Source organism: Microtus oregoni, unplaced genomic scaffold (genome assembly GCF_018167655.1).
Source record: "Microtus oregoni isolate MIOR12 unplaced genomic scaffold, Mior012 000018F_ref0000195, whole genome shotgun sequence".
Taxonomy (NCBI): domain Eukaryota; kingdom Metazoa; phylum Chordata; class Mammalia; order Rodentia; family Cricetidae; genus Microtus; species Microtus oregoni.
The window spans coordinates 14,278,690-14,397,500 of record NW_024543077.1 but is presented as its reverse complement, the minus strand read 5'-3'; the positions used below and the strand labels follow the sequence as shown (position 1 = coordinate 14,397,500).

Genomic DNA, 118,811 nt, shown 5'->3' with positions numbered 1-118,811 from the left:
GAATTAAAAGAAGGAGGAACCACAGCTTCTGGCGGGCTTGAGTCTGTCAAGAGCTGCCTCAGAGTGGCAGGACACGCAGAGCCACGTCTGGATGACTGACAAGTGGCCACCTTCTCCAGGGCGTGATCACTGCAGAGTCTTAAAAAGTAGTCTAATCAGGATGATTCTCAAGGTTGGTTTAAAAACTGAATTCACAGGGCTTCCCTCCCTCTTACTTCCTTCCCTACTGCAGTAAAGAGTATGCACAGACCCATCATGTTCTTTTTGTTTTTGGGGGAAAGCTATATTTTATTCTTTTCTGATTTTTAAAATGATCCTTTTAACAAAGCAATTCAAAGTATAGGATCAGGGTCAGTGTTCATAATCCTTTTTCACTCCAAGCAGACTCAGTAGTTAGAGGAAATGTAGGAAGGAAACTTCCGGAGCAAGCAAGCCTCGGTGGTTTGGAGATGGGCCTCGAGAGTCAGACAAAATGAAGTTCACATCCAGATTCTTCCACTTGCTGGCTTCACGGCCTGTGGAAGCCACTTAAACTTCCTGGGTGTCAGGCTCCTCATCTCCAGAATGCAGTGGCTTCCTCGGGGAGCAGTCCCAGTGAAAGGCACTTCCGGTCAGAAAACTGAGAATGCAAATTTGCTTGGCACTTGATCAGCTTGAAATATTTTTCCTTAAACTGAAGCAAAATTGACCCTCTTTCCTTTGTATTATGCCTTTGGGGGACTCTGCTCATTCGTGTGACCTTCAGGCTCAGTCGCGTGACCTTCAAGAACTGAGAAAACTGTTTCTTGAAGAAAGGTACCTGGAGATGAATGCCTCGCAAGGGCCCTGACTTCTCCCAGCTGTCTGTGCTGTGCCTCTGTCACGTTCATCCTTGAGCATCCGAGAGGAACCTGTTTATTTCGATCTTCTTATTGATTTTAATTTTCCCAATAATGCTAATATACTGAATGATTTTAGTAATTTTTTTATATCTGGCATTGTCTACTGATTTAAATTATTTTTGGAAGGAGGTACAGTAGACACTAAATTACACAAATGCCTGTAACATACCATTTGAAACTCAAAAGGGAAATGAGCACTAAATGTACATTGTAACAAAACACGACCTTTTACGTCACTTTGGAAGTCATTTCCTTCACGTTCACTTACTCTGTTTCTCAGTCTCTATCCCTTTGGTCTTCCCTGAGAGCTACCTAATTCTTCATCTTCTGTACAACAGTCTTGGCGTTCATGGTTTATCCAGGACTGCTTTATGCAATCCAGGCTATACTTTTCTGTTAAGTCCCTGCCTATGCCAGACATTGTTAAGGGCAGTGGGAGTGTTGTTACAAAGGTTAAGATAAAAGGAAAGTTGCAACACTTTGACCTCGTTTGCTGGGCTCTGACTCTTCACCTGTCTTCACCAGGATCCCTCTTCCGCCCTATTTGTCACTCCCTGTCTTCTGACAGGGTCGCTGAGTGAGTGCCCTCCCGATCCCTAAGGTTTCCACACCCAGGACAGTGAACAGGATTGAAGTGAACAGAAATTTGGACCTGCCACCACTTGCACAGAGAGCCAGCTCATTTACCAAAGTCTTAAAGGGAAGAGAGAAGGAGAGGGTGAAGATGAGAAACCCTAATTTCTAGTTCTTGCCCTTGGGTCACAGTGCCATTATATTACATAATGCTGCTTTTAGTTTGCTAAATTTTTTTGTTTTGGATTTTTCCTTTATGTTCATGATTATTGTGTCCTAAATTCTTAATTTCCAACAGTATCCTTACAAGAGTTTGTTCTCCAGGTTACGTTAGTCTTTTAAAATATGATGGACACTACTTTCTCTTTGTTCTCTACCAGTTTGAGTAAAACAAGGCTTATTTTTTTCCCCTTGAATATTTGCTAGAGTTCACCATTTGAGTGCCCTGGTCCCGCAGCTTTCAGGGGGGTGTTCTGTCACTTTAAAGACTGTTGCTGGCTTTGCACTTTTAAAATTTAACTTTAACTGCTGAGGTAAGCTTGAAGGTGTTACTTTAGCAAGCACAGATGGACAAGAGTCATAGAGGAAGGACCTTTCCCCTAGATTGCAGTAGCTTCACTTCACCTAACTGCAGTGCCTGTCACCAACAGGAACTGACGTTGAAGCGATGTGAGGACATAATTCGAGTGCTCCCATTAGGTTACCTGTTTGTGGAACCATGGGGGCAGGACCATTTTGTCACCAAGAAGAGTGTCCTGTGCTGCACTCTGATATAGTTCTTCCCTTCCACGCGACTGCGGGTGGTCACTGACTATGTACTGTTAACATAGCTATATCCTTTTAAAACGGTGGTGTAAATTTAGGGCCCCGGACTCAGATGATTCCATCCGAATCTAACCCACAGCCTTCCTTGCTGCAGACCAGACTCCATGGTTGCCTAAGGAGGGAAGCAATCAATGATGTTTTTATACGGGATGTACATGAAGGAGAGCAATGACCAGCACGGCAAGCTAGCCCTAAAGGTACAAAAGTCTCAGTCGTATATCAGCTGTCACCAAAGCTGTCTCCTGAGACTGAAGGCCACTCAACACGAGGGAAATCACAGATGGTACTAGAAATTTCGCCAACTACCCAGAGCTACTGAGGCGTGGAGTTTAGAAGAGACTCTACTACTAACACTTGCTGGATCAGCATGATTCTTTCCTACATTCTAAATTGTTTCCTTATACCCACAGGCAAGCGTAGTTCTTACCCCTCTTCACAAAAGCCTCTCTTCGACCTTGGAACACTCAGTTCTAAATGGGTCATCTTCATCAAACGCCTCCTCTCAGAGCTCAGGGAAGAGGAGTAGGGAAGATTGGAAGAGCCAGAGGGATGGGGGACACCAAGAAGACAGCGTCCTCCAGACGCTACAGGACAACGGCACACACAAACTCACAGACACTATGACAGCCTGCACAAGCCTGTGCAGGTCTAAGTCAGGTGGCGCCCAAACAGTAAGCAGGGGAAGTTGATACTATCTCCTATGCCCAACCAAGACTCTGTCTCCAGTTGACATCCCTTTGCAAAGGAAAAATCAGTGTTCTACAATAGAGTCTCACTGGGTATATAAGGCACACTTCTGAGTAGGTCCATGGCCCCAAAGCAAACTCAATGGTAATTTTGGAAACGTATTGTCTCATATCTTTGGGCTTAATTTATCCTTAGAGACCTTTGGCTTATATATTATGGGTTCCGATTTTCTGCTTTTATGGGTTCTGTTTTGTGTTCACCCCTTTTGGTGTTATTAATTTAAAACTTTGGCTATTGCTAGATGTGTTTGGTGATTTTACTATGATCTGCATTTGTGTTTCCTCTTGTGCATGGTTAATGTCAGTTTGACATCTGTGTTTCCTCTTGGCCATGTCTCATGGGCGCCCTGCTCATTTCTCATGAGAGTTTCTCTTTTTAAGTGTTGAGTCTTAAGACTTCTTTGTATTCCTCTGTCTCTCTGTGTGTGTGGTCTTGAGGATGAGCAGAGGACCTCCTTGGGTGAGATGAACACCCCAACATTGTGCTACAATTCTAAGCCTCCTCAGATATGTGATTCTGCTCCTCAGATATGTGATTTGCAAACATTGCTTGTATTTGCCTTTTCTTCATCTTGTTTATTCATTTAAAAAAGTTAATTTTTTTAATTAATTTATTTATTTATTAAAGATTTCTGCCTCCTCCCCGCTACCGCCTCCCATTTCCCTCCCCCTCCCCCGATCAAGTCCCCCTCCCTCATCAGCTCGAAGAGCAATAAGGGTTCCCTGATGTGTGGGAAGTCCAAGGACCACCCACCTTCATCCAGGTCTAGTAAGGTGAGCATCCAAACTGCTCCCCCAAAGCCAGTACTTAAGGTCATGCTCAACTTCCTTAGCGATCAGGGAAATGCAAATCAAGACAACTTTAAGATACCATCTTACACCTTTCAGAATGGCTAAAATAAAAAACACCAATGATAGCCTTTGCTGGAGAGGTTGTGGAGAAAGGGGTACACTCATCCATTGCTGGTGGGAATGCAAACTTGTGCAACCACTCTGGAAAGCAGTGTGGCGGTTTCTCAGGAAATTCGGGATCAACCTACCCCTGGACCCAGCAATACCACTCTTGGGAATATACCCAAGAGAGGCCCTATCATACAACAAAAGTATATGCTCAACTATGTTCATAGCAGCATTGTTTGTAATAGCCAGAACCTGGAAACAACCTAGATGCCCTTCAATGGAAGAATGGATGAAGAAAGTATGGAATATATACATATTAGAGTACTACTCAGGAGTAAAAAACAAGGACTTCTTGAATTTTGCATACAAATGGATGGAAATAGAAAAGTTTATTATTCCTTTTTTGTGCCACTAGGGATGAAACACATGGCCTTATGCATGCCAGGCAATCTGTGTGTCGCTGAGTTACATCCTGTTGTCGAACAGAATCGTACCATTTTGATCAGTTTCAGTTTATCAGCTGTTCTTTTTACGGATCATATTTTGGTATTTAGCCTCAAAATACTCAAGTTGTAGCCCTGGAGATTTCCTCCTTCTCATCTCTGTAATTGTTATAAATTTGTATTTTACATCTATTTTCCATTCTGAATTAATATTTGAAAGAAGTATAAGATTTAGTCATCTTTCTGCTGTTCTCCATCCCTCCTCTCTCTCTCTCTCTCTCTCTCTCTCTCTTACTTTCTTTCTTTCTTTCTTTCTTTCCCTTCCCATCACTCATAAACATACCATTGTTTTGGTTCCATAAAGAAATATTTGTTTCATTTTATGAATATTAGATCATTATCATATTTGTCTTCTAAAATGCCACAACACACACACACACACACCGGCTATAATATAATCCATCTTTTGTTCCTATGACAGATTACCCTAATACAGGTACCTTAGTCCCAGTCCTAGAGACTAAAACTCTCAACCACTTGCTCCTTTCGCTAGGGCCCTCTTGGCTGCATCAAATAGTGACAGACAGCATCTTGGCAGAAGTGTGACAGCTGGACAAGAAGACAGAGCGTGGGGAAAAGTCAACCTGGTTCCCTCAAGTTATTTCACAAGAACTGCTAATCCCCTCTGCAGGCAGAGCCCCTGGTGACCCACTGCGCTCCTCTCTCACAAGCCGCTCCCCTACTGATCTCCCCTGCTGGGAACCCAGCTTGTCCACTTCCGTGTGCACCCACGCTCTCACCTAGGTTGAGCCGCTGCCTCTTTCCTTTCTTTCCACTCCATTTGGTATACTCTTTTTATTTTTTTTCTTGAAGAAGTTTAATTAATCTGCCTTTAATTTTTGTTTATGCTTTTGGTGTCATATCTGATTATTTATTTCCAACATCAAGAAGATTTACTTCTATGTTTTCATGTTGATTTTCTATCCTATAGCTGAATTCATTGGGTCTAGCCATTCGTGTGGGATCTTCGGGTCATGCATTGAATGTCCTTGGTTCTTTATTCTCCCCTGCTTTAGACAGATCTCTTGAACGGAGGTGAGAGAATGGCATGTCCCATGCTACCGATTGATTAGAAGGCCCCTTTTATGTTTTTATTTCTTTTATTTGCTCTTTAAAGACAAAACTTTCTGAGCACACTTAACAGTCACTTCTCTAAGATTCCCACCAAGTGGCTCTAACTTGTCTTCCTCGGGGATGGTTTGTGACTGTCTTATCCATTTGAATGAGCCATATTTTCTGTGATGGTCGATCTTGACTGTCAGCTTGGTGGAATTTAGATTCATCGAGGAGACACACTTCTGGGCATGTTTGGGAGAGAACTTACAGAGGACTTTTTTTTATTACTGAGGGGATAAGACCCACCTTGGTACCTTCCCCGTGCAGTCCTGTTACAACAAAGGGGAGCTCCACTTCTTTCTCCTCAGTGTGTCTGCTGCTTTTATTACCATGCCCCGCTGACGTCAAACTCCAGTTCCCATGGTCTTCCAATGTGGATTCAGCACCAGCGTCTCCAGGCAGCTCCCAGGCATCCAAAAGCAGAGATAATGCTGAAGTCAGCTGCTTTCATGAACGGAGCAACCAGCAGAGTCTCTGACACCCCAGGATGAAACCTGTCCTGGCTGGACTATCCAGTCCCTACTGTGCAAGTCAATCCAATCTCTTTTGAATGCATACACACTCGATTGGTTGAGAGCCTCTAAAGGACCTTTTCTTGGTTTTTAAAAAACACTAGGGTTTGTGTGTAGGAGTGTTCTTTATTTATGTGGTGCTGCGGTTGAACACAGGGCCTTACTAGGAGAGCGGTCTACTACTGAGTTCCAGTCCAGTTTTCAGCCAACTTTAAAAATGATCTTTTTTCTCTTTGGAGATTATTGCAGAATTATATCACTTCTCCCATTTCTCGCTCCAAACCTTCCCACATACCCTTCCTAGATATTTGAGATTCATTTTCTCTTTTTCATTAATTGTTGATATATATATATATATATATTCCTAAATATTGTTACAACACAGTGTGTGTGTGTGTGTTCCCAAACCCGCAAAAACAACCTTCTCAGTCTGTATGATGCTATTCACATGTGTGCCTCGGGGCTGATCGTTTGGTATTTGATAGCCAACTGGCGTGCTCTTCCCTGAGGAAGACCAATTCTCCTGCTCTCAACAATCCTTAGTTATCTGTGGTTCTTTGTGTAGAGTTAAGAACAAAAATTTGTTTGCTTACCTTGATAGGGAGGGAGAAGGAGGAGGAGAAGGAGAAAGCGACATCCTGTCCTAGTTTGTTCAGATAGGCTCTGTGTTGGGAAGTGTCTTCAACACTAAGCCGAAATTGTGCTGAGGCGAATCTTGGGAATTGGCTGAAGCGAAATCTTAAGTTCTGGACTTAAGAAGGATCTTGTTCTGACCATGTGTGTGTCCTTTCAAATTCCTCTGAGTACAGAGAAACTAATTGAATTTGCCTCTCTGTTGTTACTGCTTGATGTTGATGAATGGTGGAGAAGGCAGAGGAGGAAGGGGAGGAGCTAGTGGTGGAGGTGGCAGAGGAGGAAGGAGAGGAGCTAGTGGTGGAGGTGGCAGAGGAGGAAGGGGAGGAGCTAGTGGTGGAGGTGGCAGAGGAGGAAGGGGAGGAGCTAGTGGTGGAGGTGGCAGAGGAGGAAGGGGAGGAGCTAGGGTCTCAGGCAGCCAAGGCTGTCCTGGAACTACTGCCGCCGATTCTCCTGCCTCCGTCCCTAAGATGCTGAGATTCAAGACATACCCCCACCACACCTGCCTCTGAATTTACTTTCTGGATGCCCCATTTTTCAAACACAATTCTCTCCTGGACGTTTCCTCCCCATCCCGAAGTGGTCCGCTGTGATTTTCAAGTACAACCTTGCCCTAGGCAGCTGCAGGTTTTCTACACTCTGATGTTCTGAGCAAAGCCTTTTTCTAGCCTAGGTAAGTTCCAAATTAGGCAAGCAGAGGGAGAAAAAAAAAGCCCATTGCCTCAGTCCTTCAGGCAGCCCCCAGGCAGAGTAGGGAAGAAATGCTCGGCCCTCTCAGGGCCAGGGATGAAGATCCCACAGCGGGCTACTGTCCTCCAAACCATCCCTGAGCAAGGGAGGCTGGAAACACTGCCCCGGCTTTCCTAGTGGTTTTAAGTTGGCTTGTGTTTATGCAGCGTTTCCTTGCTTGCTGTTTTCCAGAGTTCTCACAAGGCTGGTGATGATGGTGGGTGGAAGAGGGCTCACAGCCTCCTGCTGTCTGTTTAGCTGTCGTTGCTGGAGTGACCTTCCGAAGGGCTTATGTACGTTAGGAACTTCGTTACGTACGAAGGGAACTTCGGTGCCAGTTCTGTCCCTGACGTTAATATGGCTTGAGACGGCAGCGTATACTGGGTGTTACCCCCGCGGGAGAGCGGTTTCCATCCACGTCCTTTCAGCATTCGCTCTGACACACAGGCGAGCTTTGCCTGGTCCCACCTGACAGTTCAGTCTTCACAACACCGAACCCTCTCACACACATTACTGCCTGTGTGTATGAAGCAAAGCTGCAGCCCTTATCGAGACTGCCACTTGTCTCTTCTCCTCCTTCTCTTCCTCCTTAAAATATTTTATCATTATTCTTCTATTCTAATTTGAAAATAATATTTTCTATTCATATCCTTTTAGCTCTTGCCTTGGAAACCACAGAAGAATGCTTGCCCTATTGATCCACACAAGAGTTCATCTCAGCCTCACGGGATTTGTCACTCATTCTGTTTACTTACAACAAATTATTTTACAAAAGCCAAGATTACTTCGATTTTGTTAGTTCCAACTCACCCTGCCGTGTCCAAAGTCCAGGGGGAACCTTTTGAAGTCTAAGAGAAATAATGATCGGTCTCCAAAAAAAAAAAAAAAAAGCATACTGACATTCAAGGTCATTAGCACTGAAAAGAATATGTATATTTGATATTATAAATATTGTAATTATTTCTAAGTAATTGAGATACAAACCCGCTGCATTAACGGAATACCACAGACAGCTGGTTTAGCCACAAAGTGCTCTCGAGGCTGCAAGTCCAAGAACAATGTACCTGCAAGTCTGGTTTCTTCTGAAGCCAAGCTCTGTGGCTTTTTCATGGCATGTCACAAGGCCCACTTCTCTACATATCCGTCTGTAGGTACTGACATCTTCTTTTGGAAAGAGCACCAGTCACAGTGAGTACCAATCATAAAGGCCCAACATTAGCTTAACTGCCTCTTTGAAAGGTCACATCTACTAATGAGCCAACTGGAGATGCTGTTTCTATGGCAACAATACTGAGTCTAAATGAAAAAAATGGTTATAACCTGGTGTCTCTTTGTTGATTGTTAACAAGGTTAAGTAATTTAAAGTCAATCAGTTTATGATAAAACAGGCAAAGATGTCAACACAATTGCTTACCTGAGCCGCCATCATGGGCTAAGTATGGGACAGAATTAATAAAAAATTAGCTGTGGTAGCCTAGTGAAATATATGCTTGCTAACAGGAAGATGTTTGATGTCAACCCATCTCAAAAAAAAAAAAAAGTGTTCCTAGTTTGCTCTCTGCTTTGTGACAAACCATGGCCCAAAGGAGCTTGGGGGACGAAAGGGTTTATTTGGCATACACTTGCAGGTCACAGTCCATCACTGAGAGAGGTCAGCGCAGGAACTCAAGAAGACACAGGGGCAGAACCATGGAGGAAAGTATCTAGTGCTTGCTCCCAGGCCCATATTCAGCTACATTTTTTTACACAGTCTGGGTGCATGTGGGGGGGCGGGCACCCACAGTGTGCCAGACACTCCCACATCGAGCATCCCTCGAGACAATCTGTCACAGGGCTGGCCACAGGCCAATCTGAATGAAGTAGTTTTTCAGCTGTTTCAATACCTGGGCTTGTGGCTGTGCAGTCACTGAGGTGCCCTCTATCTCTCAGCGCCTACCAGGCCACCTCCAGCCATACTTCTGGACAAGAGATTCCATCGTGTGGCTTTACCTGGGATATTTGACCACACACCTGTTCAGCCTAGACAGGGTACTGACAACAGATCAAAGAAGCAATTTCAACCCTTGTCTGGCTGGATAAACCAATAAGTTGAGAGGTGGATTATCTGTGTGGGTGTGGGTGACTTAAAGGCAGCTGTGTGACCAAAAGATCCACCCCAGCATGGATGACAACTCCAAAGGCTGCACCTGCAGATCTCCCCACCTGACTTACAGGCAGCTCTACTGAAGAGGCCCCACTCCCATAGCAATTGTTCCCTGATCACGTAACCTTGGGGTGGGGACTTACAACCCTCTGAACTTCTGGAACCCCAACACTTCATTTGTTTCTGAGTTTTTAGATGCTTTCCTCTTTCCTCCAGGAGAAAATGTCTCAATTCAGAGGAAATAACTGCACGATGGTACTCACGACTGCCATGCGTCGCTGGTGGCCACAGCAATGGACCCAGCAGTGAACAATAGTGTGAATGCTAAAACCAAAGAACTGCTATCCCATTCTCCATGACTGACTCTTTTACATATATCATGGCTCACAATCCTCTCAATAACAGCCCCATGAGAAAAGGGCTATCTTCTTCACTGTATAAACAACACAGGACGAGGTGTAAGCCACTTGCCCATATTCCTGTCTCCTTTGGTTGGTTCCCAAGCCCCAGCTTCTGCCTTCCATAGCCTTGACTGCTGTGCTCCCTGACAAGAGGGCATACCCAGAGGCAGCATTTGTTGCTCTGTGCAGCTACTTCAGCAATGCAAGGAAGGTGGGGACTCTGAGCCAACTCCTCTGTGCTTGCGCACATCTTAAAGAGTGGATTTGAGCAGAAGTCATCCCCAACAGCCTCCTGCTTTTCCTTCTTCTTTCTTCCTTTGTTTTCTAATTAATTACATGTGCTGCGATTTGAACATGTACCCTGGTTTCTAGAGCACCCACCTCCCGCACAGGCTTGTTCCAGTGGCACCAGGGTGGATGAATAGGGCCTTATTATCTGGATTTCTACTCAGTGAGCAAAGTAAATGCGATTTGCTTTGCACAGAGTCCCCGGCTATGGCAGCTTTTTGGCAATGAACACACACGAGGAGTGTTGTGTGTTGACAGGTCATGGACTTCCGAGGAGCCCGCCCAACTCCGGAACAAATCAGAAACAAATTATAAACTTATCAAGAGTGCAAAAGAATGCTATTCAAAATGAGAAACATTTTATCAAGTTGGCATAGGGAAGGGAAGTCCCAGAAGTAAAGGGTAGCAGTCAAAGAAATTACTGTACTGCCCAAGACCAATCAAAGTTTTAACACTTGACAGGTTGCGGAGGGTAAAGGGTTTATGAAGAATTTTTGTTTTTAAATTTCTGAATATTTGTTGTTTTTGATTTTAAGCTGTTTCAGAACGTGCTAGTCTCTAGGTCTGTCCTATTGACGGTGTGTGAGGCAGGAATCATGGGATTGATGCCCCAGTGCTTGTTAAGCTTTGGGGTGGGGTAAGGGCTCAGAACTGCTGAGTCAATTCAGGTTTGACCAGGTCTCCAGGGGATTTCTGTGCAGTGCCTCCCCCTGACAAATGATAGCGGTGGCTGGGGAGGCCTTGCTGTTTCTTTTCTGTGGGCAGGGGACTGGCGGGTATGGTGGGGTCCTTCCTAGAAGAGCTTGGGTAGGTGAGGCCAGGATCCAGACTAAACAAAAGGACACATGGTACCTAAACTGTGACTCATGTCTGGGGCAGCAACACCTCCTTTCCCTGAGAAAGAAGGCTGATGAAATTGCACAGCCAGTTCCTGTAAATTGAACCCTGTAGCCTCAACTCATGTTCTGTTAAACTATTTTGTCAACTTGACCCTTCTGAGAATCTCAATAGAGAAACCACCTCTGGCAAATTGGTCAGCGGGCAGTTTTTGACTACTCATTGAAGCGGGAAGTCTCGGCCCACCATGGGCAGTGCTACCACTGGGCAGGGGGTCTTGGGTGGTATAATAAAGCAAGCTGAGCAAGCTATGGGGATTGAGCCAGCGAGCAGTGTTTCTCTGTGTTCTCTGCTTCAGTTCCTGTCTCCAGGTTCCTGCCCAGACACCCTTTCCTTCCCAAGTTGCTCTGGGTGACAGTGTTTATCAGAACTCTAACAATAGGTAGCTTTAATATCCATCTGCTGTTTCCTCATTCCAAGCCCTTCTTTATAATGTTTCTAAAATTTCCTCAATGCTTCTGTTTTACTAACAGTATTTCCATATTTTCCCACACTGCTGCAGGGCTTATGTAAAAAGATGCATATGGTATGTTTGTGTGTGATTGTGTCACGAGCAGGAAAAAGATGCCAACTGGCCTTCTGAGATCCAGTTTGTTAGCCAAGAATAGAGTCAAAACTTTCTTGCCGTTTTTAAATTCCAAACTCGGTTTTCAGAAACAAGACCCGTTCTTGAATTATAGAATTATATTTATAACTGCTTATACATGAGAAACCAAGTGGGGCTGAGGAACATATACGATTGTTTAAATTCGGGATCCCGTGAAACAGGGAAGTGGATAATTATTGGTAGATTGTTCCAGTAGAACTGAACTTAGAACGGATCCTCTGCTCACCAAAACACAAGCTACTCGCTAAAGCAGTGATTATCCAGATTGCTGGTAATTAAAAGCCTAAGAGATTGACTCAGAGCCTGAAGTTCTGGTTTGTGCTTCGAGGCTTGGGGTACCATGTCTCCAAAAGGGGAAGAAGACTTGGTTAGGGCTTGTCTGTAGAGTGCTCGCCGAGCATGTGTGAGGACCTAGATGGGATCCCCAATACCCTCCACCCCAAAAGTAAGCATCCACATTCAGAAAGGAGGCCGTTGTCAGCAGGTTTGCCAGGACTGTGACAAGGAAGGATGGAAATAGCTTTTTTGTTTTGTGTTTACTTTTGAGATTCTATTTTAATTTCATTTCTCTCTTCTACTTCCTCCCTCCACATATACTCTGTGTTTGATCTGCTTCAAATTCACAGCCTCTTTCTTCATAAGCTGCCATCGCGTGCATATATGTATTTATATATGCATACTCATTCCCAGTATACCCTGTTAAGTCCGTATGTTACTTATATGTATTAACAGGGCTTATGGTTTAGCACTAGACAACCAACTGGCATGCTCTTCCCCAGGGAGGCCGCCTCTCCTCTCCCAGCTTTCCTCAGTTGTCTGTGGATTTTTGTGTAGTGTTGAGGTCTCTTGGGAAATGCATTTAGTCTTTATTGCTACAGTTTCGATGTAAGGTGTTTTCCAAAGGCCCCTGGGTTAACGGCCAGGTCTCCACAGCAGGTGGTAGAACCCATAAGAGGCGGAGCCTAGTGGACAGGGCTGTTGGGGGTGTGACCCTGAACACTGGATCCTTCCCTGCATTGCTGCCAGCGTGTGAACAGCTGTCTGCACATGCTCCCACCATGCTGTGCTGCCTCAGAGGCCCCAGAGCAGTGACTGAACGACCATGTACTGTATCCTCCAAAACTCTGCTCCCAACTTTCGCCCTTAAAGTTGATCAGCTCTGGTAATGGCTACAGTGACAGAAAACTGACCAGCACACTCCCCGTTCTTTGATCCATGGCCAACACAAAACAACAATGTCACTGTAGTGTCTCAACACTGTCCTGCCTGTCACAATGTATTCAAACCAAGTTCACAGTAAAAATCTAGCCTAGACCCATTTCTCTTCAGTGCAAGCTCAAATAATTCAAGAGCTGGCTCCTCGCTCTCACCGTCTCCCAAACTGTTGGTGACTTTTGCTATGTAAGAAACTCCCCGCTCTTTATGGCTTCTTGTAACCAGTAATTGTTTTCCATGTCCGTGATCTGATTCTCAGGGACAGTCTCCTTCCTAGGTCAGGCTTTCTAGTAACGGGGCAGATATTTGATCTCACTCTCCTGGAGCACTTACCTCCAGGTGCTCTGAGTTTCAGAGGCAATGATATAAATAAAAGATGGCGAGTGGCTCTCTGTGGTGACTAGAATAAATTTTAGTATCAAAGAGCATCTTAAATTATTTGCTGATCACAACGGTTCCCATGTTATAACTTTAGAAAATAGTTTGAATTTTTAAAATCCTTCTGGATGTAGTTACTCTTCCTATCGTGGCGTTTCTGCTCTTTAGAACAGAAGTCGGGTTCCCTTAGCCTCTCTCAGTACGGGTCGCCCCTTAGTCTTCAGGAAAAGTATAGCCAGAGCGTTGACTTCAGCTCTGTCCTTTCTCCAGGGCATGGGGACACAGTAAGCTGTCAGACATGTGCAGTTTCGCCCCAAGTTCTGATACTGAATTAAGAAAGAAGCTTTATCAGATTGCTCCCAAGGGGGCCATCTGGTCTTTCAGGAGTCTCTACCGGTATGGAAGGAAGACAATTCTTGTCTTCTATGAGCTCCTGTGGAATCTCTGCCTTACCCCACCATACACCTTCAAGCCTTCCCAGAGCTGCTAGAATCTAGAGCCATCTCCATGCGGCCGCGCCCGTAGGGAGCCCTTTCTGTAGGGCACAGAACATCACTGCAGAACAAGGGCGCTCCCTCTTGTTCAGTTTCCTTCCAGGAGCTTCTGAAGAACCTTCAGCTGTTTCGATAGGTGTTTAGAAATTAGGCCTTCCATGTTTTCCAGCAGTAATGGTGATGACCTCAGCGAATATCTGTCAGCTACACAAAGCCCAAAGGAGGCTCTGACGGCCAGTTTGTCTTCCGTTTGCACAACCCAGTTCTTGGACACTAATCTTGTAGACAGATAAACAGGTCAAAGGGTTGTTTTTCTCTGTCTGGAATACTCCCTGGAGGTTGAAGAAGTGTGTTCTCTTCTCTACATGGATGGTTTCCAAGTAGTTACAAAAGCTATTTGCTCTATCGTATTTTCCTAAAGGAAGGGTATAATCTGAATGAAAATTTGATGCAGTCGAACGAATCCTTACAGTTTGCTCCTGTCACTTTTAGTCAGGATGGTTTTCCTTACAGCAGTCCTGCTGCAAAGGTGGGACTCTGGTCTCAGGGGCACACCCTTTGACCTCAGATGTTCACTTCATATTTTCAAAGAAATTTGACATGTTTATTCTGTGAGACTTAATTCCCTACAACAGTGGATTTATGTAGAAACAAAGCAAAACATACATCGTCCCCTGACACACATACCCAGCCCCGCCCTGCGCCTTTTTAAATTAAAGAAAGAAAAACTGGTAGAGGATGCGCACCCCTTTAACCCCAGCACTTAGGAGGCAGAGGCAGACAGATCTGTGAGTTCCAGGACAGCCAGGACTACACAGAGAAACCCTGTCTCGAAAAACAAAGCAAAACAAACAACTAAGAAAAAAAAAAAGCAGATTGTCAGGCTCCTTTGAGTGCTGGCTGTGATGAAGTGACACCTGCTGGTAAAAACGGGTACTGCATGCTAGCAGTACTGCATACTCCCTACGAGGAGACCCTCACTTTCCTTTTCATTAACGCTTTTGTATAGTTTGGTTTATATATATTGCGTTTTAAAAAAAAATACACAATTTTCATTTTCTTCATAATAGCGTGACAAATCAAAAGTGTACTGTTAATATCATATCAACATCCATAATGTGAAAACCAAAGTGATTTTCTATGCTGTTTCTAGTACTGGTTTGTTGTATTTATTGCATTTTGTATTTGCCAATTACATAGCTATTTGGAATCATGAAATTCTACTGTGTGTGTAATTTTTGTGTTGTTGTATATTTATTGGGCACGGTACTTGGTTAGACAGGATGTTTTCATGCATGCGTGTGTGTGTATGTGTGTGTGTGTGTTTCTCTTCTCATATCCATTTTCCCCATCCCTCGTAGTCTTAGTCCCTTGTTCCCTTGACAGTTTTACTTATAACGCAATGCTGATTTTACATATCAGTGGGAAAATCTGGCCCTGGAAGTGGGCTAACAAGCAGCGTTTGTCCTTCTGAGACTGACTTAATTTGCTTCCTATGGTTATCTCCATTTGTGTCTGTTTTCCTGTGAATGGCAGGACTTTACTAATTTTGAGACAATGTAGCCCAGACTGGCCATGAACTCGCTATGCTGTGAAGGGTGGTCTTGAATGTCTGACCTCCTGCCTTCACCTCCCTCTTGTTGAAATACTCCTTCAATTCACAGTCTCTTTTTTTCCATGAAGGGTTGTTGGAGTCTTTGAAAGCCTTTTCTCCATATATTGAGACGGTCATATGGTTTCTGTCCTTGAATATTTATTGGGTTTTATATGTTAGGTCATTTCTGCACTTCTAAATGATATCTTTTGATGTATCCTGTGCTGAATACTTTTGTGTCAGCTCGACACCAGCTAGAGTCATCTGGAAGGAGAGAATCTCAGCTGAGAACATTCCCCCACTGATTGGCCTTTACACAAACCTGGGTGACATCTTCTTGATTAATATTTGATGTGGGAAATCTTAGTCCACTAAGGGTTGTCAGTAAGTCCTGGGTGCTATAATAAAACAAACAAGCCGTGAGGAACAAGTCAGTACGCAGCACCCCTCCATGTTCTCCATTCTCGTTCCTACTGCAGCTTTCCTCGGTGATGGGTTTGTAAGCTAGAGGTGAAACAAACCCTTTCATCTCCAGGTTGATGCTGGCCATGGTGCTTTATCGCAGCAATAGACATCCTAACCGGGACATCCTCCTATTTTCCATTTACAAGTACTTTGTGAGAACTGTGTATCTATGTTCATTAAGGAGATTGGCTGTAAGCTTCCTTTTTTCTGTGTGTCGTATCTGGTTTCGGAATCAGGGTACAATACCGATTTCATCTTTGGATGAAATAGTATAATTATGATGGTATAATCATCAGTGAATCCATCCGGAAGTCCTTGCCTTAACGAGCCTTAAGGTTCTCAATCAATTCCTCTGATCAAGTTTGGCTCCATAAACAGGGTTGAAGGTAGATGATAGTGTTGGTTAGAAAGTTCATTTTTATTCCTTTCTTTCCACGAGTCATTACTGATCCTTTAGAAGGGAACAAAGCAGTGTGTGCACACACAGTGCCACACAGACCTATCTATCTATCTATCTATCTATCTATCTATCATCTATCTATCTATCTATCTATCTATCATCTATCTATCTATCTATCTATCTATCTATCTATCTATCTATCTAATTAGGGAACCTGTTATCCAGATCCTCTTTTCCTCTCCTCTCCTCACTGCATGCCCCTCCTTAAAGGAGAGCGATACCTGGGGACCAAAATCCACTGGAGTCCTTGCTCCTGGTGGAGACCATTGTGAGTGACAGGCAAGCGATCTGTTAGCCAGCCTTGCCACCCTTCTTAGCTCTGGTGAGGCCCTAGGTTATGGGATGAAGGTAGAGGCAAATACACTAATACCATTCTAACTTTACAGGAGAAAAATACACATATAAAAAGCGTATCAGTGGCTAGGGCTGTCATTATAGAGTTCCACAAACAGGTAGCTTGAACAAGGGAAATGTAGCACATCGAATCCTGGAGGCTTGAGGTCCTAGATCATGGCGTCACGGGGTAGCTTCCTTCAGATGACTGCACAGGGGTCCCTTGCTGTCTGCTAACTTCCCAGGGTTTGCTGAAAATCTTCAGTGTTCCTTGGTCTTTATTAATATCATCCAGAACCCCACCTTCTGGTTCAGAGTTTTAGATCGCTTGCTCCCTGTGTGTGTGTCTTTTCACAGACCATTCTTTAATAAGGATGCTGATCAGTGGATTAAATGCCTACCTGTAGCACAAATTCTAATTGATCTTAATAATAAAGAGCCATATTAGGGGTGGAAGCTGAAAGCTCCGAAAAGTAGAGCAGTCAGTCTTTAGGTCTTACTACTACAAAGTTCTCAGACTGAATGAGTTATCCTGCCATTAGGATGAATGCGGTGAACTCCTGTCTCCTCCTGTCTTATATTCCACTCTCCACCCAGCCATACCCTTCCTGTCCCCATCTCCCTAGAACCGGGATTAAAAGTGTGTGACTCCCAAGTACTGAGATTAAAGGTGTGAACAGCCACCACCTGGCTTGGATTCTCCCTGAGACTGGAGCAATCTAGTGTAGCTCGGGGTGGCCTTGAACTCACAGAGAATCAACTGCCTTTGCCTCCCCAAAGCTGGTACTAAAGGTGTGTGCCACCACTGTCTATCCTTTATGGCTAACTAGTAGCTAGCTCCACACTCTGAGAATCCGGCAAGCTTTATTTGTTAAACCATAAACAAAATATCACCGTGCCTTCCCTATTCCCTTACATCTACATTTTATTGAATTGTGATGCAATTGACATAGAGGCTGACCAAAGCAGGAAGGGTTCAAAGAGAAAAACTTAAGTTAACAGTAAGAAAATATATAAACATCAGGAATTTATAGAAAGTACATATGCCTAGAAATGGGATCAATAATCATCCAACTGGGATTTGTGTTTCAAGAAAAATAATTTAAACTGCAACTGTTACATCTAACCTTTTCACCTGTAACCTGAAGTGGCAAAGAAGAAGGAGGAGGAGGAGGAGGAAGGAAAGAAGGAAGGAAGGAAGGAAGGAAGGAAGGAGGAGGAGATGATGAGGAGGAGGAGGAGAAGAAGAAGAAGAGGAGGAGGAGGAGGAGGAAGAATTCTATGCTTGTGGTTAATTAATGTTAAATTGACATGAACTACAGAATCATCTGTGAAAAGAGAACCAAGTTGAGGAATTGTGTCCTTCACATTGGCCTGTGGGCATGAGAGGTTCTCTTGATTGGAAGGGCGGAGCCGTTGTGGACAGATAGTCGCAGTTGTATAAGAAAGCAGGCCATGAGAAGCAGCTAGGAAGCATCATCCCTCCGCACTTTCTGCTGTAGCTTCCACCGCCAGGACCTGCTTTGAGCTCCTGCCCCGGCTTCCCTTGATAATGGACTCTCACCTGTAAGCCAAATAAACCCTTCCCTCCCACAAGTTGCTTTTGGTCTCGGTGTTTATCACAGTACAAAGTTCAAACTAGAACAATTCCTTATCAAACAACTGTGGTCATGAGTGAGCTATGCAAGCTTACATCACACGCCCCAGACTTAGAGCAGAGTCCGCAAATGAAAGCTTTCAAAGTGACTCTTTGTAGTGTAGCGCACCTGCTTGATTATTGCTCTGCCATACAAGCTTGCTTAGTCTTGTCTCTGGATGCTTTCTTTCTTTCTTTTCCATCGCACCATGTATTAGACGTGTAGTGACCTCCTTGCCTGTGTCTCCTGGTTGTAGTTTACAGAAGTGTGCCACCATATGGCTTTTTCTATGATGACGGAACCTAGAGGCACTGGGAGAAAGGTCTCCATAGAGTCTTTCTATCTCTCCTTCAAACCCTTCCAACCTTCTCTGCCAGCATCACAATGGCTCCATTTCCGGACACACTCAAGCCTTTTGTTACTGTGCTGTTCTTTTCCGTTGATACATAGTAACTGCATGTGGTATGTGTGACATTTAAGTGCATGCATGCACTGTGTGATGATCAGATCAGGGTAAGTGTTCTATAGTCATATATGGCCAAATAAGCTGATGGCATTGGAACGGGGCAGGGTGGACAAAACATCATCTCACTCAGGATTCAGCTGTGCCCTGCCGAGTTGAAGATATCACATGTCACCTAGGCATCCTCCAGTCCCAACCACAGCAAGGTTCTATCCTACTCTTGATCATTTATTTCCTAATTTTATTCGATAGATTCTCTAACTCCTTCCCTTTCAGATAGGTGCTATCTTCCTTCACTCATGATTCAACCGATCCGAATATTTTTTTGTATTATATATTATAAACTATATATTTAAAATCTGAGCCATGCCATATATTTATCAGCCTTTACTGTGTATAATCAATAGACGCCCGGATCTTTACCCGGTAAGCCACAGCCACGTGGTGATACAGAGATTAATAGAAACAGGTTAAATTAATATGTAAGAGTTAACCAATAAGAAGCTAGAGCTAATGAGCCCAGCAGTAATTTAAATAATATAGTTTTTGTGTGATTATTTTAGGTTTAAATTAGCCGGGCGGCCTGGAAGAACAAGCGGCCTCCTCCAACACAGATCGGTAAGGAAAAGGATGACAAGATGAAGAACAAAACGAGCAAAGGGTTTGCACAAGCAAGCCCCATGGCTACCACACAGTTGAATAAAGACGGTTTCAAGTCTGCGATTTTGACAAAGAAGGGGGATGTCTAAAGAGTGGCAGAAATGTGCACAAGCATTCTTTGTGACAAGCCTGAACACTGGGCTTACCTGCCTAGACCAAAAAAGAAAAAGAGCACTAGGCATTGTTGGCGCTGGCCAATGGCTGCTTTAGAATGCCCTTCGAACACATCCATGAGGTGTAAGAGGCTCACTCCCTCCTGTCACTGGTATAGAGCAAAGAAACCCTGACATGTGCTCAACACTTAAGACAACTTAAATTTCCGTGAGCCGAAAAGCAAGTAAGGGGATTATAGAATCATTTCCAAACAACAGAGTGCTCTATACTAGTTAAAATAAGGAAGATAGACGTATTCCATGAATACATAAAGAGAAATCTTACAGACATGATATTAAGGGGGGAAGTAAATGGCAGAAGAATTGTAAGACATGCCTGGGGCATCGCACGCCTCTGAGGTTTGGTGGGATGGGAAAGAGACAAGAGAAAAATGTGAATGATGCTTCAATGTTATCACATTTATTTTATAACCTTATAAAACATGAGACAAAGATAATAAGCATTGGCAAAGATGAGGAATACACATACATAATGTATTATTTTATAAAAAATAAAACAAACTATCCTTTTTCATTTTACAGACCAATTCCAGTTCCCACTTCCTCCCCTCCTCCCATTTCCTCCACCTTCCCCTCCATCCTATCCCCCATCCACTCTCTAGAGAGGATAAGGCACATTGCTCCAAGGAAGGATCAAGGCCCACCCCATTATATCCAGGCTGAGCAAGGTATCTATCCAAAGAGAATGGATTCTAAAAAGCCAGTCCAAGCAGCAGGGACAAATCCTGGTGCCACTGGCAGTGGTCCTGCAGTCTGAAAACCATTCTGAATGAGGTAATCCAGACCAAGAAAGATGAGCATGGTATGTGCCCACTCATAAGTGGATACTAACTGTAAAGGAAAGGATAATGAGTCTACAGTCCATGACCTTAGAGAAGCTAAGTAACAAGGTGAACCCTAAGATAAACATATATAGATCCCCCTGGGAAGGGGAAATAGACAAGATCGCCTGACAAAATTGGGAGCATGGGGGTGGAAGGAGAAGGAAGGGTGGAAGGGAAGGAGGAGGGGGAGGATAACTTGCAGAAATGAGATAGTTGAGATAGAGGAAGGACAGAGATGAGAGCAAGGAAAGAGATATCTTGACTGAGGGAACCATTATGGGGCTAACAAGAAATCTGGCAGTTAGAGAATTCCCAGGAATCCACAAGGATGACCCCAGCTAAGACCCTAAGCAATAGTGGTGAGGGTGCCCAAACTGGTCTTGCCCTGTAGTCAGATTGATGACTATCTATAAATGTCACCATAGAACCTTCATCCAGCACCTGATGGAGACACGTTGGTAGAGACCAACAGCAGAGGACTGGACTGAGCTCCCAAAGTCCAGTTGAAGAGTGGGAAGACTGAGAATATGAGCAAAGAGGTCAAGACCGTGATAGGGACACCCACTAAAACAGCCTACTTGAGCTAACAGGAGCTCACCTGGCCAGACAGGGAAGGAACCAGCATAGAACCAAGCCCCTCTGAATGTGGGTAACAGTTGTATGACTGGGGCAGACTAGATAATATATTAAGAATGACATTTAAGGGGCTGGAGAGATGGCTCAATGGTTAAGAGCACTGACTGCCTTTCCAGAGGACCCGGGTTCAAACACCCCCAGCACTCACATGGCAGCTCACAACTGTCTGTAACTCAGTTTTGAATCTAACACTGTCACACCAATGTGCTTAAAATTAAACAAATTATTAAAAAAAGAATGACATTTAAGGCTGGGATGGTAGCAGTATATGCCTTTAATTCTAGCACTCAGGAGGCAAAGGCAGGCAGATCTCTATGACTTCAAGGCCAGCCTGATCTACAAATGGAGGAAAACAGGCTTCAAAGCTACACAGAGAAGCCCTGTCTCAAAAAGCAACCAAACCAAACCAACCACCCAACCACCCAACCAAACAAAATGGCATTTAAAAGAAACTAAAAGTCGTTAGAATCTTACAGCCCTGACTTGACAATATGGCTGATTCTGACACGTATTGCATTTTTACATTAGGCAAACTTCTTTCAGCCTTATGAATTTCTTTGATATTTGTCTGAGAGTGTTTCTAAATTAATTTTATTCCTAACTAAGCACAGAATATAAAAGTTGTATTTACAGGATGTTTTTGTAGATGTATTCACGAACTAATATTTACATCAGGCTAGATATACCTACGTCCTTAAATACTTACACTTTATTCACGGTGAGGACTTTCATCATGAATATGTATCGTGTTGTATGCTATCATTATCTATAACTATCTTACGATGCAGTGGGACACCAGAATGTCTGGCTCCTGTCTAACTGTGACTCAGGCCTCAGTGATCTCCCTTCCTACCAATTCTTCCTGTGTATTCTCCTGCGATGTTAGTCTTCACTGCCACACTGACTGAATTTAGAATACTCTAAAAGACAGACCCCTGTGCACATCTGTCGGAGTGTCCCCAGGGATGTGAACTCGGGAGGATGACTCATCCCACATGCGAGTGGCTCCAGCACAGAGTCTGGGACTCAGACTGGAAAGAGGGAGATGGCAGAGGAGTGCCACCTTCGCTGGTCTCTGCTTCCTGACTGGGGAGAATGGAACGAACTGTCTTATGCCCCTGCTGCCATGACTTCCCCAAACTATGAGTCACATGAAACAAATCAACCCTTTTTCCTTCTTAAGATGCAGGTGATCATACTTTTGGTCGCAGTAATAATGGAATCGTGCCGGGCGATGGTGGCGCACGCCTTTAATCCCAGCACTCGGGAGGCAGAGGCAGGCGGATCTCTGTGAGTTCAAGACCAGCCTGGTCTACAGAGCGAGTTCCAGGACAGGCTCCAAAGCCACAGAGAAACCCTGTCTCAAAAAAAAAAAAAAAAAAAAAAAAAAAATAATGGAATCGTACGTCATCAAGGGCTCTGGTCACCGCTATGATATTCCCTGCTTCTCCAGCACCGACGTTTTATATTATTCTTGAGTGTAGCGTTTATCTTTCTCTGCCTGGCTTACCTCGCTTCATGGAATGTCTTTGATTATATCCATGTCTTAAGTGGCAGAATTTCGTTTCTCTGGCTCAACAGCATTTTGCATATAGATGGACCATTTTCTTTATCTTTCCATCACTTGGAAGCTCCTTGTGTCTCTTCACCCAGTTTCCTGAATAGTCCTGCCAACGCGAAAGTGCAGATGTCTCTTCAACACATTGATTTGTTTCCTTTAGCTATAGTAGTGATTGCTGGATCCTACGGTAGTTCTATTTTCCCCTTTAAAATTATTTTTATATGTATGGTTAGTGTGTGTGTGTGTGTGTATGTGTGTGTGTGTGTATGTGTGTGTGTGTATGTGTGTATGTGTGTGTATGTGTGTATGTGTGTGTATGTGTGTATGTGTGTATGTGTGTGTATGTGTATGTGTGTGTATGTGTGTGTATGTATGTATGTGTGTGTATGTGTGTGTGTGTATGTGTGTGTATGTGTGTGTATGTGTGTGTGTATGTATGTGTGTGTGTATGTGTGTGTGTATGTGTGTGTGTGTATGTGTGTGTGTATGTGTGTGTGTATGTGTGTGTGTATGTGTGTGTATGTATGTGTGTGTGTGTATGTATGTGTATGTGTGTGTGTGTGTGTATGTGTGTGTATGTGTGTGTGCCTATGTGCTACTTGCATGCATGCCTGGTGCCCTTGGAGGCCAGCAGAAAACATTGGATTATCTGGAACTACAGTTACAGATGGGTGTTGACCATCATGTGGGTTCTGGGAAATAAACCCAGGTCCTTTGGAAGATCATCCAGTGCTCTTACCTGTTGATCTATCTTTCTAGCCCCGTTTTTCTCTTTTTTGGAGCATCTTCCATTTTCTATAATATGTATTTGAGTTGACATTAACACAAACAACATGCTTTGTACTTCATGGTTCTTAAGTGTCTGTGCTATGATCCACATGTCTTTCACTATCTCACCTGTAGGTGTTACCCTAAATCCTGCTCCAAAGGATTTAGCCCTTTCATATCAGGGAGCACCGTGTGAGGTCTGACACTGTTAGCACTAGAGGGTGTTCAAAGCTCAGATGTGTCACAAATAATCAATGAGTGTATTACTTATCATGAGCTGGAAGAGCACCTAAAAAAGTAGCCCAGCCCTGCAGGCAGGTACTAGAAGGTTCTTCCTTGGGCTAGGTAAGCCCAGATGCCAGACTCTTAGTCACCGGCCTGTTATAAGCCCTGTTGGGGAATGCCTAGCTCTTGGCAGTATCATAATGGAGGGAGTAGCCCAGGCCTCTGTGCCACAAGGGCGGCTCTCAGCGTTGTGTTGCCCTCTGATATTATAGCCTATCAGTTCAGCCTGCTCTTCCTACCGGGGAGATGGGTTTGTGCCCTGTGCAGCTGTAAGTGGCCGCAGGTGATGCTATCTCAAATAGAAAAGGATCACACTGAAACCTCACCTCTTCTTTTCGTCACGACGGCTCTTCTAGAGATTCCATCGACAGGTAGGCCCAGTGGTGGGGGCTGCCCCGTGTTAGGTTCCAGCAGTCTGGAAATAAACTCCAAGGTAAAGTCTTGTGTGTAGTGCCCTTTCCTATCTGCAGAAGGTACCTGTCTTCACACGGTGCTGCCTGAGGTTGGGGTAGTTTTGGCGAAAGCAGTCCCCTGCTACTAGTTGATGCTCAGCTGAGTTACACACGGACATCCACAAGGACCTCACAGTCTCGGGTGATATTTTACTCACACCATTGTTGGCTTGTGATACAATCCACAATTTCAGTCTGTCTCACTAGGGTGCAGGTTTCCGTCCAGTGCCAGAGTAGCTAGGGTCTCTGTCTGCAGGCACTGGCTCGTGGTTATCCCTGGTCAGGAAGATGCTGTCTTCTCCTGTTAATTCTTATTCATGGCTAGATATTAAGTGTTTGGGTCTTTGACAGGGACTTTAAATATAAAGTTTCTTAGAACTTTCTATTTGGAGCTTCATGTAGGCCTGAATATAAGAAGTATTCCCTCCGGAAGAATGTATGTCTGCCTGTCCGCGAGAGGCCCGAGGGCACTTTGAATTCTGGGTCTGAGAGCTTTGCTGTGTCTCAGACCACCTTTGTGGCAGGAAAGTGGGGCACGGGAAAAGAAACATCCACATTTACAAAACATTTTCAGGCCCTCCTGGCAGAAATACTGGTGACCTCTGCCCTCCAGGGCTACGTGTCAGGAGCAGAGCATGCACAAGGACAGTGTGACGCCCAAGTGTGGGAGGAGTCAAGGGCTCCATCAATGCGCCACGAAGGGTGGGGAGGCTGGGAGTCCGTGGATTCGGAGTCTTGGACCTGTCCTAACCCTCTAATCCATTCCTAGTTTTGAGGATGCCATTTTTTTTTATTGAGAAAAGGAGAAAAAAAAAACAAGTTTCCACCTCCTCCCAGCCTCCCATTTCCCTCCCCTTCCTCCCACCCTTCTCCCCCTCCTCCTACCCTTCTCCCCCTCCCCCACTCCTCTCCCCCTCCCTCTCCAGTCCAAAGAGCAGTCAGGACTGCCCTGTGGTAAGTCCTAAGTCCTCCCCCCTCCGTCCATATCTAGGAAGGTGAACATCCAAACTGGCTAGGCTCCCACAAAGCCAGCACATTAAGTAGGATCAAAACTCCGTGCCATTGTCCTTGGCATCTCATCAGCCCTCATTAAACTGCCTCTATTTCTATATTATGCATGTGTTCCTTTGTTCTGGAGACACAAGAACCAGGGGATATCAGAGGGTGTACCCCTGGAACCAGACTCATGTCTAACAAACCCCACCAATATCATTTTGAGGCTAAAGTCCTACTGTGAAGGTGTTTTAAGACTTAAATAACATACATAGATCTAATCTACACGGGAAGTAGAAAAAGACAAGATCTCCTGAGTAAATTGGGCGAGGGTTGAAGGGGAGGCGACAGGCAGGGAGGGGAGCAGAGAAAAATGCAGAGCTCAATAAAAATAAAAAAAATAAAATGTTTAAGTAAAAACATAAAAAAGGCTTATCACTAGTATTGGTTTTTTAAAAAAAGACTTAAATGGTTAAACATTCATTTATCAAACAATAAATGCTTGTTGTTTTTGCTTTTCCTTTTCTTCAGTCAACATCAAGGTTTAGAATAATCAATTTTCATTGTCTTTGGAGAAGTTGGCTCTTTCTAGTTTACATTTACAGTGGGAGTTGTAGCCCTGCAGGGTACCAACTAAAACATAGACGATGAGAATCTCATTATAATCCTTTCTACTGGATTCTGGGATTCAGGTCCTGCTCTGAAGCATTGTTCTTCACAATGTCCTCTTATCTGACTGTTAACCCCATGGTATCAAGAGAAGATGTTTTTATTCTTCGTGTATATGAATCTCCCCTCCCCTCACACACCTTCTCGCTGCCAGGCACACAGTTACTACCTTATGGATAATACTCCCTGAATATGAAAAGGCAAGTCCCTTTGGAATTTTAGATTTATGGGGCCTCAAATATGAAAGTGTTCTTTTTTCTTTGAGAAGAGGAACATTTTAGAAGCACCAGCGAGAAACAACAAAGAGAGAGAGAAATGCCCTTAAATGTTCTTGTGCAATTATTGAATTCTTGGAAGCGCAAAGGAAGGATGCTGCAAGGCCATTTCGAAGCAGAGGAAGTAGATCATTCCTGATGCGTTCTCTCTTGTGACTGCCAGATAATTTTGCTACAGAAGCCATTGCGGAGCTTAGATGTAATGATTCTGAATCTTATTCAACTGTGCATTGGCACTCACTACATAGGGCTTATGTTTGACAGAGTAGGAGATTAAAGACCCACAAAGGCAAAGTGGGAAATAGTCACGTATGAAAGTAATTTTACTTCTCAAGATGATCTACAGGGGGGTGGAATACAAGAGGCCAATAGGACCTTGAAAACCTATTCTACTTTGTAGCGAGCTGCGTGGTGGCACACCTGATGGAGATGTATAATCAACTCCTGAGATGGCTAAGGCCTGACCTATGCTATGATCACGCAATGATTATCAGCTGCCTGCATATGCGTGAACCTATGGGCAGTGCCCACCTGGCAGTTCGGGGTTGGCAGCCCGTGCCTACTTAAGGGCTGGGAGAGGTTTGCCCAGAGAGAGAGAGAGAGAGAGAGAAGGAGAAGGAGATAGATTGCTGTGAATAAAGTCCTGCAAACTGCTGCAAGAAGAGCTCCGGGTGTTGTGTTTTTCCTTGCTGGTCGAGGGTAGACGCAACATCACTTCACTAATAATCAAAGCAAAACGAATTGTACAGCATCATCATGCCTAGACTGAATAGGCAGCCTGGTAGTCAGTGTTCTGTTGCTATAGAGAGACACCATGACCACGGCAAATCTTAAAAAGGGAAGTATTTAATTGGGGCTGGCTTACAGGATCAGCTTAGTCCATGATCCTTATGTTGGGAGTATTATGGTGCTCAGGCAAACATGGTGCTGGAGAAGGGACCAAGAGTTCTACATTAGGGTCCACAGACAGCAGGAAGAGAAGTCACTGGGCCAGAGCATTTGAAACCCCAAAGCCTACTCTCAATGACACACTTCCTCCAGCAAGGCCGCACGTCCTAATCCCTGCCAAATATGCGGAGTCCATTCTGTTCAACCCACCACGGCCACTTTTTGTTTTATACCATGGCAATCCATGTTAACTGAAGTTTGAAGTATTGGTCACTCAAACACAAATGGTAGAAGATTCCGCCAAGAAGATAATTGAACAAAGTCTTTTTTAAAATCAGAAAGAGGAGCATTATTAACCTATCCTGATGGTCAGTAATGATTGTCAGCTTGACAGGCTCTAGGCTCTGTGAGCAGGTCTGGGAACTAGGTTAGGTTAACCGAGAGTGATTTGGGGAGGCACTGAGGATGAGGGTGGCATCTTCTGTGAGCTGGAGTTATAGACTGAACACAGCGGAGAGCAAGCTCAGAAGGAGCAGGCATTGTGCTTGCTCCCTCAGTGTGGTTGAATGTGACCTGAAACGCCTATCACCTGCTTCCCCTACCATGAGGGACTTGCCTCTGAACTATGCGTCAGAATAAACCATTCCCTAAGTTGCTTTGGTCGGGTATTTTTATCATAGCTGTAAGGAGGGTGAAAAGTGGTTCAGTTCCTACAAGTGGATTTGATAATGTCGGTTCCCCAAAGAGTTTGCTCCAGAAGTGTTCCTTTCAACACAACTGGACGCAACCCAAATAATAATAGCTTACATTTCTTTGAGCATTTACCACATGCCAAGCAGTTGTCTAATACTGTCTATAAATTAATTCATTCAAATGTCCCAAACAATCCTACGAAAGAGGCACCATTCTTACTGCGACATTACAGACGAGATACTGAAGTGCAGAACTACTAGTCACACACCCAGAGTGTGGGGCAGTGAGCCTTTGACCCAGCTCTCTAGCTCAGCATGTGTCCCCAGCCCTTCACTCTCCTCGGTCTCTAACCCTCTGATCTAGGCAGCCAATGATGGAAAGTGTGTGGGTGTGAATGTGAGCCTCAGAGGGGAGGGATATGTCACAGTGGACAGAAATGATAGCGTGCACAGGCGTGGATTGTATCGCCGAGGAGCGGTGGAGCAGATACAAGCAAGAGAACCACTGGGTTGTACGAACCTTAGCAGATTTACTCCCATACGTATACAAAGGCATGCATTAAAAACTGTAATGGTGAACAGACAGGTCTCAAAAGAAGAAACACAATAGTTAATTAAGTACCTTAAAGGTGTTCAACACCCTTAGCCACCAGAAAAAAGAAAACTAAAACTACATTGAGACTTTCTTACTCTGGAAAAAAAAATGGTATCGTTGAGAAAAAGACAACAAATTCTGGTGAGGATGTGGCTAACAGGAGTGTGACCTAGAACATCCATGAAAATCAGTATACAGCGTTTAAAATCATCCATGAAAATCAGTATACAGCGTTTAAAATCATCCATGAAAATCAGTATACAGCGTTTAAAATCATCCATGAAAATCAGTATACAGCGTTTAAAATCAGGATTACCACATGACCCAGATAGACCCCTTGGACATGTGCTCCAAAGACTTGTATTCATGATTGTTGCATTATAGCAAGAAAACGGAACCAGATCAGGTGTCTACGGCAGATGAAAATGTGCCGCACATACACAACTGAATATGTTTCAGCTGTAAAGAAAACTAAAATCATAAAAATTGTAGGAAGATGGACAGATCTGTAAAATATAGTAAGCAGGGTAACAGATTAACCCACCCACACGCTCTCTCCCATACACTGATCAGTGCTTACGGTGCTTCTATGTCTGTAAACAGGGCTGAGTGTGGCCAAAGGCCATGCAGCTAGAAAGGAGACCATGATGCGGGGAATGAAAGGTGGGGTAGGCAGCAGGACACAACCAAAGGGAAGAGGAAGGGCTGTGGTGGGTGGCAGGCATAAGGGCATTCAGGAAAATGGGAAGAAATGGGAGGAAGGAGAAACAACAAAACCAAATTTTGTTAGAAAATGTCGTAACGCGGGCCAATGAGATGGCTCAGCTGGTAAAGTTATCTTACGAGCTCCATGCGTGCGCACACAGCACTCGTACACACGCTTCAGAGAAAACGCCACAATAAAACTCAGTGCTATGTATGCTAATTTAAAATGCTTTAAACGGCAAACTATGACGAATAACCATGCTGAGGTATAGTAACAATACCTTTGAGATTCCTGCGTTTGTATTATTATTGTGTGTTTGTGTATAAATATGAATGTGGACACACATGTGCCACAATCTCTAGAAGTCAGAGAATGAGTTCTCTCCTTCCACCAGCCCGGTCCCAGGGACTGAACTCAGTCACCAGGCCTGGAAGCAGGCACCGTTACCCACTGAGTTCATCTCACTGGCCCTCAGTCTTAGAAACTTTTGACATGACTATAGTTAAAAGCTAAACACGTTACATTACAACATTTGCTATTGCCATGAAGAGGTCAAAGGTCACCTGGCTCTCACCAGTACAGGTAGTTGTGAACCATCTGGTATGGGTGCTGAGAGCTAAACCCTGGACCTCTGCAAGAGTAGTACGTGATCGTAACCCGTGGGGTCTCCACAAACACCAGGGCCAGCAGATGTCGGTCCTCTGACGGCAAGAAGGAAGTCGGACTCCGCACACTTGAGTTGCTGTTGTTGGTTCAGTCTGCAAGAGTGTGACCCTGGGTACTTTATTTTAGACGTTTTAAAGTACAACACAATTTGTAAAATAGTTTCCTGGTGATAATGAACTCAATCCTGTGTGTGCAATAGAGTTTAAGATATGACTATATTAAAACTCTTGTAAAGTACAAGGAACATCTTCCATAAAGATAGGTTCTACACATTAACCGAAAGCAGGCTCAAGGTAAACAAGGCTTACGCTAGAGTCTCGGGGAGGGTAGCACTGTAGACCGGCTGAGATCAACAAACAAAAGTCATTAGTGAAGATGGCTAGATATTGACCCTGGGTGTCTTTGTTCCTTTGTTTTATTTTTCTGTATTAATATGTATGTGTGAGTGGGGGATGCGTCTGTATGTACAGGCATGGAGGCTAGAGGTTGATGGCAGGTGCCTTCCTTTATTGCTTTCCACCTCAAGTTTCAGAACAGGAACCCGGAGTTCCCTCATTAGCTAGACTAGATGGTTTGGTCAACGAGCCTGAGAAAACGCCTGTCCCTGCCTCCTGTATGAGATTATAATATGTATCTCCAACCTGTTTTTTATGTAGTTGCTAAGGGTCAAAATTCAGGTCCTCATGTTTGAGTAGTGATCGCTTTACCAACAGAGCCAACTTCCCAGATGTTACTTTTCTTTTTTACTTACAAAGGCAATGCAGCATTGCCTCTCAGCTCATCTGCCGGCACCCACAGATGGTCTGAGTTCATGGGCGCCCATGCAGCCTGCCCTGCATAGAAGTCTGTTTTTGTGGCAATCCTTAGTCTTCCATCGCTTTCCTGAGCCTTAGGGATGTGGGATGTGATGTGGATGCCCCGCTTACAGCTGGGCACTGCATAGGTATTTATTCTCGGCCCTGGGACCCAGCTGGACATACAATGGGGTAAGCGGTGCCATTTACTTCTTTATATTCATTTATATTTTGCTATGAACATTGGTTTTCAAGCAAGAAGTTTGTACGCTGTGTCATCTTCAAAATAAACAGGTGGCATTATTCTAGGCAAAGAATGAGATTGCTCCAGTGTTGTGTCTATTTCGAGAACAGCTATGTGGGTTGGGAAGGTAACTGCAGCAAGGCTGTCGGGTTTGGGCTTCACTGGGCTGTGTTCAGCTTTGCTTCTGTATAAAAGCCTTCGGTTATCATGGAGAGATTGCTTCTGAGAGAGATTTTAAATGCCCCTCAACACACACACACACACACACACACACACACACACACGTGCACAGTGGGGGGAGAAGAGAAAGAGAAGGAGGGAGGAATAGAAGGGGGGAAGGGAGATGAGATGGGACTTCTCTAAATGGTTTGCTCACGAGTCTGTTTGGCCATATGTGAGAGTAAGGCGGGATAAAAAGAGGAGACTAAGGGGACCTAGGCAGGGAGAGAGGTCTCTCGGCCTGAGATACAGTTCGCTCTTCCTACTTGCTTCAAGTCAAAGAACTTGAAGACAACTGATAGAGCCAAGATAGTCTACAGAGATAATGCCTTCTTTCCCACAGACATTTCAAACAACAAATGAACTTACTTACTTACTCTTGACAGAGATTCCTGTCCTGCCCAGTCCCACGGTTGTTCAGTCCCAAAGAAATACAGAGAGCTCTACATTAATTATAAACTGATTAGCCTAGTAGCTCAGGCTTCTTATTAACTCGTTCTTACATCTTATATTTGCCCATTATTCTTGTCTGTGTTAGCCACGCAGGTTGGTACCTTTTTCGGCAAGGCAGTCACATCTTGCTTGGTCTGTGTCTGGCTTCCTCTATGTCTAGGTGACGACTGCAGACTGAAACTTTCTTCTTCCCAGAATTCTCCTGTTCTCTCCCCGCCTATACTTCCTGCCTGGTTGCCCCACCTATACTTCCTGCCTGGCTACTGGCCAATCAGCGTTTTATTAAATATAATTGACAGGGTACAGACCATTGTCCCACAGCACTTAGATGCAGATTATTCATGGCCTTGAGTTTAATGTATAAACGTTCTTCTTTCATCCCCCAGTCTGAACAACATGCCTCACAAAACCACCTTACAATTGCGTTTACAAAACTCACAGTTTTAGCTTGCTTAGTTTTCAACCTTTTGAAAGTTCCACTCTCTTCGCCCATGTCTTGGAGGTATAATGTCTTTCGCATGTCTCTCTCTCAATGCCCACGCTTAAGCTAAAGTCTGTGCGATCACTTTACTTAATAAACGTAATGACTTTGCTTTACTCTCACTAAGCCTAAAATTTTTTTCTGTATCATACTCCAGGACCTAGCTTACCCCAAGTGGCGTCTCTTGGGGGTGACACACTGCTGGCATGGTCCAGGGTTGCATCTTCCCAAAAAGGCTGACAAGAGGACTGTCTTAAATGCACACATTTTAGGAATCTAATATTGCTGTACAAACCTCAGTATTCTGACACTGTAATTGGTGAGGGATTATGGTTGTAGTGTGCAGTGTCAGAGTAAGGCTGACAAACACAGTCATTCTAAACAGCTAAAAATCACCTTTTACCCACTACGACTGTTCTAGTGAGTAGCAATTCAGAGTATAAAACCACAGTTCACCTACTGCATCTTGTTTAACTCGCACGGCAGCCCTGGGAGAGAAGGGACTTTCCTTACTCTCAGTGGTTGTTAAGAGTTTAAGATTGCTCACTATTTGTCTGCTTCAGAGAGAAACAGGAGCTGCTGTCGAGCCTGCAGTATAGACATCAGGTTAGCATTGAGCCTTATCTTTGTCAAATGTCCTTCTGTTTTCTAAAATACCCATGTTTGGAGATGCTGGAGAAAGGGTTTGCCATACTGCAAATCTGCACTGGTATAAAAGGTAGGCCTTCTATTCTCATAACATGGTAGCACTTTGGATCTGGCCAGATTGTCTGTAACCTTTCTTCTTAGAGATAAGGAAGCTGCCACCCAGGCAGCCCCTCCCAGGTTAAACCAGACTGGAATCTCCTGGTTGTTGAGCTGCTGGTGGTTGAGCACTTGCCTAGCCCGGCTTGACTACCAGCATGGCAAACAAATACAAATGACCCAGCTGCCTTTCCCAAAGCCTTCCTTACAAGGCAGTGCAGGAGCTCACGGGCCCTGCCTGCCCTTTGGGTGGAGAGTGATATGTACAGGTTGTTGCAATGCCTGTATTTACTGTATTTGTTCTCCCAGACTGCATCCTGTGCACTGGCTTCTAGCTGCTGTTTTTCTCTTTAACCTCTATTTCCTGGAGTCCACGGAGGGAGGCTGTGTAGGTCCCAGTCAGGGCGGAAGTGCTTTGAGACCAGACTCTTTTGTTGGGAGACACGCAAGTCAGCAAACCTCGGACATTCTTCCAGGTGCACACACCTTGCATCCCTGAACACAAGAGGTGGAGCAGGGGAGAGCCATCACTTCTGTACAGCTGCCCTGAGTGTGATCCTGGCAATATCCTTGACACAGTTCTGCCACCAGCCAAGATGACGTGGGCTCAGCTAGAGTGGTAGCTCAGCTATCCAGCACGCATGGAGTCCTAGGCTTGATCCCCAGCCTCGCCACAAAACACCGGGAATGGAAGGGCATGCCTGTATTTCTAGCACTAGGGAGGTCGAGGCAGGAGGATCAGGAACTGAAGTTTATCTTCAGTTACCTAGTGAGTTGAAAAGCCAGCCTGGGCTATATGAGAACCTGTCAAAAACAAAACAAAACAAAACAAAACAAAAACAAAAAACATCAAGAAACAAAAATCAAAACGCAAAACACATGCCACCACCACAACCAAAACACAATAATAAAGCAAAAGCAAAGGCAACCAAAAAGGGACGGATCTTATGTGGTCAGTTGTTCCTCCCCAAACCCAGTATAACCCTCTTCACTGACAGGCCTTGTGTTCTGATTTCTCCCTTTCTCTCTGTTCCCCTTCTTGGACTGAATTTAGAACAGACTCCTCCCTCCCCTGTCTTCACTCCAGTTTCCGTCTCTAAACGCCGTTGCCCTTGACTGTGGGCAGGCCATATGTTGTTAGCGCAGCCACTGAGCACACGTGAAGGGCAAGACAGAAAGGATGAAGCGGTGCAATTGTATCACGGCCAAACTTTCATACCAAACAGGTGTGAAACCTCGGACCACCCAGGAATTAAGATAGAGACTGAGCACATAAAAATGTAACTTTTTCATCTTTTCCTGTTTGGGTTCATATATTAAGAACAAGCTTTCCTCAAATCTACTCTCAGTATCTGGTACTAAAAAGAAAAACAAATGATATGTCTTTAGGCAGCGCTTCATCGCTAACCCTGTCTGAAGCGCTCGGTCTCACACACTCGCTCTGGCTTCAGACGCTGGCAGAGAGGCATGGACACTCATGGTGCTGTCCAACTTGACGACCTGTCACGGTCGCTACCATCCCTTCCTCTGACCTGAGGATTTGCTGTGCTGGCACACAGAATTCAGGAACAGAAGGAACCACCTGCTGGCTCACTGAAGGACAATACCTACAGATGAACGGCTTTCTGAACAAGAGGTATTTAGTGTGAGGCTAGGAAGGGTCGAACACAGACGCTTCTGTCCTGTGCAGCTGGGCAAGCATCTGTGATCGGTACATGTAGGGTTTGATGCAGAACTTCTCTTAGGATTTTTATGGAGGCTTCATCATGCAAGCGTGGTCATGTATTAATTCATCCCGGAGGCTGCATACTTTAACCATGACTTGGTCTTGGGGTGACCAGCACCCATCCTGCCGCTACCGCTGTCTATGTGCCCACCAAGAGACAACTGCTTAGAACCAAAGGTGCTATCTGGCCCTGGAAACTCAGAAGCATTTAGAATCTAATGGCAGAGACTCAACATGTTTTTGTTATGTCAGAATATGCACACATAACATGCATGTGAGGGGGTAAAGTAAAGGAACAGCCGACGTGACCACACCATTTTTAGGGGGAGGCTTTTCACGTAAACAAAGGAGAGAAAATATCCAGAGGTGTCTGGAAGAATCTAGAACAGAGAGGAAAGACAGGAGAGCGGACATGACCAGAGCTAGGGAATCGGGAGAGTGGGAGAGAGTAGTGGAGATAGCGAGACGGCAGGAGACAGAGATTGGAGCACACAGAGAGAGCAAAGCAGATAGCAAGAGATGGATATGGACGATAGCGGGAGTGGGAACAGCAGGAGAGGTAGCATGGATAGAACTAAAAGGAGGCGGAGTAGCTGGGGGAGTAAAGGACCAGGATGTTAGTGTAGACTTTGAAATGTTTAACAGGCACTTGTGTGAGGCTGAGGGAGGTTGGAGACCAGCAGACTTAGCTATGCCGAGAGGCACCACACGTTGTCATCTGTCCTTTCTCCCAGAGGTAAGGGAAATGACGCCACTGGGCAGATGGGAACTGATTTCACAGATTCCTGAGGCCTGCTGACTTTTGCCTGAGACCTAACAACTTTCTCAATAAATTTTACACTGTGTTTACTTCCCCCCTATAACAGTCAATGAGATTTTTGTCACAACGGTTAATAGGTTCATTTTGCATACATAGTTTGCATAATTTATAGTGTTAACTATACAAAGGTAATTTATCTTTTTGATTTTCACAAAATTCTACAGGGTAATTATGATTTGATTGCTTCACAAAAGTAAACATTGGATTCTCAGAGCTATGGAAAAGGAGTAGAAAACTTACCGAACGTCAGACCTGCCCGAAGACTCCTGTCAGTGACATAACAAGCATGCAGTGTCCTAGGATTTCCGTTGCTGTGGTAAAAAAACCATGACTAAAAGCAACTTGGTGTGGAAAGAGTCTGCTAACCTACAGGGCCCATCACAATTCATCAACAACAGAAGTCAGGGCAGAAAACCAAGCAGGGCAGGAACCTGAGAGGCAGGAGCTGATACACAGGCCACGGAAGAGTGCTGCTTCCTGGCTTGCTCGGCCGGATTTCTTATAGAGCCAAGGACTACCAGTCCAGAGATGGCCATACCCATAGTGCACTGGGCTCTCTCCCATCAATCACTAATTTAAAAAAATGTCCCACAGGCTTGCTTACAGCCAGAGCTTATGGAGACATGCATTTCTGCTGAGGCTCCCTCCTCTCAGAAGACTCCAGCATGTGTCAAGTAGACATGAAAATGACCTAGGACCAGGAGGGTTCACCATGATCTGGTATATTAAAGGGTCTAGTACCTTGCTAGAATAGGAACTGGGACACACAGTAGAAGTCCAGCCTTAACCACTGCCTCTCTATTTTGGCCACAAATAAGAAGTGTTTAGGGAACTTCTGAAAGGGTCAGTGGTTGAGTGTTATTTCTAGCAATTCTGGATTCATAGCTCTGACGTGCAGCCTTGGGCTATTAAATAGTTTACCACATATTTCAACGCTCAAAATCAAGAGTCTACCAAGATAGTTCTACTTTACAATGGAAACAGTCTCACCTGAAATGAGTAGTGTTTGCTATTAATTTATAAAATGTGTTTTACAAGCAAGCTGCTTGGGTCTGGTCATGTACGTGTGGAGTCTGTTTGATAACCTTGCGAAGTGTGTAGTGAAAGAGGAAAAAGGTGCAGACTGGAGCCCCGAGCGATGGCGTGAGAGGGATGTACAGAGAAAAGTATGTGATCTACAGTAAAGGTTAATGCAGAGTGCCGCCGAGAGTTTGCACATGAGATGGCCTTAAAGACGCTCCCAGAAAGCTGAGTGGTGGTGGCGCACACCACAGAGGAGGGTGGATCTCCGTGAGTTCGAGGCCAGCCTGGTCTCCAAGAGCTGGTTTTCAGGACAGGCTCCAAAGCTACACAGAAACCCTGTCTTGAAAAAAAAAAAACAAACAAACAAAAAACAAAAAACAAAAAAAACATGCTCCTAGGGTTGACACTTTGACTTCAATCCTCATGGGAGAATACTTGTGGGACCATGTACTATTCACCTGATTCTTGTGACCTGAAGCAAGCACGGAATACGAGGAAGTAGCTCTAGTCTGTATTACTGTACAGATTTTTAAAACAGAAAATTTGACTTTAAACATACTATCAATGTTTGTAACTGTGTTCATAGGAATACTGAAATAAAGTGAAGGGCTCAGAGGAAGTCTGAAAATTAGTCCCCCTACCCAGCTTCTTCTACGGCTTGATCCTTGCCCTATAGTCTCAGTCACAGGGAGAACAGCTGATTGAAAGTTAAGACGCAGCTGCGTCCAGAGCTGTTACCATAACCACAGACTTGTGTAAACAAACCTTCTGTTAAGCTTATACAAACATCTTGTTATCACAAATTGCACTACTAATTGCAAAATATTTTCACAAGTTTTAAATTCCCAGAATGTACGTTACCCAGGACTTAACCTCAAATTGTAAAAATTCTTTTTCTTTTATTATCTCTGACCCTCCCTCTCCCTTGCTCAGCCATTGCTTTTTTTTTTTTTTAAAGGACCTACTTCCTCTGCTCTGGGTCCCAGAGTCACATCCTGAGCTACCTGTGACTCTAACTAGTCAGAAGTTCTGGTATTCCATGGTGATGGGATAAAGTTGCTTCTGCTTATTTAACTTCAGTGGCCTCGACTTCAGTATCTGTGTGATTCTCCGACCCAACAGAAGATGGCTTACCTAATAGGCCCTTCTACATAACACTTGCCCCCATACACACATAGATACACATAAGCACACACACATGCACACACACACACATCACAAAATTAAAAGCTAGAGGAAGGCAGGTCACAGTTTTAGTCTGACTGACTTCTCTGGGATACTCTTGGGAGTCCCTCATTGCTTTAAGATTCAGAAAATTGGGAAGCAATCTACCTCAAGACCCAGAAATACCACTCTTGGGCATATACCCAAAGGATTCACACTCATACCACAAGGACATTTGCTCAGTTCTGTTCATTATTATTATTATTCAGCATTATTCATAAAATAGCCAGAATCTGGAAACAACCTAGATGTCCCTCAACTGAAGAATGGATAAAGAAAATGTGTCCATTTACACAATGGAGTACTACTCAGCAGTAAAAAACAATGACATATTGACATTCATATGCAAATAAATGGAACTAGAAAAATTCATCCCGAGTGAAGTAACTCAGACCCAGATAGACAAACATTGTATGTACTCACTCATAAGTGGATATTAGATATAAAACAAAAGATAACCAGTCCATGATCCCAGAAAAGTTAGGTGACAAGGAGAACCCTAAGAGAGATGTACGACTTAGATCCCCCTGGGAAGGGGAAATAGACAAGACTTCCTGAGAAAATTAGGAGGGGGTAGAAGGGATGGTGGAAGAGGAGGGGGAGAGGAGAAGGGGATGGAGGAGGAGAACATTAGGGAATGGGATGCTCAGGAAGGGGGTGGAAGGAACAGTGAGGGAGAGAAAGGAAAGACATACCTTGATTGAGGGAGCCATTAAAATGCTATGGAGAAACACAGCACTAGGGAAATTCCCAGGAGTCCTCAAGGATGACTCGAGCTAAGACTCTAAGCAACAGTGGAGAGCATGTCTCAATTGGCCCTCCCCTGTATTGAGACTGATTACTACCTAAATTGTCATCATAGAACCTTCAACCAGCGACTGATGGAAGCAGATGCAGAGATCCACAGCACTGGGCTGAGCTACCTGAGACCAGCCCAAGAGAGGGAGGAGCGATAATACGAGCAAAGGGGTCAAGACCAAGAAACAGCTGAACTGAGCTAGTGAGGGCCCATTGACTCTGGACTGATAGCAGGCAAACCTGCATAGGACCAAGTTAGGCCCACTCAATGTGGGGGTCAGTTATAAGACCTGGACAGTCTGTAGGGCCACTGGCAGTGGGATCAGGATTTATCCCTAGTGCTTGAACTGGCATCTAGGAGCCGATTCTTTTTGGAGGGATACCTTGCTCAGCCTAGATGTAGGGGGAACGGTCTTGGTCTTGCTTCAAAGGGTCAGACTTTGTTGACTCCCCATGGGAAGCCTTACCCTTTCTGAGGAGTGGATGAGGAGGTGGGGTGGGGGGAAATGAAGGAAACAGGAGGAGAGGAGAAAGTGGGAATGGGGACTAGCTATGTGAAATGAGAAAAGATTGTATTTAAAAAATTCTTGAGGAAAAAAAGGGTTTTGAAATCACGTCCATGTATCATGTCCTCACATGAAAGCATCTAGGGGGTAGTCTCCTCAGACAGACTTCTTATTTCATCAGAGGACACTTCCCTGTTTGCTCTAGTTTGCTTCTCTTCTACTGTGATAAAACATTTTGACTAACAGCAACCTGGAAGAGGAAAAGGTTTACTTGGCTTGTACTTCCAGGTCATAGTTCATCACAGAGAAAGTCACAGCAGGAACTCAAACAAAAACTCAGAAGCAGGAACTGAAACAGAGAACATGGAGAAAGACTGGCTACTGGCTTACTCCCTCAGGCTTGCTCAGATACGTTCTCTCTCTCTCTCTCTCTCTCTCTCTCTCTCACACACACACACACACACACACACACACACACACACACACACACAGAGTCCAGGCCTACCTGCCTAGGGCTGGCACCTCGTTCAGTGTGTTAGACCCTCCCCCTCAATTAGCAGCTCAGATAGTGCCTCCTGGACATGACCAAAGCTAGTCTGAACTGGGCACTTCCTCAGCTGATGTTTGCTCTTCCCGAGGGGCCCTAGGTTGGTGTCAGTTTGACAGCTGAAGTTAATGATGAACTCATGAACGATACACCACCTAAGGGATTAAACAGACTTCCTAGGGACTCCACTATGAACCCAGGAACGATACACCACCTAAGGGATTAAACAGACTTCTTAGAGACTCCTTGACCTAAATACCCAGCTCCTCCCTTACTGCAAGGCAAAGTTGAAGTCGAATGATTTTTCTTATACTGGGTAGGTTGTTTCCAAGGAAGCAGAGGAGGACAAATGAATGGGAAGAGCTCCACAGAGGCTGCCAAGAGAGCACACAACAGCGGAAGGAACGTGGACTCATTGAAAGGTTTCTGTTTGCTTCTTTGTGGTTGAAACAACACATTTAAATGCATTTTCTTAGAAACAATTTTCAGGGTGAGTCAGTGATATCTATGGAGTCTAAAAATATGAGCTAGGTAGGCATGCCTTTTATTCTGAGGAGATGGAAGGAGAGATGGAAGAGGTTGTTGGGGGTTGAGGAGATCCCCACATGCTGCCTTCTGTCTTGTTTTGGTCATGAAGTGGCTGAGTCACCTGCTGAGTGGAAAGGGCCCAGAGGCGTGAGAACATAGATGATGTGTCAATGAGATTCCTGAAAAGAGGCTTCCTGGGCAAAGGCTGTTGACTGATTAGAACTGCAGTGTGCAGAGGTGGGGATGCTGAGCTGCAGTGATGTGGAGAGGCGGGGATGCTGAGCTTCAGTGATGTGCAGAGGTGGGGATGCTGAGCTGCAGTGATGTGGAGAGGTGGGGATGCTGAGCTGCAGTGATGTGCAGAGGCAGGGATGTTGCAGTGACGTGGAGAGGCGGGGATGCTGCAGTGATGTGGAAAGGTGGGATGCTGAGCTGCAGTGACGTGGAGAGGTGGGGATGCTGAGCTGCAGTGACGTGGAGAGGCGGGGGTGCTGAGCTGCAGTGACGTGGAGAGGCGGGGATGCTGCAGTGATGTGGAGAGGCGGGGATGCTGAGCTGCAGTGATGTGGAGAGGCGGGGATGCTGAGCTGCAGTGACATGGAGAGGCGGGGATGCTGCAGCCTAGATAATTACCCTATCTCGGGTTGTAGCTCTCTGAATAGCCATTTCTTGTCCAGTTCTATGTCAAAACTCACATCTGGTAAGGAATAGACCAAAAACTTTTCGAACATATATGACTTTTAGAACATTAGAACTTTTAGAACATAGCAGACTATTAGCTCTACCAACCTAGAAACTAGGAAAGCCATTGGAGACCATCTGAGTCCTACAGGAGAGATTTCCCCGCATTTCTGTGCCTGCCTCTCTGATGCACCCACAAATGTATTTTCATTTTGCCCTCACTTTGTTCTGTAAAACTATCAAGCTTTATGAAACCGCTTCCACATTGGACCATGGAATTTTGGGGTAGCCTAAATCCGTGTTCCCAAGCCATGATCACTCAAATTTGGCTCTAGAATAAACCATATCTTAATCCCTTTGAGATGAGAGTTGTGTTTTTTTCCATCATGACAAATGTAAGAAAGTTGCCTAGGCAACATGAGTCTTTAAGCACACAACGGAAGCTGGCTGTCCAATCAGAGAATCCAAAGTTCTCCATCTGCATTAGATGTCTGGCCCCAAAGGCTGAAGAGACAGGTTAATGTTTCAGGAGACTTTTTTCATACTTGTAGCAAAGCAAACAGAAAAGGGAAACAAAGGCATGTAAGAAGAGAAAGTGCAGTGACAGAACATGGAATCTCACAGGAAGAAAGTAAAAACGGGTGCCCCTCCATCAGGAAAAGCAGAGACCAAAGGACCAGAGACAGGCTGATGTGAGGTAGAGCTGCTGAGGCTTTGATGTACACGGACATGCTATGATCCTGAGTGTGAACCAAGTTCATCATGGGCAAAACGTACAGCTGAGACAGAATGAAGAAGATCAAGAATTGAGAAGCGTGTGTGTGTGTGTGTGTGTGTGTGTGTGTGTGTTTGTCCCTGGGACAGTGGGGGGTTGAGTCTATGTCCGTGTGTGTGTGTGCGTATGTGTGTGTGTGTCCATCCCTGAGACAGTGGGGGTTTGAGTCTATGGCCGTGTGTGTGTGTCCATCCCTGGGACAGTGGGGTTTGCGTCCATGGCCGTGTGTGTGTGTGTGTGTGTTTTGTTCTATATCTGAATCCTTAGGAGAATCTGTGAAAGGCAAATGTAACTCATTAGCTCTGGGACTTGAAATTCTATCTTCTTGCTTTTATTATTGTATTAAATGGCATTATAAAAGCCCATTTTCATCCAAGCATATAATACGCTTTGAGCATAATCCCACTCCTGTTTCTTTCTTCTCCCCCTTTTCTCCTCATCGTCTTCTTTATTCCCCTAGATAATTCCCCTTCTACTCTACATCGTCTGTAAATACACGATTGTGTGTGTCTTTATAAAATCCAGGCCAACATCTGAGAGAACGCGTACTGTATTTGCTAAGTGGTTTAATTGATTTAAGGCAATTACCTTCAGTGACAGTCATCTGCTTTGAAAGAGCCTAACTTCGTTTTTCCTTATGGATGAGAACAATTCCTTGTGTATATGCCGTATTTTCTTTATCAGTTCCTCTGCTGATGACAGTTCTTTCGGCTCCATGACAGCTGTACTGAATAATGATGCAGCAAACACTGGTGTGTTAGGAAATGCCAGAAAGCAGCCTGGGCTCTCTAGCCTGGTCAGAGAGAGGACTCCAGCACCACCTCTGCACCAACCAGAGGCGCTGGACACTACCGTGATCTCTTTGTGATAAGGAAGTCTGGTCCTGCCCAGCGCCATGACGGATCGAGCAGGACAAGGAGACCAGTATGAGGGCTGGGGGGCTGGGGGCGTTCAGGGAAGAAAGCACGGGCTCGCTCGTCACTTTGTAGCATCGGACAGAAGGGCACTATTATGGTGAACAAATGTATGGTGAGAGAGAGAGAGAGATTGATTCACGTACCATGAACAGAAGCTATCTGAAGGGTTGAAAGCTGTGAGGAGCAGGCTAAGGTGGATGGCTTCATTACCACTCAGGACCATGGTGAGATGTCTGGACCTGGGCTGTCTGGGTTCATGACCCTGATGCAGCCACAGGCCACGTTGATGTCTGAAACTCTTGATACCACCAAAGGCAGAGAGTATAGGGCTATACAAAGGTGGTCCTGCCCCCCACTGGCTGCAACACTAGGGAGAGCTGGTTTTGCCCCTTACCGACTGAAGCGCTCAGGAGAGAGGGTCCTAGCCTTTACCTGGGCAGCACAATAGAGCTCACCCTGTTCTTGAGCATGGGTGAGCTGGCCCTACGGTGTGAGACAGGAGAGCAGGTCACACCCCTTTTGTATGCCATGTGGTGGCATGGGTGAGGGAAACATGCCCTCTCCCTTCCCCCTTGCCACCTGTAGCAGGGGAGGGACTAACACCACCCCTCACCAGTTGCAGGTCTCAGGAAAACAGGCCCTGCACCTTGCCTGGGCAGCACAGTAGAGCTAAGCCTGTAGACGGGCATGGGTGAGCCAGCCCTGACGGTCAGTGTGTGGGAGAGCCAACCCTGAGGGCGTGAAAGAAGAAGAAGTGGCCCTGCCCCTTGCTCCATAGGGTGAACTAGCTGGGACAAGGCTAGAGAGCTCACCCTGGAGGGAAGAAGAGGGCAGAACTGGTGGGCTCACTAACCCTGTGACTACCCAGGCCCAGAACCAGGGGTTTAACACCCTGACATCCCACTCCATCCATGACCTTCAGAAGCAAGGGAAGGGGCCAGCCCAGCAGACCCAAAACTGCAGGATCTCCATGACACAGGGCAACAACGGAATAGCCAAGAGGAGTCCCAGTGAGGGCCCAGCATCGATGGTGTAGCACAAAACAGCAGCCCCAGGCCGGGCGGTGGTGGTGCACGCCTTTAATTCCAGCCCTTGGGAGGTAGAGGCAGGTGGATCTCTGTGAGTTCTGAGGCCAGCCTGGTCTACAAGAGCTAGTTCCAGGACAGGCACCAAAGCTACAGAGAAACCTCGTCTCAAAAACAAACAAACAAAAAAAAAACCAAAAAACAAAAAACAAAAAAAAAGAAGGAAGGAAGGAAGGAAGGAAGGAAGGAAAGAAGGAAGCAGCAGCGACCTCAAACCAGAGCAATGACTCTTTACAGTGAACACTTTCCAGTCAAGGTGTATGGACCAAAGTGTTTACTGTGTGACTCACGGTGTCACACTACAGCTTCCAAGATGAGACTTTTCCTTTTTACCGTTTTTCTTTTTTGTCTCTTAAATTTTATTGTTTGGGGGGAGGAGGCAAGGGCAGATGGCAGGCATGGAAGGATCTGGAAACGAGTGGGATCTGGATGCACGATGAGAAAGACAATGAATAAATAAGAAGAAATTAAAGTCTTCACTTCTCACAAGCTTCCTCAGCGCCCCTGCGTCTCTGCAGACCCCACGTTGAGTGCCAGGGCACTGCTTATCCTGTCGTTGACACCCACGCTCGTTCTCTTCCTTCAGGCATTCGGCTTCCCTTGTGTTGAAGGAGTAGATCTTAAAAGATGTTTTACCCGTACCCTGGCATTGTCTGGCAGAGAGTGGAGAAACCGACACATCCATAATCTGTACTGAGCAAATAAAAATTCTTTATGAGAAGAGAGGTGAGGCTCAGTGGTAGAGTACTTGCTTGCCCTGAGTTTGACCCTCAGCACCATAAACAAGATAAACAGTGACAAAAATTGTGTGTGTGTGCGCGCGTCTGTGTGTGTGTGTGTGTGTGCGTGCGCGCGCACGTGTGCATGCATGCACGTGTGTGTTGCTTTAAATAAGGATAGTCCCCATAGGCTCATGCATTTGAATGCTTGGTTCTCAGTTAAACAGTTAACTGTTTTGAAGGATGAGAGGGCATGGCCATTTTGGAGTAGATATATCCTGTGGGAGGAGGTATAGCATTGGGGGTGGGGTTTGGGGTTTTAAGAGCCCAGGCCAGGCCCAGTGTTGCCCCTTCTGCCTCCTGCCTGTGGCTCAGGATAGAGCCCTCAGCTCCTTCTCTGGCACAATGCCTTCCTGCCTGCCTCTCTACTCCTCACCATGATGACAATGGACCAACCCCCTGAAACTGTAAGCGAGGCCCTAATTAAATGTTTTCTTTTATAAGCATTGCTTTGGTCATGGTGTCTCTTCACAGTAATAGGTCAGTGACCAAGACACTGTGAATTGAAGAGAAAACCGCACTGAGCCTGCCAAACAATGAGAAGCCGTGGAGCTACACTATAGGCCCATTTTCCCCAAATTTAGCACCTGAACAGGTGAAGTCTATGGAGAAGCGTGCAGATGTAGGCAGCATGAGAAAGCTGAGCTTACAGGAGAGTGAAGCGGCTCAGAGAAGCTTCGGTAGGAAGGTCTTTGCCTGCAGGAGGGTCTGGCCTTGATGGCCTGCCTCCTTGTTCTCCTTGTCTTCATATTCTCTATCGGGGTCTTTATCTAGAACTATTCTCTTACAAGGCTGTTTTCCCCTGTCACTTGAAGCCAGTGGGCATCTATCACACATCCAGGTAAGGTCTTGGGCTGTCATCCCAGCCAAATTAACATAATCTTCAGGAGTTCTGCTGGGAGTCTGTTGGGGAATATGAGTTGAAGATGTGTTACATTCATCTATGCTGTGGAATATTTGTTTAATGATGCAAAGATGTGTTGTGTTCTTTTATGTTGCATTTGTTTAACTTTGGGAAGCTGTGCTACTTTGCTGCTTAAAACACCTGATTGGTCTAATTAAAGATCTGAACTGCCAAAGCTAGGCAAGAGAAAGGATAGACTGGCCTGTCTAGGAGAGAGAATAAAGAGAAGGAGAATTCTGGGAAGAGAAAATCAAGGCTTGAGAAAAGGAGGAAAGGAGGGCACGTGGGGCCAGCCACCCAGCCAGACAGCAAGCCATGGACTGAGAAGGAAAGAAAGGTATATAGAAGAAAGAAAGATAAAAACCCAGAGGCAAAAGGTAGACAGGATAATTTAAGTGAAGCAAATCTGACTAGAAGCAAGTCAAGCTACGGCTGGGCATTTATTAGTAATAATAGGTCTCTGTGGATTATTTGGGTCCTGGGTGTCAGGCTTCCCAAAGGGTAAAGAGCAAAGAGCAAAAGCAACCAACTGCAGGGGCTGGCCGCAAAGAGATCACCACAGCTGGACTTGCTGACTCTTTACCCTCCCTTAAGAAGCAGTTGGGGGAGGGTCTTGCCCCCACCTGAGTATCCAGACACCTCTCCCAGACAAACAGTTGTGTATGATTCTGCACCAGTTTCTCACGGACTTAGGTAGGGCTGCTGGGGGAAAGGCTAGGGGATTTAGGTGGGAAAGAATGAGGGGAAGGGCCTCCATTGTCACAGCCCCGGGGAAGCCATTGTGCCTACTGAGTGCAGACCTTCCGGGGTGGCTCCTTTAAGGTCATTTATGCTCATTTGTAGCCCTTCATCCATTGTTATATAAGTGTAATAATCTCATTGGTTCCCTAGCTGGATTGTAGCTTGATTCATCATTGGGACCTTAGGGGGAAGAGTAGACACTGCTTATGTCCCCTCAGGGAAGGAATGTAAGCAACATTAGATTACAGCCCTTTCCATCATGCGTGGCAACCACTGCTTTTAATCTTACTGTTTGCTAGTGTATTATGCATGCATATCAAAGATCTTAAATATAGTTGAAGTCATGTATTTCAATTTATTATCATCTTCACTTTCTTTTTTCAGGATAGGGTCTCATTTTGTGGCTCTGGCTGCCTTATGGAACTCACTATGCAGAGCAGGCTAGCCTTCAACTCTCAAGAGATCCACTGGCCTCTGCCTCTGAGGGCTGGGATTGGGACTAAAGGTGTGCACCACCGTGCAGGGCTTTCATCTTCTCCCTTTTCACCAGAGTTCTGTTGAGACTGAGGAACTTGCCCAAGGTCACACAGCTTGTAGGTGGTGGCATTGTGTGTGAGGTCACGTGTCGTCAGTTGTAAAGCTTGTGATGACAGGCGTGCGAGGTCATGTGCTGTCAAATGTAAAGCTGGTGATGGACTCGCGTGTGAGGTCACGTGCCATCAGTTGTAAAGCGGTGCTTGTGTATTCTCTTTGCCCTAGACTGTGACCATTTGCTCTGCTTTCTACTTCGGCCTCAAGACAAGGCCCTTGCTGACGTGTTGGCCTGGTGCTGACCAGAAACCTAAGAGGCTTCCTCCCAAATGACCAAAACTCCTAGTATAGAATCCCCCAAATAATTTCAAAGGGGGGAAACACCAAATGTTGACATGTTGAAGGCAAAAGTTTGAAAATCTCAATCCCCAGGGAAAGGGGCTCTTGTATCAGGAGTAGAAATTTTAATTCTAGGGAGGGAGCTGGGGCCATGGGCTTCAGTAACAACAAAATATTTAGTTTCAAAATATTTTGTTTAGAAGGCTGGAGAGATAGCTCAGCAATTAAGAGTGCTTGAAACTCTTGGGAAGGACCTGAGTTTAGTTCCCAGCACCTATGGTGGGTGACTCACACAGCGCCTTAACTCCATTCCAGGGGAACTGACACCCTCTTCTGGCCTTCTTGGCCAGGAGCATACACACATGTGTGCGCACACACGCACATACACAGTAAAATCTTTTGAAATATATGTCATTTATCTACATTGGCCTTTCAGTGGATGAAATTCTAGAAACTTTAATTTTTTTAAAAAAAAGTTTTCTGTGTATAAGAATGATTGCCTGGGTGTGTGTATGTGTTCCCTGTGTGTACCTGGTGCCTGAAGAGGTCAGAAGAGGGCAATGGATCCCTTGGAACTGGAGTTAGAGATGTTTGTGAGCCTCCAGGTGGATGCTGGGAAGCAAACCTGGGTCCTCAGCTGCTTCTCCCGCCCCCGCACCTTCAGTAGTTTTCAGTGAACCGAATAGCATCTGCCTGGTGAGGCCAGAGAAGTTCCTGATTGAAAGTAACTCTGTGCAGGGTAGAACAGGAAGGCACTTACTTTATTCAGTGTCTGGAACTCTTTCTGCCCAACCTGTGCCCCTTAGATGAGTGTATTCTAGACGCCTCCACAGTCCAAGCATCTCAGCACCATGGCACCGAGGTGAACATTTAATAGTAAATTCTCATGTCCATGGAGTGTATATGATTTCAACATATGAATGTTTTTGTCTATTTACCATAAAAAGTTCCCTACGAAATGTCCTTTTATGTTTTTGAAACGGATTCTCTTTTAATAATCTACCACCCCTTGCTGCTGTGGCGGTATTGAGTGAGCTAGCGGGGGCAGGGCTGGAGAGCTCGCCCTGCTGTTGAGGATTGGGGAGAACTGGCCAACTAACCAGCCCTAGCTACTACCAGCTCCAGAATCTGGACTGCGAGTTGTCCCACTCCACCACCCACCCCATCAGTGAACTGCTCGAGCATGTGAAGGGGCCAGTCCTGCAGCTCCAGGGCTGGAGAATCTCCGTGACACCGCCACAACAGGGTTCCGGAGAGGAGTCCGGTGGGGCCCAGGAGCGACAGTGTAGCCAGAGGCCTTGAACCCCCCTGCGATGAACACTTACAGATGTGTGGGCTAAAGGGTATACTTTAACCCACTGCATCACACAGCTTCCATGATGAGTCATTTTTTTTTCTTTTACATTTTCTTTTTTTATTTTCGGGGTGAGCTTGCAAAAGCAGAGGGTTCATAGGAAGGCATGGGGAGATGAATGGCATTGGGGTGCATGATGTGAAATCCACAAAGATTCAATAAAAAGTTCAAGCGTATATATTTACTTATCTAAAGTTTTTAATTTTTCAGAATTTTATTTTCAGAAATTTGACCTTTCAGAATTTTAGACTTTAAGGATTCTGATTGTCCAGTAATTCAATTTTGGTTTTAAAGCCTTAAAGAGTGACTTTTTCAGAGAGTCCGGTTTTATCCCATGCTTTTTCGGTCACAGTCCAGCTGGCCTTGGTGAGCTCCCAGTAGATCAGCTCCACTGTCTCAGTGGGTGGGTGCACGCCTCGTGGTCCCGACTTCTTTGCTCATGTTCTCCCTCCTTCTGCTCCTCATTGGGACCTTGGGAGTTCAGTCCAGTGCTCATGGCGAACAATGAGGGCTGATGAGACGCCAAGGACAATGGCACGGGGTTTTGATCCTACTTAATGTGCTGGCTTTGTGGAAGCCTAGCCAGTTTGGATGTTCACCTTCCTAGATATGGACGGAGGGGGGAGGACCTAGGACTTACCACAGGGCAGGGAACCCGGACTGCTCTGTGGACTGGAGAGGGAGGGGGAGAGGAGTGGGGGGAGGGGGAGAAGGGTGGGAGGAGGGGAGAAGGGTGGGAGGAAGGGGAGGGAAATGGGAGGCTGGGAGGAGGTGGAAACTTGTTTTTTGTTTATGTTTTTTTTTCTTCTTAATAAAAAAAAATAAAAAAAAGAGTGACTTTTTCCGTGATTGTTGTCCAAGCCTATAACTGTCACAACAGATTCTCGAAGTATTATTGATTTTATTATTATTTTTTGAGACCGGGTCTTGCTATGTAGGCTAGATTGAACTGAAACTAATGTTCCTCCGGCCTTTAAGGGATTACAGGTGAGAGCCTCCGGAACTGTTTTGTTGGCTGTAGCTGAATATTTGTAGGGCCAGTGGAACTTTTTAACAGAATTGGGTGCCAAATTATGTAGTATTGCTGTTAAGGAAAAGTCGTGGGTAAATAGTTAATTTGTAAAACACGTATGGCAGACTGGGACACGTATAATTCTTAAGTGTACTCAGCGCTGGAGATTCTTGGTGGTTGTTATCCCATCCCTTGTTCTAAACTGTTGCGTGGTCTCTGGAACCCGTGTCTACATTCTAAGCGTTGTGTGGCTCTACGGCGTCTACTCCGTCTTCCGCGTGCCAACAGTTTCAGAGCTCCCTTGAATCTAGGGATCATAGAGTGTCCGGACAATCTCGGGTAGCTGTTTGGTTTTCAGTGTTTGCAGAGCGACTGGAACACTTCTATCCAGCTCTCTTAAGAAGCCCAGGATGCGAAGCTCTGGCCTGTGGCGGCATCGCGTTTACTCAGCACCTTCGCTGGACCAGTCGAAGAAATATCCAGCACCGTTTCTTCCCATTTATGTAAACTTGGACCTCTAATGCTGTACGTAATGCAGAATGAAACGAGCAGACACCGTGCCAGTGCTTCCCTAAAGTGTCAAAGCAGGCCACTTTTAGGGGACGCCAAATTCGAGGGGTCTTCGGAACCGTGCTTTGGCCACGTGCACCGCGCAGCCGCTCACGGCCCAGAGGCGGAGAGACCCGCGTGGGGCGGAGGAGAACCCGCGCCTCTGCAAATAAAGCTCCGCAGCCGAGGAGGCGCCTCTGCCCGTGGGATTGGCTGCCCGAGTCGTGACGCGGTCTGGGCGGGCCCGACCGGTTTGCGACAGTGGCCGCGGTCCGGGACCCGAGAGCCCAGGGCAGTCGCCGCGCGGTGCGGTGCGGGGATCCCGTCGGCGTCTGGGAGCCGTGGCTCGGGGTCGCGGAGCCACCAGGATCCGCCGCGCGCGTGGGCCGAGGTCTGGCCTGCGGGGAGCGTGGGGGACCGGACCGCGGGGGACGCGGAGCCGGGGAGGTGTGCGGGAGGCGCTCGCTCCGCAACTTCGCCCGCCCGCCCGCCCGCCGCGCGGGGACTCGGGCCGGGAAAACTTTGTCCCCGCGGAACCGAGCAGAGATTGGGGGGCGGCGGGAGCGGGCGGGGGCGCCGGCGGGGCGTCGGCCAAGCGCTGTTTGTTTCTTTTCACTTCCTGCGGCAGCCGCTGGAGATGAGGAGGAGGACGGCGGGGCTGAGGCGGAGCGGCCGCGGGCCCCGGGAGTGACAGTCGCCCCGTCGGGATTTCCCGCTCCCCTTCCCCCTCCAGGGCCCGGGCCCTGCGTGCGCCGTGAGGGGCGGGCGTCCCGACTTGGCGAGCTGATGCGGACTCGCTTTTGAGCGGCTAAGGGACGAGAGGAGCTGCCCCAAAATGGAGGACTTTAGTACCAGGACCTACGGGACCAGCGGCCTGGACAACAGACCTCTGTTCGGGGAGACGTCTGCCAAGGTGAGTGCCGGAGGGGGGGCCCGGGCCGGAGTGCGCCTGTCCCGCCTCCCTCCATCCCGCTTGGGCCTGGAGTGGACTTGGAAGTGCAGAGAAGCTGGTCCTGCAGTTCCGCCTCCCTCTTGGGTTGTTTGCCCTGCACTCGTCTCCAAGAGCAGGTTGGAGTGGAGAAAAGTTCAGAAAGTTCTGGGCAGTTTGTGGGAAGCCCTTCACAAGAGTGCGGAAAGAAACCCCGCCGTGGAGGGAGATTCCTGCGAGGGTTGCACAACCGCACTTTGAAGCTGTGCTTCAGGTGTGCTGTGAGCTTCCGCCCAGAGAGAGGCCCAGGGTTGCTCCTGATAATTGTGTGCCTAGAGCCCTTAACGGGTCCGTGCCGAGGTTGTGTGAGGTTTGAAATGTAGGTCACCATTCCGGGAGGTGATCAAAGGGTCTCGACACTCAAGTAAGCAAAGTCTCAGGACAGAGAGGTCCTGGAAAAGAGTATAGCACTTTTCAAAGAGCTTGATTGGGTAATTTGTCTGGCCAACAACTGAAGGGAGAAGCCTTTCTCTGTGCTCAGCATTAACTTTCTGAGAGGCCTGGGCAAAATTAACCTGCTGTTGGTTCCCCCACTTGTAAATGGCATTGGTGACCATTGACCTCTGATAAGGAGCTATCAGTCTTTCAGAAGTTACGGCACTAAGTGCAGAGCTGGGATTTCTTCTTACATTTGGAGAAGAGCCTGTAACTGCACACAGGGAACTTCTCCACCTGGCTGTCAGGGGCACCGCCCTGAATTTGGAAGCTGCCAGCCTGCCTAAATTCCACATAGATTTTTTTTTTTTGCTTTATCTTGGAATGTTTTAATAAAACATTTTAAGCTCGATGTCCAGAGCCTTGCGACTTTACATAATCTCAGCTGGCTGTGCTCTGGGAACTCTAGTTCAGTAATGTTCCTATCAGTGCAGACATAACTAAGCTTTCACTATGAACCAGATCCTGGGTATTGAAGGGTAGTGGTCAGGAATAGGAGATGTGTATATAGATATATTCAGATCTAGGTGGATGTGACCTAGGTCACAGCACAGGGGAAATGTGTTTTGGCTACAAAGAGAAACTGGCTGCATTTATATAGAAAATTCATCCAACTGTCCCCAAATCACTGTCTCCTGCACTACCTCTTTCTTTGAGCACTGATTGGGAATCTGAGCGACTGAGACCACTTTGAACTCCTTGGACCTGGTAATGCAGTGGTCCCAGTCTTCCCGATGGACTTGTTGACTCGTGCAGACGCGCAGAACCTGAGGCCATTCACTGTGTTAGTTTGGGCTGTTGGAAGGCTGTGGCGGAAGGGGAAGGAGCACTTGATCTCAGGTGTCCAAGGTCAACCTGGGGTGCGCAATGCAACTGTGACCCCAAAACTTGAAAAGCAAAACAGCCAAGCCTCCTAACAACTATGTAGACATTGAGAAATAATTGATGTTATTGACCAGCCCACTGCCTAATGCTTGCCAGTGTCCTACCGTCCCTCATCCATTTGAAACCCATCCAAGGACATCAGTATCCAAATGTAGCCCTATTCATGACACACCTGAGTCCGAGCGTGCAGTGAGTGGAATGGGCCGTGCTGCTTTGGTGACTCAAGGAAAAAGTTAAGACTAATATATAATTATATATGTAATTGCACCTCCCTTACAGCTGCACCGCTCAGCTTGCCCTGTGAAGTGGGCAGGACCATTGCGTATACATTCCGTGGCATGGAGAAAGGAAAGAAATCCACGGTTTGGCATGGGGCAAAAACGTGTCTCAAATAAATGGAGTTGCTTAGCCTGGAGGAAAAACATCTGTCTTTGTTTAAAGACTTTGCTTGTAGGCCAGAGGGGGCAAGGAACCAGAATGGGACCTCGGTGATGACAGGTCACATTGCAGTCCAGCCATTCCCTTGGACAGTAGGACCTGCTGGAACTGAAGGAGACTTGGAGATGGTGAGAAGTCTCATTCTCCCCTTTGTATCTGGGCGTCTCTGACTTACTGCCTTTCAGAGGCCAGCAAACTAGACGTAGAAGCCGCAAAGCCACAAGTGGAAACTTGGTAACCGTGAAGGATCGTTCACGAGAGAAAAATCTAGAGGACAAAGCCCGCCTTCCTGTGACAGATTCTCAGAATGTTGTGTGATCTTGTGTCTTTAGAACAACCAAGTGCATAGGTTCGCAGTTACAGGTGCAATCCCTAATTCTCAAGGTAAAGAGGATTGCAGCCCAGAGGAGAGCCTGGAGCATGTATTCTCAGTGCTGGGCGCAGCCGGCCCGTGCTCAGCTATCCCTGGCTTGATCATCAGCTCCTTTCTAAGATAGAGGTTTTATTTTGGGTGTACAACTAAGGAAGTGAGCTTCACAGAGTTATTTGTTCAGTCACGCATTACTTCTCTAGGTCTTTTGCCAGTTCCCTTTTGTGAGCCGAACAGTGGGGTGAGCCGTAACTTAATCAGGTAGCCTGTGTGGAATAGTCTCCACACACCAGGACCTGCGCATGCTTGATGGCGTTTCCCAGCATGTAGGGGTCAAGTGGGGAGTTTGTACTCAGGGCCCTGGAATCTGCTGTAGAGGAAGAAACGCGTGGCCTGGTGGACTGTGAGCAGCACGCGAGTGGGCAGGCCCGAAGGATCCTCCGCCCTTTGTACTGAATGATCCCAGTGATTCCAGTGACTGGAATTAGGAATTTATTCAGTCTTCAGTGTGATACTTAGGGAACAGCTGCATAGATGGAGCCATCCGAACATTTCTTGTTACATTTGAGGGACACTGCCAGAGGGAATGGTGGTCATATTTTATAAGACACTATACCTCATTGATACCTTTAAAAATGTTATAAATACTGGTGAAGCTATCAGAATGTTATTTTCATGTTTTAAACCATTTCTCCCCAGCAAGGAGACAGGGAGATGGCTGTGAGCCTGAGACCAACCTAGGCTGTGTAGTTCCAGGCCAGTCTGAGATGTGAGATCCTGTCTAAAAAAGAACCAAAATCCAAAAACATTTAAATTCTGTTCCATAGTACATTTCTTTCAGACAGAGAGCAAAATAATACCTGATGTTTCTCTGCCCACGTTGTAGTTTTTGATGTGCTGATTCTTCTCTCTGATGCTAATTGGAGGAGGGTGGGAGTAGCACTTCTGTTTTGGTGGTATGGCCTTTTACCCTAATGGCACCTTACCCAGCTCTCTCCCCACTGTGGCTCTGTGGAATGCTGTCTGCTGGACCTAAGCTTCTTTCTTTGCTCCTCCCTCTCCTTCCCTGATGCAGTGTGAACTAAAACCTGGAGACAGTCCCTCTGCTTCTCAGTGCTTGGTTTTAGGAAAAACACCCATCTCACCTGGTGGTAGTGGCACATGCCTTTAAACTCAGCACTAGAGAGGCTTGTGAAGGCCTGTGAGTTCCAGGCCAGCCTGCTGTACAAAGTGAGTTCAGGACTGCCAGAGATATTAAACAGAGAAACCCTGTTTCAAAACATAAAAAACCACACCCATCTCTACAGTAGGCGGGCACGAAATGGTTGCCCGGAGTTGAGTGTCATTTCTTGACTTTGTCGTTGGGTGCAAGGTCTCTGAAATCAGTTTCCATTGTGTAGGCTGGGTGGACCTGGGTGTGAAGACGATGGTGATTCTTCCGGTGGAGGAGAGCAAAGGGTTCCCCACAGCGAACCCAGATGGCAGAGGACACACCGCTTCACTTGGTGGGGCTTAACAGAAAATGGTTTCCAGAGAAATGGGTGCCAGTGATGGTCACTGGTCACAAAGTACGTAGTTACACTTCCTAGGAAGGCAGTGACATTCTGTTACTCACGTTTGAAACTGCAGGTGAGGAGTTGCTTCAGTGGGCTCTGTGGCAGACAGCAAGGGGAAGGAAGCCCTCTGTGGAGGTTAGTGGACTCTGTGGCAGACAGCAAGGGGAAGGAAGCCCTCTGTGGAGGTCAGTGGACTCTGAGGCTTACCTACTAGCTTCTAAGAGCAAAAATCCTCTCCCACATCTCCCAGTAAAATAAGTAAGCAAACAAGTAGCACAACCACGACTTTTTTCATTACTTGCACTTCTCCTAATCGTTTGCACTGGGAATATTCAAATGTAGGAGGAGAATGCTATTCATGAGATTTTTTTAGCCCCTTTCAGAATATTTTTGTTCTGATTAAGGTCTCCGCGGCCTCCCGGCCTCTCGTGCTCAGGGTCCCACAAGGCCGCCCTCTGAGGAGTGTAAGCTTCAGGTTTCTGTTGGCTGCTGAGTGTCCACGATGCTGTGAGCCCAGCTCTGTCTCCCTCGAAGGAGAGCTAGTTGCCAAGGGACTGCAGACAGTTCTCTCTTCTCTTCTCGCCCTCCAGATCGCTTTCACTTCCTTGTGCCGGTTGCAGTTCTGAACACACAGCTGCAGCGGCGTTTCCCTTTCTGTTCTGCATAGTTTTCCTCCTCCTTTCTCAGGATCAGAGGACTTGGCATCTCTGGGGATGGGCCTCTGCCACGCATCGAATGTTTGGAAGGCTCTGCGGAAGACATCCATCCGGAGAAGGTTGGGACGTGCTGGTCATACCCTCCTCGGTGCCACTTCCATCCAAGGTCACATTTCTCCTCAGACCTTTGGAGGTGTCTCCTTTTCCTCCCTCTTCTGGGGATTGAACTCAGGATGTCAGGCTTGTGTGGCGAGTGATTTTTTAACTCAGTGAGCCATCTTGTTGGCCTTGCAGCTAACCGCCTCTCAATTTTTGTGATCTTTGTGTAGTGCCGCCTCTGCCCCCACCCAGGAGTCCTGTCCAGTCGCCTAATTTGCTACTTTGGAACCTCACAGCCCCGCTTTTATCCTTACTTCTCGTCAACAAACCTGGCTCTTAAGAGGATTACCCTGGCACTGATTTGTGTACCGTGAGGAACTTAGCTAGATGTGGCTTCTTCTAGTGTATGGTCCCTAAGCAAAGGGGCTGTTGACTGATTCTGTGTATGGTTTTAAGTATATTAAGTTTTAAGTGATCACCTGTATTCTTGGGCGATTCTAAAACAACAGAAGGCAAAGGCTTCTGTTCGGAAGCTCGGGTACACTGGCTGCCCAAGCAGGAAGTGGTGTTTTAAACTCTCAGGCAATTCAATTACTGCCTCTCTTCCTGTTGAGGAATACATAGCAGAGGCCGGTAGAAAATGGGTGAATAGTACGGGATTGTGTAAGAAACAAACGGAGCCCAGCCTCGCAGACACTTTAATGGCTTACTGTTCTCTGGGAAGACTGGAGTTCTGCTCAGGTGTGGTAATTGCCTGGTTCTCATGAACTGAATCATTATTTTTCTTATGGTTGGGGGCAGGTTGTGGTAATGGTATTTTCTGAGCTCAGATTGTTGACAATCTTGAATGTCCTTATGGGAGTGAAATGAACTGAAAGTTGCTGGCGACTTTAGAAATTGTGGCCAAGCATGGAGGAGTCAGCTCAGTTCCTGTTCGGCTCTGAGGAGTCTAATCAATCATTAAAGACTTCCCATTATAAAAAAAAAATAAAATAAAAAAAAGAAAAAAATAAAAAAAAAGAAAAAAAGAAAAAACAAACAAACAAACAAACAAAAAAAGATTAGACATGGCCACCTGAATAGGCCACCATTTACCACGGAGTGACAACTGTTGTCTTGTAAGGACTTTTATTTCCTAATCCTTACAATAACCTAGCAAGTTGTACACAATTGGAAGGCTGCATTTTAAAAGTGAAGTGATTTATGAACCTAGTGGTAGGTGCATGCTGAAGAGGTTTGTGAGTCTGGGCTGTCAGGCTCCGCCTAGTGTTTCCTCTGTCTGCCATTCTGAGTCTTGGGTGCGCATCATCAGTGTGCTTCTGTGTGTACCAAACTTGGAGACTGTTCGCGCTCCATTTTTACTTTGATTTCCACAAATGGTGTTTCAGTGAACCTATCTATTTCAGGTATCTGTGAGGACACTCTGGTTGGATGAATGTACAAAAATATAACCTAATTATGCTTCAGAGTATGAATATGGTGAAATCAGCGGGCATTGATAAATGTCTGTGAAGTAACTTTTTCTTGATCAAAATAAAGAGGGAATTTTGTATTCATGCTCACATGTAGCAGTGCCAAACGTGTGAAGGTGTCAGAGGGGTTGTATTTTTATTTTACTCTTTTGAGACAGGATCTGCATAGCTTTGGCTGTGGTCAACCTATGAGGAACAGGCTTGCTTCAAACTCAGAGAGATCAGCCTGCCTCTGCCCCCTGAGCCTGTGTTAAAGGAATGCCCACCATACCTGGCCATCTGCATTCTTGAAACCCCTCTTCCATCCCCCCTGCTTACAGTTCCGTTCAGAGTTCGCTGTCTCTCTGGGAAGTCTCAGAAAGGCTGCACCCACAGGCAGAGGTCACTGTTCCCTAGAGTTAGGAATGAGAGTTAGCATGAGGCGGGAAGTCTCATCTTCCACTCCTGCATGTCGTTTGCCCCTCTGCTTGGCTCTCATGACCATACAAGGGGAAGATCCCACCTAGGTAGAGATCACTGAAGAGGTTTGTGAGTCTGGGCTGTCAGGCTCCGCCTAGTGTTTCCTCTGTCTGCCATTCTGAGTCTTGGGTGATTTTCCCCTCAGGGCTGTCTAATTTAGCCATTTCCATCATCCTGCAGCAGGAGCCCTCTCCTCAGGGCTTTTCCCCTCAGGGCTGTCTAATTTAGCCATTTCCATTATCCTGCTGCAGGAGCCCTCTCCTCAGGGCTTTTCCCCTCAGGGCTGTCTAACCTAGCCATTTCTAGAGCTTGAGTGACAGGAAGTTTTCCTCAGCAACTGGAAGAAAGCCAAGTAATTTCTGAAAATCCATCTCTAACCTACAGCCTGAAAGTCCTCAAGTTTGAGAACCGTGAAAGAAGGCTGTGGCTTAGGTCTGCCTTCCTCACTCAGGGTAAGCAGTGCAAGGTTCTGTTAGTGGGCTCTGCATGCTGACGCCTTGCTCTGCTTCCTTACTAGAAGGAGTACCCAGCATTCAGAGGTATTGACGGAGGTGTGGGATAGGCAGCTAAGTACTGATTGGTGTCAGAATGCACCCTTTCCTAGCTGGAGTTCTCAAGGATGTCAGGTCAGACTGTGAGTCCTGACCTAGAAGCATGAGTAGGGTTTTAACTGGGCATGGTGATAGCAGATCTCAAGAAGAGTCCAGTGCATATCCGTGAAGTTCACGACTGCGCCCTAGAAAGTGTGCTGGGCCAGGGAAGAGCGAATCTTTTCTTCTCTATTGCTTATTAGACTCTATGAGGTCCTTTTGTTCTTAGTACACCGGTGCTCCTGGAACAAGATACCACTGGTGTGTAATTTGTAAAGGACAGAAACTTATTTTCTCACTGTTCTAAAAGGTTGGGAAGTACAGACAAAGGCAGCAGTAAGGTTGGTGGGGGTGCTTCCCCAAGAGGGGAGTAATGCTATGTTCTCAACATAATGAAGAGTGGAAAGGCAAGAGAAAGCTTTGAGGGTTGCTGGGCCCATGCAGGATGGTGCCTGTACCTTCCTGAAGATGATATCCCCCCCTTTTCATCCCTGTCCCTCTCCTCCTTTCCCCCAGACAGGGTTTCTCAGTATCCCTGGCTGTCCTGGAACTTGCTCTGTAGATCCCAGAGATCCACTAGCCTCTGCCTCTCAAGTGCGGGGAGTAAAGGTGTGCACCACCATGCCAGACTCTAAAGAGGATACTTCTTATATCAGCCCTGGGGGTTGTTTCCACCTTAACTTTGAAGAGGATGCTGCTCTCCAAGCTCCACAGCTCTTCTGGCCATTGCTGCATAGATTTGTTTGCAACACCCCCCTCTCTGGCTCCTTGCTTGTTGCCTTGCTTTTCCTTGAAAAGGGCTTTTCACATCCCACACCCCAGAGTGATGCTCTGCCCCCTCCCCAATTAGTCAGTAGAAAAAGCAGAACAAGAAATCTGAAAATCCAAGCAGGAAGCATTGTAGAATGAAGGTCCTCTGATGATGGAGGGACTTGAGATTTTAAGGCCAGCGGTGTTCCTCAGTGAGAACAAGTGAATGGATTAAATGGAGGTGATGGGCTAAGGAAGGGAACGGGTTCCACCACTTCCACTGAGGCAGGAATGGAGGTGGGGGGGCATTCCTTTCTCTGCTAGCATTTTGTTTTCTGGGGATGACTGATAACTGTGTTCAAGAATGAGACTGGGAATCTGAGGTGGGAGAGCTTCCAGGCACTTTCTGGAGAGGTCAGAAGCAGTCAACTCAAAAGGCCGGTGGACCACAGTGAAGGAGTAGCTGAGGATAGACAACACTAATCTGTAGTCAGCCCCGTTTCTGCCTTTAGCATGTAATGACCATCTTGATAAGTCCTGGGTATTATGCTTGGCAGAGGAATCCGATGAGCTACAATGAAGGCGCTGTAACCACTGCAGCCCCCACAGGGACATGGCTTGGTTTGTTTTGAATTAGAAAAAGGTGCTCTTCTCGGAGGGTGGTGAGAGTGTGTGCCATGGTACAAACTTGGGCTGGACTTCCATTCTATAAAGTGGCTCAGTGTCAGAGTGAAAAAGGCTTGGCCTTACCAACTTTGACATGTGGAGGAAGAGATGAGTCTAGTTCTTAGGTAGTTTAGACATATCCAGAACAAGGCTTAGTGCCAGTGCCCAGTGGTTGGTGGTGGTGGTGGGGGTTGGGTCACATGACCCAGGCTTCCCAAGGTGCATCCTCCAGGGAGTAATCTGTACATTTTTGAAGTTACTAAGCCCACAGTTAGTCTGAAGGAGGTCCTCAAGTCGGTGTTGCAGCAGCAGATTGGTTATGTTCTGGTTAGTGAATGTGGTCCAGTTTCAGGGGCAGGAGGAGGGGGAAAGGATTGGGCATAGCTAGTAGTAGTTGAAATGAGGAAGGGAGGAAGTTGCTATGATTGAAAGTTATGCTACTCCAAATTGGGAGCATGGGGACTTTGGGGCAGGGTTGAAGGGAGGAGGGGAGAGGCAGGGAGGGGAGCAGAGAAAAGTATAAAGCTCAATAAAAATCAATTAAAAAAAGTTATGCTACTCCAAAAAACAAAATGTCTGGCCCTGTGAAGCCTTGCCTCTCCGAGTCTAGTATTAGTACACTGAGTAGTGACATGTTCTGCCGAGGTCTGGAGACCAGCAGCATCTCCGAGAGCCCTAAGTGGTTGACAGGGAAGTTAGTTTGTATCACACAGTTTTGAGGTGGAGAAAAGGAACAGTGTGGAGACACACCTAGGGCATGGTGTCACTACAGGGCAACCTCCAGCCCTGCCCGACCTCCAAGAGGGTGTGGAGAATGTATGGTATCCTTGTTCTCCTTTCCTGTGGTTTCCTCCCCGACACACTGAGACACACTGCGTAAGGATGAAGCCTTCCTGGTCACTGCCTTTTCCTGCTCTAGCAGAGATCTTGTAATAAAGCCAGGAGGATGTTGACCCATGTGATCCCCAGAGTTTATTATTGCTGTTTCCTTGAGAACAATAGCATATTCTGGAAGCACTTGAGAGGATACTGGGCCCGAGGGCAGGACCAGGCCACAGCTTCTGCTGTTCTGCTACATGCTCATCCTACAGGCGACGAGGCTGCATTTAGTTGTGACAGGTTTGGTCCCAGGTGAGAGAGATAGATGCGCATTCTCAGGCATTAGGGAAATTGCTGAAGGAGAGGCCTGCGCTCCGCGTTACGTTAACTGTCAGTCTCAGGGAAGCACACAGGTAGTGTATCTTACTTTGATGTAGGAAGTGTAGCATCTGGGTGATATGTGGGGGTCTTGAAGTGGGAATGTCTCTCCTGAGAGTTAATAGTGGAAGTGATGTGTGGAGTTTAGCTCTGGAGGACGGGCAGTTGGATTGAGGGGTGGTATTCCACCTCCCAAGTTACAGTTCACTAATTTGGGAATGTAGCTGTCACGTCTTTAGCTGACTTTATGGACCAACATGAGAGCTGTTTATGAAATACTGCATCTCCTATGTCCATGTGTTTATCATGCAAAAAATTAGCCTAGGGCCAGACGTTTGCCTCACTCAATGATCCAGCATGATGGCTACTTTGAATAATGAGAATTAAAACCCCGAACTGCAAAATAATCTTGAGGATACCCAATACCTGAATCAGGTAGCTAAGACCATATACTGTGGCTGTAACTTACCGCTTGAGGTGTAACAGTAAATGAACACAGTCTTTCCCCTTTGCAGAACTTTGCATAGGTGTTTCTACTGTGATGTTACTAATTGTAGTAACCCTCCCCCTATAAGTTCTAGCATCTCTGGCTTTTCTGTGACAGCATCTAAATTGTCAGCTTCGCTCTGTTAAGTGAAAGTGTTGAACACAAATGCTGCAGCTGTGTTGCCGATGTCAGACAGCATGGGTATTATGCAGTCTCAGTACCATGGAAAGTATATATATATATATTCATCGAAACACACGGAGCTACATGTGATTCTATCATGTTGCTCAGAATATTCAGTTGAAAAAATAAATTGTTTATTTTTGGTATTTCCCTTTTGGTATTTTTGGATTGTTGACCACAGGTAACTGAAGCCATGGAAAAAAGAGTAAAGGAAGATGATTGCACTAAGACTTAAATTTAAACCAGAAACGATCGCATAGGCAATTTCCTTCTCAATTCTCTTGCCCCTTCCCACCTTTCGATGTTCTCTAAGCCCCTTTAGAATTCTTGCCTTCATATTCTTATTGTTACTTGTGTTTAGGGTTTAGGACAAAATCTGCTTTGGGAGTAGATAAAGCATGATTTGCCATGGAAACGAATACTGAACCCAGTGCTTGCTAGCATTCTGAACTCTATAGCAACGGGGATGGCCAGCCAGAGGGGATGGCAGCCGCTGGCTACTGGTTCCTCAGGATGTGACTGCCAGTGTCCTGCAAAAGTCATCAGTACCCGAGTTTCGTCATTCTGAGGGCCTTTACCGTTTTGATCCGTGTGCTTGCTGGATGATGACTGACCAGGCAAGATTGGGGACTTTTTAGTCACAAGGTGACTGGCCCTGCTCTGACCCGAGTGTAGGCTGAAGCGGATTCACAACTGTAAATTGTGGAAACAATCACTTTGCCCATGTTGGTCAAACAAGATAGGGCTTTAAGGGGTCTCCATGTAGGGTTACATAGCTAGGCAGTGTCAGAGTAAGCTGAGACATAGAATAAAAATAAAAGCGGGGGTGGCGTGGGGGAAAGGTGGTTTCTGGTAAAACTAATACCAGCTTCAGACCCAGAAAAACTTTTGAGTTTGTCTCTCTTATAAATGACAAAGTTTGAATGCAACGTTCATTTCTCTGTACAATTTAGCTCAATTTGGGAGCACACTCTTCTTTAAATGCCCTCTGACGCCGTAAATCACTAGTGAGTGAATCATTCTGTCCTTTGAGATTGGAACCTAGAACATGCTGGGCTCTGGAATATCTGTCTCAAGCAATGGATTGTACTCTCAAAATGGTCTGCTCAAGGTTCATACCAGGAGATCTTGTTAAAAATATTTTCTGACTCAGCATATCTGAATCAGGGTTTGATTTTGCATTTAAATGGGTTCTTACTTAGGGGAGGCTAATGCAGCTGGACCACATTCCATATCAGAGTAACCAGGGTTTGGATACAGCATTACAAGTGAAAGTTTCAAATGAACTCGGTGGTTCTGACCTGGATCTATGGTTGTCTGTAGCAGGAGACCCGAAGGCCACGTACTGGCTGGGAGAAAGAACACTGTTAAGAAGCCTTTCTGCCACATGCTGAGTAGTTTATCTCCTTCTAGGAACAACTGAGAGTACTGCTTTTTAGCTGAGTAATTGTTAATTCAGAGAGATACACAAGATGATGGTGATTGACTGTCTAGAAGCCAGGCAGGGAAATTTAGGTGTATTCTCATTACCATGAACAAAGCAGTTATGCTATTCTTAATAGGCTGATAGGATATGCTACTAATAGGCTTTGTGAGGCGCCATCTGTCACTTGACAGCTTTGTCTACAACAGTAGTGGCCTATAGGATATTCTGGTTAGCAAGGAATGTTAAGATCAATAGGAGCTTTATGGGTGTACAGGCCCGACAACCTGTTTCTTTAGAATTACAGACCTTGGTATTTTGATTTTCCAGAGCCTCCTTCCCCATGAACAAGTCATACTGCAATTTCATCCTTAGATGTATGTATGTGTGGTGTATGTATGTATGCACACACTGGAGGCCAGAGGTTTGATGTTCAATGCTTATCATTCTGTTTATTCTTTTGAAGTAAGGTCTCTTAATTCAGCTGCTCTGGCTGGCCATTGAACTCTACAGACCCACCTGTCTCTACACCCCATCAACTCCTGGGAGAGGATGTACAGATATATTCATTCTGTAAGAAACAACTGAGTGTGTAATCTGTACCCGTGGGTGACCAGAGGCCAGCAGAGGGTGTCAAATCGCCTGGAGCTACAGTTACAGGTCCTTGTGAGCTCATCTCTCCAGGCAGCTCGTCCAGCTTTTTATGTGAGTGCTGGGGTTTGAGCCAAACTCAGGTCCTCTGGCACTTTATGGACTGAACCATCTCCCCAGTCCCCTCATCCCTAGTTTCAGAAGCTTTGTGAGAGTTTGGTCAGGTTCCCTCCATTGGTTGTCTTTGTTACCCCTGGTTTTGGCAGACAAGCTGCTGTGACAACATTTGGAAACTGTGACTTGCCTTGGCTGTTTACACCTCTGTTGGTGACAGCTGCTGGGTGTGCAAATCTCCAAGAGCAGATACTCTCAGAATAGACAGGTGAAACGTTCACATAGTTGTACGGACACAAGTGTGGCAGGAAGGTAAGTGATTAATGAATTCCCCCCAGGTCTCGTCCTTAAGGAATGGTATTGATTTCTGATGGGCTGCGGTTGTAAGATCTGTTGAGTTCTTAGTGTAGTTAGGGTGTTTGTAGTTTAGCTTTCCCTTCCAACCTTTGATCACTGGCCTTCACCTGGAGAGGTGTGGTTTGTCCTTGCATGGGTCAGGACTACTGCATATCTGATTTCCCTGCTCTCCAGCTTTGCCTACCACTTTAATCTGTAGTTTTTCAAAAGTAGAGAATTTGGAAGAGAGGTTGTAGTTTGTTGCTGTTTCCCCCTTTCTGTTAATGCTAAAGCAGTCTTTTAAGGGCCAGAGTGAAGGCTGAATCCCAGTAGCCCCTGCTCCATAAATACAAGTTCATGCCTCAGCTTTGGATAATCACTAAAGAGTTGTTCTCAGTGGCTATGTTTCCTGGTCAAGTCTTAGCCCCAACCTTGTTTTATATACAATTTCTTTTCTCTTGCAATGGAGGTGTTGGGGAATGAAGCCTAGGGCCCTGTACATGTCAGGCAGGTGTGTACTACTGAGTGATAACTCTAGCCCATTGTTCTGTAATTCTGCAAAACTCACGGACCTTAGGACTTTGTAACACTTGGCTTCCGAGTTACCTCTAATTTTTAGCAAGTAGTTTAAGACACACTGGCCCAAGTTTACACTGACCTGTAAAATTTAGGTTCCCCCCGCTTTAGATACTCTATAGAATTGATTGGCCTAGGGCTGAAAACCACAAGATAACTTAATGGATAGGGCGCTTGGCTCTTCAAACAATTCTTTGTTTATATTACTGAAGTCTTACTAAATTGGAGGAAAATAGTAAAAACTGGACTAGATAGCCTTTGTCCAGCATGGCACTCCGTCCTTTCTAACAATACCAAGTATTTTCAGGTAGACAAAGCCACCTCCTTTGTCACTTACATACGTCTAGACCAGTCTGGTGTCAAGGCTAAGACTGGAAACCTGAACACCATTCCTCCTGATATTGTTCCCAGTAGTACATGCGCTCCTCAGTTGGCCTCATTGCCCAGAACCTTTTGTACGTTTTTACTAGCACAGCTTTCTTTGGTGGACATCAAAGGCCCAGCTCTTGGACTCTTGATTCTATAAGACTCCGGCTTCCATTGTGGCAGCAGCCGAATCCAAGTTATGTGACTTAACAAGCTCTTGTCTCTTTCAGGATCGAATCATCAATTTAGTTGTTGGCAGCTTAACCACCTTATTGATTCTAGTAAGTATCTTCTTTTTGCATTTATACTCCTGGCCAGTTTTGAGAACTTTACTATCAATCTTCCCCAAATAAAAGACATATGAACATATAGATATTCCAATCATAGTCAAGTTCGAAAGAGTAAATCAGTCAATTGAGTTGGCCATGATTTCCTGCCTAAGTAAATCTGTAAAACTGAAAAACTGATCGTGGCAATGGCTGTCACCTCTTCCGTTTCTTTTAGTGCCTTAAGTTTACTCTGACCAGGTTTGCAAAGATTCTTACGGTAGATGTTAATTTTTAAAATTCTGCATAGCACATCTGAGTATGTATGATACACATTCTGTATCTGCCTATCAAAGGAAAAAAGCTACAGTTTACAAAATGTGATAACCAAGACTAAAATTTGCTAGAGAACAATTTTCCATTGCTTTTTAATACAAGGTAGAAACAAAATGGGGATTAGAAACCTATCTTTTGGTATTTTTTCATAAAGCTAAGTCAAACCAGTGTATATTCACTTTTTTCCTAATTTTGTAATTTAGTTTCCCCTGTTTGGCAATGCTGAAAACAAATACAAAGGTAACAACAGTTTATACATGAGTGTGTTCCACACCATTTCATCGGAAACACTGAATGATTCTCAGATTTGCAGGGGCCATCCTAATTTGCATACTGTCCCAATTTTAGTATTTGTTCTGCCAAAGCAAGCCCTACTCACTTTAGGTAGGGAAAATTACAATTCCAATATAATCAGATCTTTTCCTAGTAATTACTAAGCTTGGGAGCGGGATTTATATGACTGCTAATCTCTGTTAATGGAGGGGTTTCTTTTTGAGGCTGGTTTGCCTTCTTTTGTACTTGCTGGGAGAGTGTCAAATGCTTGGACAGGGTTTTATGACGCAGATGTCTAGCTCTGCCTTGCTGTGGTCTGACCACACCTTGGAATCACTCTTCCATGTCTCTCCATCCAGGTGACACTCATCAGTGCTTTTGTGTTCCCTCACCTACCTCCCAAACCACTGAACGTATTTTTTGCTGTCTGCATCTTTTTGAGTAGTATTACTGCCTGCATACTTGTGAGTACCATAGAATTTAAATGTTTGTAAGAGCGGAATATGGTTGTGCTTAGGACAGATTTCTAGCTCCTGGGTCTATATAAAAGGGCATCTCTCCTTTTACCCCACATCTCCAAGGATTTACCAAGGGTAATCAGAATTACCCTTTTCCAGAATTATCCTTTCTCCTCAATCCCAAAGTTAAAAAGCCTGAAGAAAACTGTTTCCTCGATAAGTAGACATGAAAGTTTAAGAATTGCCATAATACTTCAACTTGTGCAAAGTCAGATGGGACTGGCCTGTACACAGCAACTATACATAGGGTTCAACAGTCTTGCACAACACCCTAGATTACTTCTGGTAATATGGGTCCACTTGGATTTGTGTTCTTCCCAAAATGAAGACAATCAACATCACATTTCCCCGGAAACATGATTATCAAGTTGTAGTTCTATCTGTAATAAGATGGCTATAATACAGACCCAGCATATACTAAAACACCCACCCTTAAAAGATGGCTATTTGGAGGTATCTGTTGGTTTTGCCTTTCAATTCATGAAACCTCACTTGGGGTGAAGTTGTATTTTAGTGGGAGAGATTCTCTCACAAGCAAGAAGACCCTGGGTTTGAGCTCCAACATTATTTTTTAAAAAGTACTAAGTTTTTTTTTTTTAAAGTAAATCCTTAAATTGTTCAAAACCCAAGTAACTTTTAAGCCATATCACTTAAGTAGAACTAGTCACAGATCGAATCTACTTGTGTTTGTCGCCTATGTTCTGTAGTCCTGAGTGACCAAGGTTGAGATAGTTAAATTATGTATTTACTTACATAAGCTCTCTCCTATCTGAACTGATCACATAAATCTAAGAACCCTCCTCTCTAGTAATTAAAATATATTAAAAATATATCCAGATAACATGTTTTTACCTAGTGTGATTGGTATAATACTTTGATCACAGGACCAAATACATCACAAAAAATAGGAATATATACGATCTTGTATCATGGAAACACGTGTAGTACTATCTGAATCATAAAGAACTATGGCTGCATTGGCCTCAGGAATGAGTAACTGAAGACTATTCCAGGACAATAAATTCTATGATATCCATATAAAAAGAATTAGTTGTATTTTACATTGCAAGAGTTGGTCATTACTTAAATTTTTATTTTGATCCTTCTTTTAGATCTACTGGTATCGGCAAGGAGATTTAGAACCGAAATTTAGAAATCTAATTTACTACATCTTATTTTCTATCGTCATGTTGTGTATATGTGCGAACTTGTACTTCCACGACGTGGGAAGGTGAAGCAGCCCAGAGTACTCACCAGGACTCTATCAATGGGAATCAACGGCTGGACAAGTATGCTGAAAGAATCCTCTCCGAAGTCTGCACATGATTTTCATGTTAACTGTAACTCTGAACTCCCTCTTGCAAGGGAGCTATATCCTAGATCTCCGCTTTCCTTTAAGAAGCTCAAACATTCCAGCCCTCAAATGACAAAGTATTTTCACTTTTGAAAATAATTTTTTTTACACTTTAAGTGCACGGCTCAAATCTTTCATTTTAAGACAAATACTCTTTTATTTCTGTTAAACTGAATATACAATTATTGTTCCCTAGGCAACCAACTTTTGCTTATTACTACAGTTTCACATTAATAAAACAGATAGTGAAAAGACAACTCTGATTGTGAAGATCTAATTACAATAATAAATAAAATAATTTATACAAGGCTCTTTTTTTTTTGACTTTTCTGTAAGACCATATCATTAAAGCCCTCTGGCTTGTTTTGGCGTTGCCCTTAGGAATGACTTTTGATACAGAAGCAAATTCTGTTTGTTGAAAGTGCCTGAGGGAGAAGCTAGCCTGTACCCCCAACAGGTAATGCACTAAGTGAACATCAAACTCTAATACCCCTCAACTATTTTCTGGGCAATTGATATAGTAAACCATGTAGTAAAAAGTCATGGTTCTCAAACACAGGTGATATCCCCTCCCCTCACTGAATGACTTCAAAGTGCTAATTGTAGAGTACTGGCTGTCTCTGGTGAGGGGAGATAACTGCTTTGCTATAGTGGGTTTCATTACTTACTACCTTCCCTTTAAGAGTTAAAGATCAAAAACCTGTAGTGAATTTTCTTGACTCTTTAATTAATGCTTTCCTCTTTACCCTGCCTCTCAGCTCCCACTGCCAGCAATGGGGTAACCAGAGTAACCTTCACAACCACTTCCCATGTTCTCATATAAATGCTGGTCTTGTCTTAAACTCCTAAGACAATCTTCCTGAAGGTCACTGCTGACTAAGCTGGACCATGTTGATAATATAACCTGAACTATAACCAGGCCAAATTGAGTTTGGACAGAATACAGTGTCCAACTGCAGAGATGAGTGTTACTGTGTGTAAAAAACCAGAGCAGGTAAGCTTTGGTGATTTAAGTAGCTACAGTGAATACAACTCCCTCTTGATATAAAACTGAACAGATCTGGGCAATTAAAACTTCCTATACTCCATTAACACACTGTCACAAATTGGACCTCAGATGATAACTTTAACGGAGGTAAAAAGTAACAGCAGCAACAATGTGCACGGCTTAAGCACAGCACTACGTACAGGCCAGAGGAATGGTAACCAAAACTCTTGGGACTGCTCCTGTCTTTGGAGAAAACACAATCAGCAATGCGGCTTCTTTTATTGAAGTGCTGTCTCTAATAACCTAGTGACAGTTTACCAAGTCCTCAACATCCTTTGAGTCTTCAGAAACAGGACTGCCTAAAGACGATCCAATCATATTTGATTCTTCCTGATGATGTTGAAATATGGGATCTGAAATAAGTTTAAATAAAGTTAGTATTAAATGTATTTTGCTTACTATCCAGTCTAAGTCTTTTACTAACATTATAGCCTACAAGGAACACCGAGAGATCAAGAGATTAACATGACTGGATAAAACCGTCTGAGTTTTCCCCCTTATTATTTACCAGGCTCATGATTAAGAGTCTTAGTACAGGGGCTGGAGAGATGGCTCAGAGGTTAAGAGCACGGCCTGCTCTTCCAAAGGTCCTGAGTTCAATTCCCAGCAACCACATGGTGGCTCACAACCATCTGTAATGAGGTCTGGTGCCCTCTCCTGGCCTGCAGGCATACACACAGAATATTGTACACATAATAAATAAATATTTTTTTTTTAAAAAAAAGTCTTAATACAGTACCTGTTAGTGTTGTCAAAGGCAAGACAGATTCAGTATCTATGACGTCAGATGCTTGGATAAAGCCATGTGGTGAAGGAACGATAAGGATTGTTTCATCATCAATTGTTTGATGAACTTGGTGTACTATGGTGGGAGATTCTAAATCCTAAATAATAATTTAAAAAAAAAAGGAAACAAAAAAGATAGACTTACATTCCCCAAGTGCATCCAGGTCTGTTAGCACTTAGCACTCAAATGTCCTTCATTTAAAAATTAGAACATAAACATCAAGACCTTAAGAAGATGAGGTTCTATGAACCTCAATAATCTCGTAATGTAATGAATATTGATAAAAAGGATCTTAAACCAATAAATTGTCCAATGTTATTGACATACAGAGAAAATTACGTTGCACTGTGGGATGTATTTAGAATCTATTATTACCCATACCACCCAAAGGTGCTCTAGGAGAGGATGCTAACAAAGGCTGCTCACTCTGTTGCCTGTGGAGAGGGTGCACTTCAGCGAGGAACTATGCTCAGGCACATCCAGCAACAAAAGCTAGTCCACTGATACCTTCTGAGTTTGCACTTTGTGATTTTAAAGAGAAAAGGCTATGGGAGCAGTGGTTCTCAAACTGGGTGGTTGCGAACCCTGTGGGGTCACGTATCAGATATTACATTTAGATTCATAGCAGTAGCAAAATGACAGTTAATGCAAAAATGTTATGGTTGGGGTCGCCACAACAGGAGGAACTGTTATTAAAGGGTTGCAGCATTAGGAAGGCTGAGGCAAAACTCGTATCATAGGCTGCAGTCACCTACACAGCTTACCTCAGAAACGTAAGCACTGGCTAAGTCAGAAGGCGGTTCTTCCTGCTTGAGGTCAGTGTCGGCCATTTCTTCCTCTGTTCTGACCATAACGCTGTTCATCAGTTCTGTGCTATTCTGGTTGCTGAACTTAGACACGTGAGTATTAAATGACGGCTGTATAGTCATCTTGGGCCGAGGAATTTCGTCTGGGAATGTGTCTGCTTCTAGTGCATCTGGAGGCTCAGGAAAATCGGACGCGTGCAGGTCACTATCGGCTGTCAGTTCTGCTTGGGGTATGGAAGAAGTGAAGTCTTCCGCAGCAACAGTCTGAATAATAACTCTGGGAGTGTGACACTGCACGGTGACATTGTCACTGGTGTTCAACACATGTTCTGGCTGTAAGATAGTAAAGGACACTGCCAGTGACAGGAGCTAGTAACCTCCCTTCCCATACCTTTCACCTCTGCAACTACTTCATCACTTTCTAGAATCTGTTACTTCCCATGGAGTCCCTTCCTCTTGTAAATTCCCTGCTTGGATCTAATAAGAGACAACAGAGGAGACTCGACATGTACCCAGTGAAGAATTCGGTGCAAAATACTGCATCGCAATCAAACAAGAAGTACTCTGATACCCAACCCAAATGACTTCAGATTTCTATCAACTAATCCTGACCCACAACAGGCCCCGGAAATCACATGACATACGGATAAAGCATGAACAATGATCTGTTCAGGTGAAGCAGGAGCAGCCGCCGCCAGGGTTACTGTGGGACTTGTGGTCAGAGTTAGGGGAAGGCCTTGGCTTGCGCTTGTCTGAAGAAGGTAGGTGCCCGGAGTACCAGTGGGCTGTAAATGGAAAGACTAAAGAAGAAAAAGAGGTTCAACACAGGTACAAAACCTATGGATTTAGTCTACATCTGCATTTAAAATTAATTTGAATTTAGTGGCTAGCAGCATACTAACCAATCATGAAGGTACACATGACAAAGAGAATGCTCTTCATTATATACACTGTTTGAAATGTCTGAGTAAAACATTTATCATGTCTTTTGTTCCTTGCATTTCTAGTTCTGGTTTCAACTAAGTACCAACACAGTAGCTTCTACCTAGAACTACCATAGGCAATGTAGGATCTCAATTCTCAATCATCTTTTTAAACTTTCCTCTGTGGTAAATAAAAAAAACAGCAAAATGTCTCAGTGGGTCAAGGCACTTGCCACTGAACGTGAGCTGGATCCCCAGGCCCCACAGAGTGGAAGAGAACCAAGTCGCAAGCTATCCTTGGAGCTCCGTCAGCACCAAGGCATGCACCCCCCCCCCCCCAATAGTGAGCTGCACCAGCAGACGGACACCATGGTTTTCAAAAGGAGCACTGTGCTGTTTATTTACTTGAAATGTTTTCATTATGGAATAATTTCAGGAAACACTCATGTATTAAGGAAAATGAAGATGCCATTTGAATAGGTTGTCAATTAGCAATATTTTTATCTTTTGAGATTTTATAGTGATAGAATAGGATTTAAACTGTTTAAGTGTCTATATTAATCCAGGTTATCTTAATAAACTGCAGATTAAGTATTTTGTACTTTAGGGAGGGCTGGGGAAGTCTGTTTTTCAGTCCAATATAATCTTGGCCAAAATGTCTTTCCTGTGTCCTGGATCCCTACAGGATTTCTTACTGCTAACAAGGAAATAATACATATGTTTCATGGGAAGGGTTGGTAGAATTAGAAATGACTATTAAAGTGTCCACCACCACTGGGAACTCAGTTTTTCTCTGCTTTCCCCAAAGTGAAAACCAAGCCTTTTTCTAAAGGTTACCAGTATTTATCACAGATAGCTAGGAATCAGTGCTAATACTGTATATAATCACAGACACTTCAAGTGTTTGAATACACTTAAGTCTATATAGTTCAAAATTACGTGTATTGCCTGCTGTTTGTGCATTCAGTATGTGCCTGGTGCCCACAGAGGGTGTCAAATCCCCTGGAACTTAATTTATAGACGGTTGTGTTGGGAACTGAACTTGGGTCTTTTGGAAGAGCAGCCAGTCCCGTGCTGAGCGAAGTCTCCAGCCCCAGGCTATTTGTTGGGACTTTGTAAGTAAACAACCTTAACAGCCTTCCTCCAAGACAAAATAAACAAGCATAAAGTTGTCCCAATCAATCAGTATTAACAAACTTTGTATTCCTACTATGAGGTCACTAATCTCAAGTCCAAAGAAGTTCTGTCGCTATCAGTGTTTAGTATACTGTACGTTCCTACTGTGAGATCACCATGGTCTCAAGTCCAAAGATGGAAAGAGAATCTTCAAGGGATTTGTTGACTAGACTATTGTATTAATACATGATTCAAAATAAATCTTGAAGTAACATGAGTGCTTTTTTATATTTTCTTAACAAAATAGGAACAAACTCCGGGCTTGCTTTAGGAAGGAGGACACGAACTGGCACTTTTACTTCTTGAGTTTTCACTGCCCCTGAAATAAAGCCTGTACATTTAAGTCATGACCCATTTCCCCTACCACTTATAAGCAACCAAAATTTACTTGAATCACAACCAGATATCCCTTTATTAGGGAATTTCAAGTATGTGAGAACCACGAGATTTTCTTTCACGCCTGGAGCTGCATAGAGATAAATCCATTGTTCAGCCTTAAAATGTACTGTAATATACTTGACTCATTGAAGAGCAAGTTAGTACACTGTGGATGAATGCTTGTTTATCCTAGCAACTGGATGGCTGACTGAAGCTTCAGCTTCTGCTACCTCCCAGCACAGTAATCACACCGCCAGCTCCAAATCCCAAATTGAGCATTCAGGCATGAGTTCTGTGTTATTTTAGATAAACTTGCAGTTAAAATTTGGTCACTGATAACAACGAGTATGTAGTGTGTGCACATGTGTGCAAATGCATGTGCAGGCCAGAGGTCGACATAGGTGTCTTCCTCAGTCTCTGTCCGGTCTCACTGAAACACAGCTCACGGATTTGGTGGACTCTTGGTCTACCCACAGTGGGGCAATACAGTTACGCTGCCACGCCCAGATTCTTTACAATGGTGCTGGGAATCCCAGGTCCTTTGTGCTTACAAAACAAACACTTCACCTACAGAGCCATCTCCCCAGTTCCTGATAACTGGTAACATTTTTACAGCTAACAAAATTTGCAGAACTGTAACCATTAAGGACTGGAACTAAACATTTTGTATACAGTGACTAGCATAAGAGCTATTCAACATACTCAAATATTACCAACAGCTCATGAAGTAAGTGCCCACTAATTTTTCGTAATACTCAGTTTGACTGAGCCATTACAAATCGATACCATTTACCCATTACTGTCATTTTCAGATGACAAAAACTGCCTTATGTACATACAGAGAAAAAGGACGACAATGACATAGAAGTGGAAGTCTGTCCAGTTGGCCTCTGAATTCTAACTCCATCTAGATACCTCATCTTTCTTTTGCACAAAAAGAGCCAATAGCTATTATCTGAAGATTACTCACTGGAAGAATCTCAAATGTCTGTAGTGTTCCACTGTTTAGTGTTATTGTTTCTGAGTCAACAGAAGCAGCAGGGGATTCTGTGGAAGCTGTAGTAAGAACAAGGACAATAATAAAATGCTGTGTGAAATTTCTCCAATGGAATCAGCTGTCATGAAGGAAAACACATACTGAACAATTTGCCTGCAAACCTGAAGTTATATAATGGGCTCATCTGGGATGGCACAGAGATCAGACATACACAAGAGCTGACTTCAGCCCACTGTCAGTTCTACTAGACAGTCATGCCCACCCATAGCTTAATATGGTTGCTTTCACACACCATAGAAAGCAATAATGACATCAGAGGGCTCATAAAGCCAAAGAAAGATATTATCAGAACCTATAACTCTTGGTGTGTATCTGAAAGTGTTTTAAGAGTTAGGAAGCAAGAAAAATACACCAAGGCTAATCTGGAAAGAGAAAAAGATACAGAATAACAAAATTTTCTGGAAATTTTAGTAAGCACTAGATGTGGACTAGAGGTCTCTAACATTAGGTATTAGTTCTAGTAACACTGCCTCTTCCATGGCCCCTGTAGTGATTTAATTCAAATTAATATTCAAAGATTTTATCTGTACTTCCTATATAGAGTTGTTATGAGAAGCAAAAGCAATTTTAAAACCAAAAGAATATATTACAGTAATTCTTTTCAGAAGATCATATTTGATGGGGTCCAACGAGCACAATCACGAGGCTGGGGTCAGAATGCTAACAATAATGAATGGGGTGGAGAAAACTCTTACTATACTCACACATCTTGTCGGAAGTAATAAAACACTCTTAAAAAGCTATTAAAAAGAGATGGTATGAATGAGTATTAAGGTTCCATTTATGAAATATTTGCTGTCTTCCTAATGGATAGTGTCCTCCTAATGGTGGCTAATCTTTTCCATGTACAATTTATACTCATTAGCAGCTCGTTTATTTAGACTAGGAACTTCTGCTATTTTATAATTCTAAAACTATAAAATAAAAAAAAAAAACATGGAGGGTCAAATAAAGAGTAAGGCATGTCATTAGTTCAAATGTCTCCAAAGCAGCTTTGTTTTGTGGTGCATGTGATCAAACCCAGGGCTTCACCACGCAAGGCAAGTGCCACCCCCACAAAGGTACCTTTGATAGTCACTGCATATACAGATATATGGTGCTCATGGGATCAACAGATGCCCAGTGTTGTGTGTGTGCATGTTTGTTTGTCCTAATGACAGAAAGCACTATCAGCATCTTGTAGATGAGGTCAAGAAACACTAAGCATATTGTAATAGGAGGGTATTCTGCAAAGACTTACTCAGAATGCCCGGATGTGAACAAAAAAGTGCATACTGTGGGCAACAATCTTTTCACAGGCAAACAGCATCATGTAGGACCACCACCACCACCAAAAAAAGGGGGGAGGGGGCTTATGGTAAATAAAGACAGTTCCAAGAATTGGAACTCATTTCTTTTCTGTCACTAAAAGCAAAGAAATGTCAGAAAAAGGGAGGAAGGTAAACACAGAGCTGAAGTGAGAAACCTTTTCTCTATATATCGCTGGGTTACTGAAATATTCTAAGCATAAAACTGTGACAAGCAAAGATAACTGGGATTAAAAACACTTCCCTAAAGTAAACTGGCCCTTTACTACCTTAAATTTTTTTTCAATCTTTATAAAGATCCCATTTTTAAAATATACTACCTCAGATACAAGCCTGTGTTGTCTGGATTTTTTTTCAATCTTTTATAAAGATCCCATTTTTAAAATATACTACCTCAGATCCAAGCCTGTGTTGTTTTCATTCTGGATAAATCACAAATGACATGTCACACTGAAAACAATTTCTCTTCTAATCATTGATTTAGATGCCTATTTGATTAATGTCTATAAAAATCCCTATCATTAATTATAAAATCTAGAAAGATGATTTAGAAATACTTGAAACTGTTAGGTGTTTGAAGTTCCTCCTGTTACACATTCATTCTTGTGCAAATGTTAACTGAGTAAAACATAAAATTCCTTAGATCTCACAATTCATCAATTTTCATCAACACTCTAGAAGACTAAGGCACTGGAGCCATTAACTAGATGGTAACGCCCAATGGCAAGGAGTCTTGAGGTGCCAACACTTACAGACGTGGGTGATCTGGACTGGAATCTGCAACGCTGCCATGGGGCTTGGAGAGATGGCTGTATTATCTTCCAAGCGGGCGACTCTGATCTGAACATGCTGTACACTGGAATTGCAATTACTGTTTGGAACTCCAGCTCCTGATTTAGTCTCCAAAAGCACTGGGTTGTTTTTTTGGTTCTCATGTAACTGTTTAAGACCTTTTATTAAGACTGAAGGGAGATGGGTAGACAAAAAGAACATGACTCTCTGACAGACCACCAGCTAAGCATCAAGGGAAGTAGGGTGGGAGGAGGGCAAGGAGGGAAAGTATTTGGAGTAAAGAGTTGTACACTGCACATGAGAACTGTCAAAATCATAAAAAAAGATTCCAACTAAAACCTGTCTAAATCTTTGGAAATATCCGTAAGAGATTAAAAAGGGATTAATTTTTTTTTTTTTTTGGAGATGGGAGTGGTCTTGCTATGTTGCCCAAGTTGGTCTCCAAATTTAGTCCTGTGATCCTGTAATTCTGCTCCTCAAGCAGCCTGGACTTAGAGACATGTGCCACCATGCCTGCCCAGACTTTAAAATCACTAAAAGTATACTGTTCTTGTCATCAGAATTAGAACAAAATGGAAGTGGGTAGACACTGTTAGGGGCACGGGAATAAACATCTGTGTTCTGGGGCTTCAGGCCGAACTGTGCAGGAAAACTACTTCCTAGTGACGCTGGCACACGGTTTCTATTTTTACATGAACAATGCAGTCTTCTACCAATCACATGTACTCAAGGTCCTCTCATGGGCTTGCTTACTCTCGAACTTGCTCTTTTTGGCGGGTGTGAGGCTACAGTGTCTCAGTCTGTAGTGATCTGCCTGCCTTTGCTTTCTAAGCGCTGGGATTACAGGTGTGAACCATGATGCCCAGCCTCTGCTCTCACGATAACCAAAACCAACCCTCTGTAACGGGAATTCAAGTCAAGTCCCTCACCACTGAATTCTGCTTTGAAAACTGGAGTTAGAGTGCCATAAGAGAAATGAGTTTGGTAACCTAAAGGAGACTCTGTAACTCAGATTAGCACCTAAATGCAAAAAGGCAATGGAATGACAAACCTCTATGCAAATCCCATTTAAGATCCCTGGAAACCCTGAGAGCCTAGTTTCTTTAAAAAAAGGACAAAGAAAAGAAAAATGTAGGGTACCAGATTTTTCTCTAAATAATAAATATAACCAAGGTATTTAAAATTAATCAACTCGTTTTTGAAGACAGTTTCTACTAAAGGAAACCATGTAAAATTTATTTCCTCTTCGTAGTTGATGTGGAAGATGAATATGTGTAAGTGTGCCCTCCCCTACGTAGGGGTTCTGGACTTACAAATCACATGGACTCTCTACAAAAGGAAACAGGGCAGCTTAAATGGAATCTGCCAGAAAAGCCTAGTAGCCTGGACTTGAGGCAAAGACTCTAACCACTAACTTTCTAGGAGTAATACTATAAGCAAATAGTACATTACCAGGAAATGAAACATCTTTATGGTTTGCAATTTGCCTTTTGATGGTCCACCATTTACTGCGAAGCCACTGCGGTGAGCGGACACTGCTCCATCCCTCAGCTAGCAGATCCCAGTTGATGTCATTTTCATCGGCTACGTCAAGCTCTGCTATCCTACAGATTACAAAATAAATCTGTTAGGCCTTAGATTTATTTACAAATCCTCCTCTTAGTACAGGTGAAGGGAATGGTAGGGAGTGGCAATGAGGGGCCATGGTAGAAAAAGGACTCCAGCAGTCTGAGTGTGTAAGAGCTAAGGAATGAGATGCGCAGCCCCGGCCCTGAACTGTAGATGGCAAGAAGCAGAAGCAGCTCGGAGAAGGGAAGCGAGCAGACGAGGAATCACAACTGGATGAAGAACAGGCTGAGTTGTTCAGTGCTGCAATGTTTTACAGTTTGGTTTCCTATTTTTGTTTCAACATAGGGTTTCTCTGGAGCCCTGGCTGTCCTGGAACTCGCTCTATGTATCAAGCTGTCCTGAACTCAGAGATCCAACTCTCAGACTCCCAAGTCCTGGCTATAGTTTGTTTTTAGACTAAGTTATTTCTTGGCTGGGCTTTCCATTTATAAAGAAACCAAACTTGTTTAGAAATTCACCATATATAAAAATAACTTAGTTGAGAAAAACTTATAGCTGGGCGGTGGTGGCGCACGCCTTTAATTCCAGCACTCGGGAGGCAGAGGCAGGCGGATCTCTGTGAGTTGGAGGTCAGGATCCAAAAGCTACAGAGAAACCCTGTCTTGAGAAAAAAAAAAAAACCCAAAAACAAAAACAAAACAAAAAAAAAACAATAAACTAAACAAATAGTACAATAAATGTGAGGTTTTAATAGTCTGTATTTCCTTCCCTTGACTGATGATTTTGATGTTTAGCATGGACTAGTGTAACTCCTAACTTTAACGTTCTGTTTGTTCATTAGTTTCCAAGGCTGAAACAAAGTGAAAACCAACTTGCCCCGCCCTCTCCCCAGTGTCTTAAAGCTGCAGAAGTGTTTCCTTTGATGGAAGCCGATGGTGTGCGACTGTTAAACTAAGTCTCCATGGCCACCTCTCGCACAGTACCCAGGGACTGAAGAGACCCTTACTCTAGCGTTCCCACAGGCTGCTGCTGAGGCACACTGCTGGGACAATGAGAACCTCACTGCCACTGCCTTTGTCTCTGCACCTTCAGTCTGGCACTTTGCCTGGGCACTAAATCAACCAGACAGGAACAAAAAAAGCTCAATAAGGTACTCAGGGTCTTGCACGTGGCTTTCCACGGCAAGCCTGTTTTTCACTAGGCATTCAAGGAAATCAAGAGCAAAGTCCATCAAGACACCCACAGAAATGAAGCCGGCTTTTGTTGTTAAAAGATTTGGAACCCAAACCTTAGGATGAGATTAATTTCATCTTCCTTGGTCCATTCAGTACCCCCACTCTGCTTCCAGTTCAGGTAGTTGAGCCACTTAGAACGGCACTGCTTTTCTGAGCGGGTACCCACTCTTTCAGCTACAGCTGCCCAAGACACGCCCTGTGTGACGATGTCACCTGGCTCCGTGCTTGTTAACTCATGAACCACTTCCGCAAGTCTCTTTTCTTCTTCTTCTGTCCATTTCCCTGAAAAGGAAATCACCCAGATTACAGTGTTATCTTCTCAACCATTACTGAATCTAGCCCTCTATGTCCAAGTTCAAATTCAAAGGATGAAGAAGGAGCTCAGCTGATCAGGTTACTTTGTAACAGAACTCAGTTGGAAACTACATATACTCACTAGAATTATATTCTACCGGCTTTTATTATCTAAAACAACAACAAAGAATTATATATCCTCAAGTTACATCAAGTCCTTTATATTGAAATAATAAAGTGGGAAGAACTTCACTGATGGCCCCACTGACAGGATAATAATTCTCACCACTTGCCAGCAGCACTGGAATAAACTTCATAGGCTGTCTTATTAAGAGGGAATGATAACGAATACACGCAGTGACATCTGTGAGCTCATCTACTCCAGAGAAAGTGAGGTTCATCCCGTCATTTGTACAGCCCACCCCAAGCCACTGTGACGATGCATTAGTCAATTATGACACTAACTTCATATGCATTTTCATTCCATCTTTTCCAAATCTCTGAGCTTATTAACAACTAATGTTTCTCTTGCCTTTTTAAGTAATGAAGCTTGAGCAGAAAAACAGAAAGGAACTTTAAAAAAGAAGCCATGTTGTAAGGTCAGAGGGAAGCTGGCAGGCCCACCTCTCATGCTGCTCTCAGGGAATGGTACTGTTCCCCCAAACTGTGCTAACAAGTGAGTTCTGTACCCACAGAAGCAAACAGAACCTCTGGAGCTTCAAATAAAGCTTCTGATTCATTCCATACGCTAGCCACACCCAAGAATGAATGCCAGCTGGTGAAATTCATGGTCTTGCTGTCTTACTGGTAGGAATGACATCAGGGAGTAGAGGACATACTCCTGATTTCACTTTAATTTTAAAGTGAGGGGTAAAGGAAAAGATGGTTTAGAATCTTCTTTTTTTAAAAATATTTATTTATTATGTATACAATATTCAATCTGTGTGTGTTTGCAGACCAGAAGAGGACAGCAGACCTCGTTACAGATGGTTGTGAGCCACCATGTGGTTGCCGGGAATTGAACTATGACCTTTGGAAGAGCAGGCAATGCTCTTAACCACCGAGCCATCTCTCCAGCCCCTGGTTTAGAATCTTAAGTTACACTTGAGAACTTTTTTTTTTAATTAAAGACCTGAACATGTATTATTGATTGTTTAGGAACATTAAGACCAAAGGAGATTTAGAGTGTCTGCTCTAACCTGTTTTACAGAGGAATTAAGGCTCGTGGAAAAAATGGCAGTTTCTACAAACCATTGTTTATCACAAACTAGCTTGATACTTATCATCAATACATTTGTATATATTAAGAACTATATGTAGCCTGGCCAAGACACCAAAATACTAATAATCATAAATTTATGAAAAATAAAATTCAAGTTGGAGATCCACAGAAATATTCTTAACCTCTGAAACACAAGCAGGTTCTTTCTGAGCTGCCACAAACATAGGCTGATGTTTTAATTTCAGTTAGATGGGCTTACATCAAAATGACTTCTGTATGTCTTAAACTACAAAGCTTTCCCCAGTGGAGCAGTTCTGAACTGATACAAAAAAACTGCAGAATATTAAACTTAAATGGTCTGAAAACCAAGTGTCGCTATGTCCTTGTTAACAATGTTCAGGGACACTGGATTTAAAAGCACAAAACCCAGTTGGCTTCATCTATCTAACTACATAGATAGATAGAAAGATCAGGAAATGACTGTTCAAATAAAGGTGACCGGCACACAGCCCCTCTAGGGGCAGACGGTCCGCACAGCACAGCACAGCGCAGCGCAGCGCAGCACAGCACAGCACGCAGTACCTGTGTTGCAGGTGTCCTTCATCAGCCGGCAGCGGTCTTTGACAGAAGAGGCACTTCTTCCTAGGGCCGCCCCTATGGTTGCCCAGTCATTGCCGTGCTTTATCCGGAGCCTAGAACAAGAGTCTGCCAATCAGCAATTGGTTCAACTGTTTCCTCCCTTTCAATCTCATCATTTATTCTTCATTCTTCTTCTTCCCTTTTGGAAGTTTGGTGGTTTGGAAGTTGTGGGCAGCAATACTTTTGAGAGCCAAAGTTTGAAAGAATGGCCTTTTATTGGGGTCCACAGTTGTCTGTGGGTGAAAAAAAAAAAACAGGCAGCAATTGCCCTTTTCCTGGGTCAGAGAAGAAATAGATAACTTGGATATGGGTTTTAAAAAAGATCAAATTTCCCTCCGATTATTGACACTTCCCAGGCAAGTCCCAGAGTTTTTCCTTTGGAGCACATTCCTAACAAGCTCTTCTTAAAATCCCAACACAACTTTCTAACAAGGATCTACTTTCAGTCTTCAGACACACACAGTCCACCACACTGTACTAACAGCCTCCAGTCAATGAAGAACATCCATGCATCTGGAGAGTCACAGCCCTTTCCAGACGGAGTCAACACTCACCAGGCCAGTTTTATATCAAGCCCTAGATCCTGGTAATAAATTCCCTAAATTAAGTGTCCAGGCCACCGAAAACATTCATTTAATTCTTTTTCGAATCCCTATTAGTAATCTCAGCAAGCACCTAGTGACTGACAACAGGAGACTGATCTGTCTATTATGGGAATAGCTAATATATAACTTCTAACAGAAATTCATGCTTTTAACTGCCAAATAAAATTATGCCAGTCTGACAAAAAAGTTCAAAATTTCAGATTTAAAAGTTAAAAATAAGACAAAAAGCCAAATAATTATAATCAATAAAAACTTACTCCTTGAGCTTCTCAATTTCTTCAGGAGTGTATCTAGAAATTCAGAACAGTGGAAAAGAAATCAATTAAATATACACTGCTAAAAACATTACCAAAAACCAGTTTTATTTAGTGATCTGAACACGAAACAAAACAGCATATGGGTAATATTTGTCAAGTGTTTTAAAGTGAGTTAAAAGTTAAAATAAATGCTTCTAAATTCTTAGAAGAAAAAAAATAATTACTTTTAGCTATAGTACACATATATACTGTATCATTTTCTCATGGAAATCCAACATTTAAAGTATCTACCTGCCTCATGTTATTTATATATTCCTTTATTTCAGTTAGGTCTAGGAATTCTGAAATTACAACTGTTCCAAAGAGACTTATGGATAACACAGTGCATAGTAAAGAGAAAAAAAATCTTATTTTTTCTCTAGCCAGGCATAGATACTATAACAATCTTTTTCTTTATTTCCACAGCCAATGCAATGTTCTGTTTTATGTTTAAAAAATACATTTAACTGAAAATTCTGTAAGGCTGTTCACTGTTTAACCAGTTGTACTGCATGGAAAGTTTCTGAAAGGTAGCCAAGCCATTCCTTCTTGAGCCAAAAAATTCTTTCTGTCCAACTTCCTAACATCTTCAGTTGATTCCCTTCAGGTTTTAAGTGTATTTTCATGGGTAGCCTGCTAACAGGCTAGAGGAAACTAGCATTGGGAGCTCACCAATGTCTTTCAGGTCACACTGATGCCACCTAAAATCCCAGCGACAAAGCATCAGCAATATCACAAAATCACTCAACTATTTTGATACCTTTCCATAAATGCTACTGTTAGCAGAAATCTATTCATCATTGCTAAGCTATTTTCTACTCTGGTTTTATTTAAAAATAAATAAAGTCATTAACCTGGCATACTATAGTCCTAAATCAAATAGGAAACAAACACTATCAACGAATCTAGAGGGTTTTTTTTTTTAACACTCCCTACATTTTTAACCACCCCAATTTTTAATTTCTACAAAGTAAACTCTGACAGAGTAAATTCAATCAAGTTAATCTACGTAAAGTAGTTCAGCTTTCTAATTTCTAAGGAAGTCCTATTCAGAGGTTCTCCACATACTAACACTTGCAGGATAAAATTATCAATAAGGATTCACGGCTGCCTCCGCTTCAAGAATTAACTCAAAAAATAGCGGTTCCCATCTCTTTCCCCAGTTACGTGAACACACGCGGCCCCGCCAGCGTCCGTACTTTCCCACGTGGTTCCGGTCGTCATACATGCGCAGTACTCTTCTGTACACTGCAAACAAAGGCCGGTTCAGCCCCCACGCTATTGTCCTGTAGAAATCTTTCCTTTCGTCTTTTGACATCTCAAAGATGATTTCTGTAGCATCTTTTATTCCGCGTGCCTAAATGGGTTACAGTTCTTTGATTTAGGGATTGCTGATACAATGCATGTGGATATACTCTGCTTTGACAGCAGTTTTAACGCTACCGGTCCACAGTGACCCTGAGAGAAAGACCATTGCTCGTCAGTCTACACTCTAAATAAACCTTAAAGTAAGTGCTGCAGTAGTTATTCAAGTATTACTGAAGGGCACCAAAAATAAGCTAGCCAATTCAAACAACACAATTTCAGTTTAAATTTTAAACTTCTGTTTAAATTTCATTTTAAATTTATAAAAAAATTAAAAATAAACTCGAAACAAGTACAAGGAAATCAAAACAAATTGAAAGGTAAGTTTCAAATGGTTCTTTGAAAGGATGAATTAAAAATAAATTTTGAAATGATCCATTTCTGGCAAAAAGGAAAGGCACACATACTAGAGATGAAAGAAATGGGCCTAAGAGACACTACAGACACTGACAACAAATGATCACTAGGAACAATTTTACAAGTCTTAATTCACATAAAGTGACCACACTCCTAAAAACAGCCAACTTACCAAAACGGATTCTGGAAAAGATAGAAAATCAAAGACACATAAACAGAAAATTTAAAAAAGCAAAAAACTGGTACTATTAATCTCACCATAATGAAAGTTCCAGATCTAGGTGGTATTATGAATAAACACTACCAAACATTTAAGAGAAAGTAACTGGAGATAATTTATGATTTTATTAGGTTAACATGCCCTCAGTAACAAAACCCAATGAAGAACATTTCAGAAAATCATCTGGGGCAAGGCTTAAAGCTTACTCATTGTGACAGCCCTGGAGTCCCACTAGTTTAGGGCAGAACCGAGAGCTGATGAGCAGAGGCTGGTGTACGTTTTCAGAACAATCATTACTGATAACTGATATCAGCACATTTACAGAAAACATGTCAAATTTCAAAATAGGTAGAAAATACTCTAAATGATAAAACTCATACTGAATCAAGGTAAGCTGCAGACCTGATAAAAGAACATTTCGGAAATATATACTCAAGAGAATTATTTATAGGGAATATCATATATATATAGGTAGCCACAAAGGTTTTGAGAAAAACAAACGAACAAGCACTGTATCAAGTTGCTGAATACCAAATCAATAAATAGACATTTGAATTTCTATACAAAGCTTACGTCTTCTATGGACAATATAGAATTTTAAAAAATATGATTCTTTTACAAAGAGAGTCAGTATAATTCCAATAAAAATTCTCTCAGGATTTCATTCTCTAAAAACTAACTTTTTAAGAAAAGAGGGCTAAAAATAGCCAAGAAATTCACACAGGGGCTTGCCCTGTCAGGTATTAGACTGTTCAAGCTTGTGTTAACCTGGTACTGGTTAAGGTAATAACAAGAAGATAAAACTAGAAAGAACTTGGGAGAAGTACTTTCACCCTATACAAAATGCTGGGGAAACTGCCATCCATATATAAAAAGAACTGAAGACCTATTTCATATTAGTTGGGGAGGGAGATATTAAGTACAAAATTATAAAGTATTATCAGGACAATAAATAAGAATAGATTCATACCTATGAGATGCTATCTTACACAAGCATGCAAAATCAAGTTTAAAATACTGAAATTAAGAATGTTTGTCCATTATATGTTATTCAAAAGGAAAGAAAAGGCCCTAAATTATGAAAAGGTTTCTGTAATGAATTGCCTATAAACCCTTGAGATACACCAAATATTATGAACATCTAGCAGGAAACAAAAGAAAACCCATGGCAAAATGGGTAGAAAATACAAAGAGGAATTTAAAAAGAAATACAACGGTCAATAACCATCTAAAATTGTTTTACTTCAAAAATCAACCTATAAAGAATGAAAATAAGTAATTCCTGTGTAATGAGCAACCTGAAATATATTTGTATAGTAAAATACACTGAAACAAGTCAATAGCAAAAAAATCAAAATACTGAGCAAGAGAAACAATTTATGAAATACCATCTTCTTATGTAAGTGTCAAAATCAAGTAAAACTGCAGTGGTACATCGTTTCCATAAGTTTAGACTCTTTTCATTCATAGTTTCAGAATCGCAATTAAACCCAGGTAAAGGCAAGCACTGTGTGCTTGGCACTGCGGGACAACACGAGTCAAGCATGCTGTCCTCGTTTCTGCTGTAGCAGTTTCATTATCATTTTGCCCAGCATTGGGCTATCTGACACTTAACCGATGAGAATGCCCTGTTAAATGTGGCTCCTAAGCATTTGATAAGATGAAGAATTAAAAACAATGTTATCTTTCCTCCTTCCCAAGACTTCGGACCCTCCACACTGCCCACTCGTGTCAATTCCCCCATCAGTCTCCACGTGAGCTAACAGAAAACCGCGCCAGTAATCCCATCTCCCTTCGCCAAGACTCAGAGCACGTGTCTATCTGCTTCCCTCTAGTCTGCTGTGCCTTGGAGACCATCTACTCAGAGCTGCTAGGTCAGACACCATTTTTCTAGTTCTCCAAATCTGGCCATCCATGCCGTCTCCCCCAGGTAAGCATTTAGTCACTGTCTATAGCATCCTCAGTTCCTCAGTGTATGGGACCAGTGGACAACTGCACTTTTCAACATTTATTGACTTGTTTCTTCAAAATAGCCTTGGTAAAAGAACTTTTCGTCCATCATTTGTAGAGAATTTATAATAAAGAATGGAAGGGTTTTTTTTTTTTTTTTTTTTTTGATTTTTCGCAACAGGGTTTCTCCGTAGCTTTGGTTCCTGTCCTGGAACTAGCTCTTGTAGTCCAGGCTGGCCTCGAACTCACAGAGATCCGCCTGCCTCTGCCTCCCAAGTGCTGGGATTAAAGGCGTGCGCCACCACTGCCCGGCTCTTGTTTTGGTTTTTGAGACAGGGTTTTGCTGTAGCTTTGGAGTCTGTCCTGGAACTAGCTCTTGTAGACCAAGCTGGACTTGAACACACAGAGATCTATCTGCCTGCCTCTGCCTCCGAGTGCTGCGATTAAGGGAGTGTGCCACCACCACCCTGTGGAAGTTTTTTTAAGCTTACAGTTTACAAAGCTTACCTTAGCAGTAAAATTCAGCTTACGAATACAAATGTGGTAGGCGACAATGTTTTGATTATATACGTCAAACAATGCTAATAGCTAAATAAAGAATGCATACTCCCCTATCCCAAGCCATGCTAACAATCTACACTTAAAATATCTGAATTATACCACCTCAAAGGTATGCAGCAAGGCTCTGGTGAGGATTCTGTAAGAAGTGTATAGGTCTCCACTACCAATCTACCACCTAACTAAGCTATCAGATTTTCTTTAAGGTTTTATTACTTCCCACTTCCTGTACAATATAGTTCTACTTATTTGACCTATACTTTATGCCAGCTGTGGCAAGGCTACTTACTTTTCTTGTTTTCAGCTATAGGGTTACAGTAATGTCCTGGGCTTGCCACTCAGCATTCATGCACAATGTAAGCTACACTTGGCCACTCTTAGCTCACAGCTTTTCAAGACTCAGAAACTGTCTGTAATAGCACCACAAGGCTGACGAGGACTGCCACAAGCCCAAAGCTAGCCAGGATTGCAAGTCAACCCAGGCAACAGAGTAAGACCCTGCCTTAAAAACAAATCATGCTTAATTGTTCCAATCCTGGGAAACAATTCTTCCCTGAACTCTTAAGGTCCATCTCATGCACATCATTTGCATGGTAGAAACCTTGCATATCATTTCTTGTTTCCTTTTTTGCTCAGATAGATAGTACGATAGTACGTACTGAGAGGATTCCTGTTTCCATTAACTTCTCAAAAACTCTACATTCAATGACATTTAGTGAAGATGACAAGGATTACAAGCCTATGCCAATGAACTTAAAGTTGTTTTTGTTTGTTTAAAAAGCAATAGCACCAGCATGAGTTAAGCTGAAAAGAGAAGCAAACCCCCAGGCACGGACAAGCTGAACTCACAGCCTGCCTGAAAGACAAGGGAGGGCTTACAAGTCGAGTAGCAATGAGCATTACTGTCCTAATTTCAGCCAGCAACTAAGGCTACTTTGTGATGAAAATTCAAAATCTGCTTTAAAAATAGAAAAATATAGTCACGGAACTTGAAATTATTAAGACATCAATTTTCTGTTATAAAAATTAGTGAGACATTCATAGTAATTACACAAACTACTACCTGAAATCACCCGTGAACCAATTACTGAACTGTGAAAACCGTATCATGGGGTACCTTCAGATAGCGCTCGATGTTGTTCATCAAAATATCGATTTCTTCCTTGGACCACATTCCCTGCTTCCATTTATGTCCTTTAAAAGAAATTAGTGCAATACAAATAAAAGAACTATTACACAAAATATTACCGTTTGAGAGGAATAAAACACAACATATTTCTCTTGTGGTAAAACTGCCACTGAGAACAGAACTGGGTTAGCCAAGTGCTCTATTCAACTGAAATGTCCTGAGTGCAGTACCTACTGTAACCTTACCGGATAAGCCGATTTCTAAAGTACCACTTCTCTTGTGGAAGTGTAACATTGCTGAGATAAGAGGACAGTCAAATCGTACTCAAAAGATTTTGGAAAAGTTTCTTTCCTAAAAAATTAATTTTATAGGCCAAAAAAAAAAAAAGACTAAAGATTCTAGAGCTAAACATAAAAAGCCAGCTCCCAGGTAAATTGTTAGGAGTGTTTGCTGTACTGTGGCTGAGGCTTTCACTCATCTGTGTCTTTCCGCTAGAGTAGCACAGTGAATCCCACAGTCCTTTGTTTTTTGATAACAGCTTCCCCAGATGCGCTGGTGAGCGGCATAGCAATGTAAACGTTCTCATGTTTAACCTTCTAAGAGACTCTCAAAAACACAAGAAAAGTTCACTTTCTCCTCTTACACAATAACTGAATTGCCTCTTAAATGCCACCACAGCATATCTGTTTAAAAATAACATGTAAAACTGAATCTGTATCAGAAATACAAAGGTACCAGTTATTGTAAAATAAGTGGCATTATGGTCTCATTCATGGTGAAATTTAAATCCAATAGAAAGTTCAATTACATTACTTGGTTCCACCAAGGACGTCTCAATCCAGAATCTTAATGACAACAAGCCTTTCTAGTCCCAAGGCTTCTGCTATTAGGATCCAATATTCAGCTTATCTTACCTTTGTTGGTGAGAGAATCCTTATCTTCTTTAGTTGTAAACCATGCTTGGCTAACTGCTGAAACTTCCTCAGTGCCCAATGGAGATATTTCATCTAGTTGATCATTCTGTAAAATCTTTAAAAAGAAAAAGGGAGGGGGGGTTAGAAGCTTGATTAATGCCCAAGTGGATTTACATTTGTTGAGGCTAGGAATTATAAAATTCTAACATAATAATTCAATTTCATGTGTACACTGGCTGCAGCTTTTTATACATTAGGTGAATACAATCATTTGGGGAAGCTGGGTGTTGAGGCACATATCTAGAATCCTGGCATCGGGAGGCTGAGGCAGGATGTTGGCTTCCCAGCCTGGGTTATATATCTTCTGCTTCAGAAAATAACAGTAAGATATTCCAAGCTGGGTGCAGTTGCACATGCCTTTAATCCCAGCACTTGGGAGGCAAAGGCAGAGTCAGGCAGATCTCTGTGAGTTCAAAGCCAGTTTGGTCTAAAAGTGAGTTCCAGGACAGCTGGAGTTACATAATAAGATCCTATCTCAAAAGAAAACGAAAAACAATCAACCTAACAACAAAAAAAAAGATACTCCAAAATCATTTGGGCATTTTGTATACAAAATGAACTTTTCTATCCAGTTGCTGTGAGCTTCACATAGGAGAGAGCAGCCCCCTTCCTTGGTTGTTAAGGCTGGCTAATGTCCTCAGGGGTGATTTCCTCTCACTTTATATGGTTTCTTCATAAAAGATTATCAGAGAAAATTATATCACTGCAAAATCACTGCTTCACTTAACAGGCAATGTTGTGTTAGCCCTGTGAAGACGATTAGCAGCCTTGAATGGTGCATGCTCCTCTCAAAGAACTAAGATAGCGTTAGCGGTCACTGCACCTGAGATCCTTCTGCACTCACACTACGTAGGGAGGAACAAAGCTACACAGAACAGTCTTGACCCTGGGCATGCTTTAAAAGACTTACTACCTGTTGTTAAAAACCACATTGCTCTGGATGTGACCAAAGACAGCAAGAAGTTCAGGAGAGATCACAAAGCAAGTATTTTGATAAACTGCTATAAATAACCAGAGACCAAAACAAAAAGCATACATAAAAATGGCATTGAAATTGAGGGTTTGGTAGACACAGGTGCAGACATAATAATTTCACCAAAATCTTGGCATCCACACTAGCCTTTTAGGATGTAAATGTTCAGCTTCTTGGGATTGCAACTTTATCTCAGATAAAAAATGTGCAACATGGGTCAAGTATATACAGTCAGAAGGACAGATGGGAACATTAAAATTAAAACTACATATGGCTAACACAGCAATGAATTTATGGGGATGCATGTTGCAGCAGTGTACCTCCAATCTCAAAAACAAACCACAAAATAATGCTTCTGAGAGAAATATTAGAAGGTATTGTTGTGCTGGAGAGATGGCTCAGAGGTTAAGAACACGGGTTGCTCTTCCAGAGGTCCTGAGTTCAAGTTCCAGCACCAGCATGGTGGCTCACAACCATTCCTACTGAGATCTGGTGCCCTCTGCTGGTCTCCAGGCAGACATACAGGGAGAACACTATATACATAATAAAAGAAATTCTGTCAAGAAAAACCAAAATGGAAGAAAAAAAGATACTTTAAAGAACAGTCACAAATTCCTGAAAAAAATAGGAAGACCCTATTAGTCATTTAGGATAAAAGATAGGCTTTAAAAAAATTCAACCAGAGAAAGTATAAATCATGAGAGATTGATGACAATCTCTTAATGATTTTCAAAAATTGTTAGGAGATATTAACTGGCTACAGTCCCCAACTGGATTGACAACTCAAGAACTAAGTAACTTTTTAAAACCTGACAAGGTAAAAACAACTTAAATAGTTTAAGAAAATTATCAGCTGAGGCCGAGAGAGAACTGGGTTTGTTAGAAATGAAATTACAGGATGTGCATGTGGATCGTTGGATCCTGAGCTGTACTGTATTCTGGTTCTTTTTACCATTACACACTCTGCCACAGGAATTCTTATGCAGAAAGAAGACAATATTTTAGAATGGACAGTTTTACCACACAGAGCAAAAAATTAAAGAGCTATGTAGAAAAGGTTTCTGAATTGATTCTAAAAGGAAAATTGAGATTTTATAAACTGTGGTGCCTATTATTAATGTTGAAATTGCCTCATTATGGGCAGAAAATGAGCATTTTCTTGCAGTATTCTTTTCAGGGAGAGATTAGCAACATATAACACAAAAGCAAGAGATTTCATTTTATAGAAAGAACTAATAAGGATTCTCCCTGATATAATAAAAGAAATACCAACTTCTGGAGCCCCTACATTCTATACTGATGCAAATAAATCAGGAAAAACAGGTTCTAAGTCAGAAAAGTTAAGTAAAATGGCTCAAAGCCCTTATGAATCAAGTTAAAAGTCAGAATTATACGGGATTCTGACGGTATTAGATTTTTCCAGAACCTCTTAAAATAGTTACTGACTCTCAATATGCTCAAGTTTTACATATTAAAACTGCTGAACGTATTCCAGATGCTTCAGAATTAACTATAACAAAGTAATCAGAAATAGAAATCTTTCCTTGTGCACAACACATATCAGACCCTGTAGGGGTCTACCAGGCTCTCGAGCACAGGTAATGATGGAATGGACCAGCTATTGGTAGGAAATGTACCAGACGGCTCAGAATTTCTTAAGAAACACCATGTTAACAGCAAAGGTTTGAAGGAAGACTTTTCTATCACTTGGCAACAAGCCAAGGAAATTATAATGAAGTGCCCTACTTGCTCTGTGTATAATGAAACTCCATTACCTATAGGAAGTAACTCAAAAAATACTTCAAGAATTTATATTTCAGGCTGGAGAGATGGCTCAGTGGTTAAGAGCACTGACTGCTCTTCCAGAGGTCCCGAGTTCAATTCCCAGCAACCACATGGTGGCTCACAACAGCCTATAATGAGATCTGGTGCCCTCTTCTGGCCTACAGGCAGGATACTGCATAAATAAATAAATAAAAATCTTTTAAAAAGATTGATATTTGGCAAATGGATATGTTTTATTTTACAGTTTTGAAAACTAAAATATGTGCACTGTACCATAGCTACATATTTAGGATTTCAATGAGCAACCACTGATTCCATAATTACACATTTATTAGAAGTCATGGCCATTATGGGTACATCTGTACAAATTAAGACTGGCGATGCTGTAGCACGTCTCTAGTAAAATGAAAGTTTTCGCATATTGTAATGTAACGCATATTACAAGTCTACCACACACTCCTATGGGATAAGCAGTTGTAGAAAGATCAAATTATACTTTAAAAGATATGCTTAATAAACAGAAAGCAGTAATAAAGACTCCCAGAGATAGAGTACATGGTACTTGTTGGGGAAAGATTTTGCTTTTGTTTCCACAGAATCAGAAATGCTATGGATACTATCAAGATTGATAGAGATTAGATTCATACAGGAGAGACCTCATGATGAGGAGAGGTGACAGTTCATCAAAAGATTTGGTCATTCAATCAAAAAACTACCTTATAAGACTAACAAATGCTTTTCATCTGATCAGATTGGAAAAAAAAAAAACATTTCCAACAGGCTAAAATTTCAGACATCTTCCCAAATACTTGTTTCTGCTGTAAACCTATAGACATGTAAACCAAATGATCTATTTGTAGTCCCAACTCAATCAAAAACTAAAGCTGGCTTTGGAGTTGGAGTACTGCTCTCTTTCTATAAACCCAAACATGGTTGCTAAAGAAAAATCTAAAGTCTCTGTCTCACGTCAGAAGAGCCACCTGGTATGGAACAGAAGAAAAAAAAAATTAAGTAACCATTCTATTGTCACTAATCTCATAATCTCTTGGGTTTGTTTTGATTCTTCAAAACTTTTCTTAAGGTATAAACATCTCAAAGTTTATTATAAATATACTATATATGTAGTATATATAAAATAAACTTTTTGTTGCCATAGTAATGGTCATATAGCATAACTAATTTTAGATCTAGGCTTCTAGCTTCCTGAAAATGATTTTAGACTTGAGTCTAAAGCAAGTAATTAGGAACTAAGCTTGTGTATCCCAGACATATTTAATAAACCGGGGTCCTTTAACCTCTCCAAGATCTGCTGCATATGACATTTAAAATGTTGTTTCCCGCAGTGAACTGTGACCATTTCTAACAGCGACTATTGAATCCAAAAGAATGATGGGGTTCCACAAATGATGATTATACCTGAATTGTGATAAAGCCACTAAGCTGACAAACAACATTCAAAGATCAGCTTTGGACTGCAAACTGCTCAGGAAATTTCAAGGTGACTGCCAGTCCAGCCTAACAGACTACTCAGTCAGGTCTTCAGATGGGCCCTGCATTATCAATAACAGCAAGACGAACAGCTAGTTCTCTCAGGATTTGACCACTATCTTAGTTTCCCCAGACATCAGGAAGTAATTTTAGGAACACAATGCCCACATTTCCAATAGATAGGGTAGGTTGCTTTTGGTCAGTTGATGAGTTAGGGATGTTTGTCGTTACAGGGGAATTGATTGTAAGTTGCCATCGGTCAAAAACAAGGAAAAACTAAACAAAGGAGATCAGATTTAAGGATCTCGTTCTGAAAAGAAAAAAGGGAACATAGATTTGATAGAATAAAAGGGTAATTATTGAATTTTCTTTTAAATTAAAAAAGCAAATATTAGTCTCAAACATTTATATTGGTATATTTTTGTATGTTGATACAAATATAAGGTTACTGATCTTATACTGTATATGTGTTTCTACTCTTGTTTAAGTTATTGTACCTATGCAGCTCACTTAGCAATCTAATATAAATTTCTAGTCCTTCAAAGTTATTATTAAAAACTACACAGGATAATTAAGAAATATAGATTAGTAGTCATCAAGCAATCAAATTTGTAACCATGCTAGAAATGTTTTCAAGATCAAATATATATTCTAGATAGATAGATGGTCTTCAACTACTTCAGAGACCTATAGAATATCCATTTAAGATATTTTCATAACATAAGGCCTATTCTTGATAGTGAGACACATCTGCTCCTGGCAGCACCAAGTTACTTCAAAAAAGGACTGGGCATCAAAGAACCTCCACTGGAGTTTGTTTTCATTGCGGGCAAAGTAAGTCACTTTTGAAAGAAACCGTCCTTGCCTCAATTGCTGACAAGCATGCTATCCATACTGGACAAGTAGAACACAGGTACTGCTGAGCTTTGCCAGGACAAGATAAGACAGTCCTTCAAAATTTCCTGCTTCACAAAAGTCTGTCTGATGTTCTAGGCTGAAGACTGGTGCCCCAATGATGCAGAGGAATCTTGGGATGACTGTCCAGGCAACCAGTTATCTCTATTATTGCTACAGTTTTGGAAGCTGTTTGCTCTGCAGTTCCTGTTTACTCAGGTAATATTGTATATATTTTGGGTTTCTGATGAGGTGGAAGACTAGATGATTACAGTAAGTTTTCCTTAGTTACTCTAGAAAGTAAATTAGGTACAAAACTTTGGACACACCAAGTGTGGATAGATAATGTATTTTCTCTGAGTTTGCCAAATACAAATGGACTGGACATTGTGAATTTAATTCTTGCTTGAATATTGTTCTTACTGTATATAGTTTTACTTTTTTTAAGTTAATACCTTTTCTTTTTATATAGACAATACCTTATTGCATGTAGTTTTATTATGTTAGAGTTAAAACCTTATCTTTTTATTTAGACAAAAGGGGAAATTTGCAAGAGAACTTTCCACTCTGTCCCCTGAAACTCAATAAACTGAATCCTAATTCAGAGGACAGAGTTCATGCTCAGGCGACCAGAATAAGCCAGAGTTTTTTTTTTTTTTTTTTTTTTTTGCTGACTCAGGTGGAAAAGGGACACAGGGAGGAAGGAGGAGGGGCTTAGGAGTTTTGCAGCCCTTTCTGGATCTTGGAAAAGCAGAGAGGAATGTGAACTGGGCTTTTCTCTGTTGCTTTTGGATTTAACAGATTCATACTCTACTATCTGACTTCTGGATTTTTATTAATAATAGAATAACTTAGATAACTGTCACACTGAATCCCATTTCCCATTTGAACAGCCATGCAGCACTCTACAGCAAACAAATATCTAATTCTGCTCACAGCACGTGGGGACTGGAAACCCGAATGACAGGTCTTACACTGATTTCATTGTTGCAATGCTGTAAAAGTATACGCTTTTCATTTCTTACATAAGCTACACGTAATAACCATGTCCCTCACTGAAGCCAGTTTAAGGATGTACTATACCTGAATTTGTGTCACAGTTCCCTCAGAAAGTTCATCATCTGCCACCTCTGTGGTTGCCGTCATGGTCACCTCAAAGCTCTGCTCATTTTCTGAAACTTCAAGAAAATAATGATTCATCTCCACAATAATAATCATAGAAACTAATTATCCTAACGAAACCCACGGGGAGAATGTGATCATCTAATTTCCTAACATGCTTCTTAACAATACAGTGCATATTAATTTGCTTAATAGACACGAGTGCCAGGTAGGAAGGTCCTTCCATGGGGCTTATAGTCTAATAATAAACAAGATACGATAGTGGGTGACTCTTATAAGCCAGGGACAAAATAAAGCAGGAAAAGGAATGAGGTGAAGCGAAGCAGTATGTCTGAATTTTAGGTGAGAGCTGGGGGATAAGACCTGGGACAAAGGAAGAAGGCTGGTCCTGGCGGTGTCTTGCAGGAGGCGTCTGAAGGAATGAAAAGCCAAAGGCTCTGCGATAGGGCATGCTGGGAATGGCACAAGCACAACCAAGTCTACTGCTACAGCAGATGCAGTAAGAACAGAAGGAGACCGTGAGACCTTGTAGGCAACTGCAGAGATGACAACTTCACCTCGGAGACTAGAAAGCACAGGACGATCCTGAGCAGAGAAATGACACAGACACTTTGATTTCAACAGCACTGCTCTTGTTGCTGGGAGGAAAACACCTGAAGGGCAGAAGGGCTAGAGACATCGGAAAGAGGCTAATGCTCTAATGTAAGAGAGAACAGGGGTTTGGACTAGGTGGAACCATAAGTAGATCAAATTCTGAATAGTGATGATGGAACCAATGAGATTTGAAGACACACTAGACGTGTGGGAAATCGAAAAGTCAAGGATGACAGGTGCTTGTCCCCCTTCTTTAAGTACAAGCAACAAGAAGAACAGACTACTACTAAGCATTCGTGAATATTCAGGAAGTCAGTTTTAAATAAATAACTGAGATATTTACCAAATATCAAGAATTCAGGAAAACCCTGAAGGTGACTCTACTGTAACAGGTATGTCTAAGATAAGTCTGGTTAAAATACGTGGGGCTGTCATTACCAGAGAGAAAACCACCAAATAAGATCACCTAGGTAATGAGTAAGAACAGAAGGGGCAGTCTAAGCACCAGGTCTGAGTGCTGGAGTGTTCTGTATTTAAGAGTTTGGTGGATGCGCACAAGTCAAACTAAAAGATGGACATGTAGAAAGAAAACCAGAGAGAGGTGTTTCTAGAAGCCAGTAACGAGAAAAACTTTTGACAGATTAAGACAAAAATCACAAGATCTCTGGAGACCCAGGAAAAAGTTTTGGTAAAAGATGAAACCCTGGGATGTGTTAAGGAAAAAAAGACACGGAGGCAAGGACAGGCTATTGGACAGTGGCCAAAAATGGCTTCAGGGATTCAGTTTACAAACAAATGTGTTTATACTGAGGGGGGTCATCCAGGTAGAGGATGAGCCACTAGTGATTTAGAAGTCAGACGTAAGAACTACATCTGAGTACGCGAAGACGTGGAGCTGGTACATGGAAAAGCCGCAGCTGGCCGATGAAGACCAGGATACACAGACACAGGTAAAGACAGGTGTGGCAATGGAATGTACAGGTATTTTCTCACTAGTTCAATTTCCTCTGAAAGAGAAAGCAAGCATGTCTCGGAGTAAGAAAGGTGAGGTATCAGATTTTGGGACATGAAACACTGATCTCAGAGTGAACAAGAGTTGTTGTGACTTGTCCTGATAGATCACATATCCCATTTGTGAGGGCTACAAAGCCAAGCCAGCTTGTTCATTCTGCCTTTCTCTAAGACCATTTGATTAGCTGTGTTAATCATAAATAGGCAAAACCAAATTTAGATGGGGTTATAGCTTAAGCAAAGAACAACAAAAGAAAAGAAGGGAAAGGCATCTGAAGGTAACTGCAAGACTGAATATAATGAGCAGTCACAACACTACCACTGGGTGAGGAGAAAGGAAGGACCCGGTGCAGAAAGAACAATGAGAAAGTGGCATGACCGTGGGCCCAGAGCTGAAAGGGATCACAGAGCACCACTACAGAGGGACTGAGCTGGAGCTGGGAGCAACAGGACACAGGTCTGAAAGATCACAAATGTACAGCAGCAAGTGACTCAAGAGTGGTGACAATGGAGCAACAATGGAGAACAAAGAGCGAGGGACTGGGGTCTCAAAAAAAATCACCGAACGCACAGGCAATGACCGTGACCATGAGTAAGGAAGGGCATACATGCCTGGCATACATGCACTGGCCTGAGTAACGCACAGGCAATGACCGTGACCATGAGTAAGGAAGGGCATACATGCCTGGCATACATGCACTGGCCTGAGTAACGCACAGGCAATGACCGTGACCATGAGTAAGGAAGGGCATACATGCCTGGCATACATGCACTGGCATGAGTAACGCACAGGCAATGACCGTGACCATGAGTAAGGAAGGGCACACATGCCTGGCATACATGCACAGGCAATGACCGTGACCGTGAGTAAGGAAGGGCATACATGCCTGGTATACATGCACTGGCATTAGTAACGCACAGGCAATGACCGTGACCGTGAGTAAGGAAGGGCATACATGCCTGGCATACATGCACTGGCAATGACCGTGACCGTGAGTAAGGAAGGGCATACATGCCTGGCATACATGCACTGGCCTGAGTAACGCACAGGCAATGACCGTGACCATGAGTAAGGAAGGGTATACATGCACTGGCATGAGTAACGCACAGGCAATGACCGTGACCGTGAGTAAGGAAGGGCATACACGCCTGGCAGGCTGCACAGAAGCAGTGAGCTAGTGACTAAACTGAGGTGATTTTAGCTTCTGCTTTAGAAGGACGTAAAACTTGCGTCTCTAGTTAGATATACATCTTAATGCTAATCAACCTGTATAAAGTCTAACACATAAGTCTTTGTTTAGTGAGATGTAGCATTTCAGGTTTCTACCCTAGCCTTTATCTCTAAGTTATCCACTCCCCTGCACAGGGAACGGCAGTCTTCTTCATCACAAAACACCGCAGTCTGCCCCCTCCCCACTCCATCCACCGTTTTACTCCCTACCTCCAAAAATTCAATTTCTTCAGCTTCCTGGGCCTGGCTTACTTAACCTAAGATACGCTGTTGCTTTAGCCGCAGCACTTTATTCTTTTACGTCCAGATTAATATTCCACACTGTCCACAAGCCACATCTCCTTCCTCTGTGGGTGGACACAGGCTGAAGCCACATCCTGGCGACTGTGGACAGTGCTATAATCATGGTATGTGAAATGCAGGCATTTCCTGATAGATTACCTATCAACTCTACTCCAGGAGCCATCTTCATGCTGTTTTCCAGAATGGCTGTACTTATACTTCTACCAATAGTGTGAAAGAGGCCTTCTTTTTCTGCACTTCTATAAACATTACAGCCATTCTATTTGGCCTGAGATGATCTATCTCATTACCCATTATTGGTCTGTTCAAATGTTCTGTCTTCAATGCTTCAACTTTGGTATTGATATATGTGTCCATAAAACTTATTCACTTGGAGGTTTTCCCATTTATTAACTAGAGTCCTTTAAAAATATTGGTATCTCTAATTCTTCATATTTCTCTTGTATCAATTATAATTTTTCATTTTGGTCTGATTTTTGAGTGTCTTTTTATGAACAGTCTAGTGATTTATCAATCCAAGCCATATATATGCTTTCCCCAAATGAGCTTTTATATTGGCTTTTCAGGATTTTTTTTTTTTTTAAAGATTTTTTAAAGATAGATGTCCTTCTGATTGTGGTGAAGGAGTCTCTCAGCACTACAAAGCTGCAGTGGCCAACAGAAATGGACCGTCTGGTTTAGCTTGTTTGGGAAGGCACTTTTCATTTCTGAATGCTAGGACTTTGCTGAACAACGTATTCATGTTGTTACTGATCACACATATTTATTTATTTGTACAATTTAAATGTCTATTCTTTTTCTGGCCTTTAAGAGTTCTGCGGAGAAGTCTGCAGCTAGTTTAGAAAAGATCCCACATATGTTGGCGCTCTCGTCTTGGGCCTTTGTTAGTTTGACATAACATACCTCAAAAAAGATCTTTCTTGAATGAATCTACTAGAAATCTCTGAGGTTCTTGGACCTGGATGTATATAGTAACTGAAGACTTGAAAAATATTCAACTGTTGCTTTGCCAAAACCATTTGTATATATCCATTTCCTTCTATTATAAAATACTAATAATAATATCATTTGTTTAACCTCAGGTCTTACAGCCGCTTTCTTCTTTTAATCTAAGTTATTTCTAAACAACTATTATAACTTCAAGCTCAGAAACACGGACTCAGAGGTCCTTCCTCTGTTTCATCTAGTTTGTTTAAGTTCTATTATATTTTAAAATTTCATTTATTATATTATTTAGCTCCCAAGTTTACATATTTTAATAATACACCTTTGCTGAATTTTTTATTTAGAACAAAAGGTACCTTCCTAATTTCATTCTCTTATGTTTTACTGAATTAGGATTATTATTTAAACTATCAAAAAGGCAGTTTTTTTTCTTTGAACTTGCTTTCTTTAGCTATGTTCTTTTGGCAGTAACGTGTTACCTTACTTTTCATGTCTTTCTACATACATCCATTACATTTTTAAATCTGCACATTAAGTTGTTCTTACCAGGTTTACAGGTAGTGGAAGTTTTTCCCCCCTGGAGATGTGCCCTAAGGCACTGGATGGGTGGACTACTTTGGTTTGGGTTCCAGGGAGATACAGTAGTCAAATGTTTATGTAACTTCCTCAGCTGTAACCAGTATTTGTAATACCTATGGGTGACTTGGTGACCTAGACCACAGGGTATAAGTGGGATCACCCTACCTGCTAACATGCAGCTCTCTTAGTTAGTGATAGTTTGCCAGTGAACCAAGGCACCATGAGCTGCTCTCGGTTTTTGTGGGTGGATGCAGTCAACTATGATGAAGGCACTACGGTCCCTTCTAAGCAAGATGCAGCCAGAGTGGTTATGGAGGGAAAGCACCTGCTAATTTCTAAAGGCCACACGGAAACACATCTATTCCTGTAGGCCAACATATACTTGGTGGTGTGACAGAGTGCTAACTGATGACAGAGATAAGTGTACCCTGGCGAGCACAAGGAAAAGAATGCCCTTCATTGTATACAAACTACAGTTACCTTCACAAAACTACAGGGGGCGACCTGCTTGCTTTCTGGGATGGTGGGTAGGACCAGCTGGCTGCTTTTGTGCCTCAGCTTCATAGGACAGGCAGCTTAGCTACTCTCAGAGCCAAAGGCTGAGGGGCCAATGGCTAAACTTTGTGACTTTACTGTAGCTTTTACTATTTTTCTTTTAAAGAGAAACCTTCCTAAATTAAGTTTATCAACGATTCTTACAAATATGGAGAACATATACTCAGAGACCAGCTTATTAAGTTCTCCATGAGAGGAACAAACTGAGTATCACAAGCACGATAGTGTCAACATCTCTATGTTTATCAGGTGATGAACAAAGACGTAATATCACAAAAATGGAACACAGTGCCAAGTACAGAGTGAACCTATGATTATGAACAAAGTATTTAAATAATGAACTAACTAGTCATAATTTCGCACAAAAGATTGTTCAAAAACTTTGCCTTATAAAATATCCACATAGGATTGTATCTGTGTAGATAGGCCAACTAAGCTTTAAGATCCAGTGACAGACACAGTAGGAGCTATTTAAAAACATGAATCGACAGGAAGAAACTTCATTTAGTTCCAAATTTTAGGCATGAATATGTTATACTTGAAAACTAATACTAGCCTTAACAGTTTTTTAATCCATAGTAAACTGAAATAAAACGATTTATTTTCTGTTCAATTTAAGAAATAATTAGCTCTGTGCATACAACTTGCTAAGATATAATTTTCCATGCTAAAACCTAGTCTTAATGTAAATCTAGGTAAAGATATTTCATTTGATGCTGATATGTAAAATCAGAAATCTCAAAAATGGCAATTTGTGTTAAAAGTGGCATCAACAGATGAAGGCATCACTCTGGCTTTATAGGGACAGGACTCCAGATTCTTTCCTAGGCAAATCAGAAACATGATCTAGTGCTGTTGCTGGTATGCCTCTGCCAATGGCACTCCGTCTGGAATCTAGCCTGCCTTAAAGGTTGTTAAGACTCTAACCATACTAAACCACACTAGGATTAAGTAAATGAGGCACCTACCAAACTTCTATGCAGGTGGGCAAGAGGCTAAAGCATGTGCTAGAGGAAGCAGAGTACCTGCAAATGTCTGAACATGCTCTCTCTGAGCCTCACTTTCTTCATCCCCATGTAGGAGTGAATGGTAACAGTATCTATTGTACAGCATGATGGGCTGGGGGAAGATGCAGTTTAAAAACCTTATACTCTTGAACAAAGCAGGGCAAACATACATATTCATATCAGTTTAAAAAATGAAGAGACTCTCAGTATAGTTAAGACAGAATACTCAGTAAAATTATTTCTTTAAAAGGCTCATTATAAAGCCTACAGCAGCAGGTTGAGAGTAAAGAAGTGTTGAACAGATTGGACATATCTACTTAGCGGTTGGTATATAATGAACACGCTTTAAGCATTTGTTTAAAAACAAATTTTTTGACTAAGTAGAGTTCAAGTCTCCCTAGAGATGCCAACTGACTGGTGCAAGTTAAAATCTAATTCAGAAGGTGCCTCTGTTATAGCAGACTTACGTGGGACTGCAACAACTGATATGCAAGGCGTAGAGTCGTCAATGCTCTGGTCATCCTCAGAGGACAGACAGAGCCTCTTCTGCGGAGGTTCAGTACTATCTTCCGAGTCTATTTCATCAGGGTCTAGCGGAAGGGGAAAAGAAACCAGACAAAATGCTCAGAAACCACAAATAGACAAAAATCTGTACTTAGTATAGAAATTTCTGCAGCAATTTTCTTATCTACTAAAATCATCCTTCTATCCACCTGCTCACTTAAATTCACTTAGCTACACAAGGACTCAAAGAGCGTCGCTTTCTCCTTGCTTACAGTAGTACGCAGTCCCTGTTCTTGTGAAGGACAAAGTGCCACCTTCTAACTTGATTTTCTAAAGATTTAACACACAAAGAGAAGGACTGGTATTGGGTTCATTCAAATATTTACTAAATGCCTAATGTCTAAGTGCCTGGAACAGGAAAATGAAGGATACCCTATGCAAGAAGGATACCTCATAAAGGAAGGCTACGCCGTGAAGGAAGGGTACTCACTCTATGAAGGAAGGGTACTCTATGAAGGAAGGGTACCCCATGAAGAAAGGACACCCTATGAAGGAAGGGTACCCCATGAAAAAAGGACACCCTATCAGGAAGTTACGGGGTGGTGGCATCTAGTGAACAATTTAAAAACGGTGTATTCAGAGCTGTGACACTGGAATGGGGAGGTCATGAGCGCACAGAGGAAACACATTCCGAATGAAGGTGAAGCGAGGGTTCTTGAGGAGGCATCATGAACTTGAGAAAACAAAAAGAAAGCAAGGAAGCATGTTTGCTTCTCTTGGCAGTAGCACAAAGTGCAGTGGAGCTGAAGAAATCAAAAAATGCTAAGAAAATAAAACAGTGAACTATTAGGACATAATCACATGACCAGGGACAACTGTGGCAGAAGAGAAGGCTAGCAGAAGAAAATGAAGTAGCAAAAGTGCCCAAAAATCATTGTAAGCTTTCAAAACAGCACTAAGAAATGGAAAAACTGCACAAAAGGCCAGAGTTAGGCAGATGAGAAAGAGAATCTGATCTGACAAAGGGGGATCCACAACAGGGACAAACCAAGTTTACAGCAGCATAATAACAGCATATTAGCGTATTCTGAACCATGACCAGACTATAAGTAGGAAGTAAAGTGCAGTCTGGGAAGTGTGTGGAAAGAACTGCTTGGGACATGCAAAATTTAGTTATAAAGACAGAAATATGAACTATCAAAATAGGTAGATGATAGCTAAAATGACTGAGTGAAATAATAGAGACTACAGAGTAATAAGACAGAAAGATTAGTAAAGAATGAACACACATACACACGTACAAAAAAAATCATGTTTCACAGACTTTTGAATCTTAATTCACCAGAAGGATTATATAAATCTTGATCAGTCACATAAAATCCTATTTCCTATATTAGCATCAATCACTCGCAGAACTACTTCTCAGTGTTCTTTCTAATGTGTCAAATATACCTCTAGTAACAAATAATATAAAAATGTATTATAGCTATTCCACTATCTTCAGAGACTTACATCCCATATAAAAATGGCTACTAGAATAAAAAATATTAAGGTATTTATAAAACACAACATATAAATTAAGATTAATCTAAAATCCAGAGATACCAGAACTATGTGTGTAGGTGACAAGACAATGGAATTGAGACACCCCAGTTTCAATTATAGTCAGCAAAGTCTCCTACCATTCTGAGGGCAATGAAGAATGAGGTTCCCGTCTGTGTCCTGAGTAAACGTCACAGAGTTCACAGTTTCTACTGTTACTGTGTCAGAATCCTCTTCAACTGTGCTCATACTCAAATCTGCATGAGAAGAGGCTACTTAAGGACTTAAAATAAAATAATCTTTCCAGACAGTACATGAAATCGATCTAGGTATCTGCTTAGTCTTCATAAGAAACTACAAAGGAGTTCAGATTTCAGAAACCACCTTTCAATAACCACTATTTAGAACCAGGTTCAATAACCTACAAGAATCTGACCAACCCAGATTAACTCACAACAACTTTCTTACAATATTAACTTTCTGTGATGACTAACCTTGAAATTTAGAACCGCCACAGAGAAGCCTGTAGGCATGGTTATAAGGAGGAGTTGGGAAAACAGACGTAACCCCGTGGGCAGGGGCTCAGACTAAGAGGAGAGAAAGCTGCTCAGCAGCACTATGGTGTTTCTCTCTTCCCACTGAAGACAGAATGCGGATGCATGTGACCAGCTGTCCCACACTCTTGCTACCGTGTCTTCTTTACTGTGATGGACAGCACTCTGACTTCAGGCAAAAAGCCCTTCAAATCCATTTAGTAAGGAATTTCGTTGCAGCAATACCCTTTCTTTGCTTTTACAGTTATTTTTTTAACTACAGCCAAAAAAAAAAAAAAAAAGTTGAAGCTGTTAATCAGCAGAACTCTTAGCAATTTTTAATATTTTTACCGGTAGCTTTTGTACTATGTTCTCACAAGCTTTCTGCCATCTGACTCTTTTGTTTGTTAAGGCGGACACAATGGTGATTGAACTCAGACCTTCCTATTTATATTCGGCCAATGATCTGCCACTGAACTAGATTCCAAACCTGCTATCTTTAGCAAATTAAGCAAAACTTCCATCTTGATCTAATAATCATTATTCATAAAACCCTATTATGAGTATTTAAGCCGTTACCTGAAAAATAAGAACATCAACCAAACATTTCTGTAGTTAGTAGTAATGGGGTTGGAACCTACATTTTTGTTTGTTGAGACAGGGTTTCTCAGTGTACAGCCAGGGCTTTCCTGGAATTTGCGCTGTAGACCAGGTTGGCTTCATACTCACAGAAGATCTGCCTGCCTCTGCCTCCCAACTGTTGGGATCAAAGGCATCACCATCCCCGAGCTTTTTTTTTTTGATGTGTGTTTAAAGTGTCCTTACTTGCTGCTTTATATTTAACACAGACTGAAGAATTGGAGTCTTAGAACACAGTCACTATCTTGTGGCTGGATAAATATACTGCTACCAATGACATGGTTGATATCTTTAGCATTTTACAAATCAGTTTGTGTCTCAAAAGTGTTTCTCTCACATACCTTTACCGATTAATATAGACAAAAGTCTTGTGTGTGCTTAATTAATCATTCAGTATTTGATATAGGTATTAGTCCATTTACACACCGGTTACTATTTAAACAAGCATTTGGTAAAAAATACTTTGGCAACACAGACAACTACATTCATATTTACATGGTAAAGATCCAATGAGTAACATAGGTTTACTATACAAAAGACCACAATTTTCAAGATAAAGAAGAATGGGAATCATGATGCAGCAGGGTCAACCACTGGGTGGGTTTTCACAGTAAAGCGGGCTTACCTAGACCACGGATGGATTAGCTACAGCCCTTCCCATAGAATCACGTCTCCGTGCTCTGGCCAGCAGCATCACTCCCAGGTCATCCAGACTGCTTCTCCTCCATGCCTGTGCATCTGCAGCACTCTGAAACAGTGACAGCATCACAAAAGGCTTAATACAAACAAGAACAAGTAGTATCTGAGCACTGGAAATAATGCTGCTGCATGCTGGCCTCACACCTCTGATGCCTCACCCCGAGGAGTGAAACAGAGGCACAACTTTCTTCTGAGTACATTTTATGGAAGTCAGCCTCAAAACCAGTCCAGTGCGATAACGTAAGAGCTCATAGGAAGTTTCTCAACCCAAGCTGTCACTCCCCAGTTAGTTGTCCTCTGAAAACATAGACTGAGATATACAGTGGTTATGGTAGACCTTGGAACCATTGTGCAAACTTATCTCCTATGAAAAACTAACATTTCCAGCTCACGTGCTCTTTCATAATGACTTATTCACATCTCTAAAATACCCAATTTTATCTTAAAAATAGGTATGCAAGTTGTTTTTAAAGACACCTAGAAATTGGAGAAGATGGCTGAGATCCTAATTCGAGAGCACCCTTACTATGGAAGTCAAGAGGCAGACAAGGTGCTGGCTTAGGTGAAGAGCAAGCATCTGATGCTCTTCGAGAGGACCTGGGTTCAGTTCCCAGCAACCACATGGCGCCTTATAACCATCTGTAATCAGTTCTAGGATCCAGCACGTTCTACTTGCCTAGTAGTATACAGACATACATGCAGGCAAAAAGACTCCTAAAATAAATCAATCTTTAAAAAAAAGAGCAAACAGGAAGAAAAACAGAGGAGACTGAGGACTAGCTGGTGATACAGAAGGAAAACTGAGACATGCTCAATGGGCATTAAAATGATTAACTGTCAGTAAGATGACGGAGTATTTATTTGGTCTGGCAATATGGAGAACACGCATTACCTTAAGAAGTAATTTTAGTGGACTGGGAGCAGATGGCAAACAGAGAAACCAACATACAGAAGACTCACTTTGAAGATAAAGAGAATAGGAGAAGGAAGTGGGCTCAACACAGTGTTAAAAGATTATTTATGGCTTTACAAAGACAGATATTGATGAATAAATCTAATTAGTCATTTAGTGCTTTTATTCAAACTCATTAGACGAAAAATCATGCTTGACATTGGAACCCTTTCACACCAACACTACTTGGAACCTGCTCAGACCCTTACCAAATCATCGGTGGTCTCACTTTTATACCAATTAAAAATGAAAGAACACGATGAAGGAAAGACGGACAACATTTTAACTGGCAAACTGACATTCTGCTATATTCCCATCATTTGATGGATTAGCTTGAAACAACAAATACCTTAATGAACCCAAGAAAAAAGAACCCGTAAATGGCATAAAGCATTTATTCTTACATATGCTCGCGTTTGAAAGATAAACCTTTCACTTATAGTTCCAAATAGAGATGACGGGGGAGGGAGGCACGTAGTAGGGTCTCACGATGGAGCCCAGGCCGCCCTGGCTCTGCCTTCCTAGTACTGGCATGTTTCTGTCACCATGCTGACCCAAGGTAATCCGACTTATTAGGCTACAATAACCTGGTGGAACAAGAAGGGATAAGTACGACAAAGTAACATTTGATTTTTAAAGTCAAAATGAAAAAAGAATTAAGTTGCTCATGCTCCTCTTCATTTCAGTATTGACCTAAAGTTCTGAGGGTCACATGTCCATCGGGTATAAATTTTGGGGCAGCTAAGTGTCAAGAATCTTAAAAGAAAAAGGAAAAAAAAAATCAAAAAAATGTCATTTCTTCCTATTTTAGAAGTCAACTCTATCTAAGCACACACTACTGGTGGTGATCATGAGAAGCTGGAGGCAACATAGTCTGTCTGACGCTACATGACAGAGATTGTTTAGCTTCAAAACTGGAAAATGGAATGCAGTTATATGGCACAGGAAAACTCACTAAGAGGATATTCTTAAAATGGGAAATACAGAACACCACAGAGAGTTGTAACTTAATGCAGCAAGAACATATTTAATTTTTGAGATTTCCTGAATCAACATAGTATTAACAATCATCCACTTCTCTTTAACATTTTAATAATTACCTTCCAGATTTTCAGTTTACACACACGCACACACATATCAGTGTCTTAGTTTGGTTTCTATTGTTGTGAAAAGACACCATGACCATGGCAACTCTTATAAAGAAAACATATAATCGGGGTGGCTAGCTTACAGTTTCAGAGGTTCAATCCATTACCATCATGAAGGGGAACATGGCAGTATGCAGGCAGATGTGGTACTGGAGAAATAACTGAGAGTCTTACATCGTGCAGGAAACAGGAAGTTGACTGACAATAACACTGATGTAAGTTTGAGCAAAAGAGACCTCAAAGCCTGTCCCCACAGTGACACACTTCCTCCAACAAGGCCACCCCTCCTAATAGTACCCTTTGGGAGTCATTTTTTTTTTCTCTAACCACTACATTCCACTCCGTGGCCCCAAATGCTTATTGATGTATTACAATGCAAAAATACATTCAATCCAACTTCAAAAATCCCCATAGGCTATCCCAATCTCAAACTTGTTTCAAAGTCCAAAGTCTCTTGAGACACATGGCAATCTCAACTGTAATCCCCCTATAAAGATCAAAACCAAAAAGCAGATCATATACTTCAACATAATGGCATAGGATATGTATTACCATTCTGAAACACAAGGAAGGGAGCACAGTGAAGAAATACTGGTGAAAAGCAAGACCAAAAGCCAGCCAAGTAAACTCCCAACTCTGCAGCCCCATGGCTGGTGTAAAATGTTCTTTAGATCTCCAACTCTTCCAGCTCTGTTAAGCTTTATTGACTCTAACACACTTCCTTCTTTGGGCTGGTTCCATTCCCTGCTAACAGCTCTCCTCGACAGGTAACCCATGACTCGGGAATATTTGGTTTGATATCTTGGGGTCCAAGGCAATCCAGGCTGTACCTCTATACTAGGCCTCCATTCAGAGACACCCTGACACATGCCTGGCCTCAGGGCTTTATTTTTTAACTCCTTCCTCCTATCCTTAACTCTAAAATCAGAAACAAGTGGCTGAAGCTGTCAAGTTCTGCTGCTGGCTGAAGTTGGAACATGGCATGCTTGTTCAATTAAATCTTCACCAGCTGTCTTTCACCAACTAAGATTGCTTGTCCTGAAACTTGCTCTGTAGACAAAGGAGACCTCAAACTCTCTGCCTTCCTAGAACTGGGATTAAAGGTGTGCCCTAGCACACTCAGCTCCCAAGCTTTTCTTCAGTCCCTTTTCACAAATTGGAAACTAAGCTGGGCTGAGATCTTGCCTTGAGATCACCACTCTGTTTATAACATCTCTTAATCCATTTACCTCCTCAAACAGAGGATTTAGCTCCATCCCACATCCTGGTGTCCTTTTTCTCAAGTATTTTTCCTTGCTCAGCTCGCTCCTTCTCATTATATATCTTCATTATAGTTACCACCAGTATCCAGAACAGTCTATACTAGGCTGTCTTGAGATTTCTTACAGTGGTATATTGTGTTTTAATAAATAGAAGATCGAGGGCAAAGTAGTCATACTAGTGAGCCATACAGGCCAGGGAATGGTGCCACACACCTTTAATCCTTGGACTTGGAAGACAAAGGCAGGTAGATCTCTGTGAGTTCAAAGCCACCCTGGGTTATACAAGATTTAATCTGTCTAAAAGAGGAACAGCTCACAGAAAGGTGCACCCAGCACTAGGGATCACACATCTTTAATCCCAGCACTAAAGAGGTGGAGACAGGAGCTATATAGCTGGGCAGAGAAGAATATAAATGGGAAGAGACAGGAACTCAGCAGAGTGAGTCTGAGGTTGGTGGAGAGCATTGCAGGATTGCCCCATTGTCTGAGCCTTGGTAGAGGTAAGAAATCTCAATGGCTGGCTATTTTGCTTTTCTGATCTTCAGCTTGAACCCCAATATCTGTCTCGGGGTTTTTATTATTCATACTACAATTTCTTCCAAGCAATCAATCCTAAACTCTTCACTTTAGCCTCAGGCAGACTCTTTAGATAAGGGCAAAAAGTAGCCAGCCACCTCTTTCACCAAACTATGGCAAGAGTAACATCTTCAGGAGTACTGACTATTCCAGCAGGGAACACTCTGCACTTGAAGAATGCTTTAGAAATGGTTCTGAAGTGAATCAGATGGCAGCACCTCGCCTTGGGGCATAGGGTTAAGAGTTAAGCATTGTGAAGCACCATTAATTGTAAGGGTAAATGTACACTGTAAGCATCCTTTTCAATGGTTATTTTTCCTTCAACTAACTCAAGATGTAGGCAGTGTAAACAATTTGACTCTCCAATTAGACAAATGTTAGACCCGTCTTCTAGTGCCCCTATTACTCGGAGCAAAGGACTGCCAACTGCATATCCAGCTAAATGAGTTATGGCACCATTCAACATTCTACAGATAGGTGCTTTCAGAAACCAACCTGCTTGCTCAAGTACAACCTCCAAACTTTTGGCCATCACAAGCTTTGATGAACTCCCCGTGTCCCCACAGCTGTTCCTATCCAGGCCACAAGGGGAGCACCTCCCCTGGTGGTCCAGCTAAAGGCCTGTTGTGGCTATCAGCAGAGTTCGTCATTTGTATAAGGGGCTTTGCCCTGCCTAGCACAGACATTTCTGTGTTTGCATGGGCTGCTGCGAGATGTGCTCCTTTGCTACCACCTGTATGCATCATTAGGTCCAATAAAACGCTTCTCCAGTGTCCTTCTCTTACTTTTTATGTTAACTAGGACAAGCTCAGTTGGTTACACACAAAAAAGGGAAAATTAAAAGTCCAGGCACAAGTGGAGGCAGTGACAGTCAGAAGTAAGGAGACCTGAAGGGTTCCAGAGTTAATGGCAGAAATAACAGGGAGCAGAGATGAGAGCCACCAAGGGCCATCAAGACATGAGGAGAGTCCCAGGAAGCTGCCAAGGGTCTCAAACTTTCTGGGCATTGAGAACTGTCAACACTAGTCACTGTCATCAGGATGAAGATCTCATTCATCTTTGCTCTAGTCAAGGGTCTCAGCACCCAAAATCTGTAAGCGAGCTCTACTATTAAGAGCATTACCTGCCTCTGCCGTTTAAGACTGCCCAAACCTACAGATTACAAAAGCTGCTGTGTTCTGGGGCCACTGATAGTTAATGCCAGGAGCAATGAACTTCTAACCTGATGGCCTAGTAGAGCTTCAGTCTTGTGTTAAAATAAAAGCCTGGAGCAATAGAACTATATTGTTCGGGGCTCATAACTGTTATACATTTGGTTTGTCAGTCCAGACCCTAGGTCTTGGTTACTCCAGGACCAGCAGTGCTGGCAATGGAAGAGTCTCCTTGCCTACCCAGGACTCATATCCAGGCAGAGCAAAAGATCCCCTGCTAGCAGTAACAGCTCTGAACCCCTGGGAACACTTTTGTAACTTCATGGGAAAGTTTGTAAAGTAGATTAAGATAAAGAGTATTAAATTAAGGTACATGATTAATGGCTTCACTAAACAATGGTAAACAGCCAGATGGTGGTGGTGTCTGTCTTTAATCCTAGTACTCTGGAAGCAGAGGCAGGTGATCTCTGTGAGGTTGGAACCAGTCTAATCTACAGAGCGAGTTCCAGGACAGTCAGGATGGTTATACAGAGAAACAGTTTTGAAAAACAAAAACAACAAAAAGATAGTAAACAAATACTACACATCATAAAGTATCAGTAAATTTGTTAATGGAGTTTAATGTAATGCTTCAATTATCAATGATGCTGTAATTGAATAAAGTGAATTATATGGTAATACAGATCATCTGGAGGGTCAAGATTTCATACCTGGCAATAAAACTGTACTGCCTATCTGATCTAAGAGCTTATGTGTTTGGTTACACTGTAAGATAGTATCCTTTCAAAACACCATTTTTTGTAATACACCATCTGATTTTTAAATACAAATTATCACCAAGTTCTTTAGTTTATTGAAAAATCACATTTTCTTAACAAATACTAAAACACATCAGGCAGCGAATAGACCTAATATACATTTCCTCTGCACAAAGCCTTACAGAGAGGGAACAATAGCTCTAGACACCAAGGCTGGAAGGAGTGGGCTGACTGAATACACAGCCAAAACGATCCTTTAATAAATATAAGTTTACACAGGCCCTTCCAATACGCTTCTTCTTGACAGCTTCTCTCTGGATAATCATGGACCGGGCTACCTCCCCATAAACTTGAAAACTGCAGACACAATAGGTTCCTTTTATTGAAACTGAACCAATTTACCTTTATGGTATCAAGACAGACAAACCTTGTGATTTTATTAATTTTTATTACAAGAATTCTCTTCACAAAATAAAAACCACCATTAAGATAAACGGAGACAGGACAACAACTTCACGTGCCTCTGGGCTTCAGTAAGCATCTGGCTTAGTTACAGACTACCTTTGTTAAACGGCATAGCATTTATGTTTATGAATTCCCAGTCTTTTCAAGCAGAGAACGCTCTAACACCTATGGCAGAAAGAGAATGTAATCACAGTAAAATGAGAACCCAGACTGAGGAAGGCAGTACTAAGCAGACGGCCTCTACCAAGGCTCTATGTGAAGTTCAGTTATGTGGAGTAGACGCTGATCTGTGGGCTAACGTGGGACACCACTGAACCCTCCCCAACACCAATGCTTATCTAAAGCTTTGATGTGCTTGCAACACAGATCAAAGCTTCAAGTAAGTCACCCAGTTCTCTAATACTTTCAAAAGCACCAGGCTCTATCCTTAGTCTAATATCTACAGTCAAGATATACATACTTAGGGATGTTTGTTTTTTGTTAGGTGTATGTATCCTCAGAGATGTTAATTTAAGTCACTGCATCAATAGACTAAGACAAAATCTGTGGAGCTTTCTGAAAATATCCAGTCTTTGAAGAGACTAAACTTCTGCCAGACCTTGATGCCAAGCTAATAACATGCCCTGAGATCATTTAAGACTATGGACTTAGTCTGTTGTCCTACTGTGTGCTCAGTCTGCTTAATCCTGCCTTTATGAAAACACAGTAACCAACTTCATGAAGCCTTGGATTAACATGCAATTAGCTTTTACAACCTAAACTAAATGCATAACTTTAATCTTGAATTAGGCACTTGTCCATGCCCCTGACCCAGAAAAATTTGTGTATGCTGTGATAATAATCTGCTGAAAACAATCAACAGGTCAAAACTAACCCTAAACAAAAATAGTCACCATAAATGTTAGATGCTAAACGTAGATATAGTTTCATAACAAAGTTTGGTTTTGTCATTCTGGGTCAGTAAAGCAACTTCTTCCCTTGTGAAACTGTTTCTATAAAAAGGTATCCTCATTCTTTCCCATACCACATTTTCTGTGCTCTTTAATAAACACAAAGCAAAGTCCTTTGTTAGGGACAGACACAGAATGGCACAGGCAAGCACAACTTTAAAAAAGGAAACACAGGAGGTCATTAGGAACTATTTCTCTGACACATTTTACGGTCAGGCTCAAACTGTAAGTCCAAAACTTTGATATCCTCATTTAAAAATATTAGAACCTGAATACTCAGAGAAAAAGGTTAATGCTGTATGTAGTCTCTAAACTGCTAAAGATACAGATTTAAATTCTTAAGAAGCATGCAAGGCTCGGGACTTTCTGAATAAATGCTGAAGACAAAGGGAAAAAAGTAACATTTTTTTCTAAAAGCAGCAGGGGGCTCTACTATTTATCTCAATGGCAATCAACAAAACAGATTCAGAACAGGTAGTAGAATTTCTAGATAATTCCACCAATAGTTTGTGACAAGCCTATCAAGTAAAATAATGAAGAACATTAGCTTGTTTGGTGGTACACAAAAACATCTGGGGAAAGAGGTAAAGTAATGGGATAAAATCATAAAGACCCTCCTAACCATAACAATTTTTTCCATATAGGACTAAACTATTATATGTAACTCCTGACTGGGGTGGAGTGGCACTGTTAGCCCCTCACCAACTTAAGTGTAAAATTTTTTTTAAGTGCAATTAAAAATTTTTCTAATCTTAGCCAAATATACATAATTTATCACTAGTTTATCACAGTAAAATCAGACTTTGTTTTGTTATTATAGTTGCAGTTTTAAATGTTACAATAGTAGTCATTTGAAACTAGCTTAAAGAAATCTTAAGTACAAGAAAAAGAAAATGGACTTTATATTTATAAAACTTTCAACATAATCAAAGGTTCTTCTTCCTTGATTTGCAGCCTTAAAGGCACAAGTTAATTACAAAATAAAAACAGTTCTAATAAAAGTCTCAAATTGCACTGTATCTACCGTAAGACATGAAATATTTCAAGCTGTACTGAAATGCTTTTTTCTTTCTATAAAGTCTCAAATGGAAGTCTTGCTGTCAGAAAGGGGTACAAGATCTGACAAAAGCAATCGCGAAAATTCAGCCCGGGAAAGGGAGAAGTGTATTTCTCACCCTTTCCTTAGCTACACTGGGTCTTTTACTAAGAAAACATATGCTGTATCATTCAACAGCACAGGATGGCACTGGACCACTTCTCTCGGAGTTAAACTAAACACACACACACACACACTTCTTCCTAGAGCACAGGATGGCACTGGACCACTTCTCTCGGAGTTAAACTAAAAACACACACACACTTCTTCCTAGAGGACCAAACAGGCTTTACCCCTAAGGCTTGCTCGGCACGATCTGGTCAATGACTTCTCGGCTGGGCTAGGTAGGGTTCCCCCCGTACCCCAGGCCACGTCCCGCGGTCTTTACAGAGAAGGTCCGGCCAGTACCCACGACTCCCTCGCGGATTACAGTCGAGCCCTACAACTGGCGAGAGCCACACGGGCTAACCGAGCCCCAGGGCCACGAGTGGGCTCGGGCGACCCCCGCCCCCACTGCCAACCCCACCCACGCCCAGGCCGCCCAGGGGGCCTCCCCGACGGCGGACCCAGCTGAGGCAGGCTTGAAGCTCCGCTGCCTCACACGCAGACTCCCGCGGGCGCCCGGCGCCGTCCGCTGCGGCTCGGGCCCACCCCCAGGGGTCCCGGCGCCATTTGGATCCTCTAGCCCGCCGCCATTTTCCGCCGCCGCCGGCTCGCCGCGGCGCCCGGGCGCCTGCCCGGCGGTCCCGACCGACAACGCCCGCACGGGCCGGCGAAGGAGGTGGCGGGCGCGGCGTGCCGCCGGGGCCACTGGGCGAAGGCCGAGCTCCGACCCCGCCCGCGGCGCCCGGCCGACGGCAGCCAAGGCCTGCGAAGGGGCCGGCCCGGTCTCACTGGGCGGAGCGGCTGCGCCAGAGGCCCGGACCTGTAGGTTCCATCGCACTTACTTCCTGTTTTGGGTCCGGGCACTTTGGAAGAACCAGGATGGAGGCTCCAAAAAATACCAGGATGGAGGAAGCAGCCACGGGAGAGAGTGGCTGCAGCTGGGGTGAGCGAGCGCAAGCAGCCACCGGAAACGGAGCCGCGGCCGCGCCCCGCCCCCCGCCTCCCAGCAACCCCCCTTCTGCCCGCCTCTCCCGTGGGGCGGCCCCGCGCGCCACCCGCGACGTCACTTCCGGCCTCGGCGGCGCGCTGCGAGGGCTCGGTCGCCATTCCCTTAGCGAGTGGTTGTGCGGCTCTCGCCGTCCAGCTGTTGCCGCTGCGGCAAAGCCAGGCGCAGGTCTCTGCTCCATCTGCCTCTGGCCCCTTCCCGGAGATCCGAAGCGGAGAGGAGGGAGCGCTGTGGGCCGGCTTGAGGGGGCCTGGGGGTGCAGACGCGAGCAGTGTCGTCTCTGCTCCTTGGAGTCTGGGCGGGTGCTATAATTCTTGGGGAAAGGTAGTCTCCGTTGACTGTGATCTCGCTTTTTAGGAAACGAAGGTTCTGGATGCATTTCAAGTTCAGTGCTGTTGCTCTACCCCGGCTGCAGCCCTATACTCTGGAGCCTTAGAAATGAACAAAATAGAAACCCTCTCGCTGTGCCTTTTTTTGTTTTGTTTTTTGAGACAGGATTTTTCTGTGTAGCTTTGGAGCCTGTCCAGGTACTCTCTTGTGTAGCCCAGGCTGGCCTCGAACTCAAAGAGATCTGTCTGCCTCCCGTGTGCCGGGATTAAAGCCGTGTGACACCCATGCAAATCTTTAGGAATCGGATTCCTTAAGGGAGTTGCATCTTTGGTTTTGAGATCTTCATACGTGATCAAATGCATTTTTGATCGTATTCACTCTTCCCTGCCCACTCCAACACCACCCGTGTTCCCCCTGACATCCCCCGCTCAAATCACATTCATGTCCTGTTATTCTATTAAGTATTTGTGTATTCGCGAGTATTTGTGTAGCTCAAATGTCCTTGTGTGTAGATCTGAGCTCTTGAACATGGGAAACCAATCCGGTCTTTCTTAGGAAGGAAACTGACTTTCCCTCAGCACCCTTGGCTGCCAGTCGTCCCTTAGTTGGGGATGGAAGCCTTTACCCCATCCAAGCTGGAATGTTGACTGGAGCAGTGGTTTGCTTCTGGGTGATGGGTATTTCACACCAGTCTCCCCCTTGCCCTGGCTCTTTCAGTTTCTCTGCCCCCATCTTCAAGTTGGCCTTGGTTTAGGGATTCCACTATAAATGTCCCATTCAGGGATGGGCACTCCACAGTCAGTTAACTCTGGACGCTGACCATTTGTGGTTCTGTCCTAACCTCCGTCCTCTGCAAACAGTGCAGACTCTGATGAGAACACCAAAGAAGCCCCTTTTTTTGCTGTGTTTAAGGCACCCCAAGCAGGACACTAATTTCGGCAGTGAAGAGGCTGTAGCAGAAGGCTTTGGAATCTGAGGTAGCATAGGCTATATAGACTCCATCTCAAAATCAGGTCCTAGGCAGTAGATTCCTTTTTTATGACTTCAGTGGCATCTAACTTGTTTATAAAGCCAAGATATGTTATGTTCTGCGTTCTTTTTGCTATTGTTGATAGAAAATTTAAAGTTGGTCTTTCAAATCTAAGCAAGAAGGAGGGGACATGGACACAAAGTCCCACCCTGTTTGCAAATGACAGCTCTTGGGAAAGGGAAATTGAGTTTTTTCAGTGGAATGAAAATTGGATGTGTCAGCCATACTCTAAGACAGGCCTGGTCCACAGGAGTAGATGGCCAACAATTTGGACTATACGTTTCTTTTGAGGGTGTTTTTCTTTTTAAGAGAAAGAACGAACACGACATTGGGTGGGTTAAAAAAGTAGATGATCAAGAAAGAAGGGGGACAAGAAATATGACAAGATATGTAAAAATATACTATATGATGTTGTGTGGCATTTTGTGTTTTGACAATAAAACTTGCTTGGAGATCAGAGGATAGAGCTAGCTGCTAGGTCTGGAGGTCTGTACAGACAGGAGACCGGAAGTGATAAGGCGGGGCATAGACAGGATCTCAGCCCCTTTTTGGTCTGAGGTTGCAGAGAGGTAAAAAGTGACTTTGGTCATTCTTTGCTTCTCTGATCTTTCAGCTTTTGCCCCAATATCTGACTCCAGGTTTTTATTAATAATACTAGTTAGGATCTTGTTTCAATATGAAACTATCATAAATAGAAGAAAAATCCTGGCTTTCACTTATATTCTCATATCCGAGGACTTTGTGGAAACTGGTAACAACGAGTTTCAGGTAACTAATAAGGTTACCAAAATTTAGAGATTTCCTCTAATAAAGCACACTGGCAATTGGCAGTTAATTAGAAAAATGTTATATATCCTTAGGTTCTTAGCTAAATGTATGTAGTTTTTACCAGTAGTAAGCATTATTTGCTTACCCATTTCTCAAAATTAAAGGGAATGTAGAAGTAGTGGGATAACCACCATACATCTGTTAGAACGGCCCCCCGACCAAAGCCACAACTCCTCCTACCATCAAGGCTGCGGAGAAACAATGCTCGTTCTCTGCTGGGGCTAACAGTGGTGTAGCCTCTTGGAAGACAGGTTAGCACTTTGTCTTATTTTATACAAAATAACATTTTCCTCATATGATAAAGGCAATCTTTCCTTGTTCTGTTGCCCAAATAAACTGTAAACTTAACTTCACGCAAAGCCTGGACACTATATTTACAGCAGCCTTATTCACAGTTGACAAACAGAATGCCACCAAAATTTATTTCAGCAGGTAAACCAGAAGTGACTCTCAGCCTTCCTAAGGATACGGCCCGTTAATACAGTTCCTCATGTTGTGGTGACCCACCAACCATAAAACTATTTCTTTGCTACTTCATAATTAATCATGAATAATTTGGTATGTAGAATATCTGATATGTGACCCCCCCTCCAAAAAAAGGGTCATGACTCACAGGTTGAGAACTGCTGAGGTGAATGACTAAACAAAGAGGCACATCCTTAAATGGAATTTTTGTTGTTTTTGTTTTGTTTTTATATAGCTCTGGCTGTACTGTAACTTGTTTTGTAGACCAGACTGAACTCAAATCCTCTGCCTCTCAAGTGTTGGGATTAAAGGTGTGCACCCCTACTGTGTGAACTCATACAATGAAATTGTATTTGGTGTAAAGAAGGGAAGAATCAAGATATATATTATTACATAAAGAAAACCATCTACAGTATGCGTGGTAAGACTATGCCATTGTGATTGTCTTGCTTTTCTATTGCAGTGAAGAGACACCATAACCACGGCAACTTATAAAACAAGAGAATTTGATTGGAGGCTTGCTTACAGTTTTAAAGGATGTGTCCATAGTTATCAGGGAAGGGAGCATGGCAGCAGGCAGACAGGCGGGCATGGCACTGGAGCAGTAGCTGAGAACTTACATCCTTATCTACAAGTTGAAGGCAGAAGGCAAATTATGTTTTGGGCTTTTGAAACTTGAAGCCTGCCCCCAGTGACATACCATCTCCAACCAGGCCACACCTAACCCTTCTCAAATAGTTCACCAAGTGGAGAGCAGGCATTCAAACATAAGAACCTACAGGGACCACTCTCATCCATCCACCACAGTGATATTCCGTAAAGGGCAAGGTTTTGGAGACAGTAAGATTAGTGTTACCAGGGGTGGGGAAAATGAATAGAGTTCAGGGTTTCCTATAGCGGCAAAGACTCTGTGGTACTGAAATAGAAACATGCCTTTACAGTTGTAGCAAACCCCCGAGTCTGATAAAGACAATACTCCAAATGAACTCTAACATAAACCATGTACTTTCTTTGTTAATAGTGTGTCAGTGTAGGTTCATCCCTTATGGCAAACGCTCACTCTGTGTGTGTGTGTGCGCGCGCACGCATGTCTGTGCACATGCGTGTCTGTGAAGCAATGAGATATGCAGAAATTCTTCCTGCTCAACTTTGGGTGAATGTAGAAAGTGTTAAGAAACTGAAACCTAGATCTGGTTGTAAAATGAGGGATGTTTAGACCTCCCATTAGGGGTCTGATTCTTTACTATCAGATGAAGTAGATAAAGAATATGGAAGACAGAAAGATGAGAGAAGATTGGTATTTCTATCACCTGCTGTTGGGAAGACAAATTCCTGCTTTTACCAACTACCTTGCATTGGGAGTTTTAAGGAAGCATGAAAAAACAAAAAAAGTCATAACATTGATATTTAAAAATGTAAATCTATTATCACAGTAACACCTCTGCACCCTTAACCTGAATAATTATTATAAAGATTGTCTAGAATGCGACTTGAATCCCAGAATATCTGTCTGTAGTTACACCTACTTCTCTTCTTAGTGTGTTCTCAGATTATGCATGAAAATTTAAATAATTGGGATTTAAACATCTCGAAGAAAAATAAACGTGAGAAATATCTTCTCTAACAGAAGTTATGGCAGAAAAACATCTACACCACGTTAATGGTATTTGCTATATGTGCTATTTTGATTTCTTCTGTTAGGCTCCATGTTTTTATCAGACTCATGAACAGCATCATAGAGTCAGTATTAATGAAATTTCCTCCTTCCCTCTTTATTTCCCCTTTCCCTTCATTATCTGCCCCAGCCCTTCCTTATTTGAGTCAGGGTCTTGCTGCTGAGCCTAGGCTGCACTTGAACTAATAATCCTCTTGCCTCAGCCTCCTAAATGCTAGTATTACAGGCATGCATCCCCATGTTCAGCTAAAATCAATTTCCTCTTTTGAAAAGGTAATGTATTAATATAAAAGTATTTGAAATACTAAGGTGTTATGATTCTGTTTCATGGAAGTAGTTGGTATGCTTCAGAAAAAAAGACATTTTTTCCAAGTAAAAGAAAAATACTGGGTACAGGAGACCACTTCCTATGTATAACCCCAGCAGCACAGACATTAAGGACCTCATTAAATAAATGGGACCTCCTGAGACTGAGAAGCTTCTGTAAAGCAAAGGACATTGTCACCAAGACACAAAGGCAACCCACTGACTGGGAGAAGATCTTTACCAACCCTGCAACTGACAAAGGTCTGATCTCCAAAATATATAAAGAACTCAAGAAACTAGACCGTAAAAGGCTAATCAACCCAATTATAAAATGGGGCACTGAGCTGAACAGAGAATTCTCAACAGAAGAAGTTCAAATGGCCAAAAGACACTTAAGGTCATGCTCAACTTCCTTAGCGATCAGGGAAATGCAAATCAAGACAACTTTAAGATACCATCTTACACCTGTCAGAATGGCTAAAACAAAAAACACCAATGATAACCTTTGCTGGAGAGGTTGTGGGGAAAGGGGTACACTCATCCATTGCTGGTGGGAATGCAAACTTGTGCAACCACTTTGGAAAGCAGTGTGGCGGTTTCTCAGGAATTCGGGATCAACCTACCCCTGGACCCAGCAAGACCACTCTTGGGAATATACCCAAGAGAGACTTTATCATACAACAAAAGTATATGCTCAACTATGTTCATAGCAGCATTGTTTGTAATAGCCAGAACCTGGAAATAACCTAGATGCCCTTCAATGGAAGAATGGATGAAGAAAGTATGGAATGTATACATATTAGAGTACTTCTCAGCAGTAAAA

General features: G+C 43.2%; 2 protein-coding genes across 8 annotated transcripts; one reads left to right on the top strand and one right to left on the bottom strand.

Moving 5' to 3' along the window:
* Positions 1-49,662: 49,662 nt before the first annotated feature.
* Positions 49,663-67,098, top strand: LOC121458876 (transmembrane protein 243). Of its 2 annotated transcripts, none has more exons than XM_041668232.1 (5): positions 49,663-49,801; positions 50,144-50,323; positions 64,278-64,328; positions 65,282-65,386; positions 66,553-67,098. In XM_041668232.1, the coding sequence occupies exons 2-5, from the start codon at positions 50,246-50,248 to the stop codon at positions 66,673-66,675; spliced, it is 357 nt and encodes a 118-aa protein (XP_041524166.1). In that variant the 5' UTR covers positions 49,663-49,801; positions 50,144-50,245; the 3' UTR covers positions 66,676-67,098. The 2 variants fall into 2 exon arrangements, with proteins under 2 accessions (XP_041524166.1, XP_041524165.1); XM_041668231.1 differs by having other exon boundaries at positions 50,039-50,323.
* Positions 67,099-67,144: 46 nt separating this feature from the next.
* On the bottom strand, positions 67,145-113,331 carry LOC121458875 (cyclin-D-binding Myb-like transcription factor 1). Of its 6 annotated transcripts, none has more exons than XM_041668224.1 (18): positions 113,191-113,331; positions 103,812-103,934; positions 102,155-102,271; positions 100,436-100,558; positions 93,705-93,799; positions 87,422-87,536; positions 86,496-86,572; positions 82,128-82,285; positions 80,890-80,922; positions 79,971-80,080; positions 77,926-78,154; positions 76,521-76,672; positions 75,029-75,238; positions 72,883-72,968; positions 70,080-70,235; positions 69,394-69,768; positions 68,582-68,726; positions 67,145-68,195 (listed from the first exon to the last, which is right to left on the bottom strand). In XM_041668224.1, exons 3-18 carry the CDS (start codon positions 102,261-102,263, stop codon positions 68,086-68,088), a joined length of 2,283 nt encoding a protein of 760 aa, XP_041524158.1. In that variant the 5' UTR covers positions 102,264-102,271; positions 103,812-103,934; positions 113,191-113,331; the 3' UTR covers positions 67,145-68,085. The 6 variants fall into 6 exon arrangements, with proteins under 6 accessions (XP_041524158.1, XP_041524159.1, XP_041524162.1 ...); XM_041668225.1 differs by lacking the exon at positions 113,191-113,331 and adding an exon at positions 112,810-112,969; XM_041668228.1 differs by lacking the exon at positions 113,191-113,331 and adding an exon at positions 112,537-112,742.
* Between the last annotated feature and the right edge of the window lie 5,480 nt (positions 113,332-118,811).

Excerpts from the sequence above, each read along its gene's own strand:
- LOC121458875 (XM_041668224.1), bottom strand. The coding sequence starts at position 102,263 with ATGAGCACAGTTGAAGAGGATTCTGACACAGTAACAGTAGAAACTGTG. Across the intron at positions 80,081-80,889 it reads GAAATTGAGAAGCTCAAGGA|GCTCCGGATAAAGCACGGCA; the intron begins GTAAGTTTTTAT and ends CTCTTGTTCTAG. Across the intron at positions 68,727-69,393 it reads CCAGTGCTTACGTTTCTGAG|GATTTAGAATCTCCCACCAT; the intron begins GTAAGCTGTGTA and ends ATTATTATTTAG.
- LOC121458876 (XM_041668232.1), top strand. The coding sequence starts at position 50,246 with ATGGAGGACTTTAGTACCAGGACCTACGGGACCAGCGGCCTGGACAAC. Across the intron at positions 64,329-65,281 it reads TAACCACCTTATTGATTCTA|GTGACACTCATCAGTGCTTT; the intron begins GTAAGTATCTTC and ends CTCTCCATCCAG. Across the intron at positions 65,387-66,552 it reads GTATTACTGCCTGCATACTT|ATCTACTGGTATCGGCAAGG; the intron begins GTGAGTACCATA and ends TCCTTCTTTTAG.